The sequence below is a fragment of the Salmo salar genome, chromosome ssa13 (assembly GCF_905237065.1).
Source record: "Salmo salar chromosome ssa13, Ssal_v3.1, whole genome shotgun sequence".
NCBI lineage: Eukaryota > Metazoa > Chordata > Actinopteri > Salmoniformes > Salmonidae > Salmo > Salmo salar.
Window position 1 is genome coordinate 24,956,721 of NC_059454.1, and position 120,494 is coordinate 25,077,214.

Consider the following 120,494-nt stretch of genomic DNA (forward strand, 5'->3'; position numbering starts at 1 on the left):
CTTGGGGGGGGGGTGGGGCTAAGGCGTAAGAGGATGTGAACGCTGCTGAATGGGTGTAAACAAAGAAGGGCTCTCCAATAGTAGTACCAAAACATTGAGATAGTTTTCTCAAAATTGAGTTTACAAATTTATCAACTTTCAAAGCAGAATTTACTTTCCCTTTGCTTCCTCAAATGCAGTGTATGATATACCATTTTGTAGTTCTGAGTCTCTACTTGTATCCAATGTTAAAAAAACAGAAATTAAAATGTTGCTACATAATACAAAATCCAGGTGGTGAGTCACAAATGTGTTTACATCCCTGTTAGTGAGCATTTTATCCTTTGCCAAGATATGCCACACCTGACAGGTGGATGTACTATCAAGAAGCTGATTAAACAGCATAATCATTACACAGGTGCACCTTGTGCTGGGGGCAATAAGGCCACTCAAATGTGCAGTTTTGTCACAACACAATGTCACAGATGTCTCACGTTTTGAGGGAGCGTGCAATTGGCATGCTGACTGCAGGAACGTTCACCAGAGCTGTTGCCATGTAATTGAATGTTAATTGCTCTACCATAAACTGCCTCCAACATTGTTTTAGAGAATTTCGCAGTACATCCAACTGGCCTCAACCGCAGAGCATGTGTATGGTGTCATGTGGGCGAGTGGTTTCCTGATGTCAACGTTGTCATCACGGTATGTCTGTGCATTCAAAGTTGCCATGGTGGGGTTATGGTATGGGCAGGCATAAGTTACGAGCACAATTACATTTTATCCATGGCAACTTTGAATGCACAGAGATACCTTGAAGAGATCCTGAGGCCTGTTGTCGTGCCGTTCATCCGCCGCCATCACATCATGTTTCAGCATGTTGTAAGCATCTGTACACAATTCTTGGAAGCTGAAAATGGCCAAGTTCTTCCATGGCCTGCATACTCACTAGACATACATTCCCACGGGGGGGCCAGCACAGAATTTTTTTTTTTTAAATTAATGAAATGTATGCATTCACTACTGTAAGTCGCTCTGGATAAGAGCGTCTGCTAAATGACTAAAATGTAAATGTAATGTAAATGTACATATCATCAATTGAATCAAATCAAATCAAATGTATTTATATAGACCTTCTTACATCAGCTGATATCTCAAAGTGCTGTACAAAAACCCAGCCTAAAACCCCAAACAGCAAGCAATGCAGGTGTAGAAGCACAGTGGCTAGGAAAAACTCCCTAGAAAGGCCAAAACCAAGTAAGAAAACTAGAGAGGAACCAGGGTATGAGGGGTGGCCAGTCCTCTTCTGGCTGTGCCGGGTGGAGATTATAACAGCACATGGCCTAGATGTTCAAATGTTCATAAATGACCAGCATTGTCAAATAATAATAATCATAGTGGTTGTCGAGGGTGCTGCAAGTTAGTAACACAAGAGTAAGTGTCAGTTGGCTTTTTCATAGCCGATCTTTGAGAGTATCTCTACCGCTCCTGCTGTCTCTAGAGAGTTGAAAACAGCAGGTCTGGGACAGGTAGCACGTCCGGTGAATAGGTCAGGGTTCCAGCAGGTCTGGGACAACAGGTCTGGGACAGGTAGCACGTCCGGTGAACAGGTCAGGGTTCCATAGCTGCAGGCAGAACAGTTGGAACTGGAGCAGCAGCACGGCCAGGTGAACTGGGGACAGCAAGGAGTCATCAAGCCAGGTAGTCCTGAGGCATGGTCCTAGGGCTCAGGTCCTCCGAGAGAGAGAGAGAGAGAAAGAAAGAAAGAGAGAATTAGAGAGAGCATATTTAAATTCACACAGGACACCGGAAAAGACAAGAGAAATACTCCAGATGTGACAGACTGACCCTAGCCCCCCCGACACATAAACTACTGCAGCATAAATACTGGAGGCTGAGACAGGAGGGGTCAGGAGACACTGTGGCCCCATCCGATGAAACCCAGCCTAAAACCCCAAACAGCAAGCAATGCAGGTGTAGAAGCACAGTGGCTAGGAAAAACTGGACAGGGCCAAACGAGTAGGATATAACCCCACCCACTTTGCCAAAGCACAGCCTCCACACTACTGGAGGGATATCTCCAACCACCAACATACCATCCCGGGACAAGGCCGAGTATAGCCCACAAAGATCTCCGCCACGGCACAGCCCAAGGGGGGGCGCCAACCCAGACAGGAAGACCACGTCAGTGACTCAACCCACTCAAGTGACGCACCCCTCCCAGGGACGGCATGGAAGAACACCAGTAAGCCAGTGACTCAGCCCCCGTAATAGGGGTAGAGGCAGAGAATCCCAGTGGAAAGAGGGAAACGGGCCAGGCAGAGACAGCAAGGGCGGTTCGTTGCTCCAGCCTTTCCGTTCACCTTCACACCCCTGGGCCAGACGACACTTAATCATAGGACCTACTGAAGAGATGTCTTCAGTAAAGACTTAAAGGTTGAGACTGAGTCTGCGTCTCTCACATGGGTAGGCAGACTATTCCATAAAAATGGAGCTCTATAGGAGAAAGCCCTGCCTCCAGCTGTTTGCTTAGAAATTCTAGGAACAATTAGGAGGCCCGCGTCTTGTGACCGTAGCGTACGTGTAGGCATGTACGGCAGGACCAAATCGTAAAGATAGGTAGGAGCAAGCCCATGTAATGCTTTGTAGGTTAGCAGTAAAACCTTGAAATCAGCCCTTGCCTTAACAGGAAGCCAGTGTAGGGAGGCTAGCACTGGAGTAATATGATACAATTTTTTGGTTCTAGTCAGGATTCTAGCAGCCGTATTTAGCACTAACTGAAGTTTATTTAGTGCTTTATCCGGGTAGCCGGAAAGTAGAGCATTGCAGTAGTCCAACCTAGAAGTAACAAAGGCATGGATAAATTTCTATGCGTCATTTTTGGACAGAAAGTTTCTGATTTTTGCAATGTTACGTAGATGGAAAAAAGCTGTCCTTGAAACAGTCTTGATATGTTCTTCAAAAGAGAGATCAGGGTCCAGAGTAATGCTGAGGTCCTTCACAGTTTTATTTGAGACGACTGTACAACCATCCAGATTACTTGTCAGATTCAACAGAAGATCTCTTTTTGTTTCTTGGGACCTAGAACAAGCATCTCTGTTTTGTCTGAGTTTAAGAGTAGAAAGTTTGCAGCCATCCACTTCCTTATGTCTGAGACACAGGCTTCTAGCGAGGGCAATTTTGGGGCTTCACCATGTTTCATTGAAATGTACAGCTGTGTGTCATTCACATAGCAGTGAAATTTAACATTATGTTTTCGAATGACATCCCCAAGAGGTAAAATATATAGTGGAAACAATAGTGGTCCTAAAACGGAACCTTGAGGAACACCGAAATGTACACTTGATTTGTCAGAGGACAATCCATTCACAGAGACAAACTGATATCTTTCCGACAGATAAGACCTAAACCAGGCCAGAACTTGTCCATGTAGACCAATTTGGGTTTCCAATCTCCCCAAAAGAATGTGGTGATCGATGGTATCAAAAGCAGCACTAAGATCTAGGAGCATGAGGACAGACGCAGAACCTCGGTCTGACGTCATTAAAAGGTCATTTACCACCTTCACAAGTGCAGTCTCAGTGCTATGATGGGGTCTAAAACCAGACTGAAGCGTTTTGTGTACATTGTTTGTCTTCAGGAAGGCAGTGAGTTGCTGCGCAACAGCTTTTTCTACAATTTTTGAGAGGAATGGAAGATTCAATATAGGCCGATAGTTTTTTATAATTTCTGGGTCAAGATTTGGCTTTTTCAAGAGAGGCTTTATTACTGCCACTTTTAGTGAGTTTGGTACACATCCGGTGGATAGAGAGCCGTTTATTATGTTCAACATAGGAGGGCCAAGCACAGAAAGCAGCTCTTTCAGTAGTTTAGTTGGAATAGGGTCCATTATGCAGCTTGAAGGTTTAGAGGCCATGATTATTTTCATCATTGTGTCAAGAGATATAGTACTAAAACACTTTAGTGTCTCCCTTGATCCTAGGTCCTGGCAGGGTTGTGCAGACTCAGGACAACGGAGCTTTGGAGGAATACGCAGATTTAAAGAGGAGTCCGTAATTTGCTTTCTAATGATCATGATCTTTTCCTCAAAGAAGTTCATGTATTCATCACTGCTGAAGTGAGAGCCATCCTCTCTTGGGGAATGCTGCTTTTTAGTTAACTTTGCGACAGTATCAAAAAGAAATTTCGGATTGTTCTTATTTTCCTCAATTAAGTTGGAAAAATAGGATGATCGAGCAGCAGTGAGGGCTCTTCGATACTGCATGGTACTGTCTGTCCAAGCTAGTCGGAAGACTTCCAGTTTGGTGTGGCGCCATTTCCGTTCCAATTTTCTGGAAGCTTGCTTCAGAACTCGTGTATTTTCTGTATACCAGGGAGCTAGTTTCTTATGACAAATGTTTTTAGTTTTTAGAGGTGAAACTGCATCTAGGGTATTGCGCAAGGTTAAATTGAGTTCCTCGGTTAGGTGGTTAACTGATTTTTGTCCTCTGACGTCCTTGGGTAGGCAGAGGGAGTCTGAAAGGGCATCAAGGAATCTTTTGGTTGTCTGAGAATTTATAGCACAACTTTTAATGCTTCTTGGTTGGGGTCTGAGCAGATTATTTGTTGCGATTGCGAACGTAATAAAATGGTGGTCCGATAGTCCAGGATTATGAGGAAAAACATTAAGATCCACAACCTTTATTCCATGGGACAAAACTAGGTCCAGAGTATGACTGTGGCAGTGAGTAGGTCCAGAGACATGTTGGACAAAACCCACTGAGTCGATGATGGCTCCGAAAGCCTTTTGGAGTGGGTCTGTGAACTTTTCCATGTGAATATTAAAGTCACCAAAAATTAGAATATTATCTGCGATGACTACAAGGTCCAATAGGAATTCAGGGAACTCAGTGAGGAATGCTGAATATGGCCCAGGAGGCCTGTAAACAGTAGCTATAAAAAGTGATTGAGTAGGCTGCATAGATTTCATGACTAGAAGCTCAAAAGACGAAAACGTCGTTGTTGTTTTTTTTGTTGGTAAATTTAAATTTGCTATCATAAATGTTAGCAACACCTCCGCCTTTGCGGGATGCGCGGGGGATATGGTCACTAGTGTAACCAGGGGTTGAGGCCTCATTTAACACAGTAAATTCATCAGGCTTAAGCCACGTTTCAGTCAGGCTAATCACATCAAGATTATGATCAGTGATTAGTTCATTGACTTTAACTGCCTTTGAAGTGAGGGATCTAACATTAAGTAGTCCTATTTTGAGATGTGAGGTATCACAATCTCTTTCAATAATGGCAGGGATGGAGGAGGTCTTTATACTAGTGAGATTGCTAAAGCGAACACCGCCATCTTTAATTTTGCCCAACCTAGATCGAGGCACAGACACGGTCTCAATGGGGATAGCTGAGCTAACTACACTGACTGTGCTAGTGGCAGACTCCACTAAGCTGGCAGGCTGGCTAACAGCCTGCTGCCTGGCCTGCACCCTATTTCGTTGTGGAGCTAGAGAAGTTAGAGCCCTGTCTATGTTCGTAGATAAGATGAGAGCACCCCTCCAGCTAGGATGGAGTCCGTCACTCCTCAACAGGCCAGGCTTGGTCCTGTTTGTGGGTGAGTCCCAGAAAGAGGGCCAATTATCTACAAATTCTATCTTTTGGGAGGGGCAGAACACAGTTTTCAACCAGCGATTGAGTTGTGAGACTCTGCTGTAGAGCTCATCATTCCCCCTAACTGGGAGGGGGCCAGAGACAATTAATCGATGCCGACACATCTTTCTAGCTGATTTACACGCTGAAGCTATGTTGCGCTTGGTGACCTCTGACTGTTTCATCCTAACATCGTTGGTGCTGACGTGGATAACAATATGGATAACAATTGAACATGTTTGGGATGCTCTGGCACAGCCATATGAAGAGGATTGGGGCAACATTCCACAGGCCACAAACAGCCTGATCAACTCTATGCGAAGGAGCTGTGTCACGCTGCATGAGGCAAATGGTGGTCACACCATATACTGACTGGTTTTCTGATCCATGCTCCTATTTTTTTAAGTTATTCTTTTTATGTGACCGACTGATGCATATCTGTATTTCCAGTCATGTGAAATCCATAGATTAGGGCCTAATTACTTTATTTTAATTGACTGATTTCCTTATATGAACTCTAACTCAGTAAAATCTTTGAAATTGTTGTATGTTGAGTTTTTTTTATTTTTGTTAAGTTTAGTTACGTGATGATATCACGTGCCCCATGTACTTTCAAATTTATTCGGCAATCATCATTTATTCAAAGAACAATTTCCACGTCACAAAGAAAGTTTGACAAAAGATAAATCCACCCCTGTTAAAAGGATAATAAATCTTTCAAACAAATGTTGTGTACATAATTATGACATAACATTGAAGGTTGTGCAATGTAACAGGAATATTTAGACTTAGGGATGCCACCCATTAGATAAAATACGTAACGGTTCTGTATTTCACTGAAATAATAAACGTTTCGTTTTCAAAATGATCGTTTCCGGATTTGACCATATTAATGACCAAAGGCTCGTATTTCTGCGTGTTATTATGTTATAATTAAGTCTATGATTTGATATTTGATAGAGCAGTCTGACTGAGCGATGGTAGGCAGCAGCAGGCTCGTAAGCATTCATTCAAACAGCACCTTCGTGCGTTTGCTAGCAGCTCTTCGCAGTTCTTCAAGCATTGCGCTGTTTGACTTCAACCCCCGAGATTAGGCTGGTGTAACCGATGTGAAATGGCTAGCTTGGTAGCCGGGTGTGCGCTAATAACGTTTCAAACGTCACTCGCTCTGAGACTTGGGAGTGGTTGTTCCCCTTGCTCTACATGGGTAACGCTGCTTCGAGGGTGGCTGTTGTCAATGTGTTCCTGGTTCGAGCCCAGGTAGGAGCGAGGAGAGGGACGGAAGCTATACTGTTACACTGGCAATACTAAAGTGCCTGTAAGAACATCCAATAGTCAAAGGTATATGAAATACAAATCGTATAGAGAGAAATAGTCCTATAATAACTACAACCTAAAACTTCTTACCTGGGAATATTGAAGACTCATGTTAAAAGGAATTACCAGCTTTTACCTATTTCCCTGATTTAAAATGCAAATCATTTTATAATATTTTTGACATTGCGTTTCTCTGGATTTTTTTGTTGTTATTCTGTCTCTCACTGTTCAAATAAACCTACCATTAAAATTATAGACGGATCATTTCTTTGTCAGTGGGCAAACGTACAAAATCAGCAGGAGATCAAATACTTTTTTCCCCTCACTGTATATGAGCAGATTTTAATACGATTTCAGTTCCACTTTAAGATAATTTTACTGAAAACTCCATTGAATTAAAACTCCAAGAAAATGTGTTGGCCAGCAAGTGGGAGTGTTTTCAGCAGTTGAATTAAATGTTTTCATGGCGCGCAAGTTAGCCACACCTGCAGATTGCGTTACACAACTGAAAAGGTAAGTCTGAATACCAAATACTGAGAAGTGCGTAGGAAAAGCATTAATTCCTAAATCAGGATTGGGTCCTTAGACTTACCCAAGAACACTCCGTTGTATTTGCTCCCAAAGGTTTTTCTAACATGTATTGACTCAGGGAGCTGAATACTTACGCAAAGACTATTTTAGATATTTAATTTATATGAATCTTAAAAAAAAATAATCTTACACTTTGACGTCACAGAATATTTTGTGTAGATTGTTGACAAAAGATTACAACTAAATCAATTTCAATCACACATTCTAACACAATAAAATGTGAAGAAATCCAAGGTACTTTTGTAAAGTACTGTATATAATGACCTTTTGTATTTTTGTTTAGACATTTTAATCAAATAATTTCATAAAGAATGGAGGACTGACTAAGAGGCTGGAGAGAGTTCACTCCTACATTCAGTGGTAAGTGTGGTCCTAAATGCTTTGCTTCTGTTATGGGCTAGTTGTATTTATTTCTAATGTATCTGTATATCTAAAAAGGCCACATTTTAAAACGGAGTCCTATCTTGGTTTCATCAGATCCAAAGAATCTTGTTGGTCATGGTCTAAGAGTCTTTAGGTGCCTTTTTGGCAAACTACAAGCAGGCTGTCATGTGCCTTTTTACTGAGGAGTGGCTTCTGTCTCGCCGCTCTACCATAAAGGCCTGATTTGGTGGAGTGCTGCAGAGATAGTTGTCCTTTTGGAAGGTTCTCCCATCTCCACAGAGGAACTCCAGAGCTCTGTTAGTGACCATCGGTTTCTTGGTCACCTCCCTGACCAAGGCCCTTCTCCCCCAATTGCTCAGTTTGGGCAGATGGTCAGCTGTAGGAAGAGTCTTGGTGGTTCCAAACTTCTTCCATTTAATAATGATGAAGGCCACTGTGTTCTTGGACCTTCAATGCTGCAGAAATGTTTTGGTACCCATCCCCAGATCTGTACCTCGACACAATCCTGTCTCGGAGCTCTAAGGACAATTCCTTAGACCTCATGGCTTGGTTTTTGCTCTGACATGCACTGTCAACTGTGTGAACTTATATAGAAAGGTGTGTGCCTTTCCAAATCATGACCCTATCAATTGAATTTACCACAGATGGACTCCAAGTTGTATAAACATTTCAAGGATAATCAATGGAAACAAGATGCACCTGAGCTCAGTTTCGAGTCTCATAGCCAATGGTCTGAATACTTATGTAAATAAGGTATTTCTGTTTATTTTTAATACATTTGCAAACATTTCAAAAAAACTGTTTTCACATTGTCTTTATGGGGTATTGTGTGTAGATTGTGTAGGATTTTATTTTATCAATTTTAGAACAAAATGTGAAAAAGTTGAGTTCAGAATACTTTCTTTCCGAAGGCCCTGGTGTCTGATATGGCTGACTCTGAAACAAATGTGGTTTCTGCTGACAATTGATATGTACAAACTATGGCATATGGCAATGACGATGAGATAAAAGGCAATCCGTAATTTGGATTAAGACATTAACGAGCGAGCTAGGACGAACATAATCAATATAACTATTTGTTCAGCACTTTTGAAATGTACTGCGACAGAATTCATAACATAGGTCGTTCTTACACTATTCTCCCTGTACACCAAGTCAGAACTGTAGGATAAATAAACGGGGCATATAAGTGACGCAGTTAGCTTTTAACCTTTCTGGCGCAGGCGTTCCGCTAGCGACCTACCTCGACAACATCCGGTGAAATTGCAGAGCGCCAAATTCAAAATACAGAAATAGTCATAATAAACATTCATAAGAAATACAAGTGTTATACATCGGCCTAAAGATTAACTTCTTGTTAATCCAGCCGCTTTGTCAGATTTCAAAAAGGCTTTATGGTGAAAGCATAACATGCAATTATCTAAGGACAGCGCCCCGCTTACAAAAGCATACAAACAATTTACAACCAAGTAAAGGAATTACAAAAGACAGAAATAGCGATAAAATTAATCACTTACCTTTGAAGATCTTCATATGGCTGCAGTCACAAGAGTCCCAGCTACACAATAAATGGTCGATAAAGTCCCTCTTTATATCCCAAAAACTCAGTTTTGTTCAGTAATCCACTGGCTTAAAGGCGGTCAAAACATGCAAACGAATACATCCTAATAGTACCGGTAAAGTTCGTCGAAACATGTCAAACGATGTTTATAATTAATCCTCAGGTTGTCTATTGTATAAATAATCGATAATATTTCAACCGGATAATAGCGTATTCAATAGAAAGGAAAAACAGAGAAGGGCGCACACTCGTTCACGCGCACAAACCAGCTCTGCATTCTTCCTCAGTCCACTGACAAAAAGGGTCTCATTCTTCTTAATTTTTCAGAAATGAAGCCTGAAACAATGTCTAAAGACTGTTGACATCTAGTGGAAGCCATAGGAACTGCAATCTGGGTCCTAACCCATTAGATACTCTCTATAGGCATTCAATTGAAAATACCCACATAAAAAACATCCCACTTCCTGGATGGATTTTCCTCAGGTTTTTGCCTGCCATATCAGTTCTGTTATACTCAGACATTATTTTAACAGTTTTGGAAACTTTAGAGTTTTCTATCCAAATCTACCAATTATATGCATATCCTAGCTTCTAGGCCTGAGTAACAGGCAGTTTACTTTGGGCATGCTTCTCATCCAGATGTCGAAATACTGACCCAAGCCATAAGAAGTTAACCTCTCTACGTCCCACCTGGCCAACATCCAGGGAAATTGCATAGGTGCCAAATTCAAAAACAGAAATTCTCATAAAAATTCATAAAACATACAAGTGTTATACATCGGTTTAAAGATGAACTTCTTGTTAATCCAACCACGGTGTCAGATTTCAAAAAGGCTTTACGGGGAAAGCATACCATGCGATTATCTGAGAACAGCGCCCAGCAGACAAATAATTACAAACCGTTACCAGCCAAGTAGAGGAGTAACAAATGTCAGAAATAGCGATAAAATTAATCACTTACCTTTGATGATCTTCATATGGTTACACTCACAAGACTGATGACAAGGTAGGGATGGAATACAGAAGATAGGCCTATTTTTGGTAAAAGACCAAGTCCATATTATGGCAAGAACTGCTCAAATAAGCAAAGAGAAATGACAGTCCATCATTGCTTTAAGACATGAAGGTCAGTCAATGTGGAACATTTCAAGGACTTTGTGCAGTCGCAAAAACCAAGCGTTATGATGAAACGGGCACTCGTGAGGACCGCCACAGGAAAGGAAGAGTTAACTCTGCTGCAGAAGATAAGTTCATTAGAGTTAACTGCATCTCAGAAATTGCAGCCCAAATAAATGCTTCAGAGTTCAAGTAACAGACACATCTCAACATCAACTGTTCTGAGGAGACTGCTTGAATCAGGCCTTCATGGTCGAATTGCTGCAAAGAAACCACTACTAAAGGACACTAATAAGAAGAGACTTGCTTGGGCCAAGAAACACAAGCAATGGACATTAGAGTGGCAGGTAGCCTAGTGGTTAGAGCATTGGGCCAGTAACCGAAAGGATGCTGGATCAAATACCTGAGCTGACAAGGTAAAAATCTGTCGTTCTGCCCCTGAACAAGTCAGTCAACCCACTGTTCCCCAGTAGGCTGTCATTGTAAATAAAAATGTGTTCTTAACTGACTTGCTTAGTTAAATAAAGGTTACATTTTAAAAATAGACTGGTGGAAATGTGTCCTTTGGTCTGGAGTCCAAATTGGATGTTTTTGTTTCCAACCGCCGTGTCTTTGTGACGTGGTGTGGGTGAACAGATCTCCGTTTGTGTATTTCCCACCGTAAAGCATGGAGGAGGTGTTATGGTGTGGGGGTGCTTTGCTGGTGACACTGTCTGATTTATTTAGAATTCAAGGCACACTTAACCAGCATGGCTAACACCGCATTCTGTAGTGATAATTCATCCCATCTGGTTTGCACTTAGTCCCAGTATCATTTGTTTTTCAAGAGGACAGTGACACAACACACCTCCAAGCTGTGTAAGGGCTATTTGACCAAGAAGGAGAGTGATGCATCAGATGACCTGTTCTCCACAATCACCTGACCTCAACCCAATTGAGATAGTTTGGGATGAGTTGGATGGTAGAGTGAAGGAAAAACGGCCAACAAGTGCTCAGCATATGTGGCAACGCCTTCAAGACTGTTGTCAAAAGTTTGGACGCCTATTCATTTCAAGGTTTTTTTTTTCTTTATTTTTACTATTTTCTACATTGTTGAATAATGGTGAAGACATCAAAACTATGCAATAATGCATATGGAATCATGTAGTAACCAAAAAAGTGTTAAACAAATGAAAATATATTTTAGATTCTTCAAAGTAGCCACACTTTGCGTTGATGACAACTTTGCACACTCTTGGCATTCTCTCAACCAGCTTCATGAGGAATTATTTTCTAACAGTCTTGAAAGAGTTCCCACATGCTGAGCACTTGTTAGCTGCTTTTCCTTCACTCTGCCATCCAACTCATCCCAAATCATCTCATATATATATATATATGGAGGAGGTGACGGAGACGGCCAAGTTGACTGATGAAGCAGTGAGTAGTGACCGAGATAAGCAGGCCGAGGGGTCTTCTGTTGATCCTCCTGGGCTAGCGGTCTCCTCAGAGGACTCTGAACCGCTGGGAAACAGGAACTGTAATGATACTGACAATGTTGACATGGACCATTCAGGCAGCCCTGAGTCTGTTAAAGGAGACCACAGTATGGAGGACAGACTCAAAGAGAACAGTCAAGCCAAGGACAGCGTCCAGAACTCAGTCAATGTCAAGCCAGCTGCATCTGAAATGGAGTCTGAGAAGTTGGAGCAACCGACCAAGAAGAAAAGGGAAGGTCACAAGGGCGTGCCTAGCAACAGGCGGGAGGAAGGCACGGTTGTCCCCAACAACAACCACCACCACTCCAATCAGGTGAGCCTGTCCGTGACATCATCCCACAAAGTCAAGACCGATGATCCCAAAAAGAATTTGACCAAAAAGGATTCGCCCAAAAAGCACTTGCCGTCGGACTCCTCAGAACGAGGTGAAAAACACCCAAGGACTGACTTTAGTGATGTGACTGATAACAAAGCAGTGCCAGTGGATGGGGAGAACACAGAGAAAGCTTTAAAGGGACAGACAAATGTAAAAGATGTGAAAAATGAAGTGGAAGTGATGGATGTGGAATCCACCTACCAGCCAAGTTCAGACCAAGACATGGGATCTTCCGGAAGGAAGGAAGGAAGGAATCCGAGGCAGACTAAAGCGACATATGTTCACTTGTGTACATTTATGGCCAATCCCAAAATGTACTCCATCAGATAACATAGGTATAAGCCTATTCGAGTGGGTATATTATTTTTGTTGGTATGGATTACTGAATTTATTTGTTGACATGTCTGAAATTGTATTGTGATGGGGAAGGGGAGTATGGTAATGACTGCAAAATCAGTTGTCCATGGTTGATACTGCAAGTAGTTAGGAGCTTTGTACTGAGGAGATTGATAAGGAAAGTCTAACATTGAAATGATTAATTCCATATCATACAGTGAAATGTTGCTTGCTTGTTACAACTTTACAGTTGTTTTGCACAGGGGGAAAAAATACATTTGGAAATATACTTTGTATCTAGTATGATGCATCATGTGTCCTTGTTCAGACGACATTGTTTTATTAATTTTTTTACTGAAAGCCCATACTGTGAAATGGGAAGAGGATTGTAATGTCATTAGTTTATTTCAAGAATGTTGCACAATTATTATTTTGAGTATGAGAGGTATGATCTATAGATGACTGCCAAAAAAAGAAAATAACATTTGACTGGTTGATTGTATTGTCTTCTTGGCAGTATTGGAATAATGAGACGTAGCTATTTGGTAAAATAACTTTTGCTTTGTTGGATGATATGTCAACAATAGGATGTGGGTGTACTTCCCTTATATTCTGGAGCATATTTGTATTTATTGATTGTTTAATTGTTTATTTTTCTAATGTATTATATGATTTGCCAGAAGCCTTTTTACTCAGGAAAGCCCTGTGGAAGATAGTAAACAACATTTCTTCCATCTCCGAGGTTATGTTTGGGACATAAACCATGTTTCCATCCAGTTTGCATGCTAGTAAAACGAAAAATCAAGACCGCTTTGATGGAAACAGGAACTTTCGGTGCAAGTTTGTTCGACATGGTGGCATCTTTTTTGTCAAAAATTAATTATGCGAGATATGGCGGTGGAAACCATCATATCGAAGTAAACTAGGAGTCACACCATCATATGCTGTGTGGTCCTCCCACAATGACTCAGGAAACCATGCAGTTTGTGAAATAATTTATGATGAACTTCACAGGGTGGTGAAAGTGCACCTTGATGAGCTTGACGCTAATTTCCAATAGATATCGAGGGTCTTATTCTGGTGACATGATGATCGACACTTGACTCCAGTTTGGTGTTTCCACCAAACTGAATTGTTGCGCATTAAAATCAGTGAGTGATGACATTGCACACAAAATGTACTTTCACTAAAAGGAAAACTCCATTGTTGATATAGTCCCAAAATGTTTTGCATGTCAGCAATCAAGTTTTCAAGATGTAGAACTTTCAAAATACAGCTGTATGATGCATTTTGCATCATATGATGCTGGGTTTTGCAGCATTTGATGCAAAATGCGTCATACTGTATTTTGAACGTTTCTTTTTATGCAGGTTTTTTCATATTCGCATCAAAATCTGTCATCAATTGGATGGCATTTCTTCCATCTCTGAGATTGTTTGGGTCATCTTTGTTTTTAACCCTGGTGAAGATTTTGTCATGAATTCCATTTAAATATATTAGGCAAATTAATTAACCTATTAATTGTACGTGTATAGAAAGAATTGTTAATGAAATATACTCCACTTGGGTGGGGTGAGGGATAGAATTTCAGATTCCTTTGTCCATGCAACCTCAACTACCCTTTTCCTGTTAAATAACAAAATAAAGATTGTGCAACTTATTTGAATTTGTTTTCATTTTGTTTCTACAATTCATAATGTTCTTCATATTCCAACCTTGGTTTTGTCTGAATACTGTACTATGCTAACAGCTGAGGAGCAGTGTAGTGCAGTGGCATGGATACTGTCAAAATGTCACCAGGTGAATGTATTCAGAGTAGGCTTGCTTATCCAATGTGCTACCTGGTATGATAATGAGCCAGTCTGTATGTTTTACAAACTGAAGTTGGTGGAAGGGAAGCTTAGTTGTGGACCAAGGAAGGCTCAGTCCTCCCAGGAGTCTCTGATTTCAGGTCCAATACATTCCAAAACCTAGTGTAGCTTCTGCCATATGGGTGGGTACTTCATGTTGCTCTCAATGGTTTGGATATGGTGTAGCTCCTCTAGGGGGTAAGTTTCCACCATTTTGCTTTCACCTACCCAAACATTTTAGATCTGCAGAACTTGGAGATAAGATTGTAGAGGTCGGTTTCGGATTGGGCAGTAGTGCCCCCATATACAGTCATTGGCCCCCATGGATTTGTAAGAAAGTTTTAGCGCTTTTTCTGGCTCAGAAGCCGTGCCCCTCTACCCCGCTCTCCCCTCCATCAAGCGTCCCCACCCCCCACCCCTCCCTCATCCCTCTCTACAGTACGACTGAGCTCAGCCCCTTCGGCTGGAGGCTCGGGTTTATCTGGAATCAACGTCAAAGCCATTCAGGAGCCGCGCAGTGTAAAGTGAAGGAGCGGTCTGTCACGAAACCTGGGGGAGAGCGAGCGATAAGGACTGGGAACGGGGTTTGACTTTTTCCGCGTAAACTCGGATTTGAGGGGCAAGCGGGGAGCCATGGCTATGTTTTCAGCTCTCGGGCTGCTCTTGCTGTGCCAGCTTTTGACATCATCTACAGCCCAGGTAAGTGGTGGCTTTGGGGCGCCAGTTATCAATCCCTGCCTGCTGTTTTCACCCGCTACCCTGTGTTCGAAGTTGCGGGAAGTAGCTACTTTGTAAACTGCCTGATGTATTTAGTGGCAAAAAGATAACTAGCATGAGGTTCTTCTCATTCAGTTCCTAATTTCTGATTTAGGCTACCCTGTGGGTGTAAATGTGACTGTCTAATCCTTCCATAGTAATTAGGCTACCTGCATGGCGGCTACCTGCACGTTTGTTAGGCTATTTACCATCGATTTTGACATGAACATTTGACCCAGTTTTAGACAGCGGTGATATATAGACGATTTCGTTTATGTTCCTACGTTTGTATTTGTTTTATAAGGTTGTAGCCTATATAAGGTGTCGATTGACGCAATGAGGTCAAATTGTACAGATTAAGCAAACTCACTATCCAATTGTTTATTTAATCATACACAGGTGTCCGTGAAGGACTGTCTATGCAGTAATTATTTTTCATTTACTTGCACGTTTCTGGAGTCGGGGTTATGTTTTCCTTGAGGTTGAGGAATGCAGAACCTGGAGACCAGTGGCCTGTGCACAATAACACCTTTGTTCATTCAGCCGTGCTCCTGGGAAGCTCTAGGAAAAACGAAAGCTTATTTTTCCAGTCTTATATTAAGTACACTCTTTGTATGAATTATTTGTGATATGTTCATCCTTTTATTACACTTAAATTATGAGTTTGTGACCCCATGATTTATTCGCACTGTCTGTGCGTAATTTCTGCGCCAGTGCGCATGGTTATTTGATACGCATAGCTTTGGCATCATATTTTGTAGTACATTTTAATATTTTTCACAAATTCTTACAACGGAATCGGGGAAATGTATGTTTACTTTGTTGTAGTTTATTGTTTGGGAGATTAAGAGAAATACATTATAACCTTGCCTACTGCAACCTGCAAAATGTGACTTATTTGTGTTCTGAATAATGATGCACGATCAATTCACACTTATTCGACCACTTTCAAAGCATTTTAGGCTTTTTTGTTGTTGTTGTTGGTGGTGTAATTGTATCCTGTCTGTTTTCATCCTTAATGCGCACATTCCTTCCATGTCCATTTTAACAGTAGCCTAGATGTAAGCAGTTTGATTTTAGGCCATTTGTAGAGATTTAAAGCATGATAATCACTGTGTTCCGGGAATTTTTTTGTATTGATTTTTGAGGTCATGGTTTTGTGTTGCAGAGACCCGGCCCACGAGGAGCAGTCGGGCCGCCAGGACCCCCGGGACCCGATGGAAAGGATGGCACTGATGTGAGTTAGCCAGACACCGATGCATGTGGGGTTCTCTTATTGGTTTTGAGACCACTACCACTGTAAGATAGTAGAGTGTTGTAGTAGAGCAGGGGTTTGCCATCCAATTACTGATTTAAGTTGTCGTCATGGCTGAGGCAATCAAGAAACTTGTCACTTTAGCACTTTCTTGTCACAACGAATTTTAACATTTACCTATGTGGATCTACAGTACATTAAGCTTTATGCCGTTTTTATAGGGAAGGTGTTGTCTTTGATCCTAATAATAATCAAAGTCGTTTTTAAGTTTCTGCAATTTCTTAGGGGAAAAAGATAAAAATATGAGTATCTAAATCAAATGGACTGAAAATCCAAGTATGACTGATATTCTTTTTCTAATCAAGGTTGATCATGTTGTTTAAATTTCCCATTGATAGCTGTGTTTCAATATGGCTCTTGCAGTAAAATTGTGGTCAAATGCTCTCTAGTAATCCAGTTTATAACATATTGACTCCTCCCACTGAGAGTCAAATCCCTGTGCCACAGGTATTTATTTGGTAATCATTAAACACTCTGCACACAGGCCTCCTATTGGCCAGACGGCAGCCGATGACCCTTCAGAGCCAATCATGACAGATATGGGAAAAGACATACATCGCAACTCAAACCAGACATCCAAATGTATACAATATGTTAGAGGGGAAATTGGATTATGTGCTTAAAAACAAAAATAACTTTTACAAAAACTTCATATGTTAACAGAGCTTGCAACTTTACTGATCATAACAGAAAATCCATACATTTGATATACATACTGTATCTTTATGTCTATCAATTTTGTGTCTATTATATTTTATGTCTATTAGTTTTTGGGGATTGAATACTTGTGTTGCCAGCCATACAGAGGACCCATTCATTCATACTCTACGAGAGCATCTAAAGTTACCCCTCACACCTCCTCCCTCTCCCCCCTCCCCTTCCCTACCCCCTGTCCAAACCAACTGGAGGCTTTCATCATGTGACCACTCTGCTCCGTCAGCTCCATTTTAGCACTGTTTATTTCTCCCCATTGCCCATTGGGAGATTTAGGGCAGAGGGTAACTACAACCAACTGTGTGTTAAAGCACTTCATACACCCAGTCTGTCTATCACTGGTAGCCATTCCATGTACAGCTCTAGGGTGTGTTTCATTTCAGTCGTGTTTCTATTGAACTTTTATGAGAAAAAAAAGGTCCAGAAGGATGTCCAAATTTCTGCTGAAATGGTGTTAGTCTTTAAACAAACAGGCATGTGCGTGCACACACACACACACACACACACACACACACACACACACACACACACACACACACACACACACACACACACAGTAATTGAGTAACATTTGTAACTGGATTTAAGAACATGGTATGTACAAAATCTGTCCAATTTTCCAGACTGAAATCAATGGCAGATGCCTCTTAAACGTGTCCTTTTGGATTTTAATGTTTCTTTTGATTGACAGGGCAAAGATGGCCCAGCTGGACTTTCAGGAAAAGCTGTAAGTATAACAACAGAACAGAGCCTTTTTCAGCAACCCAATTGTGTAGGGTGTGTGATTATAACACTGAGCTGTCCCAATGTTTCAGGGACCCAAGGGGAAAGCAGGGGGAGCAGGAGGACCAGGGAACCCAGGCCTGCCTGGCCTCCCTGGGGTGGATGTAAGTGACCCGTAGAAACTCACACACACACATAAACACTGGTCCTGTTATAGATGCGTAAAAGATTGGCTGAATTGCTGTAGAACTCAGTTGCTGTAGAACCTATTAGATAAACAGTAGTTTGAGGCTATTGATCTCAAGCTGTAGTCCTTGACAGTTGCTTAGACTGCTTCCCAGTATTCAGTGTATCTCATCTTATAATTAACTACCTGGAGTCGACTGATTTGGACTGAACCGATATTTACCTGCATTCATGCATACAGAGCGAGTAACCTGTCCTCTAGAACAAGTGTGAACAATTGGCTCATAGCTACCTCTTGTTAGAGAACTTGATAAGAACATTATATGTCTGCCATCTATCTAAACAGTTGAATTTAGCAATTTACATGTAAGAAATAGCACAATATGTCTAATGTTTCCATGATGTTGTGATTCTTCCTCAGGGATTGACAGGTACCGATGGGCCTGCTGGGAAAGACGGTCCTCCGGGGGAGGTGGTAAGTGAAGTGCCTCTCAGGGTTCCTGGCTGTTTGCCTCTGGATGTGCCCCATTGACTTTAATGACCTCTTCAACTGAAGACTGCCCCTCTGGGCAGTTAAGTGTATATTTCAATCACCCACAAAAAAAAAAAAACACACACAGAGATACAGTATGTACAGAGTGACAGTCAATAACCATTCGAGGTTCTTCAGTTTGCTCAGTTTATGAAAACACATACAGAGAGCTGGTGTTGCGACCTTAGCATGACCTTAGGTTGAGGAAGGTACCATTCTTTCCTCTATGTATCATTACTGTATGACCCTCCAGAATAGAGAGAAAGGGGGTTAGTTACAGTGTGCTTCTTGGAGAGACCTTGGTGGGCTAAAGTTGGTACCTACTCAGGCCTCTGTTTTCTCCCTGTCAGGACTGATTTGTCGAACAGGCTCTGGCCCTTTGTGGGAATGTTTTTAATGAGAGATCGGGTGATTCTGAGTCAGATTTATCTGCCGCTGGCTGCTGCTTCCCTAATCCCACCCGGAATGCGCACAGCTTCCCACCAAACTGGCCCAGACGCTAGGAAATAGAGGGATCTGCAGCATGGTTGCTATTGGGAAAAATAAATACCGTTATCCTCAGAGGAAGGCATGAAATTACTACACTAATGTTATCTAGCACCACAGGACTGGTTATGGTTAAGTGTTGGGAGTTAAGCATTAAATAGTAGGTAAAAGGATGTTAAAAAGGTTCCGTGATTACAACTTGAAGGGTGTAAATGGCTCCACTGTCAAGGTGGAGGCAGCCCTCTGCAATTCAACTAATTAGTCCCACTAATCAGGATGTGAGTGTTAACTGACTGCCTAATTACCTGGATTAAATGTGCATTGCTGCAATTGGCTTAAACCCTGTCTGATATTTCCTGGCTAACATCCATGTACTAATGGGATGAAGGTTGACAAGCTTGGGCGTTCTCTCACTCCCCCTGAGGACTATAGACTGAAACTGTTTTCAGAGAAGAACTCCCTTTCTCTGTCAAGACATCGACCACCTCCCCAAAACATTCACTAGATAATGAGATGCACCGATGCTCTTTGATACCCATATGCAGCGTCTTTACTGCTTAGAGTGGGGAAGGATACTATATATTTTTACTGTTAAATCCAAGTAATTCATGTGTGCTTTGTTGTAGCAGTGAAGAGTCTCACTTTGCACAAAGGTTAGTGTAGTTTCATGGACCTTAGTTCAAATCAAGCAGATAATATTAGATATACTGAAAATAACAGTAGAGAGAGGAAAAGGGAAAACTAACCACCATACATTACATCACAGGAGACATACAGGCGTGTGGCTGTATGTGTGTGCATATGCGTGCGTATGTGTACAGGTGCATGAGTGATGTGACTATACATGTGTGAGTGAGTGTGTCTTACTGTGTGTGTGTGTGTGTGTTAGTATGTGCAGTTGTACACCGGTCTACACTCATCAAATAAAAAGTCAGCGGACACAGGGTGGAATGCAGTGTGGGTTGCTGTGACACCACTGTGTTAAGTCTGATTGTAAGTCTTTTTCTCCCTCACACCTCAGACACTCCAAACACAGCTGAGATTGAGTGGGGTTGGGGAGGACAGAGGGGTTGGAGGTTAAAGGAGGGGGTGCAAGGGGAAACAGGGAGGGGGGAATGAAAGTGTGGACAGGAAAAGCAAAATAAAATAAAGAAAGCATCGGATGGAGTGGGGGTGGTGCATCTTTATTAGGCTCTTGCTGTGGGTCATATGATTGTCACTGCAGCACAGGGTCTGTTGTTTATAATAATGTAATAATTGTAATTGTTTCTCACCTATGTGGACCAAGGCAGTTGCTCTAGTTTTGGCTCACTGATACATGACTCAATGCTGACACATGTCATCCCCTCCCAAAGTTCTCGAAACACAATTTTGGTGCAAGAACATGGAACTAATGTTTTAGGTTTTTAACCTAGTTCTCACCTAGTCATGTTTCATTTTATCTGTTGAAGTCGTCTGAGGGGTTATCTCTGTGTTTCTACAGGGCGATGCTGGACCTTCCGGGCCAGGTGGACCTCCTGTAAGTACTGTTACATCTTCCACCACTGTTACATGCCATCAACGTCACCTATATCAGAACACCCCCTCACCTGTCCACATTCATAACCTCTATTACACCCCTTCATCTGTCTACAGCTAAACCCATAACTAGGGCCCAGAGTGTTTCCTGTCTACAGCTAAATCCATAACTAGGGCCCAGAGTGTTTCCTGGTCAGGTCACATGGCCAAGAAACATGCTGGGCCCTACCTACAAGACACACACCGATCTGGGAGTGTACACAAACTGATGTGTATTTATGTCTTAATATGCCTTCCCCTGTCTTCCATAGGGCAGAGGGAGACCAGGAGCTCCAGTGAGTACAGATGATTATAAACAGTTTTCTTATGTTGTCACTTTTCATGTATGTGTGTGTGGATCTTTTTGCATGTATATGTGTCTTATTATACATTTATGCATGTGTTTGCGTGCATGAATGCTTGCGTGTGTGCATGCGTGAATGCTTGCGTGTTTGTGTGTGCTCTCACCTAACCCATTTCTATTGTTTCCAGGGGCCACCTGGAGCCAATGGGCTTGAGGGCGGAATCGGGCCACAGGGACCAGCGGTGAGTGATGACCAATTAATTAATCCCGATTTAAGAAAGATGTACAACAGACAGAAAACGGGGGAAATATACACTTAACCAGTTGTGTAATACGCTCTTTGACTGCCACTACTGGATATCTAGTGTACTCACTGCTAATTCATGATTAAGTAATCAAGTTGGCGAGTTAACTGTTTAACCACTGAATGACAAAGTCTGCAGTACCAGAAGCAGGATCACTCCAGGACCAAGGCTAGAGACCTCTGACAGACAGGCATGTCTCTTCAGTCCAATCCTTTTTTAAATAAACCTCTGCTAGAATCAACCATCAATGACCGTTTACAGTAGTCAAGTGGGAGAATCAGAATGTCCATGGGTGGAGGGGGTCCTGTTAGTGGGCTACCCCAGCATAAGGTCTCATCTCTGTGGGGAGAGAGAACTCGGACTGATTGGAGTGATCATGATTTCAGTTGAGTTTCTTACCGGAGTCGCTGACCAGCGGTGCAGCAAGGAAGAGTCAGCTTTGATTTAGTTTAACATGATAAGGGTAGGGGCAATGTGACTCTATGCACTGATTTTTGTGCAGTTTATATGCAAATTAATCCTTTTGATTGACCTGTGTGTTCTCTCTCCCAGGGCCCTGAGGGTCTTCCAGGATTGTCCGGGCCTCCCGGCCCTGATGGACCACCAGTAAGAACAGAACATCCACATTATCTGCTGATTTTTCACATTAGTGAAATCCCCCATTGTCATTGTTTTAGCTGCCATGTGCATCCATGTACTACCACCTAGTGGATTTCTAGAGCATAATTGCAGTTTTCACAAGGAATGGAGATGAATGGCCTCAGATGTGGGGTGAAGAAATGCTTAATGAAAGAAAGGTGGAGATGTTACACATTCATTTATATATCAATCTAAATGTCATTCTCTACCTTTCTAAGGGTCTTCCTGGGGCTCTCCCTGATGGCAGTGGAGATCTGTTGGTAAGTGTCAATGTTTTTTTAGACCCAACACATTTAAGGACATGAACCCTGTACTGTACTGATTGCAATGCACAACATTGAACAGCAGTGTGACATTATTTTTACTACATAACTACCTAATGCAGTGTTGTCTGTCCCCTTTATAGTGTCCTGCAATCTGTCCTCCTGGCCCGTCTGGCCCTCCAGGAATGCCTGGATTCAAGGTGGGTACAGGACATTGTCGCCACAGATAAAACAATGAGCCAGATATTTCACCTGATGTATAAATGTGAAGCGTCCGGTTGGCGTTTCCACCACTCACTACCAACAGCAAAACTAACTGTTGTATCACTCCCTCTCCCATCATCTACCCCTCTGTCTTTCTCTATATCTCACCATCCATCTCTTAATATGTATGCCTTGCTTCTTCTGTCTTTCCTTTCATCATTCTCTCTCAATCTCTCTATCTAATTAATTTAGGGTCACACAGGGCACAAAGGAGATAAGGGAGAGCTCGGGAAAGATGGAGAGAAGGTGAAATCAGAGTTGAAAGAGTGAAAATCAGAGTATTTGACTAGTCTGAAGTCTTTATCCAGATGTTAACTATGTGTTGTTAACTGCGTGTCCGCTCTCCCAGGGTAATGCTGGCCCACCTGGTCCTCCAGGGATTCCTGGCACTGTCGGCCTGCAGGTGAGTTTTGTCACCTAATGTGGTTCAAAACATGGACATTTCTATCTGTTGGCTGTCCGTTTACATTGTCCATTCCTTTCTGCCTGAGCCCTGATGTGAATGCTATGCACTGTTGAATGTTCTGATAGGTTCCGATGGTGATTATGATTGATTCTGCTGGTCCCTAACCATCCTGTGCTGTTGTTTCCCAGGGTCCTCGTGGTTTGAGGGGACTTCAGGGCCCAATGGGGGCAGTAGGAGACAGGGTGAGTACCACGCCTCTGAAGGTCTTTGTCACAGATCTCTGGAATATACAGACCAGCACTTCAATGGGCTGCAGTGGAATCTTGATGTGCTCTCAGTTTTCCTGATTATAATGCATTCTCTCTTTATCTCTCTCTCTTTTTAGGGTTTACCAGGTTTCCGAGGCAAACCTGGTACTGCTGGCATCATCGGCAAGACAGTGAGTCTCTCCTTGTTTGTACTGTGGAGGAGTGTAACTCGTACTGCACTAGTTATACACTGCTCACTTCGGTGCTGATCTTTATGTCATTGTGTTAGATGTCTGCCATTGGTCCCATCAATAAAAAGCTCTGTGTGTGTCATTTGATAATTCCAGGGTGATGCTGGAGAGAAAGGACCAGAGGGATTTAGAGGGCCAAAGGGAGAGATTGTGAGTAAATAATACACATATACATTTTTGTATTTATATTTGCATCTCTGATAACTCTAATTTCTAATCAAACAGCAGACTACACAGTCATATGATGGTAAATGGTGTGAGTACAAGGGATTGTAAAGGATCTAATGTGCTACAAACAGTTCATTGCAGGTACGGTAACATTTGTTTCTCATCATTTCTCAACAGGGCAAAATTGGTCCAAAGGGAGTTTCTGGCGGAGCAGGACCCAAAGGGGAGCCTGTAAGTCTTAAAATACAAATCTCTATTGATAACAGATATCTTGGACCCCTGACCAACAGTGTTTCTCTCTCCTGCAGGGCATCCCTGGCAGAGACGGGAAAGATGGCACCCAGGGACTGGACGGCGAGAAGGTAAAGTGGCACCCTTTTCTCCCAACATGCTCTCTGCTCTCTTTCCCATGAGTCCACAGTGAGGGTGTGGTTGATATATTTTACCAGGTTAGTCTCATTGAGATTATCAATCTATTTTACAAGAGAGACATGGCCAAAATGGCAGCACACAAAGTTGCAAACACACTTATAACATAAAGCACTAGAGATATAAAAACAAATGAAGACAGCAAGATGGTTTGGGAAAGTGTGGTGCAACTACAGATGTAGGATTTTAATTTGAGCCAGTTTGCTACATCAGGAAGATAATCCTCCTGCAGCAACAGGAAATGTGAATAAATATTGTTGATTATAATTAATGGATATTTTTGTAGGGGTTGATCCATGTTCATTATGGCAAATCAAGTCAGACATTTTTAAAGTGTAAATTATTAACTTTAAAAAGGCTTCTAAACATTGAATACACTAAAATTCTCAGCAACAAAAAAGTTATCAAATTAAGATCCTACATATGTAGGGGTCAAAACATTGACAGCTCCCCACTTAATTTTCTATCATAATGTTTATCCTACTGTAGCATTAAACTCATTAAAAGGGACGAGCTCCTGTAAGTTCAGGACCTTTTGAAGCTTGTTCCAAGTAGAAGGGGCAGAAAACTGGAAAGCTTTTTTTCCCCTAGTTCCTTACGAACCTTAAGAACAATCAACAACTGAAAACTATCTCAATTTTTTTATGACATAGTGACAGTGTTTCTCTGCGTTGCCAGGGCGACGCTGGACGGAATGGGGTACCCGGTGAGAAAGGACCCAACGGCCTTCCTGTGAGTATCGAGCATTACATTATCTGGCCATTATCTGTTAGTGTCCCACTTTACCTCCTACTGGGAGATGCCCTTACACACTCTGATTCTCTTACACACTCTGACTACACAGACAGAGATGCTTTCCATTTTGTTAGTACCTCTGTACTCTGTATGGATTTTCATTTCCAATAGGCACTATAGACATTCTCACATCTCAAATAGACAACAGTTAGTGTCTCTATGCTCTGCAGTAAAGAACACAGTATAGATTTCTTTACAGTCTACTCTGTCCTAACTAGCCCTTAACTCTGTCTCCCACCTTGTGTTAACCAGTCCCGAGTCCCATGGCATCATATTACTACTGTGGACACTACTCCAGAGTCATGTTTCTATGTCTGTATTTCAGGGTTTACAAGGAAAGGCTGGCGCAAAGGGCGCCAAAGGAGGAGTTGTGAGTATGGCAACATTGCATAACTAAGTCATGAAGACAGTGATTTCATAAAGACAGGGATATGATGTATACAATGAGGCCATAAAGAGAAGGATATCATAGTTATAACAGAGCGATGTCACAATCAGTGGGTGTCAAACAGGCAACACAAATGCCTAGAAGGACCTAATAATGTCCATTAGTCCACACTGTGACAGCTATGAATAAACAGTGACGTCAAAAAGATTGTGGCACAGCATACAGACAGTGATGTCATATGTCCAATGATGTCATATGCACATAATCCAGATAGGTATGTCATAAAGACTCATAGCAATAATGTCATACAGGCGTGCCATATCATTGGTCATGTCAAATGTTTTGTGATGTCATAAAGCCAGTGATGTCACTTTGATATTGTAACGAAAGGATGGAATCATACTGAAAAATAGGGTTAGGGTTGTAGTGAATCAAAGGACCATGATAAGAAACCTTAGGTGCTGGCTTAAGGCCGGTAGCAACCACTTCAGAATATCCGGTCAGAACAAGGATGAGGCGGATGTCCAGGTTAATGGGAGTTTAATGGAAGAAGATGTCCACATTTACACACACATCTGACCACTCATGGTTCAGATAACTGAGAAAAATGTCCAGTGAGAACTGACTATGTGGTAATCTAGATGCACACACAATTAAACATCAGACATACAGGGATTCAGTCCAAAGGAGAAAAAGTTCAGCCGGAGGGAAAACTGTGAAAGTGCTCATCGGGATGGGGTAAGCACGTTTCTGACCACACAGCGTGCTGAGGTCGTAGACTAACTGAAACTGAAGTCCTGGGATTTTTTAAATTTTATTTTATTTCGGCTTTTTTTAACCAGGTAGGCAAGTTGAGAACAAGTTCTCATTTACAACTGCGACCTGGCCAAGATAAAGCAAAGCAGTTCGACACATATAATAAAGTTTACACATGGAGTAAAACAAACATACAGTCAATAATACAGTAGAAAAATAAGTCTATATACAATGTGAGCAAATGAGGTGAGGTAAAGGCAATAAATAGGCCATGGTGGCGAAGTAAATGCAATATAGCAATTAAAACAATGGAATGGTAGATTTGACAGTAGATGAGTGTGCAAAGTAGAAATACTGGGTTGGAAAGGAGCTAAATAAATAAATACATTAGGGGAAGAGGTAGTTGTTTGGGCTATTTATAGATGGTCTATGTACAGGTGCAGTGATCTGTGAGCTGCTCTGACAGCTGGTGCTTAAAGCTAGTAAGGGAGATGAGTGTTTCCAGTTTCAGAGATTTTTGTAGTTCGTTCCAGTCATTGGCAGCAGAGAACTGGAAGGAGAGGCGGCCAAAGGAGGAATTGGCTTTGGGGGTGACAAGTGAGATATACCTGCTGGAACGCGTGCTACGGGTGGGTGCAGCTATGGTGACCAGCGAGCAGAGATAATGCGGGACTTTACCTATCAGGGTCTTGTAGATGACCTGGAGCCAGTGGGTTTGGCGACGAGTATGAAGCGAGGGCCAGCCAACGAGAATCAAGGCCACTGATAGGCTGAAGTAGATGTGGTGATAATTATTTGCCGTGATCTTGACCAATAAGACACTAACAAAAGTGGGGGTCCTCTGAATGGGAGACTAAGCTGCCCGACTAGAACTAACCATAAAAGATGGCTAGAATCAGCTGACTGAAGCTGGATGTTTTAACACATACAGCTAATGATGTCACAACTGATATCATAGGATCAGAGAAACAGCCAGTGATGTGATGTCATAAATGTGTACAGGAATGTCATACAGCCAGTGATGTCACAAATTGTATCATACAATCAGAGAAACCATACAGACAGTGATGTCACAAATTACATCACTCTTTCAGGAAAAATATATAGACAGTCATAAATGATATCATACAATCAGATGAACCATTTAACCAATTGCAGTAAAGATGATAAGCCACCACATAACCATTCCCTTTCCTTCCCAGGGTGACCCAGGAGAGATGGGAGAGGCAGGGCCATCTGGAGAGCCAGGTATTCCTGTATGTATCTGATGGGCTTCTAGGGCACTTGTGGGGTATTTCAGGGGTTTCTGTGTTGTGGGTCATTTTGTTACAATGCAGTCATGGTGTATCAGCTCCTCTCACCTGCCTGCACCATCATCTGACTCCTCCCACAGGGCGACATTGGTATCCCAGGAGAGAGGGGCGAGGCGGGACCCAGAGGAGTGGCTGTAAGTAGTCTAGGTCAAAGTTCAATACTATGGAAATGTGGCAGCATCCACCTGTTAAGATGCCAGTGGGTAGAGTGGAGCCATACACCAATCAGAATAGTAGTCAACATAGCATTAGAACGCATGGTTAAAACAGACTCCTGGGAGGAAAAATCTGTTTCATATCTTCATGGGGCTATATATGATGATTGAGAGAGGATAAAGATGAAAACCTCCACTTATTAGTTAAATGATAAAACACAATAGTTTGTGATTAACTAGGAGACTGTTGCATATTAACGTACAACATGTTCTTACACCCATGGGAAAATGTAGTCCCATACCCCCCCATATACAGCTATTCTCCTCCTGTGAGATGGAGGCAGTAGGGAAGATGGGAATGTATGAAATAGGGATGGAGGAAAGAGGGTCAGAGAGACAGAGGGGTCTTTGTCTTTGGTTCCCCATCAGAACCCTAGGGGGAGGGAATGCAGGATACAGCCTTGGGTCTAAAGCCAGGTGGCACTTCCCCATCACAGCTGGGTGCAGTGTCACTTTCAAAGCATTCCTCAGATAAGACATAACTCAAACACAAGTGATTTTATCAACTTCTACACAAATTATGACTCTTGTGCCTCTTTCATCACACACAACCGTAATGTCATCCTCTTTCAAAGTTATAAAAACAATCATGTCCTGCTTTATTGGAGTCTCATAAAGGCAAGGTTTGATAATATTGTATGAGGGAAGGCAGGTCTGTGTCACAGGTCAGGCTAAGATTTAGTTCCATTGTCTTTAGACCCTCGTGTACTTCCTATTGTGCTAACATGATGTGCGTTTCCTAGGGGGGCGTCGGACCAGTGGGCAACATCGGGGTTCAGGGCAGCAAAGGCTTCCAGGTCAGTAGCATGATGGGATACGGAATGAGGTGTCCCACCAAATATCAATTGAACGATTGAGTGTTCTGATGGTGCCTGATGGTGCCTATGTCATGTTCAACAGGGAATAAAGGGGGCTCTGGGTGACCCTGGCCTTCCCGGACCAACCGGGATTCGCGGCGGATTTGGTGAGAGGGTGAGTGTGACTCCGAACAGAATGCTTGCTGTCCAAAGAACTCTCTGAAGTGACCAAAAGTGGTGTCCACCCCAGGGATTTGAACCGAACATCATGTGGTTCCAAGCCCAAACATCCCTATCAACTACACTGATGTCCTTGTGTGAATAAACAAGGCCTTTTATTTGTAGCTATGCCTTTTAAAACTGATTAGAACTCTTGACCAACTGACCCAATATTGTCTTGAGTTAATGAGTCCATCCACTGGAGACATTTCTGTCATTTCTGTCACACACACACAGAACATGTTAGGGCATGATTAAGGCTGCATTTATACACAAACACCAACTGGACTTTGAAAGACAAAAATGTCCCCCAGAAGGCATCCCCCCCACCACTCCTAGTCCAATACCTACATTTGAAGTCGGAAGTTTACATACACTTAGGTTGGAGTCATTAAAACTCGATTTTCAACCACTCCACACATTTCTTGTTAACAAACTATAGTTTTGGCAAGTCAGTTAGGACATCTACTTTGTGCATGACACAAGTAATTTTTCCAACAATTGTTTACAGACAGATTATTTCACTTATAATTCACTGTATCACAATTCCAGTGGGTCAGAACTTTACATACACTAAGTTGACTGTGCCTTTAAACAGCTTGGAAAATTCCAGAAAATGATGTCATGGCTTTAGAAGCTTCTAATAGGCTAATTGACATCATTTGAGTCAATTGGAGGTGTACCTGTGGATGTACCGTAATTTCCGGACTATTAAGCGCACCTGAATATAAGCCGCACCCACTGAATTTAAAAAATATATATTATTTTGAACATAAATAAGCCGCACATGTCTATAAGCCGCAGGAGCCTACCGGTACCTTGAAACAAATTAACTTTACACAGGCTTTAACGAAACACGGCTTGTAACAAAAAATTAGCAGTAAGCTTTAGTTGTCTTTTTGCACTGAGTCAATTCCTCACGCTGCTGTTTCCAACGTCTTATCATCGACTCATTAAGACCAAGCTCCCATGCAGCAGCTCTATTTCCTTTTCCAACAGCCAGATCAATCGCCTTCAACTTGAAAGCTGCATCATATGCATTTCTCCGTGTCTTTGCCATGATGAGGGTGACAAAATGACTACCGTAATCAGAATGATGGGAAGTTTGAGAGTGCTCGATTTAATCTAAACAGTAAACAAAAAAGTTGTTTGACCTTAACCCGTTCGGCAATTTCATTGGTCTAAGGAAAGCTTCATGCCGCCAAAAAACTGAGCACGTCACAGAATGTGTTTTGTTGGAGAAAAAAAAATTGAAAGCGGGAAAAATCCATATATTAGCCGCGTCATTGTTTAAGCCGCGAGCTTCAAAGCGTGGGAAAAAAGTTGCGGCTTATAGTCCGGAATTTACAGTATGTCAAGGCCTACCTTCAAACTCAGTGCCTCTTTGCTTGACATCATGGGAAAATCAAAAGAAATCAGTCAAGACCTCAGAAAAAACAATTCTAGACCTCCACAAGTCTGGTTCATCCTTGGGAGCAATTTCCAAACGCCTGAAGGTACTACGTTCATCTGTACAAACAATAGTACGCAAGTATAAACACCATGGGACCATGCAGCCGTCATACGTCTCAGGAAGGAGACGCATTCTGACTCCTAGAGATGAACATACTTTGGTGCGAAAAGTGCAAATCAATCCCAGAACAGTAGCAAATGACCTTGTGAAGATGCTGGCGGAAACAGGTACACAAGTATCTATATCCACAGTAAAACAAGTCCTATATCAACATAACCTGAAAGGCCAGTCAACAAGGAAGAAGCCACTGCTCCATAACCACAATAAAAAAAGTCTGACTACGGTTTGCAACTGCACATGGTGACAAAGATCGTACTTTTTGGAGAAATGTCCTCTGGTCTGATGAAACAAACAGAACTGTTTGGCCATAATGACCATCGTTATGTTTGGATAAAAAAGGGGGAGGCTTGCAAGCTGAAGAACACCATCCCAACTGTGAAGCACGGGATGGCAGCATCATGTTGTGGGGGTGCTTTGCTGCAGGAGGGACTGGTGCACTTCACAAAATAGATGGAATCATGAGGGAGGACAATTATATGGATATATTGAAGCAACAGCTCAAGATATCAGTCAGGAAGTTAAAGCTTGGTCGCAAATGGGTCTTCCAAATGGACAATGACCCCAAGCATACTTCCAAAGTTATGGCTTAAGGACAACAAAGTCAAGGTATTGGAGTGGCCATCACAAAGCCCTGACCTCAATCCTATAGAAAATTTGTGGGCAGAACTGGAAAAAGTGTGTGCGAGCAAGGAGGTCTACAAACCTGACTCAGTTACACCAGCTCTGTCAGGAGGAATGGGCCAAAATTCACCCAACTTATTGTGGGAAGCTTGTGGAAGGCTACCCGAAACGTTTGACCCAAGTTAAACACAATTTGCACCCCAGTATTTCTACTTTGCACACTCAACATCTGTCAAATCTACCATTCCATTGTTTTAATTGCTATATTGTATTTACTTCGCCACCATAGGCTGTTTATTGCCTTTACCTCCCTTATCTCACCTCATTTGCTCACATTGTATATAGACTTGTTTTTCTACTGTATTATTGACTGTATGTTTGTTTTACTCCATGTGTAACTCTGTGTTATGTGTTGAACTGATTTGCTTTATCTTGGCCAGGTCGCAGTTGTAAATGAGAACTTGTTCTCAACTTGCCTACCTGGTTAAATAAAGGTGAAATAAATAAACAAACATTTTTTTAAAGGTAACGCTACCAAATACAAATTGAGTGTATGTACACTTCTGACTTACTGGGAATGTGATGAAAGAAAGAAATCATTCTCTCTACTATTATTCTGACATTCTTAAAATAAAGTGGTGATCCTAACTGACCTAAGACGGGGAATTTTTACTAGGATGAAATGTCCGAAATTGTGAACTGAGTTTAAATATATTTGGCTAAGGTGGATGTAAACTTCCGATTACTTGTGTCATGCACAAAGTAGATGTCCTAACCGATTTTCCAAAACTATAGTTTGTTAACCAGTAATTTGTGGAGTGGTTGAAAAACGAGTTTTAATGACTCTAACCTAAGTGTATGTAAACTTCTGACCTCAACTGTATTTTTACACAGAAACATACACTGCAGCGTCCGCGCACACACACACACAGCTCCTCCTGCCAGACCCATAAAGATCAGAGCAGTATGTGCTCATAACCTGGGCAGTTCACTCAGAATCAGAACATTATTATCGGGTGGAGCCGTGGCAGTGTGTATTCATACTGTAACGAAAGGTAACATAGCAGCCTCCTGTTCAGGAGCCGAGGGCAGAACAAAGCCTGGCTTTATCCAGCTCCTAGGCTGCCCCACTCCACAACCCACCACCTCCATCCCTCTCTCCATCTCACTCCGCACACACAGCCTGCCATCTATGGAGCCATGCACTCTGCTACTGGACTTCACAACCACGGACTCTATTTTATTAACTGTTTCTCTCTCTCCTCACTCTCTCGTTCTGTTTCTCTCACAGGGTCCAGTCGGAGCATCAGGCACTAAAGGAGACATGGTACACTTGTAGCTCCTTACATTTGGGGTCAAAGGTCAAATTAAGCTAAGAATGATAATACCATAGTAACCCCCTTCCCACTGTCTTCATTCAGCATTCAGTTTGCTATTGGGGATGTTCTGTCTCTTAAGGGGTTCAGAGAGAATATTGTCAAAAAGATAATGGGAAAGGTTATGGAGTTGGGCATATGGATTTATGGGCTCATTATGGAAGATAATATGAGGGTATATTTGACTTTTGTAGGCACATAACGATACATTATATTTTCTATGGAAGCTCCCATGCACACCCAATTGTTATTTAAATATTCACTTGTGTTTTCTGTTCAGGGCATGGCAGGAGCTGATGGTTTGCCCGGGGAGAATGGAGAACCTGTAAGTTATCCTTCATATTTTAAATTCAGTCAAATTAATATACATTCAATCAATGAAAACATGTATGTCATCCAATTTCCTTTGTCTTATTCGTCAACAATCTTTTGCTCGTTCTCAGGGTCCATTTGGTCCAGTTGGCCAAAAAGGAGAGGTAAGTTATCTTTTCATCCAAACTGTGGAGTATATCCTTGCCAGTGTAAAATGTATGTTTGTCAACCACAAAATGTATAGGTCCTATTTTCCCAACTCTCTACATTGAGACACATTTTACTGAGAACTTTGTCTCTCTAATACAGTAGATAACGACCAAAAACATTGCGATCACATTCATTTATTAGGAGTATAGTAAGCCCAACTATCGTTGTCCCTTTCTCACAATCTTACATAACATCTTTAGCTGCTCTTCCCATTATTATTGCCTCTCTCCCATCTATCTTTCCCTATCAAATTTTACTGGTAACATACACATGGTTAGCAGATGTTAATGCGAGTGTAGCGAAATGCTTGTGCTTCTAGTTCCAACTGTGCAGTAATATCTAACATGTAATCTACAGTGAGGGGGAAAAAGTATTTGATCCCCTGCTGATTTTGTACGTTTGCCCACTGACAAAACAATGATCAGTCAATCATTTTAATGGTAGGTTTATTTGAACAGTAAGAGACAGAATAACAACAAAAAAATCCAGAAAAACACGTCAAAAATGTTATAAATTGATTTGCATTTTAATGAGGGAAATAAGTATTTGACCCCCTCTCAATCAGAAAAATGTCTGGCTCCCAGGTGTCTTTTATACAGGTAACGAGCTGAGATTAGGAGCACACTCTTAAAGGGAGTGCTCCTAATCTTAGTTTGTTACCTCTATAAAAGACACCTGTCCACAGAAGCAATCAATCAATCAGATTCCAAACTCTCCACCGTGGCCAAGACCAAAGAGCTCTCCAAGGATGTCAGGGACAAGATTGTAGACCTACACAAGGCTGGAATGGGCTACAAGACCATCGCCAAGCAGCTTGGTGAGAAGGTGACAACAGTTGATGCGATTATTCGCAAATGGAAGAAACACAAAAGAACTGTCAATCTCCCTCAGCCTGGGGCTCCATGCAAGATCTCACCTCATGGAGTTGCAATGATCATGAGAACGGTGAGGAATCAGCCCAGAACTACATGGGAGGATCTTGTCAATGATCTCAAGGCAGCTGGGACCATAGTCACCAAGAAAACAATTGGTGACACACTACGCCGTGAAGGACTGAAATCTTGCAGCGCCCGCAAGGTCCCCCTGCTCAAGAAAGCACATATACATGCCCGTCTGAAGTTTGCCAATGAACATCTGAATGATTCAGAGGACAACTGGGTGAAAGTGTTGTGGTCAGATGAGACAAATGAAGCTCTTTGGTATCAACTCAACTCGCTGTGTTTGGAGGAGGAGGAATGCTGCCTATAACCCCCAAGAACACCATCCCCACCGACAAACATGGAGGTGGAAACATTATGCTTTGGGGGTGTTTTTCTGCTAAGGGGACAGGACAACTTCACCGCATCAAAGGGACGATGGACAGGGCCATGTACCGTCAAATCTTGGGTGAGAACCTCCTTCCCTCAGCCAGGGCATTGAAAATGGGTCATGGATGGGTGTTCCAGCATGACAATGACCCAAAACACACGGCCAAGGCAACAAAGGAGTGGCTCAAGAAGAAGCACATTAAGGTCCTGGAGTGGCCTAGCCAGTCTCCAGACATTAATCCCATAGAAAATCTGTGGAGGGAGCTGAAGGTTCGAGTTGCCAAACGTCAGCCTCGAAACCTTAATGACTTGGAGATCTGCAAAGAGGAGTGGGACAAAATCCCTCCTGAGATGTGTGCAAACCTGGTGGCCAACTACAAGAAACGTCTGACCTCTGGGATTGCCAACAAGGGTTTTGCCACCAAGTACTAAGTCATGTTTTGTAGAGGGGTCAAATACTTATTTCCCTCAATAAAATGCAATTCAATTTATAACATTTTTGACATGCGTTTCTCTGTTATTTTTTTGTTGTTATTCTGTCTGTCACTGTTCAAATAAACCTACAATTAAAATTATAGACCGATCATTTCTTTGTCAGTGGGCAAACGTACAAAATCAGCAGGGAATCAAATACTTTTTCCCTCACTGTAACAATTTCACAAATACCTTATACACACAAGTGTAAAGGCATGAATAAGAATATGTACATATAAATATATGGATGAGCGATGGCCGTGCGGCATACATATGAGATGAGTAATGTAGGGTATGTAAACATTATATATAGTGGCATTGTTTAAAGTGACTAGTGATACATTTATTATATCCAATTTTTAATTATTAAGGTGGCTAGAGATTTGAGTCAGTATGTTGGCAGCAGCCACTCAATGTTAGTGATGGCTGTTTAGCAGTCTGATGGCCTTGCGATAAAAGCTGTTTTTCAGTCTCTCGGTCCCAGCTTTGATGCTCCTGTACTGACCTCGCCTTCTGGATGATAGTGGGGTGAACAGGCATTGGCTCGAGTGGTTGTTGTCCTTGATGATCTTTTTGTCCTTCCTGTGACATTGGGTGGTGTAGGTGTCCTGGAGGGCAGGTAGTTTGCCCCCGGTAATGCGTTGTGCAGACCTCACTACCCTCTGGAGAGCCTTACGGTTGTGGGCGGAGCAGTTGCCATTCCGGGCGGTGACACAGCCCGACAGGATGCTCTCGATTGTGCATCTGTAAAAGTTTGTTTTTGGTGACAAGCCAAACTTCTTCAGCCTCCTGAGGTTGAAGAGGCGCTGTTGCGCCTTCACCACGCTGTCTGTGTGGGTGGACCATTTCAGTTTTTCTGTGAAGTGTACGCCGAGGAACTTAACTTTCCACCTTCTCCACTACAGTCCCATCGATGTGGATAGGGGGTGCGCCTTCTGCTGTTTCCTGAAGTCCACGATCATCTCCTTTTGTTATGTTGACGTTGAGTGTGAAGTGATTTTCCTGACACCACACTCCGAGGGCCCTCACCTCCTCCCTGTACGCCATCTCGTCGTTGTTGGTAATCAAGCCTACCATTGTAGTGTCGTCTGCAAACTTGATGATTGAGTTGGAGGCGTGCATGGCCATGCAGTCATGGGTGAACAGGGAGTACAGGAGAGGGCTGAGAACACACCCTTGTGGGGCTCCAGTGTTGAGGATCAGCGGGGTGGAGATGTTGTTTCCTACACTCACCACCTGGGAGCGGCCCGTCAAAATCCAGGAACCAGTTGCACAGGGTGGGGTCGAGACCCAGGGTCTCGAGCTTAATGACGAGTTTGGAGGGTACAATGGTGTTAAATGCTGAGCTGTAATCGATGAACAGCATTCTTACATAGGTATTCCTCTTGTCCAGATGGGTTAGGGCAGTGTGCGGTGTGATTGCGATTGCGTCCTCTGTGGACCTATTGGGGCGGTAAGCAAATTGGAGTGGGTCTAGGGTGTCAGGTAGGGTGGAGGTGATATGATCCTTGACTAGTCTCTCAAAGCATTTCATGATGATGGAAGTGAGTGCTACGGGGCGATAGTCGTTTAGCTCAGTTACCTTAGCTTTCTTGGGAACAGGAACAATGGTAGCCCTCTTGAAGCATGTGGGAACAGCAGACTGGGATAGGGATTGATTGAATATGTCCGTAAACACACCAGCCAGCTGGTCTGCGCATGCTCTGAGGACGCTTTTAGGGATGCTGTCTGGGCCAGCAGCTTTGCGAGGGTTAACATGTTTAAATGTTTTACTCACGTTGGCTGGGGTGAAAGAGAGCCCGCAGGTTTTGGTAGCGGGCCGTGTCAGAGGCACTGTATTGTCCTCAAAGCGAGCAAAGAAGTTGTTTAGTTTGTCTGGGAGCAAGGCGTCGGTGTCCGCGACGGGGCTGGTTTTATTTTTGTAATCCGTGATTGACTGTAGACCCTGCCACATACGTCTCGTGTCAGAGCCATTGAATTGCAACTCTACTTTGTCTCTATACTGACGTTTTAGTTTGTTTGATTGTGTTGCGGAGGGAATAGCTACGCTGTTTGTATTCGGTCATGTTTCTGGTCGCCTTGCCATGATTAAAAGCAGTGGTTCGCACTTTCAGTTTTGTACGAATGCTGCCATCAATCCACGGTTTCTGGTTGCAGAAGGTTTTTATAGTCACCGTGGGTACAACATCACCGATGCACTTGCTAATAAACTCGCTCAATCAGCGTATACATCAATGTTGTTGTCTGAGGCTATCCGGAACATATCCCAGTCCACGTGATCGAAGAAATCTTGAAGCGTGGAATCAGATTGGTCGGACCAGCGTTGAACAGACCTGAGCACGGGCGTTTCCTGTTTTAGTTTCTGTCTACAGGCTGGGAGCAACAAAATGGAGTCGTGGTCAGATTTGCCGAAAGGAGGGCTTTGTATGCGTCGCGGAAGTTAGAGTAGCAATGATCCAGAATGCTGCCAGCCCTGGTCGCGCATTCGATATGCTGATAAAATTTAATGAGCCTTGTTTTCAGATTAGCTTTGTTAAAATCCCCAGCTACAATAAATGCAGCCCCAGGATATGTGGTTTCCAGTTTACATAGAGTCCAATGAAGTTCTTTCAGGGCTGTCGAGGTGCCTGCTTGGGGGGGATATACATGGCTGTGACTATAATCGAAGAGAATTCTCTTGGTAGATAATGCGGTCGGCATTTGATTGTAAGGAATTCTAGGTCAGGTGAACAAAAGGACTTGAGTTCCTGTATGTTGTTATGATCGCACCACGACTCGTTAATCATAAGGCATACACCCCCGCCCTTCTTCTTACCAGAGAGGTGTTTGTTTCTGTCGGCGCGATGCGTGAAGAAACCGGGTGGCTGTACTGATAACATATCCCAAGTGAGCCATGTTTCCGTGAAACAGAGATGTCTCTCTGGAAGGCAACCCTTGCTCGAATTTCGTCTAACTTTGTTGTCAAGACTGGACATTGGCGAGTAGTATACTCGGGAGCGGTGAGCGACGTGCCCATCTACGGAGCCTGACCAGAAGACCGCTCCGTCTGCCCCTTCTGCGGTGCCGTTGTTTTGGGTCGCCTACTGGGATCCGATCCATTGTCCTGGGTGGTGGTCCAAACAGAGGAACCGCTTCAGGAAAGTCGTATTCCTGGTCGTAATGTTGGTAAGTTGACGTTGCTCTTATATCCAATAGTTCTTCCCGGCTGTATGTAATGAAACTTAAGATTTCCTGGGGTAACAGTGAGAGAAATAATACATAACAAAACACTGCAGTTTCCTAAGAACGCGAACATCTCTGCCTGCTGCGCCATGTCTGATGTGTTGCCAGAGATGTGGTGTTGCTACTAAGCGCTGGTGCCCAGGCCAGACTGCAACACACTAACTCATTGCACGGGATCCTCCCAGCTCACATTCTAGGATTAGCTGGATTAATTAGCTTGCTGTACGGTTGCTTTAGTGTTATTAGCCCATTCTCTGCCATCCCCACAGAGAAGGGATCCACGCTAATCTGCAGCACAGTTTGCCTTACAATTAATGTAATTACAGCCAAGGCGCTGATGTGGCTCAACAACTCTCCATGGTGCTAGCTAGTTACAGTAACTCTGACACTTATGAGCTATTGTTGTGTTCATTATATTAATTATCAAGTGAGACAACGCCATGTACACTCCCACACTGATGTTCTCAAGGGACTGCACAACTTTATTTATTATTGTGGGGGGAAATGGCCAGGCCTACAGTTTTTACTTCATAGAAAGCTTTTGACAAGTCAGGTAGTTTCTTTTTCCGGGGTCACCTAAAATGAACTGCTGAACCAGCTCTGAGGCGAAGGGAACAATTGAGCTGTCTGATTCCCTCAGATCAAGATGTCGGAGAAGTTCATTTTTCCACAGAGTGCAATAGACCAACACTTTCATCCCTCACAACTGAACATTTGTTTGACATTTACTGAGTGAACACGAGCTGTAGAGTAGATTTTTGTTTGTTTGTGTTCACAGTCTGGGAAGCGTGGCGAGCTGGGACCTAAAGGTGTGGTGGGACCACAGGGAGAGCTCGGAGCCAGAGGGGATCCTGGAAAACCAGGCCTAATGGGCTTCCAGGGTGAACAGGGTCTGCCTGGAATCGCTGGCAAGATTGGTGTTCCCGTGAGTAACCAGGGATAATACCTCGATCCCTGTAAACTTGGTGTCCCTGCGCCAAGAATGCCTCAGATTGATGACACCTGCTGAATGAAATGTCTGTCTTTTCTGCATGTTTTCAGGGTAAACTGGCAAGCGAACAGCACATTAGAGAATTGTGTGGCTCTATGATTGATGGTGAGGATTTTGGAGATCAAAAGGGCTGTAGTGTCCTTGTCTAAGTGACCAAAATAGGACATTATCTCCTTTTTTTACAAGAATGTGTTTGCAAAAGTATCTTCCTCTGTCCTTCCTCAGATCAGATTGCACAGCTGGCTGCCAACCTCAGAAGGCCCCTGTCCCCTGGCCAAGTGGGTCGCCCCGGTGCTGCCGGACCTCCAGGGAAAGTAGGAGAGACTGGGTCTATCGGTCACCCCGGCTCCCGTGGACCTCCTGGCTACAGAGGGCTGCCTGGAGACCTGGGAGACCCCGGTCCCAGAGGTAAGTAACAGACACACAGGTCCATGTCAAGAAACATACTCAAAATGTCTGTCTTTCTGATCAGCACAGAGCAATGGACTTACACATAGTAACTTTGCAGCATATAACATACTGTACATCTCATAAGAAGTGTACAGACAAGTGTGACCATCTCTATGTTGGGCCTATTGCACAATTTGTAGCGCCAATAGATTGCCTTCTTTTAGTAACATTTGTTTTCTGTCTCTTCCACAGGTGATCTTGGTGAACAGGGTGACAAGGGACCCATCGGAAAGGCCATCGAAGGGCCCATTGGAGACCAAGGATACCAAGGTATGACAGTTTATACACTGTGCATTCACAGTGAGTGGTTTGGGGAGTTGCATCAGTATACTGTCTCTGCCTGTGTATAAAACCTTTTGTGGGACACCTGAGCCTATATTGGAGAGCGTAGTGCCGGTTTCCCTGTTTAAATCAATGTATCCCTGTTGGGAAACTTGGCTCATCCCCTACATTCTGCCCGTAGGTATCCCAGGAGTGCTTGGAATCGTCAAAGATGGGCGTGACGGATCCCCAGGAGATCCAGGGGAGCCCGGAGAGGCAGGTAGGACAGGAAGGACTGGGCACTCGGGCTCCCCAGGAATCTGTGACACTACCGCCTGCCAGGGTGCAAATGTCCATGGGAAAACCTCCAATCCCAAGAACCATTAAACATTACTTCCCTCATCCCGGAACTAGCCCCCCCGGGAGGTGAAGAAGAGAAGACAAGTCACAGTTTCCTCTTGAATGTATTTAAAACAAGACAGGAACAGTAACAACAGATGTGAGATTTATCCCAAGAGGAAAACAGGCAGTTTGGGAAAACAGAGAAGAAACAAAGACAAAAATCTAGACTCCATCCATCTATGAAGTGGACAAAGCTGATTAAACGTTTCACAAGAGCACTAGAGAACACATGCAATCACGTCAAATACCATTGAAAGTAAATTACAATTTAATAAAAAACGGAAAAATAATTTTACTGGAAAAGTGCTTATAGGCCATTATTTTTCAAAAACATTTGTGTAAAAATATGTACTTTAGTTGTTTCACCCCCTGCCTGGAAGATGACTCTCCAACACTAAAACTGTGATTGTCCTTGCAGTGAATGTGCATGTGTCAAGGTCCTTTCTGCTTAGACCTGAGTGTTCCCTCACAGGACAAGCTTACAAAATGTAAAATAAGAAGATGTGCCAGTGAGCAAAATGAAGTCACTGCCAAGGAGCTTTGGGTGTAGAGGCAATGAAGAAACCTAAGTGCCCAGATTTTGTATATTGATGCAACCACAGTATTTTCCAACTCTTGCTAGACTAGCTTTTTTTTAAAACATTTTGTCAAGTTTATTTGTTGCCTGTTTACTTTTTTCACATTTCATGATTACATGTTTGATTTAAAAATCTTTTCCATTAAGTTTTGAAAATAAAAAAATGTGGATGCATCAAATTGTAATTGTAGAATAACTCATTAACGATTTGTGCTTTCTTTTTTATTTTGCAATGACCACATCCACTTTGTACCGGTGCTGTAACTATTAAATATACATGACTTTAAATACTATTTATTATTTGTGGGTGACTGTTGTATGTACAGTAAGTTGCTACAGCACCATGTTGTAAGAAATAACAAATAAAGCCACTTTTCAGTAAAACATTACTCTTTTCTACATAAGTTAACCAACTGAATGTTCATGCAATCAAACAATCAGGAGATAAACACAAAGGCAAGTAAATTAAGTGACATTTATTTTTAAATATCTAATATTAAGGTAATATGAAAAACTGAACTTTTTCCAGAGTTGTATATACAGAGTGGAGCAACACTGAACAATATACATTTAGAAGGCTGCATTTGTTGTTAATGTGGTTTACTGTTGCCACAAGTACCAAACAACCCTGTATAAAACACAAATTCAAAATAAATTACAATTGCAGATAAAGATGCACGTATGATTAAAAATGGAACTATATTACATCTGTTAAATAAACTGAAATCTAGTCAGTAGATCACCATGTTAACTCCTATCCTAGAGAAACAGTGCCTCCTGTGCATGACTTTCAGTAAAGCACTTTTTTTTTTTTATAAAAAGGTTTGTTGGCTCATAAAGAATCACAATTATGTAAAGTTGTATAAAAAAAACATCTCTCCTTCCTCATACACACCAACCTGATCCATAGGAGTCCTGGAGTGCAGTTAAACTTGCATTGTACAATCAAGACCCTCAAAACCACGTTGGAATGTTACTTCCATGGTCAAACTTAAAACCTTCACCTGTTTTAATTGTCATTCATGAGGTTTGGAAGGGAAGCTCGTTTCAAATATTAGTCGAACTTGAACACTTTTCAGCAAAATAAACATTTATGAAATCTCTGATACAAAAATTGTGCCCAAATAGATCAAGATGGAAAATTACATGTCGGAGTACATGCTCTGTCAAGGGGATAATGATCACAGAGGAAAAATAATATTTCAAGGTGTTGAAATAAAGCAATAAACAGAACACCAAAATCCTTTTTCTCCCCTGAAAAAAACAATCAAATGGATGTGTCTGTCCCTCTGGCAATACCTGATGCTTTTGTGACAGCTAACATTCCAAAGCCAAACCCGATAAATCACAACTACTCTTGAGGGTAAAATAAATTAATAATAAATAGAATAATTATTAAATAGGTGTAGGTGTGTATTTACTGCTCCGATGCCTGTGGGGTGCTAGGTGGCTCTGCTGTCTCCTGGCGGACCATGACCTGGCCTGAGGCACTGCTGGGCTTGAGCCGCTGACCAGTCTTGCCACAGAACGTGCCCTGGAACTCCTGAGGAAGAGGGCAGAGTCAGTCACCACTTTAGGAATACCTGTGCATCAGGACACTACAGCAGCACAACATCGCAATATGTCTGTTGGTGAGGTCATAGCCACATAGGGACTATCAACTTAGATCAGGCACTCACCTGTTTAATGGAGTCCCCGTACACCTCTCTGACGTACTTGAGGAAGGCGGTGGTCCATTGCAGGGTGGTGGCTTTGTCCGTCTCGTGGTTACAGAATGGCGCCAGCACATTCAGCTCATCACAGCAGAAGCGGATCCTCCTCCTAAAGTAAAAGGTGTCACTGACAGGAGCTTCTGTTTGAGGTGTGTACTAAGTGTCAGTGTGTTTTTTCTTTTATGGTTTAGGTATGGTTTGCTGTGCTGTGAAGCACTTTTTGACAAATGTACCATGTAAAAGTGTGAATACTAATGAGCAAAAGTAATAACATGTGCCCAAGAGCGTAAAACAAGCAACAGTTTGTGTGTCTGAGCATAAGTGTGATGGGTTCGGATTTCTAAAAATGTTGAATATTATTAATCATTAGTTATGCTAGAGACATGAGGGGTGCCATAGTCGAGGGTCTACACCAGGAGTTAATGGTTATCTGTAGGAGGAAGGGTTATGGTGGGTGCAATTAAGCTTAGAATGTGATGAGTGCAGGAAAAACGATCGCATGTGGCAGTACTGATAAAGGGAGAGAGCTGTGGATAAGGGGGCGAGGTCAGGTAAGATTAAGGGAAGAGGAACCGTTTATTGCCCGTATCACTTTGTATCTTTATTGCTAGGCAGGAAACTATGCTTAGCGAGAAGGACGAGACTCCACCCAAAGTGGGGTACATATACCACCACTTTTGTAAACATGTTTTTTGTCGATTCAGCTGTTTGATCCTTTGGGAAGAATAAACCTGGTCTAAGCTTTCATAGTGTCCGTCAAGTTCTTACTCTGATCATTAAAACCTGACAAGTGTAAGCAAGTGTGGGTCTGATTACCTGCGGTCCCGCTCCTTGCTGTTGTGTCTCTCTCTGCGCTGGCTACTTTCCACTGGCGGCCCTCCTCTCTTTTTCGTGCCTGCTCCTCCAGTTGCTCTTCCCTCCACTGAGTCTGTGACAACGCCAGAGGTCTTGACAGCACACGTTCCACGGGTCCTACCACGTTTAGCAGGCTTCGCCACAGCATCATCTGAAAGAGATAACGAAGGTGTTAAGAGTTACAACAACAAAAAATTGTTGGATGTTATGTTCAGCAATACTACAGTACATGACATAGCCATGAGAAGCATGCAGAATTTGGAAAATAAACAAATGAGACAAACTAAGCTGGAGAAAGACTATACATTAAGTTTTGTTATGAGTGCCCTCCAAATCAAGCTGAACAGTGAACATACAGAAACATACATACCTTCCACCTTCACCCAAACTTTCTCCTCTGTTGGGTTGGGGCTGTTGACGCATGGAACTTTGTCAGGCATCTTGTCTTGCCGATAGCTGAATGTGAAGTTCTTTGGAATGATCAACCCTTGATGCTTATTGGGGTCAAGCATATGAGGGACATTCCCATATCCCTAAGAATAGAAGACTTGTCAAAACATAGCACTGAATCCCTTCCTTGTAACAATATAAAACAATTCAATTTTTATGAATTAGTAACATCAGTAGTATGTTGCTCATACTTGACGGGCGCCAGCGATGGGGTTGAACATACTTCCATATGGGTATGACAGCTCAATAGGGTTGCCCCGATCTGACCTCACCCACTTCTGTGGTTGTGGATGCATTGCTGCTTCTTGCGCCTCATTAGATTGATGAAGCATTGTCAAAAAACTGTAAAAGACAAATGTTGAGTAACTCAGTACTTCTATGACAATGTGTTTTTAGTACTGTAGTAGAGAATTTACAGCTGTAAACAAAGTATGGCTAGTATAGGCCTACATTATCGTCACTCAAAATGTAGGGATAAAACATACTTGCTAAGAGCTGCTGATTGCACGTCCTGTTGTCTGGGGATGTCACAGGGGGTGCAGTTGAACCTCTTCTCCAAGCGAACTCGGGCAGGTGGGTTGGGCCTGGACAATAGCTGTGTGCTACCGTTGTTGTATGCTTCCAAGCCACGTTCTTGGGTCGCATCCACTGCACTCCTGACTTTCGCCAACACGGAGATGGGGACTTCACCGCAAGTGGTGGGGGTCCGTTCTCCAGGTATAACGTTCCCGTCACTGACCAATGCCATTTTAATTTCCTTGATGTCAACCTGTCCATCTTGGTTCAAGCCGCCGAGAATGTACCGCTGCTCATCAGTTGAAGTTGACATAGCATCAGGTGGAGTGTTCGGGGGAGACTTGGCTGGGTATTCTGCTTCGCAGTTTGTAGGTTGGGGTGCAGAGTTTTCCACGGTGAATACGGTAGTGTTGAACCGGGCATCTTCAGATCCTTCTGGACCAGCCGCTTGTGCCTCCATGTGTGACTGTATTATGTGCTGAAGGTGGGTGTACTCCACTTCTGTCATCTCCATCAGGTTGAGCTCAGTGCCCAAAATCTGGCTTTGATCATTTGGAACACACCCGTTTTGGCTCATGATCACCTCGACAGAATCTGGGTTGTACTGCCCCAATGCAGGTGACACATGAATGGTTTTACAAGCAGGTGACACATTAATGGTTTTACATGCCACGGACATCGACATCCTGTTGAGAGAAACATATGCTTAATGTCAGTTTAGAACAAGAACACTAGTTTCATGTTCAACATAGCTATCTATCTGTCTGTTACCGAGGTCTCTAACGTTAGCTAAATCAATGGGCTGATCTCTGGCTAACTAGCATGATACTTTTCCCGCTCTGATCGATCAATTCAGCTCGCGCGTCTCAATCTAAACTGAGCTAACGTTACAATCCAGCTACTCTATGTCAGCACACTCCACACGGCAAGTAGCCTAGTGGTTAGAGCGTTGGGTCAGAAACCGAAAGGTTGCTAGATCGAATCCCCGAGCTGGCAAGGTAAAAATCTGTCGAACAAGGCAATTAACCCACTGTTCCTAGGCCGTCATTGTAAATAAAAATTTGTTCTTAACCGACTTGCCTAGTTAAATAAAAATACAGCTAACGAGCTACACTTATTCTTACTGAAATGTGCAATATAGCTAGCTATCCAACTAAATAGCTATTAGAAGTTGTACTATTTAGTCAACTTAAAATGAGTAAACGTACAAATATGCGCTAATGTTAGCTAGCTAATGCTAGCTAGCAGATGTTATCTAGTTAAAATTAGTTACTGTAGCCAGAAACTTTTCTATCATTCACTGACTGAAAAGTCACCACCCTTACAATTGTCTCAATTAAACATTTGATAACTACCTGAATAGATGGATATATTTGTATTTAAAATAGTCTTCAATTATAAGTTCATTAAGTTATCAAAATCGTCGTCTTAAAACAGGCTCGTGTTTAGAATTTTACCAACCGACTTTGACAGAGCAGAGAACGAACGTGATTAGAAAATAACTTGGGTGGCAACTGACGTCAGGCATTTTCATTGGCCCAAAAACAGAGCCTCTGCTGTCAGTGTCTAAAATATTTTTTTAGATTTGGTAACTTGCTTGACTGCTCCCATCGTCAAATGCTAGTAAATCAAACATTCAACGATGTTAATTATACTTAACAAAAATGAGTGGCGCAGCAGTCTAATAAGGCACTGCATCTCCGTGCTAGAGGCGTCACTACAGACCCTGGTTTGATTCTAGGCTATATCACAACCGGCCGTGATTGGGAGTCCCACAGGGCGGCACACAATTGGCCCAGCGTCATCCGGTTTAGGGTTTGGTTTGTTCTTAACTGACTTGCCTAGTTAAATAAAATAATAAAGCTAAACGTGTTCGTCCCATGTTTCATGAACTGAAATAAAAGATCCCAGAAATGTACAGACTCACAAAAAGATTGTTTATCAAAAATAAATTGCACAAATATGTTTACATCCCTGTTAGTGAGCATTTATCCTTTTCCAAGATAACCAATCCACCTGACAGGTGTGGCATAATCAAGTAGCTGATTAAACAGCATGATCATTACATAGGTGCACCTTGTGCTTGGGGACAATAAAAGGCCACTCTAAAATGTGTAGTTTTGTCACACAACCCAATGCCACAGATGTCTCATGTTTTGAGGGAGCGTGCAAATGACATGCTGACTGTAGGAATGTACGCCAGAGCTGTTGCCAGAGAATTGAATGTTCATTTCTCTACCATAAGCCGCATCCAACTTAGTATGTGAAAATATAGCTGTACGTCCAACCAGCCTCACAACCGCAGACCACATGTAACCACGCCAGCCAAGGCCCCCACATCCGGCTTCTTCACCTGCGGGATGGTCTGTGACCAGCCACCCAGACAGCTGATGAAACTGGGTTTGCACAACCAAAGAATTTCTGCACAAACTCTCAGAAACAGTCTCAGGGAAGCTGATCTGCATGCTCGTCGTCCTCACCAGGGTCTTGACCTGTCTGCATTCGGCGTCGTAACCGACTTCAGTGGGCAAATGCTCACCTTTGATGGCCACTAGCATGCTAGAGAAGTGTGGTTTCATCTGTACCGGGAAGATGGCAGACAGCGTGTATGGGGTTGTGTGGGCGACCGGTTTGGTGAGGTCAACGTTGTGAACAGAGTGCCCAATGGTGGTGGCAGACTTGGGTTATGGTATGGGCAGGCATAAGCTATGGACACCGAACACAAATGCATTTTAACGATGGCAATTTGAATGCACAGAGATACTGTGACGAGATCCTGAGGCCCATTGTCGTGCCATTCATCTGCCACCATCACCTCATGTTTCAGCATGATAATGCATAGCCCCATGCCGCAAGGCTCTAACACGCAATTCCTGGAAGCTGAAAATGTCCCATACCTGTATTTCCAGTCACGTGAAATCCATAGATTAGGGCCTAATGAATTTATTTCAATTGACTAATTTCCTTATATGAACTGTAATTCAGTAAAATCTTAGAAATTGTTGCATGTTAAATGTATATTTTTGTTCAGTGTATTTGCTTATGTGCCAATTACCTCTAGTGCTAAATAACTTTGCTTTCCAATCCACCTGTTCAACCTAACGTAGTTCTAGCTGTGGTTCAACCAGTCACCAGGCCTTTTAACCGGTCAAGACTAGCTGGTATACAGCTACGGACAGAATTTACTTTTCATGGCAGGTTAGGAGAACTTACGCAGCAGGTTAGGATAATTAACGTAGTAGGTTAGGAGAATTTGGTTATGGTTAGGAAAATGTTTTGGGGTAGGGTTGGTTAAAATCCTACAATTCTCCCCAAATGACAAAAAAAATACAAATTAAGCAGTTCCGTCCATATGTGTATACCATCTAGCCATATCCATTTGCCATCTAAACACCATCTTTCGACATAGAGCTCGACAGCTTGTAGTCACAGATATAACAATGAGAACTTCTATGTTGTAGTTCTAAAACCCGGAAATTAGTTACCTCTGGTTCAGCCATCCCTATAGATGCCTCTTCAAAATAACTGGGAACTCAGAAAAATTCGAACAAATCATGACGTCAGTTAATCTTCAGGTTGGAAAGTCGGAGTTCTAGAAAGAGGCCCGAGTATCCGGGTTGGAATTTCAAGTTGGATGACCATTTAATCGTTTTTTCCCCCCAGTCGGAGCTCGTTTTTTTTCCCCCTAAGTCACCTTGTCCGAGAAAGAGTTACATGGTTATCAAAACGTCATGCCAGTGTAAGCCTACACAAAACACAGCCCTTATTTTAAGTGTTTCTGAAATTCCCTATGCGAAGAATTAATGGTGGAAAATCTATTGGAACCATTTCCCTGTTTGACTGCTCTATGGGGAAAATGAATAGGGAAAGAATAGGGTGGAACCATGGCGGAGTTAGTGCAGACAAAAAGACGGCATTACTATTTCACTCTACGCTTTTAACCAATAGAGAGCAATAGTAATGACATCTTTTTGTAGGCACTTTACTCCGCCATTGCTCGTTAGCCAAAGCCTATGGAGAATTTTTTTTTTTTTGATTTTTGGATAAAAGGCAAAAGTAAGGTCTGTGGTAAATTAGTTACCTCTGGTTCATTCAGCCATTCCTATGAGGGAAATGAATGGAGAAATAGAATGGACTTTTGGGATAAATGCTGAAAACATGGTTCACACAGGCGTAGGAGATCTTAGACGTTTTGTTCTATAAGAATTTTCATCAGCTAACAATGAATTTTGAAGCATTTATGCAATCAAAAAAAGCATATAAAGGCTTCATAATTCATGAAGGTCATGTTAACTGACTGATATTATCCCATAGAACAAAACGCAAAAGATCTACGCCTGTGTGAACCTTGTTTTCAGCGTTTATCCCAAAACTCCATTCCATTTCTCCATTAATTTTGCCCATAGGAATGGCTGAACGAACAAGAGGTAACTAATTTCAGGTTTTAGGACGACAAGCTGGCGAGCTCTATGACTGTATACTTTTAACATGTGCAGTAGGCCTGTTGGTTGGGAAGATACATGGACCCTATATGGATCTGAGTGTTTTCTCAGGGACTGATGCATGTACAGTGCCTTCAGAAATAATTCAGACCCCTTGACCTTTTACACAGTTTATGTTACAGCCTTATTCTAAAATTGATATGTTTTTCCTTCCTCATAAATCTACACACAATACCCCATAATGACAAAGTAAAAACAGGTTAAGACATTTTTGCTAATGAATTAAAAACAGAAATAGTACATTTACACAAGTATTCAGACCCTTTACTCAGTACCGTGTTGAAGCACCTTTGGCAGTGATTAGAGCATTGCATCTTCTTGGGTATGATGCTACAAGCTTGGCACATCTGTACTTGAGGAGTTTCTCCCAATCTTCTCTGCAGATCCTCAAGCTCTGTCATGTTGGATGGGGAGCGTTGCTGCACAGCTAATTTCAGGTCTCTCTAGAGATGTTCGATCGGGTCTAAGTCCAGGCTCTGGCGGGGCCACTCAAGGACATTCAGAGACTTGTCCCAAAGCCCCTCCTGCGTTGTCTTGGCTGTGTGCTTAGGGTTGTTGTCCTGTTGGAAGGTGAACCTTCACCCCAGTCTGAGGTCCTGAGCGCTCTGGAGCAGGTTTTCATCAAGGATCTCTATACTTTGTTCTGTTCATCTTTGCCTCAACCCTGACTAGTCTTCCAGTCCCTGCCGCTGAAAAACATCCCCATAGCATGATGCTGCCATCACCACCATGCTTCACCTTAGGGATGGTGCCAGTTTTCTTCCAGACGTAACGCTTGGCCATTAGGCCAGAGAATATTGTTTGTCATGGTCTGGGAGTCTTTAAGTACATTTTTCCAAGTGGGCTGTCATGTGCCTTTTACTGAGGAGTGGCTTCCATCTGGCCACTCTACCATAACGACCTGATTAGTGGAGTGCTGCAGAGATGGTTGTCCTTCTGGAAGGCTCTCCTATCTCCACAGAGGAACACTAGAGCTCTGTTGGAGTAATCAGCTCTAGGAAGAGTCTTGGTGGTTTCAAATTCTTCCATTTAATAATGGAGGCCACTGTGTTCTTGGGGACCTTCAATGCTGCAGAATTGTTTGGTACCCTTCCCCAGATCTGTGCCTCGACACAATCCTGTCTCAGATCTCTACGGACAATTCCTTCGACATCATGGCTTGGTTTTTTCTGATATGCACTGCCAACTGTGGGATCTTATATAGACAGGTGTGTGCCTTTCCAAATCATGTCCAATCAATTGAATTTACCCCAGGTGGACTCTAATCAAGTTGTATAAACATCTCAAGGATGATCAATGGAAACAGGATGCACCTGAGCTCAATTTCAAGTCTCATAGCAAAGTGTCTGAATACTTATGTAAAAAAGGTATCTTTTTTCTTTTTAATACATTTGCAAAAATTTCTACAAAAACTTTTTTTGCTTTGTCAATGGGTTATTGTGTGTAGATTGCTGAGGATTCTTTTTTTAATCCATTTTAGAATATGGCTGTAACGTAACCAAATGTGGAAAAAGTCAAGGGGTCTGAATACTTTCCGAAGGCACTGTATGTAGCAGCAGATGATACCCATGTAGTCGTGGGCTATACTTGGCCTTGTCTCAGGGTAGTAGGTTGGTGGTTGAAGATATCCCTCTAGTGGTGTGGGGGCTGTGGGTGGGGTTATATCCTGCCTGTTTGGCCCTGTCCGGTGGTATCGTCGGACAGGGCCACAGTGTCTCCCGACCCCCTCCTGTCTCAGCCTCCAGTATTTATGCTGCAATAGTTTATGTGTCAGGGGGCTAGGGTCAGTCTGTTTTATCTGGAGTATTTCTCCTGTCTTATCCGGTGTCCTGTGTGAATTTAAGTATGCTCCCTCTAATTCTCTCTTTCTCCTCCTTTCTCTCACAGGACCTGAGCCCTAGGACCATGCCTCAGGACTACCTGGCTTGATGACTCCTTTGTGATGACCACTGTGATTATTATTATTTGACACTGCTGGTCATCTATGAACGTTTGAACATCTTGGCCATGTTCTGTTATAATCTCCACCTGGCACAGTCAGAAGAGGACTGGCCACCCCTCAGAGCCTGGTTCCTCTCTAGGTTTCTTCCTAGGTTCCGGCCTTTCTAGGGAGTTTTTCCTAGCCACCGTGCTTCTACATCTGCATTTCTTGCTGTTTGGGGTTTTAGCTAGGTTTCTGTACAGCACTTTGTGACATCGGCTGATGTAAAAAGGGCTATATAAATATACATTTGATTGATTGATTAGTTTACCGTAGTTATTGGGGTCCATGTATGTGTAATTTCATGTCATTTTTAAATGGGGCGCAAAGACCCCCAAAGCACCAACCACAGGAGCAAAAGTTGGTATTAAACTACAACACAGAGCTGAGTGGATAAACTCATAACTGAGAAAGTGCTTTCACTGTGGGCCTGAGTTTAGGTTAATAATGCCCCAAGGCTTGACCAAAGATAATATGGCAGGACATTTTGATTATGCATAGGCTACACAATAATTCTTATATTCAATCAATTTCCATTGCAAGCAAAACTCAAACATATGCATACTTAAATTATTAGGCAAAATGTCTATCAGACAAAGATGATAATTGATTGTGGTTCAAATTAAATGCAAGTATGATCATTCCTTTACTGTTTTTATTGGCCTCGGTTCAACAAATTAAAACAGAGTAAAAAAAAAAAAACTTTATTCTAAAACATAATTATCATGAGATGATCCAACATGAAGGCTTTTTCTAATCAGTGAATAGATGACAGCAGTATGGCTCAATAGGTTTGGACTTATAAAAAAAAATACCAAAAAATATCCATCAACACAATGTACATATCTATTATGTTTGACTTGACATGAGTTTTAATCTGGAAATTCTGAAAGCACATAATTTGTACAATTTTAAAACTAAATTGAATGAAACAAGGTACGTTCAGTCATGACATTCAAAAAGTTATGGGTGTTTTATGATGTAGTGAAAACGACTACGTAGTACATTATGAACTGAACCAACTTCAAACTTAGTCCATGCATTTCTGTTAACAGTAGTCTCCAGTCAAACAGGCCCTTTACTCTCCTGGGGCGTGTCTACCTGGGGGGGCGTGTCTACCTGGGGGGGCGTGTCTACCTGGGGGGGCGTGTCTACCTGGGGGGCGTGTCTGTTAATTCAACCGTTTTACCCTTTCCCTCCATTTGTTCTTCTTTCTTTCCACTTCCATCCTTTAAAATGTCTCGGTCATTGTCTTTTGAGATTGAACGGTTGTGCAGACTAACACCTCCTCTGTTTGCCTCTCCTTCCCTGCTTGTGGCTCTGCCAATGTCTCTGTCCTTTTCTGTGGGTGTCTTTTGCTTTTCATCTACCTCCTCTCTGGGGCTGTCTACTTCGCTCCCTCTAACCCTTTCTCTCTCCCTACTCACAAGCCTACCTGTCCCCCTGTCCCACTGTCTTCCTTGACTGCCACCCCGCTCTCTCCCATTGTCCTCAGGCAACTGCCTCTCCTGGGACAAGCAGGGCACCGTGCCCTGGAAGTTAACCCTGTCTCGGGGGTTAACACCACGGCCACGTTCTTCAGAGTTATTTTCTCTGTCTCCATAGTTTCTCATTTCACAGTCTTCTATGGGTAGGCTTGTTCTCCTCTTATCAGGCGAGTGACTGTTCCGCCATTGGTCTTCTCTAAAAGCATCAGGACTGTTGTTCGACAAACTCATGAGACCCTCCGGGGGAGTGGGGAGTAAACCTCCTTTAGGCCTCAACGGTCTTACCACTAGCCGTGGACTGTCAAACCGAGGCTGCCCCCCATTGTCTGGGAAATACCCTCGAGATGAGCCTCTGGGCTGGTTGAACCTCGAGGGACGAGGACCCCTGGGGCCATGGAAACCAGGACGTTGTACTCCCCTTGATCCTCCAAAATGATTTGTTGTTGTTGTGAAGTGATCTCCTCTTATATCTGGACTTCTCATGTCTGGATCTGGGGCTCGCATTTCTTGACCCATGTCTAGCCCTGGACCCCTCGTGTCAGGCCCTGGATCTCTCATGTTTGGCCCTCTCCTTTCACCCAACATGTCTGGCCCTGGGCCTCTCCTATCAACACTAATATCTGACCCTCTCCTAATGTCTGGCCCTGGACCTCTCATGTCTGGCCCTGGCCATCTCCCATCACCCCTTGTGTCTGGCCCTGGCCCTCTCATATCTGGCCCTGTACTCTCATCCCACATGTCTGGTCCTGCACCGCTCATGTCTGACCCTGACCATCTCCTATCACCCCTCATATCTGGCCCTGGCCCTCTCATGTCTGACCCCGGCCCTCTCCTAACACCCCTCTTGTCTGGCCCTGGACCTCTCCTATCTGGCCCTCTACTCTCATCCCACATGTCTGGTCCTGCACCGCTCATGTCCGGCCCGGGACCCCTCATGTTTGGTGAAGACCCTCTCCTATCATCCCACATGTCTGGCCCTCTCCTATCACCCCTCATATCTGGCCCTGGCCCTCTCATGTCTGACCCTGGCCCTCTCCTATCACCCCTCTTGTCTGGCCCTGGATCTGCCATGTTTGGCCCTCTCCTATCACCCCTTGTGTCTGGCCCTAGACCCCGCCCTCTGATGTCGGGCTCTTGCTCTCTCGTGTCTGGTCCTGGACCCCTCATCTCTGTCCCTGGTGCTCTCCTATCACCCCTTGTTTCAGGCCCTGGAACTTCCATTTCTGGCCCTGACCCTCTCCTAACCACCCTCTTGTCTGGCCCTGGATCTCTCATGTTTGGCCCTCTCCTATCACTCCTTGTGTCTGGCCATAGACCTGGCCATCCGATGTCTGGCCCTGTATCTCTCCTATCACCCCTTATGTCTGGCCCTCTGATGTCTGGCTCTTGATCTCTCGTGTCTGGTCCTGGACCCCAAATGTCTGGCTCTGGCCCTCTCCTATCACCCCTTGTGCCTGGCTCTGGCCCTCTCATGTCTGGCTCTAGACCCCTCAAGTCTGGCCCTGGCCCTCTCTTATCACCCCTTGTGTCTGGCTCTAGACCTGGCTCTCTGATGTCTGGCTCTTGATCTCTTGTGTCTGGTCCTGGACCCCTCATGTCTTGCCCTGGCCCTCTCCTATCACTCCTTGTGTCTGGCCCTGGCCTTCTCATGTCTGGCCCTAGACCCCTCAAGTCTTTCCCTGGCCCTCTCCTATCACCCCTTGTTTCGGGCCATGTCCCTCTCATGTCTGGACCTGTCCCTCTCCTATCAACCCTTGTGTCTGGCTCTGGACCTGGCTCTCTGATGTCTGGCTCTTGATCTCTCATGTCTGGTCCTGAACCCCTCATCTCTGACCCTGGCCCTCTCCTATCACCCCTTGTGTCTGGCCCTCTCATGTCTGGCCCTAGACCCCTCATGTCTGGCCCTGGCCCTCTCCGATCACCCCTCATGTCTAGTCCTGGCCCTCTCCTATCACCCCTTGTGTCTGGCCCTAGACCTGGTCCTTTGATATCTGGCTCTGGACCCCTCATGCCTGGCCCTGGTCCTCTCCTATCAACCCTCATGTCTGGCCCTGGCCCTCTCCTATCACCCCACATGTCTGGCCCTGGACCCCTCAAGTCTGGCCCTGGCCCTCTCCTATAACCCCTTGTGTCTCGCCCTAGACCTGGCCCTCTGATGTCTGGCTCTGGAGTTCTCATGTCTGGCCCTGGACCCTGCATGTCTGGCTCTGGACCCAGTATGTCTGGCCCTGGATCTCTCATGTCTGGCCCTGGATCTCTCATGTCTGGCCCTGGATCTCTTCTATCACCCCTCATATCTGTCCTTGGACCTCTGATGTCTGGCCCTCTCCTATCACCCCTTGTGTCTGGCCCTAGACCTGGCCCTCTGATGTCTGGCCCAGGACCCCTCAAGTCCTGCCCTGGCCATCTCCTGTCACCCCTTGTGTCTCGCCCTAGACCTGGCCCTCTCATGTCTGGCCCTGGATCTCTCATGTCTGGTCTTCTCCTTTCACCCCTTGTGTCTGGCCCTGGATCTCTCATGTCTGGCCCTCTCCTATCACCCCTCATGTTTGACCCTTGCCCTCTCCTATCACCCCTCATGTCTGGCCCTGGACCTCCCCTATCACCCCTCACGTCTGGCCCTGGACCCCTCATGTCTGGCCCTGGACCTCCCCTATCACCCCTCATGTCTGGCCCTGGACCCCTAATGTCTGGCCCTGGACCTCCCCTATCACCCCTCATGTCTGGCCCTGGACCCCTCATGTCTGGCCCTGGACCTCCCCTATCACCCCTCATGTCTGGCCCTAGACCCCTCATGTCTAGCCCTGGACCTCTCCTATCACCCCTTGTCTCTGGCCCTCTGATGTCTGGCCCTGTATCTCTCATGTCTGGCCCTAGAACCCTCATGTCTGGCCCTGGACCTCCCCTATCACACCTCATGTCTGGCCCTGGACCTCTCATGTCTGGCCCTGGACCTCTCCTATCACCCCTTGTGTCTGGCCCTGGGTCTCTCATGTCTGGCCCTGGACCCCTCATATCTGGCCCTCTCCCATCACCCCTCATGTCTGGCCCTGGACCTCTCCCATCACCCCTCATGTCTGGCCCTGGACCTCTCCCATCCCCCCTCATGTCTGGCCCTGGACCTCTCCCATCCCCCCTCATGTCTGGCCCTGGACCTCTCCCATCACCCCTCATGTCTGGCCCTGGACCTCTCCCATCACCCCTCATGTCTGGCCCTGGACCTCTCCCATCACCCCTCATGTCTGGCCCTGGACCTCTCCTTTCACCCCTCATGTCTGTTCCTGGCCCTCTCCTATCACCCCTTGTGTCTGGCCCTAGACCTGGCCCTCTGATGTCTGGCCCTCTCCTATCACCCCTCATGTCTGGCCCTGGCCTTCTATCATCCCTCATGTCTGGCCCTGGTCCCATCATATCTGGACCTCTGATTTCTGGCCCTCTTCTATCATCCCTCATGTCTGGCCCTGGTCCCATCATATCTGGACCTCTGATTTCTGGCCCTCTTCTATCACCCCTCATGTCTGGCCCTGGTCCCATCATATCTGGACCTCTGATTTCTGGCCCTCTTCTATCATCCCTCATGTCTGGCCCTGGTCCCATCATATCTGGACCTCTGATTTCTGGCCCTCTCCTATCACCCCTCATGTCTGGCCCTGGTCCCATCATATCTGGACCTCTGATTTCTGGCCCTCTCCTATCATCCCTCATGTCTGGCCCTGGCCCTCTCCTATCACCCCTCATGTCTTGCCCTGGTCCTCTCCTATCATCCCTCATGTCAGGCCCTGGTCCCATCATATCTGGACCTCTGATATCTGACCCTGGGTTTCTCCTTTCCTCCCCAATATCAGGATCTCTCCTCTCTAAACTGCTGGACCGCTCCCCCTTGTTGTTTGGAGAGGCCATGTGGGGAGGACCTTGTGAGGGTATCTGGGTTTCTATCAGAATTTCTGATGGGCTCTGTATACTGTGCTCCCTTGGTGTTACCAGCGAGGCATGAGCAGGTCTTTCCACTCCCTGTCGACCATCGAAACGGAACCGTGGTTGCCCCCCTGGGAAGTGCCCTGGATATGAGCCTCTGGGCTGGTTGAACCTCGAGGGACGAGGACCCCTGGGGCGGAAACCAGGACGATGTACTCCCCTTTGATCCTCAAAATGTCCTCTTTGAACAGGTGAGATCATCCTTGGACTGCTGAAATGAGTCGATGTTGGTCTCTGTCCTCCAAAGTTATCTGTTGGTGTGAAGTGGTCCACTCTCATGTCTGGACTTCTCATATCTGGATCTGGGCCTGGCACTTCAGGAGCTGTCATGTCTGGTCCTGGACCTCTTCCATCATCCCATATGTCTGGCCCTCTCCTATCACCCCTCATGTCGGGCTCTGGCCCTCTCCTATCACACCTCATGTCGGGCTCTGGCCCTCTCCTATCACCCCTCATGTCGGGCTCTGGCCCTCTCCTATCACCCCTCATGTCGGGCTCTGGCCCTCTCCTATCACCCCTCATGTCGGGCTCTGGCCCTCTCCTATCACCCCTCATGTCGGGCTCTGGCCCTCTCCTATCACCCCTCATGTCCGGCTCTGGCCCTCTCCTATCACCCCTCATGTCCGGCTCTGGCCCTCTCCTATCACCCCTCATGTCTGGCACTGTACCCCTCATGTCTGGCCCTGGATCTCGCATGTCTGGCCCTAGACCTCGCATGATTGGCCCTGGACCCCCCATCTCTGGCCCTGAACCTTGCATGTCTGGCCCTGGACCCCTTCTATCAACCCACATGTCTGGCCCTCTCCCATCACCCCTCATGTCTGGCCCTGGACCCCTTCTAGCATCCCACATGTCTGGCCCTCTCCCATCACCCCTCATGTCTGGCCCTGGACCCCTTCTAGCATCCCACATGTCTGGCCCTCTCCTATCACCCCTCATGTCTGGCCCTGGACCCCTTCTATCATCCCACACGTCTGGCCCTGGCCCCCTCATGTCTGGCCCAGGTTCTATCATATCTGGACTTCTGATGTCTGGGCCTTGGTGTCTTCGTCCCTCCCTCATATCGGGATCTCTCCTCTCTAAACTGCTGGACCGCTCACCGTGGTTGCTTGGAGAGGCCATGTGTGGGGGACCTTGTGAGGAAAACTGGTTCTCTCTCATAATGTCCGATGGGCTCTGTGCAATGTGTTGCTCCTTTATTTCTGGTTGAATAGGCTCACCTCCATTGTCATGATTCTGGTTGGTGCCTCTTTGTGTTCCGAGCAGCTCTAGAGGTCTTACTACTAGCGGATGTGGACCATCAAACCGGGACCGTGGTGGCATCCACCTTGAGGTACGAGGACCCCTGGGGCGGAAACCAGGACAAGGTGCTCCCCGTTGATCCTTAAAATGTCCTCTTGGAACAGATAAGGGGATCCTTGGACTATTAAAATGGGGCGATGGGGATCTCTTTCCTCCATAGTAAGTTGTTGGTGAGAAGTGGTCCTCTCTCATATCTGGACTTCTCATGTCTGGTTCTGGACCTCTGATATTTGGACTTGGATGCATCATTTGTGGCCCGCTCCTTTCACCCCTCATGTCTGGTTCTGGATCTGGACCTCTGATATTTGGACTTGGATGCCTCATTTGCGGCCCTCTCCTTTCACCCCTCATGTTTGGCCCGGGTCCCATCATATCAGGCCCTTGGTTTCTCCTTCCCTCCCTAATATCAGGATCTCTCCTCTCTAAACTGCTGGACCGCTCACCCTGGTTATTTGGAGAGACCATGTGGGGAAGACCTTGTGAGGAAAACTGTTTTTCTCTCATAATGTCTGATGGGCTCTGTACATTGCATTGCTCTAGTAGTTCCAGTTGAGAGGGCCTATCCCTATTGTCTTGAAGCTGGATGTTGGGGCCTTGCTCGTTGTTGGGCCCTTTTGATGGTGACGCCAGCAAGCTTTGAGAAGGTTGTTGATCCGCAGGCTCCTGGGGAGTGGGATTCTCATGGGGCATTTGATGGCCTGTGTCCTCAATCTCTCCCTGTGGTGGACCTCCAGAATCACAACGATCACACAGTGGTTCATCAATGTCCTGTCTTTCAAGAGGGGGCTGAGGTGAGTCATTAGCCTCCATGACCAGTGCTGGAGCTGGACTTGTAGGACCCATGTCTTCAGGAGCCTCTGGGCCCTTTGAGTCATCCCGCACTGGAGGAGAAGTCTCCCTTTGACCCTTTGAGAGTCCCCTAGAGCCAGAATCTTGTTTTTGTCTTGGTGAAGATGGGGATCTTCTATGGCTACCAGAGCTGCGTCGAGAAGTACGCTCTTTATGAGGGATATGGCGGCCTGGGCGCTCAGAGTGGTGACGACCTCTGTGATATGGTCGGCTCCTCTCACCCCGTCTGTGTCTTTCCCTTCGCCTATCAGAGTGTCCAGGGGACCGGCGGCCAGATCTACGAGGAGGGCTTTCGTGGCGGTCCCTGACTTTACGGTCCCGTCTTTTCGGTGAGTGAGTATCTGGTTGGCTGCTACGCTTACGCCTCCTATCAGGAGTGTCATTGCGCGATGCACCACGACACGAGCTAGACACTGAGGAGTCACGAGACCGCTCAGAACGCCTTGCTGAATCTGATCGAGTTGAGGTTTTCGCCTTTTCTTCTCCATTTGTGTCTTTCAGCTCATCAAAGATAGTGTCATCCTCTGGGTCGTAAGCTACATCAGAGTCCTGGATCTCGCCAGCTTCAGGATCTGAATTGTCTGTTGCCTGAATATTTTCCTTTTTAATCTCTTTAACCCGCTTTGGTGATGCATTGGGCATTTCCACATTTCTTGACACTGAAAGAGGTACAGTCTTGGTCTCTCTCTTAATCTCTTGTTTTATTGGTACTTCTGTTTCCTCCGTTTTCAAAATACCTTTTAAAGCGCTTTGATTGACTGAAGGATTTGCCTCAGACTGCTCTCCTTCACTCTGCTGTGTTTGTAAGTGAGACAGCCCAGATTTGGTAGGGGGAGACATCAAGGCATCGGAAACAGAGAAGTGGGCCATGAACATGCCCACTGCCTCTCTCTGCTGACGCAGTGCCTCCTCCTGCTCCTTCAGCTGCCGTTTCTGCTCCTCAATCTGCCTGTTGAGATCCTCAAGCATTCGCTGTTGTTCAGTCAGAGTAGCGGCTGACACAATCACAGCACCAGTATTGGTGCGGCTCAGAGGGGCTGGGGCTGGACTGGGATCTGGGACTGGGTCTTGTACTGGAGCTGGGACTGGGGTAGGTGCTGGAGCTGAAGTTGGAGCTGGGACTTTCGCTACACTGACCCCATCATTGTGCATATCCTCAAAGATAGTCTCATCCTCAGGGTCGTAAGCCACGTCGTCATCATCTGCACACGTGGCCTGAGTGGCAGCATTCGCCTCAAACATTTTATCTATATTAATTGGGGCAACCCTTCCATAGCCCATTGCTGGATCATACTCCTCCTCCGGGTCATATGGTCGATCATATTCATTTTCCTCCTCCTCAATCTCTTTGACTTTGGATTTCTGCCCGTACTGCTGTACTATCGGATCCACCATTGGGGGAGGGGGCAGAGTGATTGGAAGGGGCACTGCTGCAACTGCTGGGACTGCATGAGAGTCCTTCCCAAATAGTGACTTCAGGATGGTCTGCAGGGGAGTGGTGGATGTGCTAGTGGTGGGGGGTGGGGCAGAAGCAGGGAGAGCAGCTCTAATGGAGGACAGAAGTGATGGAATAGTCAGTGAGCCAGAGGAGGAGGAGTCTGATGGGGATCCAGTGGAAGGAGGGGAACCAGGAGGGGTGGACATGATGGGCATCGCTGGGTCGTAGGGCAGGAATTCCTCCGTCCTAGGGTCAGACCCATACAGCGTAGGGGGTCTCGGGAGGCCAGTATCTCTGGAGTCTTTGGATATGTGGATCTTGGCTCTCTTCTCTTCAACCTCTTGTGGCAAGCTTCCCGCACGTTTAGGTTTCTGGCAAATAACCAGTCCCAAAAGAAGATTAGGGCGATTCTTCTCAAAGCCTGTTAAATAAACAGGAAGTAGGGAGATTAGTCTTGAATGTTAAAAAAAATAGCATCAAAAAATATATACCTGCATTCAAATGTCAGTGTGGCATCTGTGTAGCCTTCTACATGTTGGCCTAAATGACAGCATTTTCTTACCTGATCCTTCGAAGGGTTGGAGTTTGGAAGGAATGGACTCCTTCGCGCTGAGTGGGATGAGGTAGATGTCTTTAATGCTGCGGCTGTTGTTGGCCACCACCCCGAAGCGCCGTCTGCTGCTGAAGTAGGAGAACAGAGACACATAGGCCACCTCCTCCTCCTCTGTCGCTGGGTGGAACCGGATCACACACAGCTCCTGTGGACCAATAATAATAATCTCTTATCATTGAGACAGGGTCTGTGTATGTGTTTCTGTCTAAATTGTATAGTTTTTTTTCATAATGACATAGGGAGGGCTTGCCTTTGTAACAGAGGTCTTCACTCTCCCGATGTAATCCCACACAGTTTGAGGCATGATTCTTCCACCAAGCTGTATGGTATCAGGCAGATCCTAAACAAAATAAATGTTTTGTTAATATCCATATAGACCAAACTGCTAGGTTGTTTATGAAAGGTATTGTCTTAAATGTTCACAAATAAACAAATCTAAAGATATCTGACAATGCTCTCCTATTTTCTCTTGCGGTCATGGTAGCAAAGTTATATGTTATATTCGTTACCTCTTTGAGATATTCGGAAGGCCCGGAGACCAGATAGCCCTTGGTGACGAACTTGGCCACACTGATCATGTTGAGGAAGCCCTTCCACACTACTTCCTGCTTGGCCAGGAACTGGGTTGTCTCCCCATCTTGAGGGGAGTGGGAGTTCACAGCCCTGCAAACACATCATCACATTTAGAGTCCATTACTGCCCATTCACTCAGCTGTAAATCAAATATAACTCATGCATAGAGGGGGAAACAAGATTTATATTCTAACTGAAATGAACATGCACTATGTGAGGGATATTACAAGATTATGTTATAATACTGTTATTGCATCAAATGGTTGTTTTATGCAACAGAAGAGGGTTCTTATAACTCTATTGCGTCTGTGTGAACTGAAAGTGGGCCTCTGGGGGGCTTAATAATGACAGAAGAGTTACGATGCTTTGGGTGATAAACGTAACAAGACCACATTCCATAGCATGAGTTAATGTTTCTGTTCTATAAGGTACCAGGGAAAGATGGCTCGGGGCCAGAGCATGGTTTCTACACAATGAGAACAGTCTTTACAGCAGATCTTTCATACAAATCTTAACCTTGTAACCCATTCCACACATCTGTTGTTTGTCATGTGGACTAAAAGGGGTGGATCTTTGCTATAAAAGTTATTTGTATCCTTTGTGTCAGGGCTCTCAATTAAACATCTGAGGGTGATTCGTCGATCAGCATCATTTTCGCAGAGCACTCAACCGATTCACTTTATATGTGTGTTGTATTGACCTGCTCCCTTATTAATAAGTGAATAAAGATTTAGTTTAAGTATAACTCTGACTTGTGTGATAGGTTTGTCTCACCTCATTTGATAGTAAAGAAATTAACCACCACAACTAATTATCATAAAACATGTTCTTGTCAAGGATCACGTGTAGTGATGGTGGCAAGCTGAGAGGAGATACCTTGACGAGGATGAAGAGGATCCTGAAGAACCATAGAACGATGAGGAGGATGGCTTCATCAGGATAGATTTGGGTAATGCTGGCGTTGGTGGCAGGGATGGGGGTGGTGGCAAGGGCATGAATGGCTTGCTCAGAGTAACACTCTGTTTCGCAGGGACATAAGAGACTGGTGGAGGTGGGACTGTAGACATGGCGACAGTTGCCATGGCAGGAGTGCGGTTGCCAGCGGTGTGGGGGTCACCAGACATAGCAGCAGAACGGTTGCCAGCAGTGCGGGGATCACGCCTTGTAATGGTTACCGTAGAAACAGCCGGAATCATGACTGGGGTATACATTCTGGACGGTGTCTTGGCTTTTCGGGTTTCCAGAATGGGGGAGGCGGGAGAATCCATGACAGGGGAGGCAGGGGATTCCAAAATGGGGGAGGCGGGAGATTCCATTGGTGGAGAAGCGGGAGATTCCATTGTGGGTGAAGCAGGGGATTCCATGATGGTTAAGACAGAGTCATCCTCCATTAGGGGGGAGGCAGGGGAACCGATGGTGGGGGAGTCGGGGGGTGCAAGGAGGGGTGATTCATCTCCTGCTGGAGTTCTCCATCCTCTGTCCTCTGTTCTGGGATCTGTTCTGGCATACATCCAGGGTGGCCGAGACGGCCTGTCTCTCCATTCGTCTGGGTTTGTGGAGGATGACGATGACCCAGAGAGTTTAGACTTCTTGGGTACAGGCTCCTCCTCACCCTCAACTGTGATCTGACCTGAAGGGCAGAAACAGATACCAACCCACACAAAACACTGGTTAGCAGCATCAGTACACTCAACAACATAGAAGTTCAGTAAATCATTAATTTGACGTTGGGAGTGATTGTGGTTTATATCAACACTGTTGCGCTTCACTAAAATAGTTTGATACAGTGCAGAAGGCGAACATGATATTATGGTGTTCGTTGGATGTTGTTGTAGTGTGTACACTGTAATTTTACTTTATCTTTATTTATTACCTGTGCAGATCTTGCACTTGAGGTCAAACAGGTGAGCTCTGTGCTCGGCAGTTGTGTCTTTCAGCATGCAGCTGAGGATGTCGGGGACTGAGCTGTTCTGGCTCGACTGGCTAGGTCTGGCCTTAGGGGCAGCAGGGAGAGTGCTCTTCTGTTCCTGAGAAAAGAGGATCATGTCACACTCATTAAAACGTTACACACAGATGCACACTCAGATACAGACACACTGATATGCTCATCTAAAAGGTATGCTACATTTGAAGATGAACTGATCACATAATTGAGGGCGATATCATTTCCTAGATATTTTATTGCATCAGTATGAGTAGACAATACATGTTATATAATACATGTTGTACATACCATGTGTCTACTTGGCCTAAATGGAAGACTAGGTAGATCAACCTTCACTGGCTCAGGCGCTGGATTTGGCAGCACACATGCGACTTTGGGACCAGACTCCCAGACCTGCAAGACACACAGACAACATCTCAATCAACTGGTAAAGTTTTGGATAATAAATATAGTTCTCAGTGAAGAATTATGGTGAATTTTGTATGTTATTATTTATGTCATTTTTTGTATTTTAGTATTGTGCACGACATTAAAACTCGAATGGTCTTCTTTAGTTCATTATTATTATTATTATACGTTTTTGGCTTAGATTAAGCTCCTGCATAGGCTATATTATACTGTACCTCTGGAGTGTCTTTTTTGTTCGGCTCTGAGACCTTTGTGGCCTGCATGTCCCGCTGGCTCATCCTGGCCAGTCTGAAGGGACTGACCTCACCACGGATGACGCTGTAGAGCAAACCCTGGAAACCCACCCAAATAAGACAATCAATGAAGCGTACTACCACATGGTGAACTACAAGTCTAGTTTGTCAGACGGGGGCACATTTGTTACATTGAATAGTTGTTTTCATAACCTTTTGAATGAAATGCTGTATAGCAGAGAATTATATATGTGGATTTATTTATTATGACAAGGCATATGTGTTTTTTTTTGCTGTCTATAGACCAACCTTATTTTTGGGGTCTTTAAGGTTGAACATGATGGTTCGGTACTTGTTCATGTACTTGCTATCTGTATTGTTAAATATGTTAAACATCTCCGTCTCGATGCTGGTGACCAGCTTCGCCACTTCACTCTCAGACCTCTCCAAATCGTCACAGTCGCACACCCTAATAAAATCAAAATGTAATTAGTAATCTTTTAATAAAAATGTTGCCCTACATTCAAAAGAGAGCTCAAGCAATGCGTGTGTCCGAAATGGCACGCTACCCCTATATAGTGGAGTACCTTTGATGAGAACTATGGGCTCTGGTCAAAACTAGTGCACTATATAGGGATTAGGGTGTCTTCTCAGACTAAGCCATAATTTCTTTGTCAATCAATGTGATCCAGTGTGTGTGTGTGTGTGTGAGAGAGAGTGTGTGTACTTTTCTAACCACCATGTATATTTTGTCATCTCTTTCTTTATATTCACCTCTTGAACAGGATGTTGGTGAGAGAGCGTTGGATGCTCTGCCTGACCTGGTTGTTGGCTGGCTGAGGGGGTCTGGAGGAAGGGGCGATAGGGGCTGGGGACACGGGCAAGATCCTAGTTTCATTCATTTGGGTGGGGGGTGGAGGTGAGGGTAGAGTGGGAGTCACGAGGGGTTGAGGCTGCTTCTTGGGGATGGTGAAGGACGTCTTGCCGATCCTCAGGGCCCCTGTTTTGTGGTGTCTGGAGGCTGAGGTGCTTGGGGCCTCAGGGGTCGGAGAGGGGCTGGATTTGGGGGGATTGGGTTGTTTGACAGGGGATGTATCGACAGAGGGTTTCCTGGAGACACTGCAGCTGTTTGCTGGTCTCTTGGTTTTTCCTGGAGCACTTCCCAGAGGAGGGGAGGACTCATTGATGATGTCTGAGGGAGAGTTATCTGGAGAATGTGTCTGAGGAGAAATGGGCTCAATCTCAACCTCTACCTGCTCACTGGCCTTTCCAGCTGTTAAAAAATAGAATAACAGGGGAACTGAATCAGCGCTGATAAATCAATTTGGCATCTGGTAGCTATGAATATAATCAACAAAACTTGTTATAGGAAGTCAGTGTAATAAGCCATGAGGTCAATATGTTAACATATGTATATGTGTGTTATTGCCAGTTAATTAAGTATGAACAGTGCACGCATGTGATTAACCACTACCAATGAATCAGCTTCAAAATGGTCTTTCTTAGGCTGAGATGTAGTGTGATGAGATTAGGTTTGTTTGACCTAATAATTACCAAAAACAATTGCCTTTGACTCTGAAGCCAAATGATGTAGAGCTTCAAATAATGTTATAAAAGGTCATGTTGATCTCATGGAATGTTATTCCTTGACCACTACAAAACTGTATCTGCATTGGAAAATGTGATGGGATGTATTTGCACAATTGTTTATGTTTTTGTTGGGGGCCCACTCATTGATGGTATGTACAGTGTGGCTTTAATTGTTCCTCAATTCATTACTAGAAAAGTGGCCCACTTTGTGATGCTGTGCCATTGTTTTCACAGCTAGTAAAATCCCAGGTAGGAAAATTGTGAATTTTCTTCTTCCTTGTCAGCTAAATTGAAGTATTTTGATTGAGAACAGTAAGGCAAGGGCAGAGGGCAGGATATGTTCCCTCGAAAAAACCTAAAATATTTACACAAAAAAAAAGTAAGAACAGACTGTTCATAGCCCACTGAAATACTATTTGAAACAACTACAATGCAAATACATTTACATCAAATAACTGGGGTGTTGCTGGCATCACACCCTCTCCACAGGAAATGCTCTGCAGCTGACCCTGTGACGGGTTCAGCCTCTCGTCTGTGTGTGTGTCTCGGGCAGTTGGGTGCTGATATTGTGACAGCAAAATATAATCATCTTTGTTGTTTAATGGACAATAAAGATATATCAATAATACACTTGTATTCATGTATCCACTTTTGACCCTAGAAGGTGTTAAAGCAGTTGAGTGATAGATCAACCGTCATGTAAACTGACTTGATAGTGGGACTCCATTTCGGAAACCTAAAATTTCCTGTGCTAAAACATTAAACATATAAATGAAAATCTAATTTGTACTGCAATGTAATAGAAGTACATCTAAATAACTGTTAAAACTACCTAACAGAGGCCGACAAGATTGAAACAATGTCATTCCACGCTAGAAAGGTGGTAAAGAAGACCTATATTGGGGGAGGGGCCCCTCTGTTCTTCTGTGCAATGACAGCAGGGCAGTACTGTGATTTATGATTTAAATGATCTAAAAATACACATTTTTAAAAAGAGTAGGAAACCCATAGAGATCCTATTAAATTACATGTTATTAATTAACCCTCAAAGTTCCAAAATGGGGTAAAAACGGCAGCCATATTGGCCAGGGAGAATTCCAAACCAGTCTAAATAAAACGAATGGCAGTAGAGGCATAATCCTGATTTTACTTATGCAGGAAAATTAAAGTAAGGCATGTGATATCAGAAATTGTGTAATAGAATTTTCAACCTAAAATACTGTAATATAATTATAAATAGGCCTACAGTTTACACAGGTTTTATACACATTTTTTCCCCATATAAATAGCCTCTTAAATACATATAAACAGATCATAAATGTCTCCATTTTTGTGTTCTTGGAAAGCTGAGTGCTATATGACACAATCAGTACTTGTTGCATTTATAACGTGTCCAAGTCCTATCCTTAACTGATTTCAGCCAGTGTATGGGGCTGTGGATTGACTGCAATGTTTTTAAATGGAATGTTGGCATATTGGCAGTTAATTTGAATGGAATCATAATGGAATCATTCCTCTAAAACTAGCCGGCTAGCTTGCTAACAAACATACATTCTTCAAAGTCATTATTTTACACAATATCTTATCACAGCACTGGCAAAGCATGGATGACCAACTCCCTGATCAAAATGGCTGACCTTTATACCATCATAAGAAGGTTAATGTTAATTTTAGCATTTAAACACCCAACCACACGGTAACATAACCAGGGCTGGGTTTCCCAAAAGCATCGTTGCACTATCATCTTTTGTCCATTTATACTGAACAAACAAACGCAACATGCAACAATTTCAAAGATTTTACTGAGTTACAGTTCATAGAAGGAAATCAGTCAATTGAAATAAATAAAATTAGGCCCTAATCTATGGATTTCACATGACTGGGCAGGGGCGCAGCCATGGGTGGGCCTGGGATGGCACGAACCCGCAGGTGAAGAAGCCGGATGTGGAGGTCCTGGGCTGGCGTGGTTACACGTGGTCTGCGGTTGTGAGGCCAGTTGGATGCACTGCCAAATTCTCTAAAACGATTTTGGAGGCAACTTATGCTAGAGAAATTATCATTAAATTCTCTGGCAACAGCTCTGGTGGACATTCCTGCAGTCATCATGCCAATTGCATGCTCACTCAAAACAAGACAGCTGTGGCATTGTTTTGTGTGACAAAACTGCACATTTTAGAGTGGCCATTTATTGTCCCCAGCACAAGGTGCACCTGTGTAATGATCATGCTGTTTAATCAGCTTCTTGATATGCCACATCTGTCAGGCGGATGGATTATCTTGGCAAAGGAGAAATTATCACTAACAGGGACGTAAAACATATTTGTGCACAAAATTGAGAAATACGTTTTTTGTGCGTATGGAACATTTCTGGGATCTTTTATTTCAACTCATGAAAATTGGGACCAACACTTTACAAATTGCGTTTATATTTTTGTTCAGTATAGTTTAAATGGAATTAAGATGATCTTAGTGCTACGATGCTTTTGGGAAAACCAGCCCAGGACCTTTAAAATGCCCCTACCCATACCTATCTATAAGTAAATGTTTCACTCAAAGTAAATTCCTCCAAATGATGCCCTTGCTAATATGAAATGACTCCTGGCTTATGAAAAAGCTTGTTCATCGTTAAAGAGCCAATGAACACGCCGATTGGCACGTTTTTTGGTTACTCATTAGAAAAAAACGAGATTTCAGTCTTGGAAGTGTGTTTCCTGACTGATTCCGCTTTTGCTAAATTATGTTTGTCCCCCACAAGACACTGCAGACGGAGAAGCTTATTTCACTTCCTCACAATAAAGGAAACACGAGTAAATGAGGGATACAGAGTACACTACATGACCAAAGTTATGTGGACACCTGCTCGTCGAACATCTCATTCCAAAATCATGGGCATTAATATGGAGTTGGTCCCCGCTTTGCTGCTATAACAGCCTCTACTCTTCGAGGAAGGCTTTCTACTAGATGTTGGAACATTGCTACAGGGAATTGGTTCCACTCAGCCACAAGAGCATTAGTGAGGTCGGGCACTGATGTTGGGCGATTAGACCTGGCTCGCAGTCGGCGTTCCAATTCATCCCAAAGGTGTTCGATGGGGTTGAGGTCAGGGCTCTGTGCAGGCCAGTCATGTTCTTCCACACTGATCTCGACAAACCACTTCTGTATGGACCTCGCTTTGTGCATGGGGGCAATGTCATGCTGAAACAGGAAAGGGCCTTACCCAAACGGTTGCCACAAAGTTGGAAGCACAGAATCATCTAGAATGTTATTGTATGCTTTATCATTAAGATTTCCCTTCACTGGAACTAAGGGGCCTAGCCCAAACCATGACAAACAGCCCCAGACCATTATTCTTCCTCCACCAAACTTTACAGTTGGCACTACGCATTCGGGCCGGTACCGTTCTCCTGGCATCCGCCAAGCCCAGATTCGTCCGTCAGACTGCCATATGGTGAAGATTGATCCATCACTCCAGAGAACGTGTTTCCACTGCTCCAGATTCCAATGCGGCGAGCTTTACACCACTCCAGCCGACGCTTGGCATTGCGCATGGTGATCTTAGGCTTGTGTGCGGCTGCTCAGCCATGAAAACCCATATCAAGAAGCTCCCAACGAACAGTTGTGGGGTTGATGTTGCTTTCAGACAGTTTGGAACTCAGTAGTGAGTGTTGCAACGGAGGACAGACGATTTTTACTTGTTATGCGCTTCAGCACTCCTGTGCTGTAAGCATGTGTGGCCTACCACTTCACGGCTGAGCCGTTGTTGCTCCTAGACATTTCCCCTTCACAATAACGGCACTTACAGTTGACCGGGGAAGCTCTAGCAGGGCGAACTGATTTATTGGAAAGGTGGCATCCTATGACGGTGCCAGGTTGAAAGTCACTGAGCTCTTCAGTAAGGCCATTCTGACAATGTTTGTCTATGGAGATTGCATGGCGGTGTGCTCGATTTTATTTACCTGCCAGCAACCGTGTGGCTGAAATAGCCAAATCCACTAATTTGAAGAGGTGTCCACATACTTTTTTATATATAGTGTATATTGAAACCAGGTGCTTCTACAGGTGTGTTTCCTGAGTTAGTTAAGCAATTAACATCCCATCATTCTTAGGGTCATGTAAGGGTTTCCATTAGGAAATTTACCGGATATGCATTGGGCGCGTAACCTGATTACGGCGTCTACTCATGGTGCTCAGAATGACAGAAATCCCATTTAGATTATGGTCATTCATATTAACAGAACATGCAAGTTGAGGATACAATGACGTGCGGTTCTTCTTACCACATTCTGATGCACACACTTTGAAGATGTTAGAATAACTGTCCAAAATGTACTTTCCCTCAGCCAGCAAGACAGGTAACGAACAGCAAAATCACTAGCCTATGGCAATCTACTATCCACCATAGTAGAAACGTTTACCTATTCTATTGGTCAGCCTGTTGAGAAAGAAATAGCCTATTCCAAACAGATGCTGGGACAGTTGTGGGACAACAGATCCCAAATTCATACAACCAGTATGCCTAGGCTACGTAAAATAAACAAACCGTTAAAAAGCAATGAGTCTGATGTAACAGATCAGAATGTTTAGATAAGCGCAGCAATGCACACAAGGCAGTAGGCTGTGTGAATGTCTTTTCCATAATGCAATTAGCGAGAAAACACTGTTGTCAAAAGTGCACCGCACGTGAGCGGTTTCATGTGACAGAGATTAAAATATCCATTCGAAATTTAGAAAGTGGTGAGATCTAATATGCAACAATTAGCATGGGTTGCTAATATGACTAGGATTGGGCCTTTGGCTGGTGGACAACGAAAGAAAGTTGATATAAAATAATTGCCTCCACAGATATGGTCTGATTTTGGCAAGGCCTACTTTGAAGCAATGTAAGACATGCATCATAATATGTAGTAAAACGTTCAGGTTCAAACAATGAAGTATCTATTTTGAAAATGCATACTGCCTCCAGATCATTGCGAAGTGGTGTGTGATGCGCTGATGAAGCCTGCCTTCCATTGCCTATGAATTAGCTGTTTGAGATGCAACTCACGCTGTCTGACAGATTTTACATTCAAATACTCTGTATCTGTGATAAATAAGAGCCTAAATCACTAATAAAATGTACACGCGGCAATTTAATTCCACTAAATAGAAGAGATCTCAGTGACTTTGAAAGAGGAGTCTCAAAAGAGCATAGGGGGTTTAAAGGGTGTGTGTGTTTGTCACCAGATCTCAACCCAGAATGGTGTCGCATCCCTCCAAGAGTTCCAGACGTCCTCCTTTCGTTTTTGCCTTAAGTGACCTCCTCTCTTATGTAACCAGTGCTTGACTTGGGCAGGAGCTCACACGAGACAAGTACCGGCACCGCAAACGTTCTACTGCTTGAGCTCCTGTTCCGCTTGTAGAATATTAGCTCAAAAGTACTGTGGAGCTCATGCTCCTAATTATAAACAGTACCGGCACCCAAAATGAGTACCCGCATTTATTTCTGTCCAAGTCAAGCACTGTATGTAACCATACCAAACGTAACATAAACTAAATTGAGTGTCCCGGATTTACGTTTACTATGTTATGTCCAGTCTATTAGACCTGACACTGGGCATGGCAGATTTGTTCCTTATAGTGGAGAGGTACACAACACTAATAATTGATGGATGCCGTATACGCTGGTTTTCGTCTTTGCTTTTTCATAACAAGCTAAAAACCTGGATTATCAGGTGGTCAATGGCTAATCAATGATACAGATTGATCAGTGAAGTGCCAGGGAGACATGAAAACAAGTAGGACTTCAGCCCTCGAAGGACTGGCATGGTAGATCCCTGTCATGGAGGAACATACGGTACTTTAATTTCTCTTTTCTTCAGCTACGTAGCCCCCTATATCATCACTTTTATTGAAGTCTGCCTTCGGAAAGTATACTATGGCTCTTGCCATGAGGTCTGGAACTTTATGGCACAGGCAGTAGCGCAATTGAATTGTCCTCTGCTGGTTCAAGTGTTGCTTTAGCTGTTCCAGCTTCCATCGCTATTGATGGAAGCATTGAAATGACATGTATTCTTTGTTACTCTGAGCCTTTGAAGAAGTGTTCCCCTGTTTGCATTGGGGTGTGTGTGTGCAGGACACTCCTGGAGAGAGGGAGAGCCTCCCTGTATGTGAGCGCACAATGACATCTGCTAAGAGGTCTGGGCCTCGTTTCCCAGTTGCGTTGTAACTTAAGCATTATATGATCATACTAAATGCATCGTTACTTACGAGCCAATGTTTCAAGAGTGTTTCCCAAATGGCGCTGGCATCATAAGCAAACACTACTAATAGCCCACATTTCATGTGAAAGGTAGGCTAGGCCTAAACATTTCGAAGACTAGGTTTTATGTATGAAAATAAACTAACCATTTGTCATGTGATGTTCATAAATGTAAAGATTTGAACCACAGTAATCTTCTTTCCTACAGTGCTTTAGGACACTGCACACCACAATATATCTGTATCAGATCGTTTCCTTTTAGCCCACAAATATACACAGTGACTAACCCTCTACTACACACATTTAGTTTTTCATAAAAATATATATTCTGTGTCCATCCCCAAAGCCCTGGAGGAAACGCCACACTGAGTAAAAACACAAGGCTGTTAGAAGCTGCACCTCAGTGCATAGCCACGGAAGACGTTTGGGGGTGGCGATGCTGTTATTATTTCGCCCGGGGGGGGGGGGGTTATGACAGCAACATTAGCATCCCTACTACTTCCATGGCTATGCCTCACAATGATGGGGCTGCAACGGACATGCAGATTTATTTACACCAACCGACTGCGCAGACGGAGCTGCCGGTTATGTTGGATAAACAATCCGCTGAATAGCAGCCATGCTGTATTATTGTTGTTCCAATGACCTCTGACAATGGCTTGCCATTTATAGACTTCCAGATGTGTCCAATTTGTACCCGATAAGATTCAGCTTTGGATCAAATAAAACCAAACTTAACAAAATGTTATAAATACATATTTCAAATATTACATTATATCCTATACATTACCCAAATGAAAAATGTAACATTGTACGATCATGACCATTCACACAAAAACACTTACATTGTTTTATAAGGATTATCTTGTGAGGTAAGGCAGAAAAGAAGCCTAAAGATGCACTTTGGCTGCTCTATGAGTGGTCAGGATCACTCCGTAGATGTGCAAAGGTTTTTAAGAGCAACAATACTAACGAAGGCTCTGGGAAAGACCTCGGCTACTAAAATATATGATCTTGACGCTACAAATGCTCTGGGAAACAAGGTCCTGGAACGTTATGGCATAGGTGTTAATGGGCTCGCTCCATAAACACAGAACTTCTGGTGAAATCCACACTTTCCTACTCAATCTCCATTCAGTGGTTGCATCAAGTAATATTACAAAATTTGCTTGATTAAATGATTCTACAGATCCTGTTCTGATCCTACTATAAGATCACATCCAACCCAACCAATACTATATACAAAGTCGATCTATTGGAGAAACTACAGATTACTATTTATGTACTTTATCGGACTGCTGTCATATGATAATTTGTGAGATTGAGGTTTAAGTGTGTCTAGTGTGTACTTTGGAGAAGTACATCCTTCTTCTGTAAGGCATCTGTTTTAGATTGTAAAAGCAACAATCAGGTCAAGCTCTATGCTTGAGTCTTAACAATTCACATTAGCAAGTAAATGGAACGGCACCCTTGCAGCAATCAAGTGACTTGGATATAAAGAACATCATGAGCAATTAAACAAATTATGATCAGGGTATTGAATGTGTGTAGTTGAACAACTGTATAACATCTTACTCAGAATGCTTACAGTATTTGATATAGTCGTTTCTACAATAGAATGCTATTCAAACATGAACAAATGTAAAATGATGTATCGTTAAAATATTATCAGACAGTACAGTATGAAGATAGGCTAAAACTGCATCTCCAAATAGAAATCCCGGATCACACTTGTAGGCGATGTCATGTCGACGTTGGCTAGCATAGAAACACGTCATGGGCCAAACGTTCGTCTCGCGCCGAACTGCACATGTTCAGGATGTCAAATCAACGGCACTCCTTGATATAAAGTTGTTTTTGACAAAACGTGTCACTTTCACGAGGTTGGAGTAATAACATGTTCAACTACTTAATTAAGACATTGGCTCTAATCTAGGTTGTGCCTTCAGATTGAGAAAATGAACAACAAAGGAAGAATTTTTCTCATTGCCTTCTAAAACCCCGGACTGGTCTGTCTGTTTCACAAGTGTTCCCGGAAGTCTCGCGATTTTGCGCTTTTGGGTTTACAAACTCTGTGCTATTAGTATTGGGGATTTCTCACGACACTTGTCTCGGGGGTACGGGAATATGATACATTCTCAGGAGACCGTCACACTGAATAATTGCACTTTTTAAAAACGATTCTGTCTGGCCAGTAGAGGGTGCTTGTGTTTAACAATTGGGGACTCAGGACGAAAAGCTAAAACGGTAGATAACTGTTGAACAGATAGCAGATATGAAGACACATATTGCTTACACCTATCCAGTTCCTTCAGATCTGCAATAATAAAGGAATAAAGGAATAAAAGTTTTCCTTAATCATGGGGACTATGATGCTGCACAGGTATTGTTAGTGCTGGAACGAAAAGGTGCACCACCTGGAGTCCCCCATGAAAGTAGAGTAACACGTGCAAAATAAGCAATGATGATGTCTCCACCTAGCCTTGCTATAGTTCATTGAAATCTGTAAAAACTGAGGAAGTAGAGGTCATTTGACTGCAGCCTAAATCTTGGTTGTGACTAAAAACAGGTCTAGGTGTCTCAGACCATATTAGTGAGTCACTCATCTCAGGTAGTGCAATAGACCCAGTCCACCTCTGCAAAATACCAGAGAGGGTGTGAATACTTGTATGTGAATCTGAAACGTATCAGATCGATATAAAACAAATTCAGCTGGTCATCTACGTCAAATGTTTCCATTTGACTGGTGAGAACTGATGTAAGACACATGGCCACATTCTAAGGGTATTAGCGATGAGGTTGCATTCCTCTAGTGTCAGATGTGTTCAGGACTTTTAACTGTCAAAAATAAAAACAGAACCACAGTAAAAAAAATAAAAAATACTATGATGTACATAAAATGCATGTCTGTTTTGTGGAAGATCCTTCTATGGTACAGAATAATGCTTGTATATTTGACTAGGTTACTAAAATGTGTAACTATTCTGGTATTTTTTCAGAGCTGATCTGATTGGTCAAAATACCAATTAGTGAAAAAAAAGAACAATTGGGCTGCTTGAAGAACATAACACAGCCTTAGTCATTGTTCCATGTGTGCAATAACTAAATAAACTGCTGTACTCCTTGCGCACTTCTATGGCATTTCACTGAATCCCATTCACGTCCAGGATTCAAACAGGTGTTCACTGATGCAGGTTATTGAATTAATTCAAAGACAAATAAACTGTAACCCAACTGTAGAGCAAAGGAGCAAGTGTCCCCTTTTGTGAGGGATTTCAAATCCTAATAGGATAATTCAGGTCATGTTCCAAATTATTGGAAGGTTAATTTTACAACTCCTGCTGATCTGCCAGGCATTGCAGTAGTGATTATGTCAGTGGCATTGGCCAGCGGTGTACTTCAGTCTTCTTCATTGAAATGGATCTATGAATCTGGCATTCATTGTTTGTCAGGATCCTTGGAGAAATCCTGCATGGCATCTGAACATCCTCTCAGCGGCTCCATGCTCCAGCTGAAAAACTGCTCCGCTCTCCAAATCTCCCAGTCCCTATTTGCATAGAATCCTCTCTCCCTCTGGTCTGAGTGTAAAATATGTCTGTGTTTGTTGGTGTCCCGTGTCTGTGCGCATGTTGGGGTTTGTGTTTGAGAGCTGTAGAAATGTCAGAGGTGTAGTGTATGGCCAGCATCAGTCCAGTAAGGATTTGTGTGGCCAGACATAAGACTAAAAGTGAGCCAAAGATTGACTAGTGCATCATTTGCTTATGTGTGTGTGTATATATATATGACACTGCAATTGACAATAGTTTAAGTTCCAACTGCTGGTGGCGTGGAGAAGCAGTCCCCCAGAACAGCATGGGATCAAATCCCACTGCAACCACCACTTTCCTCCTGTTCTCCCCTCTACCAACCTGTAACCCCATCTACTTGCCACCTGTCTGAAATAAAGAGTGGGGGGATATATGTAAAGGGATGCAGAGCTCCAGTTCCCCTTAAAAAAAACACAAAAAAAAACACACGCCGCCCCCCCCCCAAAAAAAAAAATCAAATTTTTAATTATTTGAGTTTGTGTTTCCTCATGAACAAATATGTATTGCAATATTCATCGAGTATGACCATTTTTTCCCCTCGCTAAATGCACTAGCTAAATAAAATCTGTACAATCATGTCAGTTGCTGCAAGGTCTCTGGTAAGTCAAAAATTAGTTGGGAATAGGACTGATAGATCATTTGACACTGGCACCCTAACTGCTGAACATCGGTACTCTTGAATACCAAGTGGCTTGGGTAAAGGGGCAGCATTACCAGAGGGCAAGGCAGAGGACCCAGTCCTGCCTCTGGACACTAGTGACAATAACCAATGTCCAAAATCTAAATTTCTTTAGCATACTGGAAAGTTCAAACTCACTTTGAGGGAAAAACTTTGGTCACGTATGAATCAATCTAGACACTGTCATACTTATCCAAGTGAAATCACAGGTCCACATTAAACATCACTGAACAGTTGTGAATGGTCTGGTATGGGAAAAGGTGCCAAAGTGAACATTGGCACTGGCTGGGACTGCCTTTTTTGTACTCAATTACTACCATTATAGACAGCTTTCCACCAATACGTCTAGATGCTGCCCTACTGCCACATTCCCTCCCTTTCTGCTTCACCCTACCTGTTGGCAGGGGCGGTTCTGGGGGGGGGGGGCAGTGCCCCTGTGACAACAATTTTGGACCCCCTTGTGGCACATGAAATAATTTTTACATGACATTTTTGCTATTGTTCTTTTTTTACATCCGTTATTAGACAGTGGCAACGCGGAACACTAATGATTATGAACATGGTCTTTTGCCTGCTAATGCCTGCAATGCAGTGAAGAAAATGATATGACAACAATAACGTCTAATGTAACTGGCCCCTCTAACAGTACAACTGGCCCCCCAGTTGAAATGGTCTAGAACCGCCACTGCCTGTTGGTGCCTCCACATATTGGTCTGTCCCATCATGCTGTGTCAAAGTCTATATCCAAAAACCTTTGAGTATTATAAGTCTTTTATGGACAACTATCTGGCCAAAACAGCAATAACTGTGTGTGCCTTGCAGATACAGAAAACGGTCTGTCCCTGCTCATATTCTTTTTACATACATTGTATTTGTATGTAACTTCTACCTGGTAGAGCCAGAGGAGGATGGGCCTCCCCTCAGTCTGGTTCCTCTCAAGGCTTCTTTTTCTTGCCACTGGGGTTCTGCTTAGACTTTGGGGTCTAGGCCAGGTTACTGTCAAGCACTTCATGACAACTTGTAGCAAATGTTGTCAACTATGGTAGCTTTCTTTAAAAGCATGAATGAATCGTAAGATACAGATGTAGCGTTTATGAATAGATGCTTCTGAAAACAAATCCCATGTCTGGATAGATAGTGCCGTGTCCGGGGCTTAGGTGAATATGATCCTGCTTTCCTTTGACGAATAGCTGAAGCATTGTTTTAAAGGCCCAGTGCAGTCAAAATTCAGTTTTCCTGTGTTTGGTATTATATTGTACAACAGCTGATGACACATCACTAATACTGTAAAAGTGTGATAAAAATATATCAATGTTATTTCATGATAGTTAATTTTTGAAAATACAATCTACATAGGACCTTCTAAATCAGCAGATTTGGATGGGTAGGAGTTTCGGCTTTCCATAGTGACATCGCCATGCAGTTAATTAGTTAATAGACCAATAAAGAGAGTTCTAAACCTCTACAGCTCGTTTTCTATTTTCCTCTTCCTCAATCAGACCACTCCCAGACCGTCCTAGTAAAATTCTTGCTGGAGAAAGTTGTGCAAAAAAACTACACTAAACTAAAATATAAGTACAATATGTAAAGTGTTGGTCCCATGTTTTATGAACTGAAATAAAATATCCTACAAATGTTCCATACACAGAAAATGCTTATTTCTCTCAAATTTTGTTCACTAATTTGTTTACATCCCTGTTAGTGAGCATTTCTCCTTTGCCAAGATAGTGCGTTCAGCTGACAGGTGTGGCATATCAAGAAGCTGATTAAACATTACACAGGTGTACCGTGCTGTGGACAGTAAAAGGCCACTCTAAAATGTGCAGTCACAACACCAGAGGTCTCATGTGTGCAATTTGCAAGCGGACTGCAGGAATGTCCACCAGAGCTGTTGCAAGATAATTGAATATTCATTTGTCTACCATAAGCTGCCTCCAATGTCATTTTAGAGAATTTGGCAGTACGGCCAACCGACCTCACAACTGCAGACTACATGTATGGCGTCGTGTGGGTGAGCGGTTTGTTGATGTCAACGTTGTGAACAGAGTCCCCCAAGGTGGCGGTGGGGTTGGTATGGTATGGGCGGCAGGAATAAACTACGGACAACAAACACAATTGCATTTTATCTATGGCAATTTGAATGCACAGAGATATCGTGACGAGATCCCGAGGCCCATTGTTGTCATCACCTTATGTATGGCCCCATGTCGTAAGGCTCTGTACACAATTCCTGGAAGCTGAAAATGTCCCAGTTCTTCCATGGCCTGCATACTCACCAGACATGTCACCCATTGATCATGCTTGGGATGCTCTGGGTCGACGTGTATGACAGCGTGTTCCAGTTCCTGCCAATACACAGCAACTTCGCACAGCCATTGAAGAGAAGTGGGACAACATTCCAAAGGCCACAATCACCAGCCTGATTAACTCTATGCGAAGGAGATGTGTCGTGCAGCATGAGGCAAATGGTGGTCACACCAGATACCGACTGGTTTTCTGAAGCACGCCACTACCTTTTTTTAAGTCATCTCTGACCAACATATTCGTATTCCCAGTCATGTGAAATCCAGATTCGGACCCGATGAATGCATTTCAATTGACTGATTTCCTTTTATGAACTGTAAATTATATGAACTGTAAATTGTTGCATGTTGAGTTTATATTTTTGCCCATTTTAAATGGGAATCCATTACAGTAAGGTACTTAATTGTTAACCAGAAATTATTTGATATTGATATAAAAACAGCTGCATTGGGCCTTTAAAACAACACAGCCCTGTAGAAGTGGTTTATAGCTAAAGCAATGGAGCTCAAGAGGATGAGCGCAATCTAGTAAGACTAAGGACAAGGGATGCATCTCAATAGTCCCCTCTCCTCCATGAGCCGATCTGAGTCTGAATGTACAATATGGATGTGCGTGTTTTGGTGTCCCGTGTGTGCAAGTATGGTATGACACTGCACCTTGTTTAAGATACAAATTCTAAATTCTTCATTATAAAAAAAGTTTCAAGTTGGCAACGTGGCGCTTGTCCCTTCCTCCATGAGCACTGATATCAAAACACAGGTTACATGAAAGCAATATTGTGAACAGCGCAGAAGAAAAAGAGAGTAGGAAAAACAGAGACCATTGCATTGTGCCAATGGTACAGATGTGTCTAGCCAAAATAAGTGATTGTTGAGAAGTGGAAGCTTGAAATTTAGCCAAGGGTTTACACCAACCCAAAGCAAACCTTGGCCTTTGCTATTAACCGGTGAACATCGCTCTATAAATCTTATAAGACTGGATGATTCTCTTCAGTTTTCCACCACCAGTCACAGTTCAAACACCATTGCAAAGAATTCAAACCAGTTCCTCCAAAAGCTCAACTGGTCTGTAGCTTGCATTCGGTTGCCATCTTTGAGAGGGAGAAAATGTGCTATTGCCATGTCACCGGTTTTTCATCCATTGTTGAATTAATCTATTTCCTATACCAGGCACTACTGGATGACCGGAGAAACCTTGTTTTTGGACCATAGTGACCGAGCATTCATTTTGTTTCATGTTCTTTGAACTAAAACCATATTCATGTGTTTTGTTTTGCGCTTTCCATCAAACAGTGATTTTTATCTGAACAACTTGTGTAAAAAATGAAAATAAATTTAAAAAATGTAAACATACTTCCGCTGTATTTCCTAACAAAGAAAATGTTTTTCTTTAAGACAGACTCACCCAATTTCAGCCTGTACCTTGTAGTTATGTTGTTGCCATGTAAGGCTGTCAGTGAACTAACGTACCGGTTTCAATATTTGTCAAATCAAAACATTGGCAACTATTAAAATATTGGACTGTAGAAAGATGGTGGTATTGAAGTAGAAGCGTCTCAACCAGACTATAATAAACGTTCTACTATTTGGGAACTGAGGACATTTCATTTGGATTGTTGATTGGTTTGGTTTCTATTCTTTTTCAACGTTTCCTGTTCAACTAGTTGAAGGAAAACATTTTATAAAGTTGCCAAAATGTGTACACTTACCCATTGCTGCTGACCCCTGCAAATAACCTCGTCTCCCTACACCTACAGATTGTGGATGGTATAGGTAACATTATAGCTAGTGTCTGATGAATGCCAACTGAGTGAAAGTATTCTGTATGTGTTGGATATGCATGTGCTGTGAGTGATACATACTCGACTTGTAAAACATAGGTGATTCTATGGATGTGGCCTGTACTGCAGTGAGACTAGGGTCACAGGATAAGGCAGATGTAGATGTGTCAGCTTCCTTGTCCTCAACTTCTTCAGCCTCCTCTTCCTCACCCTCCTCTTCGGGCCGCTCTGCCAACAACCTCTGGGGCATCCTAGCCGACCTCTGACCCTGTGGTCAAAATATTCAGAGAGGTCAACATCAGCTTATTTGGGGTTAAATGTACTCATACTATGTGAGTGATTGTGTCAGTGTCAGCTTTATCCATTTCAAAAGGTAACAATCTCAGCATACATTCATCACCAAAACAAAACAAGGACAACATACAGAAGAAAAAAAGTAAAAAGCTTAGGCACAGTCTCTTAACCAAAACAACCTATTTTGAACCACGGGTTACCTTGGGGCCAAGTTTGGCTGCTGCTCTCCTCTGTGGGCGTTGCTTGGTTTTAGTCTCTTTGGAGCTGGAGAGCGTCTTCATAGTGGCAGCCGCGTGCCGGAGGATGCAGTCTGTGCCGCAGTAAACGGAGTCAGGCAGGGCGTGCTTACTGCACCCTGAGCCGATGCACTGGGGTAAGGAACCATCCAACTCCATCTCAGCCTCAGCAACCATCTCTGTCACCTCCTGCACCACAGCCTCCTAGGACCAGACTCACGTTAGCACACATCTCAAACATGCAACTAAACACCATGGTTAAAATGTAGTCAAGTTTGTGCCGTACAAAGCAAGGAAAGCCATATAACACCACAAACTACAATTTATTTCCTTGCTTGCTAGCAAAGGAATCAGTGTTTTTTTGTTCTCACCTCGCTGGTCTGCTCCTCATGTACAATCTCCTCCTCCCCCGAGTAGGGCAGTGTCAGACAGTCAGGGGAGCTCTGCTGGGGGTCTGGCTGGCTCTTGTTGGTGCAGGTGGCGCAGATCCAGTCTCGTCCACTCCTCTCAAGCTTTCGGCCTTGAATCTCGCTGACGCCAACGCAGTCGCCATGGAACCACTCCAGACAATTGTCGCAGGAGATCATGAACCTGGATAAGGAATCAGATGAGCAATAAGAAAAAGTCAGCTAAAGAACAATAACTAAAATCAGCAACCACAGACAATTTAGAAATAGATGTGTGTGGCAGATGGAAAGAGCCGAGATGTAGAGTTGCTAAACCAAAAACATAAGGCTTGCTTGTTTGTTTTCACAGATGAATACCGTCCAGGACAATGCTACACACATACCTTTTGTTGTGCCTCTGTCGACAGATGCAGTAAAGGGCATGGGGGTTGTAGCCCTCACTATCCGATATGCTAGAATACTCTGACTTTTCTTCCTCGATCCTCTCCTCCTCTTCCACCTTGTCCTTTGCCTCTGTTACATTATCATTTTGGCTAGCCTTTTCTTCTGTTGTTTCTGGATCAGACTCAAGAGGAGGCATAGAGTCTGAGCTCGACTGTTGAGAAGGAGAAGGGCTTTGAGACTCTACCACAACCTTCTCAGGACTCCTCTCCCTTTCCTCCTGAGGCTGATGCACCTGCTGCGGTTCCAACTCATTTACAAAAATAACCTCCTCTTCATCCGCAGTGCTCGACTCTGGCTCTACACCCCTACCCCTCCCACGCCCCCTACCTCTACCACGTCCTCTACCTCTGCCTCTTCCCCTCCCCCTCCCTCTGACCCCCCTCCCCCTGGACTCCCCTCTCCCCCTTGTGCTCAGCCGCTCCTGGAGCTGCTTCAGGGTCAGCTCATCACTGTCCTCCTCAATACTGGAGACAACTTCTACGTCCCTACTAGCCCCATAGCTAGGGGCAGTGGCAGCCATAGTTTGGGCAGGAGCAGTCATGGGCATGAGGTCCTCCTCCTTCTCCCCAAGTAGAGAAAAAGCAGTGCCAAATGCAGATCCAAAGTCCTGCCAAGAGGTGGGATCTAGGCTGCCACCTGGGCAGGGCTCTTGGGGTTCTGAGGAAGGCTCTGTGTCCATTGGAATGGGGGAGGCCGTTACGGAGTACTCCAGGTCGGCCGGGACGCTCCTTCTCCCCCCTCGCCCACGTCTTGAATAGGTCTTGGCTGGGCGGCCTCTGCCCCGACGTGTGGGTAGGGGTGGAGATTCTGGATCTTCAATCTCATCCAATCCCACAAACTCTCTTCTGGCAACCGTGGTCCGCCTGAAGCCCCAGGTCTTTTTGAACTCGCTGATGGTCGGCCTAGCACTCCTGTCGGCCCCCTCCACCTGCTCTGCATCTCCTCTGTGCTCCTCTACACCAAGGAGAACAGCAAGGATAGAAAAACAATGACAGAAAATGCATCATCATCTCCATCCAATCACATAATTTGGACAGCTAACACACAGTCCATTACGACTAAAAGGGGAAGGAAAATAGTTAAGGTAATACCTGTATCAGTGCCAGTGATGTCATGGATCTCATTGATATCCATAAAGCCCTCCATGATAGACCTGTCAAATTAAGATAAAAAAAAACAAATGTTATCCAATCTACCAGAAATGCTGTTGATTGAAATGAAGCACATTTACTCGTCGCGAGACTTGAAGAGCAGTCCATAACTTTGCATTAATCCTTAAGTCTATTGACACATGGGTGCTTCAGTATAGGTAACAAAACATCCCCATCAAAATCTGTCAGTTTAAGCTAGACATATCATTCTTGCATGGGCTGCGTCTCAATCCACCGCATCTGCGGTGGAAGGTGGGCAAGCTACAGTGGTGTTTGTCAGACCATGAGACATCCCGAAAATCAGTCTTCTCACAAAAACGTCTGCAGCGTCAGAACAGTTTGGCCAACAAACGAATATGGAAAATAGACTCTCACGATGGTGTTCTCCGTTTTGGTGTTCTCCGAGTCACGGGACTCGTCTGAAGTCAGTAGTTGATGTGCCAACGTCTGTTTGTAGCGTCCGTACCGTATTGGCTACAAACTAATGGAATCCCACTGTGGAAAGGGGAGATTCTCACGAACACGATGTTGACCATTTTGCTTTACAACCCCTACAAGTGTCACAGGACTCATCTGACTGTAACCAGTACCAGTTTTAAAACAATTAATGGAAGTATAAAAAGGTAGAGTGCCCCACCCCAAAAAAAGCAAAACATTTCCTTAGCTTTCTTATATCTCCTAGATATACAGTTGAAGTCGGAAGTTTACACACACTTAGTTTGGTTTTTCAAGCACTCCACAAATTTTTTGTTAACAAACTATAGTTTTGGCAAGTCGGTTAAGACATCTACTTTGTGCATGACAAGTAATTTTTCCAACAATTGTTTACAGATTATTTCACTTATAATTCACTGTATCACAGTTCCAGTGGGTCAGAAATGTACATACATCAAGTTGACTGTGCCTTCAAACCTCTTGGGGCTAGGGGGCAGTATTTTCACGGCCGGATGAAAAACGTACCCAATTTGAACAGGTTACTACTCTGGCCCAGAAACTAGAATATGCATATTATTAGTAGATTTGGATAGAAAACACTCTGAAGTTTCTAAAACTGTTTGAATGGTGTCTGCGAGTATAACAGAACTCATATGGCAGGCAAAAACCTGAGAAAAAGTCGAGCAGGAAGTTGAAAATCTGAGGTTGTAGTTTTTTCAAGTGATTGCCTTGACTGTATACAGTGACTTAGGGTTCATTTTGCACTTCCTAAAGCTTCCACTAGATGTGAGCAGTCTTTAGAACGGTGTTTGAAGATTCTATGGGGAATTTGATGAGAATTACAGCACAAGGAAGTAGGTGTCCCATTATAAGGCATGGGCTCAGTCACGCGCAATGACCTGGGAGCGAGCTGAGTTCATATTCACTGCTAAAGAGAACGTATAGGTCCGGTTGGAATTTTATTCAAGATATGATAAAAGCAACCTAAAGATTGATTCTATACATCGTTTGACATGTTTCTACAAACTGTAGTATAACTTTTTTGACTTTGTCTGGACTAAGTAAGCATGCGCGTTGTGGATTTGGATAGTGAACCTAACGCGCGAACAAAATTGATTATTTGGACATATATATATATATATATATGAACTTTATCAAACATTTATTGTGGAGCTGGGGTTCCTGGGAGTGCCTTCTGATGAAGATAATCAAAGGTAAGTGAATATTTATAATGTAACTTAGTTTTATTGACTCCAAGATGGCAGGTTTCTGTTTGCTTGTTATTGGTGTCTTCTGGGCTGTACTCAGATTATTGCAAATTGTGCTTTCGCCGTGAACCTTTTGAAATCTGACACAGCGATTACATTTAGGAGAAGTGTATCTATAATTCTGTGCATAACACTTCTATATTGATCAAACATTTTGATGAGTATTTCTGTAATATGTGCGCTCATTGTGCTGATTCACCGGGCGTTTTGGAGGGAAAACATTTCTCAACATTACGCGCCAATGTAAAATGCTGTTTTTGGATATAAATATGAACTTTATTGAACAAAACATACATGTATTGTGTAACAATGTCCTAGGAGTGTCATCTGATGAAGATCGTCAAAGGTTAGTGCATCATTTAGCTGTGTTTTGGGTTTTTGTGATGCATCTAGTTGCTTGGAAAATGGCTGTGTGATTATTTTTGTCAATGTACTCTCCTAACATAATCTAATTTTATGCTTTCGCCGTAAAGCCTTTTTGAAATCGGACAATGTGGTTGGATTTACGAGAAGTTTATCTTTAAAATGGTGTAAAATAGTTGATTGTTTGAGAAAATGGAATTATGAGATTTTAGCTGTTTTGAATTTGGCGCTCTGATTTTCCACTGGCTGTTGTCAAAATCAATCCCGTTAACGGGATAAGAACGGGAAGGGGTCCCCTAGAGGTTAAACAGTTTGGAAAATTCCAATGGCTTTAGAGGCTTCTGATAGGCTAATTGACATCATTTGAGTCAATTGGAGGTGCACCTGTGGACGTATTTCAAGGCCTACCTTCAAACTCTGTGCCTCTTTGCTCGACATCATAGGAAAATCAAAAGAAATCAGCCAAGACCTCAGAAAAAAAAATTGTAGACCTCCACAAGTCTGGTTCATCCTTGGGAGAAATGTCCAAACGCCTGAAGGTACTGCGTTCATCTGTAAAAACAATAGTATGCAAGTATAAACAACATGGGACCACGCAGCCGTCCTAACGCTCAGGAAGGAGACGCGTTCTGTCTCCTAGAGATGAACGAACTTAGGTGCGAAAAGTGCAAATCAATCCCAGAACAGCAGCATAGGACCTTGTGAAGATGCTGGAGGAAACAGGTACAAAAGTATCTATGTCCACAGTAAAACGAGTCCTATATCAACATAACCTGAAAGGCCGCTCAGCAAGGAAGAAGCCAAAACTTCCATAAAAAGGCCAGACTACGGTTTGCAACTGCACATGGGGACAAAGATCATACTTTTTGGAGAAATGTCCTCTGGTCTGATGAAACAAAAACAGAACTGTTTGGCCATATGTTCGGAGGAAAAAGGGGGATGCTTGCAAGCCGAAGAACACCATCCTAACCGTGAAGCACAGGGGTGGCAGCATCATGTTGTGGGGGTGCTTTGCTGCACGACTATTTTGTGCACTTCACAAAATAGATGGCATCATGAGGCAGGAAAATTATGTGGATATATTGAAGCAACATCTCAAGACATCAGTCAGGAAGTTAAAAGCTTGGTCGCAAATGGGTCTTCCAAATGGACAATGACCCCAAGCATACTTCCAAAGTTGTGGCAAAATGGCTTAAGGACAACAAAGTCAAGGTATTGGAGTGGCCATCACAAAGCCCTGACATCAATCCTATAGAACATTTGTGGGCAGAACTGAAAGAGCATGTGCGAGCAAGGAAGCCTACAAACCTAACTCAGTTACACCAGCTCTGTCAGGAGGAATGGGACAAAATTCATCCAAATTATTGTGGGAAGCCTGTGGAAGGCTACCCGAAACGTTTGACCCAAGTTAAACAATTTAAAAGCAATGCTACCAAATACTAATTGAGTGTATATACCCTTCTGACCTACTGGGAATGTGATGAAAGAAATAAAAAGCTGAAATAAATCATTCTCTATACTATCATTCTGACATTTCACATTCTTAAAATAAAGTGGTGATCTTAACTGACCTAAGACAGGGATTTTTACTAGGATTAAATGTCAGGAATTGTGAAAAACTGAGTTTAAATGTATTTGGCTAAGGTGTATGTAAACTTCCGACTTCAACTGTATGTGATAAGGAGGTGAAGATTTCCGAGTTAGCCGACGATACAACCCTGTTTTGAGAAATGAAAATCAGGTTCCAGTAACTGTACATTCAGTAGAGCAATTTTCTCAAGTGTCATGTTTGGTTTTGAATATTGCAAAATGTGAAATTTTACCACTTAAAGACGCAGTGAGTCCTGAAATTTCTGTCAACGATGTTGTAACCTACTACTTAGGTGTCAAAATTAAATGTATTTGGCTAAGGTGTATGTAAACTTTTTCAACCGTAAGAAAGACACTTAAAAAATTAAAAAGTGTTGTACTTTTATTTAACTTGGCAAGTCAGTTAACAAATTCTTATTTACAATGACGGCCTACCCTGGCAAAACCTGGACAACACTGGGCCAATTGTGCTCCTCCATATGGGACTCCCAATCATGGCCGAATGTGATAAAGCCTGGATTCGAACAAGGGACTGTAGTGACGCCTCTTGGACTGAGATGCAGTGCCTTAGACCGCTGCGCCACTCGAGAGCCCCGAAGTAGCCACCCTTAGCAAAGTAACAGACACATCTCAACATAAACTGTTCATAGGAGACTGCGTGAATCAGGCCTTCATGGTCGAATTGCTGCAAAGAAACCACTAATGCCTTAAGATTTATTTTTCGACTGCCTGTTTTGCCATTTCTGAATGTGTTATTCAATGCGTTTCTATGGGCTATATTAGTAAAGGCCAAATTCAATATTTTATCAAATAATACAATTTTGCTGCAGTCCCAGTCAAAAGTTGACACAGCTACTCATGTTCTCTTTATTTTTTTACTATTTTCTACATTGTAGAATAATAGTGAAGACATCAAAACTATGAAATAACACACATGGAATCATGTAGTAACCAAAAAAGTGCTAAACAAATCAAAATATATTTTTGATATTAGACTCTTCAAAGTAGCCACCCTTTGCCTTGATGCCAGCTTTGCACACTCTTGGCATTCTCTCAGCCAGCTTCATGAGGTAGTCACTTGGAATGCATTTCAATTAACAGGTGTGCCTTGTTGAAAATGTCTTTGTGGAATTTCTTTCCATCTTAGTGCGTTTGAGACAATCAGTTGTGTTGTGACATGGTAGGGGTGGTACACAGAAGACAGCCCTATTTGGTCAAAGACCAAGTCCATATTAAGGCAAGAACAGCTCAATTAAGCAAAGTGCGGTCGCAAAAACCATCAAGTGCTATGATGAAACTGGCTCTCGTGAGGACCGCCACAGGAAAGGATGACCCAGAGTTACCTCTGCTGCAGAGGATAAGTTCATTAGATACCAGCCTCAGAAATTGCAGCCCAAATAAATGCTTCACAGAGTTCAAGTAACAGACACATCTCAACATCAACTGTTCATAGGAGACTGCGTGAAACAGCCCTTCATGGTCCATTGCTGCAAAGAAACCACTATTTAAAGGACACCAATAATAAAGAAGTGACTTGCTTGGGCCAAGAAACACAAGCAATGGCATTAGACCGGTGGAAATTAGTGATGCACCGATATGACAATTTTGGCTGATACCTGATATTTTCCTTGCCAAAAAGAAACAGATACCGACAAGCGATTTTAAAAACGTTAAGCAGTCTAGTTAGAGGTCGACCGATTATGATGTTTCAACGCCGATACCGATAATTGGAGGACCAAAAAAAGCCGATACTGATTAAATCGGCCTATTATCTTTTTTTATATATATATATATATATATATATATATATATATATATTTGTAATAATGACAATTACAACAATACTGAATGAACACTTATTTTAACTTAATATAATACATAAATAAAATCTATTTAGTCTCAAATAAATAATGAACCATGTTCAATTTGGTTTAAATAATGCAAAAACAGTGTTGGGGAAGAAAATAAGTGTAATATGTGCCATGTAAAAAGCTAACGTTTAAGCTCCTTGCTCAAAACATGAGAACATATGAAAGCTGGTGGTTCAATTTAACATGAGTCTTCCATATTCACAGTAAGTGGTGTTAGGTTGTAGTTAATATAGGAATTATGAGGAATTACGCGTCGACTATTTCTCTCTATACCATTTGTATTTCATATACCTTTGACTATTGGATGTTCTTTTAGGCACTTTTGTATTGCCAGCCTAATCTCGGGAGTTGATAGGCTTGAAGTCATAAACAGCGCTGTGCTTCAAGCATTGCTAAGAGCTGCTGGCAAACGCGGTAAAGTGCAGTTTGAATGCTTACGAGAATGAATGCTTACGAGCCTGCTGCTGCCTACCACCGCTCAGTCAGACTGCTTTATCAAATAGACTTAATTATAATAAACACAGAAATTCGAGCCTTTGGTCATTAATATGGTAAAATCTGGAAACTATCGTTAAAAAAAAAAAAAGTTTATTCTTTCAGTGAAATACGGAACCGTTCCGTATTTTATTGAACGGGTGGCAACCCTAAGTCTAGATATTGCTGTTACATTGCACAACCTTCAATGCTATGTCATAATTATGTATAATTCTGGCAAATTAACTTCTTTGGGATAGGGGGCAGTATTTTCATGTCCGGATGAAAAGCGTGCCCAAATTAAACTGCCTGTTTCTCAGGCCCAGAAGCTAGGAAATTCATATAATTGGTAGATTTGGATAGAAAACACTGAAGTTTCTAAAACTGAGAGGTCACTGAGAGGTCACTCTCTTCTCAATTGGTTTTCTTTGGGAACCTAGATTTCTAAGGCAGTTGTTTGCAGTTCCTATCGCTTACACTGGATGTCAACAGTCTAGAAATTGGTTGATGTTTTTCCTTTGTGTAATGAAGAAGCAGGGCGTTTCAGAACGAGGCTCGAGGGAAGTGTACTGTTTGATAGAGGCGCGTGACCAGAAAGCACGCTCCACATTGTTTTCCTCTGTTATTGAACGCTGTTTATCCCGTCTTAAATTTTATCAATGATTTACGTTAAAAAATACCTAAAGTTGTTTGAAATGTTTGGACAAAGATTACAGGTAACTTATGAGATATTTTGTAGTCATGTGGCACGAGTTGGAACCGGTGTTTTTCTGGATCAAACGCGCCAAATAAATGGACATTTTGGATATATAACGACGGAATTAATCGAACAAAAATACCATTTGTGATGGTTATGGGACATATTGGAGTGCCAACAGAATAAGATCTTCAAAGATAAAGCATGCATTATATGTTATTTCTGACTTTTGTGTTGTGCCTGGCGGGTTGAAATCTGATTGTATTTGTTTGATGGGGTGCAGTCCTCAGATAATAGCATGGTTTGCTTTTGCCGTAAAGCCTTTTTGAAATCGGACACTGTGGTTGGATTAACAAGAAGTTTATCTTTAAAATGGTGTATAATACTTGTATGTTTGAGGAATTTTAATTATGAGATTTCTGTTGTTTGAATTTGGCGCCCTGCAATATCACTGGATGTCGTCGAGGTAGCGTCCCACATATCCCAGAGAAGTTAATTACGGTCTTTGTTAGGAAGAAATGGTCTTCACACAGTTCGCAAAGAGCCAGGCGGCCCAAACTGCTGCATATACCCTGACTCTGCTTGCACTGAACGCAAGAGAAGTGACACAAATTCCCTAACATGCATTTATTTTAACTAAATATGCAGGTTTAAAAATATATACTTCTGTGTATTGATTAAGAAAGGCATTGATGTTCATGCTTAGGTACATTTGTGCAATAATTGTGCTTTTTTCGTGAATGTGCTTTTGTTAAATCATCACCCGTTTGGCGAAGTTGAAGTAGGCTGTGATTCGATGGTAAATTAACAGGCACTGCTTTGATTATATGCAACGCAGGACATGCTAGTTAACCTAGTAATATCATCAACCATGTGTAGTTAACTAGTGATTCTGTGAAGATTGATTGTTTTTTATAAGTTAAGTTTAATGTTAGCTAGCAACTTACCTTGGCTCCTTGCAGCCACATGGCCCTTCTGATGCTGCACATGCGTAACAGGTGGTCAGCGTGCCACGCAGTCTCCTTGTGGATTGTTTTGTAATCGGCCATTATCGTCATCCAAAAAGGCCGAATACCGATTGTTAAGAAAACTTGAAATCGGCCATAATTAATCGGCCATGCCGATTAATCGGTCGATCTCTAATTCTAGTAGAGTTAAATAGTTAACTAACACACACGGACGCAGCGGTCTAAGGCACTGCATCTCAGAACAAGAGGCATCACTACGGTCCCTTGTTCGAATCCAGGCTGTATCACATCCGGCCTTGATTGGGAGTCCCATAGGGCGGCCCACAATTGGCCCTGCGTCGTCCCGGGCAGGACATCATTGTAAATAAGAATTTGTTCTTAACTGACTTGCCTAGTTAAATAAAGGTTACACACACACACACACACACACACACACACACCAAAAAGTTATTTTGTTGGCATTTACTATGTCCCCATTACCAGTCAAACATAATCAAAACCTATTTCTTTCACTTACTTGCTGTGCTGTTTCGCTGTTCATTTGTTCAGTTGTTTAATTCTCAACCAGAATTTCTATGGAACGCCGTTTGGGTCTTTGCGTGTCAAAGAAATACTATTTGACATGTCAAAAAACCCTACTTGACGTGTCAAATACATTTGCTGACCAATCAGGACTTGAATATGACTGCACGTCACGCGTTCATTAATTTTAAGTAGTTATTAAACATTGATTACACTATCACTCATATATCACAACGATTCATCGATACGTGTGCTATGATGCTGGTAAAGTCGTCTCGCGAAACTACAGTGCTGGTCATGAAAACAATAGCTAGCTCATGGACGCAAACAATGTTCTTCCCCAAAAACATAGCAAAATGACAATCTGTTTCAGTAGCTATAGTTTGCTAGATTACTAAACTCATCAACAAAAAAAAAACGTCCTCTCACTGTCAACGGTGTTTATTTTCAGCAAAAATAAAATGTGTAAATATTTGTATGAACATAAGATTCAACATCAGACATAAACTGAACAAGTTCCACAGACATGTGACTAACAGAAATGGAACAATTTCTGACTGTTACTGAACAAAGTCAGTAACAGTCAGTATCTGGTGTGGCCACCAGCTGCATTAAGTCCTGCAGTGCATCTCCTCCTCATGGACTGCACCAGATTTGCCAATTCTTGCTGTGAGATGTTACCCCACTCCTCCGCCAAGGAACCTGCAAGCTCCCGGACATTTCAGAGGTGAATGGCCCTAGCCCTCACCCTCCGATCCAACAGGTCCTAGACGTGCTCAATGGGATTGAGATCTGGGGCTCTTCGCTGGCCAGGGCAGAACACTGACATTCCTGTCTTGCAGGAAATCACGCACAGAACGAGCAGAATGGCTGGTGGCATTGTCATGCTGGAGGGTCATGTCAGGATGAGCCTGCAGGAAGGATACCACATGAGGGAGGAGGATGTCTTCCCTGTAACGCACAGCGTTGAGATTGCCTTCAATGACAACAAGCTCAGTCCGATGATGCTGTGACACACCGCCCCAGACCATGATGGACCCTCCACCTCCAAATCGATCCCGCTCCAGAGTACAGGCCTTGGTGTAACGCTCATTACATCGACAATAAACACGAATCCGACCATCACCCCTGGTGAGACAAAACTGCTACCCGTCAGTGAAGAGCACTTTTTGCCAGTCCTGTCTGGTCCAGCGAAGGTGGGTTTGTGCCCATAGGCGACCTTGTTGCCGGTCATTTCTGATGAGGACCTGCCTTACCACAGGCCTACAAGCCCTCAGTCCAGCCTCTCTAGGCCTATTGCGGACAATCTAAGCACTAATGTAGGGATTGTGCGTTCCTGGTTTAACTCGGGCAGTTGTTGTTGCCATCCTTTACCTGTCCCGCAGGTGTGATGTTCGGATGTACTGATCCCGTGCAGGTGTTGTTACACGTGGTCTGCCACTGCAAGGACGATCAGCTGTCCGTACTGTCTCCCTGTCTTAGGCGTCTCACAGTACGGACATTGCAATTTATTGCGCTGGCCACATCTGCAGTTCTCATGCCTCAGGCACGTTCACGCAGATGAGAAGGGACCTTGGGCATCTTTCTTTTGGTGTTTTTCAGAGTCAGTAGAAAGGCCTCTTTAGTGTCCTAAGTTTTCATAACTGTGACCTTAATTGCCTACCGTCTGTAAGCTGTAGGTGTCTTAACCTCTTCGCTATAGGGGGCAGTATTTTCACGGCCTGATGAAAAACGTACCCAAATTAAACGGCCTACTACTCGGGCCCAGAGTCAAATATTTGCATATTATTAGTAGATTTGGATAGAAAACACTCTGAAGTTTCTAAAACTGTTTGAATGATGTCTGTGAGTATAACAGAACTCATATGGCAGGAAAAAACCTGAGAAAAATCCAACCAGGAAGTGGGAAGTCTGAGAATTGTAGTCTTTCAGACCATTTTCTATTGAAACTACAGTGTCTGTGGGGTCAACTTGCACTTCCTAAGGCTTCCACTAGATGTCAAGTCTTCTATGGTGAATTTTGACCGAATAACAGCCGGTTCAAGCAGTGTCCTGTCTGAGGTCATGTAGTTACTTCATGCGCATTCACACATGGATAGCATTTTTTATTTTTCTTCTGTAATGAATACGCTATTGTCCGGTAGGAATATTATCGATTGTTTATGTTAAAAACACCCTAAGGTTTGATTGGTAACAGCGTTTGACATGTTTCTACAAACGGTAATGGAACTTTTGAGCTTCTCCTCTATTTATTTGCGCCCCCGTCTCGTGCCTTTTGGAATAGTGTTCTGGACGCGCCAACAAAACGGAAGTATTTGGACATAAATTATGGACTTTATCAAACAAATTAACATTTCTTGTGGAAGTGGGAGTCCTTCCGACTGCATTCCGCCGAAGTTCAGCAAAGGTAAGAAAATATTTACAACAGTATTTTAGAGTTTTGACGACACCGTGGCATGACGGCTAACTGTATAACTTGCATTGATGGTTGAGCTATGTACTCAGAATATTGAACAATGTGCTTTCTCCGTAAAGTTATTTTGAAATCTGACACAGCGGTTGCATTAAGAGGTAGTAAATCTATAATTCTTTAAATAATTAAATATTTTGTCAACGTTTATGATGAGTATTTCTGCAAATGAATGTGCACATTGTGGTCATTCACCGGAAGTTTTGGAGGCTAATCATTTTCTGAACATCACGCGCCAATGTAAAATTCTGTTTTTGGATATAAATATGAACTTGATCGAACAAAACATACATGTATTGTGTAACATGTCCTAGGAGTGTCATCTGCTAAAGATTGTCAAAGGTTAGTGCTTCATTTTAGCAGGATTTGGGGTTTTTGTGACATCTCCTTGCTAGGAAAATGGCTGTGTGGCTTTTCTTGTTTTGGTGGTGTCCTAACATAATCTAATGTTTTGCTTTCGCTGTAAAGCCTTTTTGAAATCGGACAACGTGGTTGGATTCAGGAGAAGTGTATCTTTAAAATGGTGTAAAATAGTAATATGTTTGAGAAATTGAAATTATTTGATTTTTGATGTTTTGAATTTCGCGCCCTGCTGTTCCATTGGCTGTTGGCAAGGCGTTCTGCTGGCGGAACGGGGTTCCGCTAGCGGAACGCCTAGATGCAAGAAGTTAACGACCGTTCCACAGGTGCATGTTCATTAATTGTTTATGGTTCATTGAACAAGCATGAGAAACGGTGTTTAAACCCTTTACAATGAAGATCTGTGAAGTTATTTGGGTTTTTACGAATTATCTTTGAAAGACAGGGACCTGAAAAGGGGACGTTTCTTTTTTTGCTGAATTTATATGGCTAGATGTCATCTAAAATAACACTAATTTATAAGACAGTTCATATTTGATTAATGGTGGTCGGACACATCTATGTGAAGCTAGCCACAATAAGGATTAGCCACAATAGTGCACTTCGCAGTTAGAATTCCAAATAAAAGGCATAATTCTACTATTTGTATTCATTTGCATCACTGTCAATGACACTTTAATTTTTATGGCAAACCAGAAATTCCACTATTGTGCCTAAAAATGACTAAAATGTAAATATATGCCTAATCCTTATTGTGGCTAGCTTCACAACACACAACCCGGTCCGGTCGAGCCTCTCTAGCCAGATGAAGCTAGCTGGCTGCTTATAACGTTAGCTTAAGGCAACAGGGTTAAGTAGATGGCTAGCTATTTATTTTCATGAACTAAAGTTCAATTTCAATAGGCAAACAATAAGTGGCAACCTAGCTAATACTTACAAGGATTCCTAAATCATTGCTAAGAATAATGAAAATGACTGCAGTTTCTACTGGTCATTGTTTTCAGGCTGGTTGTATTGCTGATAGCTAGGTAACAAGCTAAAGCTAGCTACCCCAGAAGTTGCGGTCGAACAAATGCTTTATTACCAACGCGGTATTGTAAACACATCGTTCGTGGTCGGTGTTTGCTGACTTTGTTGTACATCTTTGACAGTGCTACTGTATATTTTTTGACACTCAAAGACCCAAACGGAGTTCCATAGTATGTATGCCGTGAAGCTAATAGCAGTGACACTACTACTGTGTAACTCCGGTAGGGCAACATCTGAAAAATAGCTCACTTGGTAGTGTGTACCGGTGCTCGACCAATCAGCGAAAGCCAACATCACCCACGACAGAAAACGGTTGATTGTCAAGGGCAATGAATTCCATTATCTTGGCTTTAATGGATTCCGCCTGAGTTGTATTGCTGAAATGTTGTTACTCTTTCAAATGACTGCTTGACTTGTTGACTGCTCGATCCATACAGCAGACATTGTGGGATAGTTTAGGAATGCTGTGTTGCACTTATACCGCAAAAATGTACGTGGTGTCATTACGTCATGTACCTTCGTTATATAGGTATGCACGTCAGCTTTGACATCGGTTTTGCACTAGACATCGGCCAATACCGATGTTGACATTGTTAGCTAATATCGGCTGAATCCGATATGTTCACTGATATATTGTACATGCCTAGTGGAAATCTGTCCTTTGGTCTTATGAGTCCAAATTTGATATTTTTGGTTCCAACCGCTGTGTTTTTCTGAGATGCAGAATAGGTGAACGGATGATCTCTGCATGTGTAGTTTCCACTGAACCATGGAGGGGGGGGTGTGATGGTGCTTTGCTGGTGACACTGATTTATTTAGAATTCAAGGCACACTTAACCAGCATGGCTACCACAGCATTCTGCAGCAATACACCATCCAATCTGGTTTGCACTTAGTGGGACTATCATTTGTTTTTCAACAGGACAATGCCCAACACACCTCCAGGCTGTTTAAGGGCTATTTGACCAAGGTGAGTGATGGAGTTGACCTGGCCTCCTCAACCACCCAACCTCAAACCAATTGAGATGGTTTGGGATGAGTTGGACCACAGAGTGAAAGAAAAGCTGCCAACAAGTGCTCAGCATATATGGGAACTCCTTCAAGACTGTTGGAAACATTCCAGGTGAAGCTGGTTGAGAGAATGGCAAGAGTGAACAAAGCTGGCATCAAGGCAAAGGGTGGCTACTTTTTTGGTTACTACATGATTCCATTATTGTGTTATTTCATAGTTTTGATGTGTTCACTATTATTCACCAATGTAGGAAACAGTAAAACATTAAGAAAACCCTTGAATGAGTAGGTGTGTCCAAACTTTTGACTGGTACTTAATACATCTAAAAGGGGTCCTTAAATTTAAAAAAAAAAATCAAATAGCTAAATGATACATGGTATGAGCATCTTAAAATAACGCCCTATGAAATCACATCACCTGATGTAAATAACTGACAGTAGCTTACTATATGACGCTTGCTAACACCGGGCCTACCTGAGCCCATAGAAATATAATTAATCATTCTAGTTCACTGGCTGGGCCGCACTAACGCCCTGTACCAGAGTTATACACAAGCCAAGTGTGAATTCAGAATCAGACAAGCATAAAAAAAGATGCATGTAGCTCGTAGACAAGACTATGAGCACTATGTCATGTCTAGAAAGAGACATCAATTGGGTGTTCAAAAACCGTGCATCCCCCCGTGTCCATAACATCAAACAATGACAATTTCTGATCAAGTATTCCTCCCATAGAAAATGTGAATTTCAAGCAGGACTCGCTGTTTACTACAGAGGCTTGTAAATTAGACATAGTTCATTTTAGAAGTTGAGTTGTAACACTGACACCGCAAAAATAAAGATTAATGAAGTCTACCACTGAAGTATTAAATTACTGCCACTGAATGTAGGCATGTAGCTAGCTAACGCTTAATCTAGTGATTAAAACAAAAGTATGCCGTTTAAAAAAAAATTGACTAGAGACACCCTCCCCCACCTAGCAAGCTAGCTAACAAGCTAACGTTAGTGCAAACATTCCACGAGCTTAAGTTAACTAACGTTAGCAACCTAGTTAGCGGCGTGTGTAGTGGTATTATATCTAGCAGTATAACTACCAAACATTATTGATATAAAAACCTTTTTTAAATAACGTATACTAGCTAGCAAGCCTACTTGACGTTAGCATAGGCCAGTTAACTAGCTATTCACAGGGTCAAGGAGCCTTACCGCGTGCCAATGTTTTAATGTAATTTCATTTGGCTAGCTTGCGTCTAACTAACTGTTGTTGTAAAATATAACTGTATTAATTAATCTTACGATCATTTTTTTTAAACAATAGCTAACTACCTTACTGGTTATCCAGTTGTGCTCTGTCGTAGGAAAACGTCTACACAGCCTTCCATTTTGTCTTCTCCTCCACTGTGTTGTTGCGTTCAAGACAACTTGGAACTACGAAACCTCCGACCTACGACTTCAGTGCGTTCAAGGCAACTGGGACTTCGGAAAAAAACGAGCAACGACTTGTAAAAATTGTTTTGAACGGTCATACAAATCGAAATTTATGCTGCGTTCATAACCAAGTGGGAAGGTGATAATAACCAGTTGTGAAGTTGTAAATACAAGTTGAATGCATTCACATGCTTTGAAATCCATGAGAAACATGATTGGCTAATGGCAAACACGCTGTGTCAACAATAAACTAAAAGTACAGCTAGGGGTGAAATAAGTATAGCCAGTTATAAGTGTATTGGCTTAGCAGATTATAAGAAAAGGCAATCAGTTTAAAGTGGAGAAGGAATGTAACATCTACTGTCACAGGAAACTCACTCTACATCTAAAGATGAAGTTGCGTGAAAAAAAGACCGGGGTGGTGAAATCACTTTCTGTCATGGACAAAGGAACTCACAACGGGTAATGATACTAATTAACAATGATTTTGATCTGAATGTGTAAACTGTCAGGCAAGATCCGCAAGGAAGATGATTTGGCTTATGGCTGAAAGGACTGGAGGAAAAGACATTGAGGCTTTTTTAGGTGCTATTTTTGCATATTGAAGACAATTCATGTTTCGGAAATGGCGGCGAGTAGTGCGGACAAAGTGGAGGAAATTGAGAAAAAGTTGGTGAAGCAACAGTTGTGCTGGAATGCCAACAATATGGGTGTCAGTTCTGATGGTATGGAGCGGGAGGATGAGGGTCAAGGACCGGAATGATAGTGGAAAGACATAGAAAGAAGAGAGATCATTATACAGAAAGCCGTAGAGCGTCTAGTAGAGAAAGCAATGAAGCAAAAGTAATAATGTGTTGCAGTGGAAAGTGGTGATAGTGTTTGAAGAGACAACAGGGCCTCATTTACACCCAATCTGACAAAATAATGCCATAGAGAAAGAGGTAGATGAAGTCAAATTAGCTCAGTTCATTGGAAATGGTAGATTGTTCATATTTTTTGCTTTGTAGCCAGGCTCATCAAGAGAAGATTCTGAAAATGGAAAAGCTTAATGGGAAGAAGATTAAAAGCCATGTCCCTGGTGCTTATGCTAGATTGCGGTGAGTCATCACTGGGGTTCCCATATCTATGTCCATAGATAATATTAAAGAAAATGTTTAGGGAGGAAGAGTGATTGAGGCCAAAAGGTTGATCAGTAGAAAATCTTGCGTTCATGAATGTGCAGTGTTAAAGGACACTTTGATCATGAATAAAAGTAGAAATGCCAGGGTGAAGGTTATTGTGGAGATGGCAAAAGAGATATTGGGCGTAACAGATGTTACTGTTGAAATGGTTGTTGATATGCTGAGCAATTCTAAGGGTGGAGTGTTTCAGCATTATATAGATGGGGTAAGGGGGGTGGGGAGGGGTTTTGGGATGGGGGGTAGAAGTTAGTAGGGATTTATTTGGTTTTTATTATATTTTCATGGCAGTACAGAACTGGCCAGATCATGAGTGATTGTACATTCCAGCACAGTAAGTGGCAGCATGCACTTAAATGATTGTTTGCGGACCGCCATGATATCATAGAAGAAGAAAAAGATTTGGCTCATTAATCTATATGGTCCAAATCAGGATGATCCAATCTATTGAATTTACAGGCAACAAATGATCAAATCATTATGGTGGGAGGCTATAACAGTGTTAAGTACCTCAATGAACCGTGAAGGAAATCACACTACAAACTATCATCCTCGTGCCCTTAAGGAGATTACAAATATCATGGACACATTAGAACTAGCGGATAGCATATATGGGGAGACAAAAAAAATGACATTCTTGTCTCTTTCTCTCTGGCACCAAAGGTTAAAGAAAGTATTGATAGGAGACAGAATGCGATCGGACCATCATCTAATTGGTCCTCACATAACTCTTACACAATTTCCACTTGGCCAGGGATATTGGAAATTTTTATCAAAGTCTACCGGAGGACAATTGTTTCTTAATTAGGGCTAGGCCCCTTTTTTTCTCAATTTCTGCCTGAATGACGTGCCAAAGGTAAACTGCCTGTAGCTCAGGCCCTGAAGCCAGGATATGCATATAATTGGTACCATTGGAAAGAAAACACTTTGGAGTTTGTAGAAGTGTTAAAATAATGTAGGAGAATATAACACAATAGATATGGTAGGAGAAAATCCAAAGGAAAACCAACCAGAATTTTTTGGGGGAGAGAGATCATCCTCTTAGAAATGCAAGAGAAAGGTCATATTGTAAATTAGCTCCCTGGATGTAATTCCTATGGTTCCACAGGGTGTCAGCAGTCTATGTTGAAGGTTTCAGGCTTGTAACGTCAAAAACGAATAAGGAATAACCGTTTTGTAGGACACAGTCCTGGAAATTCGTGTTTGCGCACACCATGAAGACAAGACGCACCTACTAAAATCGGTTTCCTATTGAACATACTTCTTTCAGAAATAAATATTATAGTTTGATTACATTTTAGGGTATCTGAGGAGTAAATAGAAACGTATTTTGACTTGTTGAAACAAAGTTTAGGGGTAGATTTTCAGATTCCTTTCTCTGCAAGTTGAACGAGTGGATTACTCAAATTGATGGCGCCAACTAAACTGACTTTTTGGGATATAAAGAAGGATTTTATCTAACAAAACGACACTACATGTTATAGCTGGGACCCTTTGGATGACAAATCAGAGGAAGATTTTCAAAAAGTAAGTGAATATTTAATCTTTATATGTGACTGTATGAAACCTGTGCCGGGGGAAAAATATTTTGATGTGGGGCACCGTCCTCAAACAATCGCATGGCATGTTTTCGCTGTAATAGCTACTGTAAATCGGACAGTGCAGTTAGATTAACAAGAATATCAGCTTTCATCCGATATAAGACACTTATATGTACCTAAATGTTTAAAATCCATAATATTTATGATTATTTATTTGAATTACGTGCCCTCAAATTTCACCGGAAGTTGTCAAAATAATCTAGAACTGATTTTTTTCTCAGCACAATATAGGTTCAGCAAATCCCCTTATTGTTTGGGATATCTTTAAATGTACCTTCAGAGGTCATTCAATTCAATATGCATCAGTAAAGAAAAAGCAGTTTTGGTCTAAAGAGACTAAAAAGGGAAAATACAGGAATTAACAGTATATTATTTTATGAATACATCTCTTGATGCTCCTGGACACATCATCAGTGATGTAACCTGGAGTTATAGGGTGTTTCGGGTCCTACAACATCAGATATCCTCACCCAGGTGACCCAGCCGAGTTTGATCATACCCCAACTTGTGTCCAGGTGGCATTACGCTGCTCCCTATGGATCTCCTCTCTTGATCCAGAGCCATCTTGATGCTTTTTCAGCTGCCTCGATGGTGTTGCTGATGGCGCTCCTCCTCTTCGCTCTATTGACGCAGAGTGTGCTGTAGGCTCTGTAGAGGGATTGACCAGAAAACCCCCTGCAGCCTACCTCGATAGGCATGCTACTAACCTTTCAACCCTGCTTCCGACAGTCGATGACCAGTCCCTCATACTTTGCCCTTCTCCTCTCGTACGCCTCCTCAAGACGATTTTCTCGAGGGACTTTCAGCTCCAGAATAATGATGGTCTTCCTGGACTCTGAGACCAGGGTTATGTCTGGTCTCAGGGTTGCCTTGACAATGTGCTGCAGGAACATGAGCTGCTTCTCCAGGTCTGTTGTCAGCTGCCAGTCCTGAGCAGAAGCCTGCTGGTGGTTCAGATTTTGAGCCTGGCTGCTCTCCAGCTCGAGCGAAAGTGGTCTTCTGACAGGTGGGCCAAGCTTGCTTACTCTTGCCAATTCCTGTGCAGATTGTTTCTGTGATGGTCTTTAGAACCTGGTCATGGCGCCAGTTGGTAGTGTCGTACCGGGAGGTTGAGATGGTTCACAGACCAGCTCTTCCCAGGGTCACTGCTACCACAAGGACACAACTGAGACTCAGCCTGCAGCACGGCTTCCTCTGCTCTCAATTTCCTCCCGGTCTTGACCACTACCCCTGCTTGGGCCACTTTTGGGTAACTCGACTCCCTGTATTGCATCACTTCCCTCGCCCGAGAGTCCTTGAACTCCTCTTCCAGGGGCTTCAGGGGCAGCCTAAGATGGGTACTTCGTAGATGAGCAGAGGCCAGAGTATCCCCTAGAGCAGGGTGGGCAACTCCAGTCCTCGAGGGCCTGATTGGTGTCACACTTTTTCTCCATCCCTAGTAAACACAGCTGATTCATCAAATTGCATTCTAAACTGAAGATCATGATTAGGTGATTATTGGAGTCAGGTGTGTTAGCTGGGGCAGGGGAAAAACTGTGAAACCAATCAGGCCCTCGAGGACTGGAATTGCCCACCCCTGCCCTAGATAAAGGTCATGCTGATGCATACACGCCTTGAACTTGTCTGGAAGTCCTGACCCGTCAGCTCTCCAACTCTTGACAGGTGGCCTGGATTGATGTTGTGTCTTTCAGGCTACTGTTGAACACCTTGCCAAGGCTCTTCACTGGCTTTTCCAGGATGGTGGGGATCAGTGTTCCTGCTATAATGAAGCGGAATCTGTCTATGACCTTGCCCTTCTTCAACACCATTGACCTCGAATTTGTTGGCTTGAAACTCATTCGCACCCATCCAATCAGCTTTTCCAACCCTTGCCGAATCCACCTGCTTCCTGGCACTTACTTTGTGGTGACTGCCAGGTCGTCCATAAAGGCTCTGATTGGTGGTTGTTGCACCCCAGATTTGGTTCAGAGGCCCCGACACTCAGCTTCAGCAGACTTCACAATCATGTTCATCGCCAGGGCAAACAGGATCACAGAGATGGTGCAGCCTGTGATGATTCCCACTTCCAGTCTGTGCCACTCTGATGTTACTGGCCCTGATGAGACTCTCATGCTGAACCTGTCATAGTAGTCCAGGATGAGATCTGCCACTTGGTCTGGAACATGGTGTTTTATCATTGCCAGTTTGTGAGAAATCAATCCGTAGGCATTGGCAAGGTCAAGCCAGAACACTGCAAAGTCACCCTTGTTCTCTCGTGCTTCTCTGATGAGCTGGGTCAACATACCTGGTACTTTTGTGATGTCTCCCTTTTGGACAGATGTATCGATGTAGCCATTCTTAGAGAGGAAGTCTGCCAGCCGCCTGGCTACAATGCTGAAGAAAATCTTCCCTTCGACACTTAGCAAGGAGATGATCCTGAATTGGTCGATTCTTTCTGAATCTTCTTCCTTCAGGATCCAAACTCTTTAGGAGAATCTTAACTGCTGTACAACCTTGCCTCTCCTCCAAAAGGACCTTAAGGATCTTCCAGAGTAACAGAGACCTTGTACGGTACTCCGCTTGGTCCAGGAGCTGAGCTAGACCTTGCCCTCTTCACAACGTCCTGTACTTCTTTCAGAAATAAGCTCCCTGTTGTCGAACTCTGTGACTGGTACTGGTGGGTGTATCAAGATATTGCACTGCCCCATCTCCTGCTCCTTGTCGGGTCACTGTATCTGCTAGTCAATCTCCTCTTTGGAACAAACCATGTTCCCACTGCGCTTCTGTCCTAGTAGCTGCTTTGTGAAACCAAAGGGATTGGCTATAAAGGCAGTTCACATCTTGTTTCTTTCTTTCCACCGTCTTCTATGCCATTCAGCCCTACGCATAGTCAATATCTTCTTTCTCAAGATGCTCCGTAGCTCTGCCAAGGGTGGCCGTTGCTCCTCACTGGCCTCCTTGTGCTATTTCTTGAGGATATTCAGTTCCTGCCTGATCTTGTGGACTTTCGCAGCTCTCTGGTTCATGGTGTACGGTGTTCTCACAGGCCTTTGCTCCACTGCGCCAAACCTTTCCTCCGATAGACTGACTAAGATTGTCGTCATACTTTGTAGCCTCCTATCTGCACCTCCCTTTGCTGTTGCTTCCAGCACCTTGTCTGCATCCTCGTCGAACTGTTGCCACACTGTTGTCTTGCAGGTTTGCGGCCATTTGATTCGAACCTTCTCCGATGGTCTTCCAGGAGGATCTTGTTGCGACACATGGAGGCTCTGGGCTCTTTGGTGTGACTCTGGGCCTGGCTCCTCCTGCGTATCACCAGGTTCGCTACCTGTGTGTTGTATCGCTACTACCCCCTCCAGACATTTAATCTACAAATTATTCATTTTAAGGCCTCTGGCATTCTTGTAGACCTTTCCAAACACATATTCCATGGTCGTATTCAGTTGTCCGTTTCAATGCATCATTAGCCTTTGGTTCGTCAGATTGGGGAGCTCATCCTCCCTCCTCTCAGGCTCCCATGGGGATATGTTTCCATGTGTCGATCTGTAGCTTTGTTTGCGTCTCCTCCGCACGGAGGAAGTGGTTTTATTTGCCGACCCTCCCCGCTCCGGTTGCCGTCTTTCCGAGCTGTCCACAGTACAGGTAGATTGCAATAATAACGGTACTATAGAGGCACAAAACAAGTTAGAGGAAAAGCAAAAAGAGTGGAGGACCGACCATATTCAAGAACAATCTAATGTAATAAATTACAAAAATAAAGCAAACTGGATGGAGTATGTCGAAAAATGCACCACATTTTTCCTGAATCTTCAACACAGGAACGGCACTAAAAATAATTGGTAGGAACTCGTTACTAAAAGGCAGTCATCTATGACTCTCCAACTTATTTTTTAAAAGAGAAAGCTAAATATTTTAAGCAGACGTTTTCTTTTCAGTCTCTCCCACTGAATGACAATTACAGTAAGGATTTATTTCCTAATAAAAAAAATTATGAGTTAACAAATCCCTAATAAGATCAATGCGAAGGCCAATTTACAGAGAAATAACTTTGAGGCTATTAAATCCTTTCGGTCTGGAAAAACTCCAGGGCTTCATGGTATACCGGTAAAGGTACAGGATATCAACTATTTTCTGATGTACTCAAAGCTACATTTTTAGGTTGCTTTAACTAGTCTGTCAGGTACTCCGCAAGAAGGTCTGATTTCACTGTTACTAAAACAAGACCCAGATAACTTTTCTGGCCTCTGGATTAAAACCCAATTATGACGTGTACCATATTACGTATTGTATCTTTAAAATATACAACTTTTACATTACCCTGCAGTTTACCTATAAAATGGGCTGATGATGAGGTATACATGCAGTGCCTTAAAGTATTCACAACCCTTTACTCTTTCCACATTTTGTTGTTACAGCCGGAATTTAAAATGTATAAAATGTTGATTTTTGTGTCACTGATCTACACACACAATACCCCATCATGGTTAAAGTGGATTTTTTGTTGTTGTTATGTCTTGAGTCCATTATGTATTCAATAATAGTAGTTAACATGATTTTTGAACAACTACCACATCTCTGTAGACCACACACAATTATCTGTAAGACCCATCAATTGAGGAGTGAATTTCAAGCACAGATTCAACCACAAAGATGAGAGGTTTTTAAAGGCCTCGCAAAGAAGGTAGATGTGTAAAAAAATGTAAATAAAATAAACCTGAAAAAAAACCTTAATATCCCTTTGAGCATGGTGAAGTTATTAATTAGACTTTGGATGGTGAATCAATACAGCCAGTCACTACAAAGATGCAGGCGTCCTTCCTAACTCACTAGCTGGAGAGGAAGGAAAGGAAAGGAAGCACAGTTCCCGCTCAGCCCAGTCAAAACTGTTCGCTGCTCTGGCACCCCAATGGTGGAACAAGCTCCCTCACGACGCCAGGACAGCGGAGTCAATCACCACCTTCCGGAGACACCTGAAACCCCACCTCTTTAAGGAATACCTAGGATAGGATAAAGTAATCCTTCTAACCCCCCCCCCCTTAAAAGATTTAGATGCACTATTGTAAAGTGGTTGTTCCACTGGATATCATAAGGTGAATGCACCATTTTGTAAGTCGCTCTGGATAAGAGCGTCTGCTAAATGACTTAAATGTAAATGTAAATGAAGGAAATTGCTCAGGGATTTCACCATGAGGCCAATGGTGATTTTAAAACAGTTACAGAGTTGAATGGTTGTGATATGAAAGAACTGAGAATGGATCAACAACATTGTAGATACCTTACAATTTTAACCTTAATCACAGAGTGTAAAGAAGGAAGCCTGTACAGAATATAAATATTCCAAAACATGCATCCTGTTTGCAACAAGGCACATAAGTAATACTGTAAAAAATGTGGCAAAGAAATTAACGTTTTGTCCTGAATACAAAGCACTATGTTTGGGGTAAATCCAACACATCTGTGAGGACCGATGCTGGAGACGAGAAGCAAGTGCAGGGAGTGAACATTTAATGGAAAACGGACATCCAAAGAAAACAAGAACAGAGTTTGGACAGGGGGAACAAAATGACATTACGACAATAATGCTGACACGGGGAACAAAACTGAGGAACAGACAGATAAAGAGGTGGCGGTCAACAACGTGAAGGAGTCCAGGTGAGTCCAATGAGCGCTGATGTGTGTAATTATGGTGACATGTGTCCGTAATGAAGGGTACTGAAGTGCCAGATAGGGGGAGCGGGAGCAGGCGTGACAGTACCTCACCATCTAGGAGCGCCACCCGGCGTCCCACCTGGGCGAGCCTGACGGGCCAGCCGAGGCATGGCGTGGGATGGGAGCCTGCCGAGCCAACCGAGGCAAGGAAACCTCTCGAGCCAGCTAAGGCGTGGAAGCCCGACGAGCCAGCTGAGGCACCCCTGGTTCCATCGGCGGCGGCACCCGGACCCGACGTCACCACCAAAAACAAAAAACAAGAATTCCCTGATGCTTCAAATAGTGGTGTCAGTATTCTGTGAGGACTGATGCTGGAGACAAGAAGCAAGTATTTGTTACTTTTATTGCTTACTTTTATTAGGTATTTTTCTTAAAACTGCATTGTTGGTTAAGGGCTTGTAAGTAAGCATTTCACTGTAAGGACTACACCTGTTGTATTTGGTGCATGTGACAAATAAAATTTGATTTGAAGTACAGGGAGTGAACATTTAATGGAAAACAAACATCAAACTAAACAAGAACAGCGTCTGGACAGGGGGGAACAAAACAACATTACAACAATAATTCTGACACAAGGAACAAAACTGAGAAACAGACAGATATAGAGGGGACAATCAACAACAAGGAGTCCAGGGGAGTCCAATGAGCGCTGATGCGTGTAATGATGGTGACAGATGTGCGTAATGAAGGGCAGCCTGGCAGCCTCGAACGCCAGAAAGGGGGAGTGGAAGCAGGCGTGACAACATCACTGAGTACCACTCTTCATATTTTCAGGCATGGTAGTGGCTGCATCATGTTATGGGTATACTTGTCATCGGCAAGGACTAGGGAGTTTTTTAGGATAAAAAGAAGCAGACAGCACAGGCAAAATACTACAGGAAAACCTGGTTTAATCTTCTTTCCAACAGACATTGGGAGACAAATTCACCTTTCAGCAGGACAATAACCTAAAACACAAGGCCAAATCTACACTGGAGTGGCCTACCAAGATGACTTTGAATTTTCTTTAGTGGCCTAGTTGCAGTTTTGACACGGCTTGAAAATCTATAGCAAGACTTGAAAATTGCTTTCTAGCAATGATCAACAACCAACATGATAGAGCTTGAACAATTTAAAAAATAATAATGGCCAAATATTGTACAATCCAGGTGTGCAAAGCTCTTGGACTTACCCCAAAAGACAAAGCTTTTATAGCTGCCAAAGGTGTTTCTAACATGTATTGTCTCAGGGGGGTGAATTCAAATCAAATCAAACTTTAATTGTCACATGTGCCGAATACAACAAGTGTAGACTTTACCGTGAAATGCTTACTTACAAGCCCTTAACCCAACAGTGTAGTTCAAGAAGAGTTAAGAAAATATTTACCAAGTAGACAAAAAAAAAGTTATAATAAAAAGTAACACAATAAGAATATTAATAATAACAATAATAACAATAACGAGGCTATATACAGGGGGCACCGCTACCGAGTCAGTGCGCGGGGGTACAGGCTAGTTGAGGTAATTTGTACATGAAGGTGGGGGTGAAAAGTGCAAATCAATCCCAGAACAACAGCATAGGACCTTGTGAAGATGCTGGAGGAAACGGGTACAAACATATCTATATCCACAGTAAAACAAGTACTATATTGACATAACCTGAAAGGCCGCTCAGCAAGGAAGAAGCCATTGCTCCAAAACCATCAAGCTCTGACGAAGGCCGTTAGGCCGATACGTAAGCTTATTAAATATCAGTGATACTATCAAGATCAGTGTGCGGTTTCCTTTTTTTCCTTCATCCAAAACCATCATTAAAAAAGCCAGACCACGGTTTGCAACTGCACATGGGGACAAAGATCATACTTTTTGGAGAAATGTCCTCGGGTCTGATGAAACAAAAATAGAACTGTTTGGCCATAATGACCATCGTTATGTTTGGAGGAAAAAGGGGGAGGCTTGCAAGCCGAAGAACACCATCCCAACCGTGAAGCATGGGGGTGGCAGCATCATGTTGTGGGGGTGCTTTGCTGCAGGAGAGACTGGTGCACGTCACAAAATAGATGGCATCATGAGGCAGGAAAATTATGTGGATATATTGAAGCAACATCTCAAGACATCAATCAGGAAGTTAAAGCTTGTTCGCAAATGGGTCTTCCAAATGGATAATGACCCCAAGCATACTTCCAAAGTTGTGGCAAAATGGCTTAAGGACAACAAAGTCAAGGTATTGGAGTGGCCATCACAAAGCCCTGACCTCAATCCTATAGAAAATGTGTGGGCAAAACTGAAAAAGTGTGTGCGCGCAAGGAGGTCTACAAACCCGACTCAGTTACACCAGCTCTGTCAGGAGGAATGGGTCATAATTCACCCAACTTATTGTGGGAAGCTTGTGGAAGGCTACCCAAAACGTTTTACCCAAGTTAAACAATTTAAAGGCAATGCTACCAAATACTAATGGAGTGTATGTAAACTTCTGACCCACTGGGAATGTAATGAAATAAATAAAAGCTAAAATAAATCATTCTCTCTACTATTATTCTGACATTTCACATTCTTAAAATAAAGTGGTGATCTTAACTGACCTAAGACGGGGAATTTTTACATGGATTAAATGTCAGGAATTGTGAAAAACTGATTTTAAATGTATTTGGCTAAGGTTTATGTAAACTTCCGACTTCAACTGTATGTGATAAGGAGGTGAAGATTTCCCAGTTAGCCGACGATACAACCCTGTTTTTGAGAAATTAAAATCAGGTTCCAGTAACCCTACATTCAGTAGAGCTATTATCTAAATTGTCATGTTTGGTTTTGAATATTGCAAAATGTGAAATTTTACCACTTTTAGCACTTAAAGACGCAGTGAGTCCTGAAATTTCTGTCAATGATGTTATAACCTACTTAGGTGTCAAAATTACCCGAAATACTAATGAAATTAAAGAAATTAATGTCAATCCCTTAATTAAATCTATAAAAAAGACATTTAATTCATGGTTGGCAAGAGATTTATCTCTTCAGGGTAGAGTTCTTGTAAAGGCAGAGGGTTTATTCGAACTCCTTATCTTTTTACATCTTTAGAGATTCCCAAGTTTACGTTTACCACTCTCGACAAATTATTACTCAATTTAATTTGGAAAAATAAGCCACACAAGATCAGAAAGGATGTTATTACCAACAAGATTTGTGATGGTGGTCTAAATGTTTTAGATTTTACGCTGTTTAATCAGACTACAAAAGTGAACTGGATGAAGAAGTATCTAAAAACAAATACTGTTTATTTTCCAGAAAATTGTGGGGCTTAATTTTTTACTCCAATGCCCTTATGCTGTGGTTAAACTTCCTGTTAAATTAACAACATTTAAAAAACAAGCTCTAATGTGCTGGTCCTTGATACACAAGCACAACTTCTCTCCATATAAATGTTTTATTTGGAATAACGGTGATATTAGACATAGAAATAAAACCTTTTTTAATTTGTAGTTTTCCAATGCCATCTTTGGTTAGTCAACTTATAAATGATAATGGTAATCTTAATATGTAGAATGAATTATTAGCCAAATATAACTTTATGGGAATATGACATTTTAATGAAAGCTATTACCCATATGGAATCTTTACTTTACTGAAGGATCGATCAAGCTTTTCATTATATACACTAAGTTGCAGTTATAGTGTAGAAATTAATGGCATCAATATATTAGAAATGTAAGAACAATTTAGTCAGAGACATTACTAACAGGAAGTTTTACCCTGCTGCAATTTTCCAATGGGCATCATCATTTTATGTGAAATGACAGCGTGGGTGGACTAATTAACATAAATATTTGATAACTAATGAAGTAAGAAAAGTCTCTTTCAAGATCCTTCACAGATGTTATCCTTGTAATAGTCTTATTTCTAAATATGTAATTCATGTAGAAAATGAATACAGCTTTTGTGATTGTTTGCATAGTGAAATATTGGACTGATATGAAAATATATATTAGTGATAAGATGGGTAAACCTATAAGCATTAACATTTTTGGTAGTGGCTGCCAATAAATGGTGAATTTGTTTATTTTATTGGGAAAAATGTTCATCCAAAATGTTCAATGTTCATTGATTTACAAAAATTTTCATCCAACATGTTCAATGTTCATTGATTTACAATATTACATAACATCTCTAAAATAAAGAAAAAGTAAATTATCAAAGAAGTGTCTACAGTATTTGTGACCGACTGGCTCAATTTGGTCTTATGCAGCAAAATTTGAAACAGTGTTTTTTACATTGGATCAAAGTAGACACAGAGCTAGAAAATAGTATATCATACACTACAACAATGGGAAAGTAATTCTGCTTTGAAAGTTTAATAACTTTTGAGAAAATGGCCCTTAAATGTTTTGGTAAACCTACTGAAGAGGTATTCTTTGTCTACACCCATTCAGCATCTTTACACCCTCTTAAGCCTTATCCCCACCTATCTCTTTAAGAATTAATGTGAGGCCATGTACTAAACAACCAAAGCTTTCAAGACTAAAGGCTGGTTTATACTACATCTATCGACAGTTGTCGCAGTGACATCATAAACATTCTATTGTCGTCAGACATCAAACTTATCGTTGTCGTTATGAAAAAGTATAATCACAAAAACTATTGCCTGCATGACATCGGAAGCACTGGTGGTCCAAAATAGCATAACTAGTGTATTTCAATACCAATAAACCCAGCCATTTAAAAATTATTTTAGTATATGTCAATCTAGCAAACCAGGTAACTAAAAGCAACTTTCTAAACAATATTTATGTTTGTTTCTAGCTTGTTAGCCAGCTAGCTAATGTTAAGTTAGCTGGCTAGCCAGTTCAAATAATGACCATATTATATAGCTGACAACGTCTTCATTATTAATCAAATTTCAAAATCAAATCAAATTTATTTATATAGCCCTTCTTACCTCAGCTGATATCTCAAAGTGCTGTACAGAAACCCAGCCTAAAACCCCAAACAGCAAGCAATGCAGGTGTAGAAGCACGGTGGCTAGGAAAAACTCCCTAGAAAGGCCAAAACCTAGGAAGAAACCTAGAGAGGAACCAGGCTATGAGGGGTGGCCAGTCCTCTTCTGGCTGTGCCGGGTGGAGATTATAACAGCACATGGCCTAGATGTTTAAATGTTCATCATTGACCAGCATGGTCAAATAATAATAATCATAGTAGTTGTCGAGGGTGCAACAAGTCAGTAACACAAGAGTAAGTGTCAGTTGGCTTTTTCATAGCCGATCTTTGCGAGTATCTCTACCGCTCCTGCTGTCTCTAGAGAGTTGAAAACAGCAGGTCTGGGACAGGTAGCACATCCGGTGAATAGGTCAGGGTTCCAACAGGTCTGGGACAGGTCCGGGTTCCATAGCTGCAGGCAGAGCAGTTGGAACTGGAGCAGCAGCACGGCCAGGTGAACTGGGGACAGCAAGGAGTCATCAAGCCAGGTAGTCCTGAGGCATGGTCCTAGGGCTGCCGAGAGAGAGAAAGAGAGAATTAGAGAGAGCATATTTAAATTCACACAGGACACCGGAAAAGACAAGAGAAATACTCCAGATGTGACAGACTGACCCTAGCCCCCCGACACATAAATTACTGCAGCATAAATACTGGAGGCTGAGACAGGAGGGGTCAGGAGACACTGTGGCCCCATCTGATGAAACCCCCGGACAGGGCCAAACAGGTAGGATATAACCCCACCCACTTTGCCAAAGCACAGCCTCCACACCATTGGAGGGATATCTCCAACCACCAACATACCATCCCGGGACAAGGCCGAGTATAGCCCACAAAGATCTCCGCCACGGCACAGCCCAAGGGGGGGCGCCAACCCAGACAGGAAGACCACGTCAGTGACTCAACCCACTCAAGTGACGCACCCCTCCCAGGGACGGCATGGAAGAACACCAGAAGACAGTGACTCAGCCCCCGTAATAGGGGTAGAGGCAGAGAATCCCAGTGGAAAGAGGGGAAACCGGCCAGGCAGAGACAGCAAGGGCGGTTCGTTGCTCCAGCCTTTCCGTTCACCTTCACACCCCTGGGCCAGACTACACTTAATCATAGGACCTACTGAAGAGATGTGTCTTCAGTAAAGACTTAAAGGTTGAGACCGAGTCTGCGTCTCTCACATGGGTAGGCAGACTATTCCATAAAAATGGAGCTCTATAGGAGAAAGCCCTGCCTCCAGCTGTTTGCTTAGAAATTCTAGGAACAATTAGGAGGCCCGCGTCTTGTGACCGTAGTGTACGTGTAGGTATGTACGGCAGGACCAAATCGGAAAGATAGGTAGGAGCAAGCCCATGTAATGCTTAGTAGGTTAGCAGTAAAACCTTGAAATCAGCCCTTGCCTTAACAGGACGCCAGCGAAGGGAGGCTAGCACTGGAGTAATATGATCAAATTTTTTGGTTCTAGTCAGGATTCTAGCAGCTGTATTTAGCACTAACTGAAGTTTATTTAGTGCTTTATCCGGGTAGCCGGAAAGTAGAGCATTGCAGTAGTCCAACCTAGAAGTAACAAAGGCATGGATACATTTTTCTGCGTCATTTTCGTACAGAAAGTTTCTGATTTTTGCAATGTTACGTAGACGGAAAAAAGCTGTCCTTGAAACAGTCTTGATATGTTCTTCAAAAGAGAGATCAGGGTCCAGAGTAACGCCGAGGTCCTTCACAGTTTTATTTGAGACGACTGTACCACCATCCAGATTAATTGTCAGATTCAACAGAAGATCTCTTTGTTTCTTGGGACCTAGAACAAGCATCTCTGTTTTGTCCGAGTTTAACCTGTTAGGGCTAGGGGGCAGTAACGTGACACTTCCTACGGCTCCCATAGGCTCTCAGAACCCGGGAAAAAGCTGAGTGATGTCGAGGCTGCCCCTGGCTGAAAAACAATAGCGCCTTCGGTAAGTGGTCTATCAGAGGACAATGAGACTGAGGCGTGTGCACGAGGCGACCCCATGTTTTTATTTTCTCTCTCTTTGTACTAAAACACAGATACCCGGTCGGAATATTATCGCTTTTTTACGAGAAAAATGGCATAAAAATTGATTTTAAACAGCAGTTGACATGCTTCGAAGTACGGTAATGGAATATTTAGATTTTTTTTGTCACGAAACACGTCGGGCGTGTCACCCTTCTTTACCCTTTTGGATAGTGTCTTGAACGCACGAACAAAACGCCGCTATTTGGATATAACTATGGATGATTTTGAACCAAACCAACATTTGTTATTGAAGTAGAAGTCCTGGGAGTGCATTCTGACGAAGAACAGCAAAGGTAATAACATTTTTCTTATAGTAAATCTGACTTTGGTGAGGGCTAAACTTGCTGGGTGTCTAAATAGCTAGCCCTGTGATGCCGGGCTATCTACTTAGAATATTGCAAAATGTGCTTTCACCGAAAAGCTATTTTAAAAATCGGACATAGCGAGTGCATAGAGGAGTTCTGTATCTATAATTCTTAAAATAATTGTTATGTTTTTTGTGAACGTTTATCGTGAGTAATTTAGTAAATTCACCGGAAGTTTGCAGAGGGTATGCTAGTTCTGAACGTCACATGCTAATGTAAAAAGCTGGGTTTTGATATAAATATGAACTTGATTGAACAAAACATGCATGCATTGTATAACATAATGTCCTAAGATTGTCATCTGATGAAGATCATCAAAGGTTAGTGCTGCATTTAGCTGTGGTTTGGGTTTATGTGACATTATATGCTAGCTTGAAAAATGGGTGTCTGATTATTTCTGGCTGGGTACTCTGCTGACATAATCTAATGTTTTGCTTTCGTTGTAAAGCCTTTTTGAAATCGGACAGTGTGGTTAGATTAACGAGAGTCTTGTCTTTAAAATGGTGTAAAATAGTCATATGTTTGAGAAATTGAAGTAATAGCATTTCTAAGGTATTTGAATAACGCGCCACGGGATTCCACTGGCTATTACGTAGGTGGGACGAAATCGTCCCACTGGCCTTTGAGAGGTTAAGAGTAGAAAGTTTGCAGCCATCCACTTCCTTATGTCTGAGACACAGGCTTCTAGCGAGGGCAATTTTGGGGCTTCACCATGTTTCATTGAAATGTACAGCTGTGTGTCATCCACATAGCAGTGAAATTTAACATTATGTTTTCGAATGACATCCCCAAGAGGTAAAATATATAGTGAAAACAATAGTGGTCCTAAAACGGAACCTTGAGGAACACCGAAATTTACAGTTGATTTGTCAGAGGACAAACCATTCACAGAGACAAACTGATATCTTTCCGACAGATAAGACCTAAACCAGGCCAGAACTTGTCCGTGTAGACCAATTTGGGTTTCCAATCTCTCCAAAAGAATGTGGTGATCGATGGTATCAAAAGCAGCACTAAGATCTAGGAGCATGAGGACAGACGCAGAACCTCGGTCTGACGTCATTAAAAGGTAATTTACCACCTTCACAAGTGCAGTCTCAGTGCTATGATGGGGTCTAAAACCAGACTGAAGCGTTTCGTATACATTGTTTGTCTTCAGGAAGGCAGTGAGTTGCTGCGCAACAGCTTTTTCTACAATTTTTGAGAGGAATGGAAGATTCGATATAGGCCGATAGTTTTTTTATAATTTCTGGGTCAAGATTTGGCTTTTTCAAGAGAGGCTTTATTACTGCCACTTTTAGTGAGTTTGGTACACATCCGGTGGATAGAGAGCCGTTATTACAGAAAAGTAAACTCACAACAAGATCATTATTTACAAGTTAATGGCGAGCCAATTACAGAAAATAGCTTACGGTTGTGAGTGTTGTGACAAAATAAAAGCAAGGCATTCTACCAGAGAATTTTAGAACCTGGACACTGTCTCATTGGCCTAACGTGATTTGACTTTGGTGCAGGTCATGTTCTTCACATTACCATCTCTGGTAAACACATACTATATCAAATAAAATCAATGTTTATTTGTCACATGCACAGGATACAGAAGGTGTAGTGAAATGGTTACTTGCATAGTGGAGACTTTTGTTTAGACACGAAGCTAGCTAGCTAAACAATGAACCACATTGTTAGCCCAGAAAATGTTATGTGTTATTACATACAGCTGGGAAGAACTACTGGGTATCAGAACGGCGGTAACTCACCAGTATTACGACCAAGAATACGACTTCCCCGAAGCGGATCCTTTGTTCGCACCACCCAGGGCAATTGAACTGGTTCCAGAGGCCGACCCAAAACAACGCTGGTGGAGAAGATGTACTCGCTAATGTTCAGTCCCTGGATAACAAGGTCGACAAGATCAGGGCAAGGATTTCTTTCCAGAGAGACATCAGGGATTGTAACATACTCTGTTTTACGGAAACATGGCTCTCCCGGCATATACTGTCGGAGTCGGACCAGCCATCTGGATTCTCAGTCTATCGTGCCGACAGGAGTAAACATCTCTCCGGGAAGAAGGGCGGGGGTGTATGTTTCATGATTAACGACTCATGGTGTAATTGTAATAACATACAGAAACTCAAGTAATTTTGTTCACCCGAACTAGAATACCTCACAATCAAATGCCGACCGTATTATCTTCCAAGAGAATTCTCTTCGGTTATTCTCACAGCCGTGTATATCCCCCCTCAAGCCGATACCATGACGTCCCTCATGGAACTTCACACAAGCATTTCGCTACACCCGCAATATCATCTGCTAAACACGTGTATGTGACAAATAAAATTGTATTTGATTTAATCCCAACTCATGTTACTACCCTGCATGAATCTGCAGGTAGCTAGCCAACCAGGTTCAATGTTACCATGCTAGCTAACATTAGGCTATAACAAGCAATGCAAATGGCTCTGAGATAAAAAATAATATTACTACACAGATCATACACGTAACGTTAACTAGCGAGCCAGCCAGCTAACGTTAGCTAGCTAACAGTATGTTTTAACGTTAAATGAAAACGGCTTTCTAACAAAATTAGAAACTTATTATATCTGAAAATGTCAAAATGTACATTTTTTGTGTCTCTCTGGATTTATGGATTTATTGTATTTTGGGGGGATTTTGTTATGTGCGATATTTGTATATTGATTTGTACAATGTTCGTGCTATGCATAGTATTTTTTTATCACAAAAAAAACCGAGTAATTTACGAGTTGGAGGGCCGTTCAACTGAATTGTTTCCTGTCATATGTGGTAAATCCCACCTTCCCACTTGGTTATGAACGAGTTGTTATTATCAATGAAAATACATTTCTTCAAAAATACAAGGTAGACGGTAAGAGGCAAGTCTGTCAGACCATTCCAGCCAATGAGAAGTCAGACAGGTATAATGGTGTCCACTAGTTACCACAGACAAAGTCAAAATAATCAACATTCATCAAAACAAAAATGTGCCTTTTGGTTTAATTCAAGGTCTGGGTTAGGAATAAGGTTAGCAGTGTGGTTACGGTTTGGGTTAGGTTTAAAAATCACATTTTAAGAAGATGCAGGGTTTATGACTTTGTGGGTGTGGTAACAAGTGACGACCAGGCACAACACCTATGTTAAGTGTTTTTTCTCAAAGTTGCCGGTACAATGTCCTACATATATCAGTACACTCATAACAACCTAATCATTACGAAACTTCCACTCGATCAAATAATCCACACGTTGCAAATAAGCCATTACATTTTTTGTTAACCAAATTCGACACTGTCTCATTGACCTCCATACAAAAACTCTTCGCTTGGTGAGCGGGAAAAAACGCTACCTGCTGGGGAACACAGATTTTGGGCAGTTATCCCTCTTGCTTCGCCTCTTCCTTCGCCTCTTCCTCTCTTCATGAGCGCTCAATCAAGCTCCAGCTCTTGACGTGGAAAGAAGTCGCGCGAGAAGTACGCACAATGCTCGCGAGGTCAATGGTGTGTGAAAGGCATGGACAACGACTTTTATAACTAAACCAAGATAGACCATAGCCTGTCGTTTCCAATGGGAACAGAGGAGTCATGGTGGGCAGAACCAAGCAAGAGCTAGCGAGATCGGCACGTGCTAGCATATGTCGGCAAACTGTCGTTATGGAACGCCTACTCTGTGAAGTGCGCGTGTGCAATAACTCAATTCGCCTTTTCACTCCTTCTAAACAACGCGATCTTTTACAACTTTGGCAAAGGCTAAAGTCTACAAACCTTAGTCCACTCTGTTCATAACATATTCTAGCTTTGGGAACAGAAAACTGTATTTAGATCAAATGTTTAATCGATGAGAAAATTTGCAGAATGTAGGCCAAAATCCATCTTCTCCCACTTCCCGCCCCTGAACTTACTCTCACTACCATACTTGGTAGTGAATGGAAACGCCATGCAGATGCTTCATATTTATACATCCAGTGAAATATCTGTCTTATTGTTCTATTTGTGGCATAGAGCTAGGACTTATCTTTGTATCTACCATTATAGGGTTTGTGATACCATGGTCAGCGCCATAGAGCAGTGAGGTGGAGCTCTGCGTGTCTGGAAGTAATTTAGCCATTCATTGTTGTCATCGTGCTATATAGAGTTGCTATTTTCAAAAGTTTCTCGTGTCAAATTAACTCGTGACATTCCTGGATTACTCATTATATTAATCAAGTTTAATTTAATCAACAGATAAGACAGTCAGTTGAAAAAAGGTTAAGGGTACCAGATGCAGTGGAGAATCCTCAGAAGAGGAATGGGAGGACTATCAACCTCAGTGAATTTCATAAAAATAGTGAAACATTCAATAAGTTATCCTTTTGAGATAAAACTATACTAAATACAGTGCATTCGGAAAGTATTCAGACCATTTGACTTTTCCACATTTTGTTAGGTTACAGCCTTATTCTAAAATAGATACAATAATTTTTTCCCCCCTAATCAATCTACACACAATACCCTATAATGACAAAGCGAAAACAGGTTTTTAGACATTTCTGCAAATGTATTAAAAATAAAAAACAGAAATACCTTATTTACATAAGTATTCAGACCTTTTGCTATGAGACTCGAAATTGAGCTAGAGTGGCCAGACGGAGGCCACTCCTCAATAACATGACAGCCCGCTTGGAGTTTGCCAAAATTCACCTAAAGGACTCTCAGACTATAAGAAACAAGATTCTCTGGTCTGATGAAACTAAGATTGAACTCTTTGGCCTGAATGCCAAGTGTCACATCTGGAAGAAACCTGGCAACATCCCTACGGTGAAGCATGGTGGTAACAGCATCATGCTGTGGGGATGTTTTCCAGTGGCAGGGACTGTGAGACTAGTCAGGATTGAGGGAAAGATGAACGGAGCAAAGTACAGAGAGATCCTTGATGAAAACCTGCTCCAGTGCGCTCAGGACCTCAGACTGGGGCGAAGGTTTACCTTCCAACAGGACAACCACCCTAAGCACACAGCCAAGACAATGCAGGAGTGGCGTCGGGACAAGTCTCTGAATGTCCTTGAGTGGCCCACCCAGAGCCCGGACTTGAACCTGATCGAACATCTCTGGAGAGACCTGAAAATAGCTTTGTAGCGACGCTCCCCATCCAACCTGACAGAGCTAGAGAGAATCTGCAGAGAAGAATGGAAGAAACTCCCCAAATACAGGTGTGCCAAGCTTGTACCGTCATACCCAAGAAGACTCAAGGCTGTAATCGCTGCCAAGGGTGCTTCAACAAAGTACTGAATAAAGGGTTTGAATACTTATGTAAATGTTATATTTCATTTTTTTTTAAACTGTTTTTGCTAGCACCATGCTACAAGACCATGGTGCTTGCCTACGGAGCTGTGAGGGGAACGGCACCTCCGTACCTTCAGGCTCTGATCAGGCCCTACACCCAAACAAGGGCACTGCGTTCATCCACCTCTGGCCTGCTGGCCCCCCTACCTCTGCGGAAGCACAGTTCCCGCTCAGCCCAGTCAAAACTGTTCGCTGCTCTGGCACCCCAATGGTGGAACAAGCTCCCTCACGACGCCAGCGGAGTCAATCACCACCTTCCGGAGACACCTGAAACCCCACCTCTTTATGGAATACCTGGGATAGGATAAAGTAATCCTTCTAACCCCCCCCCCCTCCCAAAAAAGATATAGATGTACTATTGTAAAGTGGTTGTTCCACTGGATATCATAAGGTGAATGCACCAATTTGTAAGTCGCTCTGGATAAGAGCGTCTGCTAAATAACGTAAATGTAAATGCTTTGTCATTATGGGGTATTGGGAACAACACCTCCACTTCGCTGATAATGAACTCTGGAGCCCCACAAGGGTGTGTGTTCAGCCCCCTCCTGTACTCCCTGTTCATCCATGACTGCGTGGCCATGCACGCCTCCAACTCAATCATCAAGTTTGCAGACGACACAACTGTAGTAGGCTTGATTACCAACAATGATGAGACAGCCTACAGGGAGGAGGTGAGGGCTCTGGCAGTGTGGTGCCAGGAAAGTAACCTCTCACTCAACGTCATCAAAACAAACGAGATGATCGTGAACTTCAGGAAACAGCAGAGGGAGCACCCCACTATCAACATCGACGGGACCGCAGTGGAGAAGGTGGAAAGCTTCAAGTTCCTCGGTGTACACGTCACTGACAACTGAAATGGTTCACCCACACAGACAGCATGGTGAAGAAGGCACAACATCACCTCTTCAACCTCAGAAGGCTGAAGAAATTTGTCTTGGCACCTAAAAGCCTCACAAACTTTTACAGATGCACAATTGAGAGCATCCTGTCAGGCTGTATCACCGCCTGGTACGGCAACTGCACCGCCCGCAACCGCAGGGCTCTCCAGAGGGTGCTGCGGTCTGCCCAACGCATCACCAGGGGCAAACTACCTGCCCTCCAGGACACCTACAGCACCCGCTGTCACAGGAAGGCCAAAAAGATCATCAAGGACAACAACCACACGAGCCACTGCCTGTTCACCCTTCTATCATCCAGAAGGCGAGGTCAGTACAGGTGCATCAAAGCTGGGTCAGAGAGACTGAAAAACAGCTTCCATCTCAAGGCCATCAGACTGTTAAATAGCCATCACTAGCACATTAGAGGCTGCTGCCTATATACATAGACTTGAAATCACTGGCCACTTTAATAAATGGATCACTAGTCACTTTAATAATGTTTACATGTTTTGCATTACTCATCTCATATGTATATACTGTATTCAATTCTATTCTACTGTGTCTTAGTCTATGCCGCTCTGACATCGCACGTCCATATTTTTATATATTCTTAATTCCATTCCTTTACTTAGATTTGTGTGTATTGGGTATATGTTGTGAAACTGTTAGATATTACTTGTTAGATATTACTGCACTGTCGGAGCTAGAAACACAAGCATTTCGCTACACCCACAATAACATCTGCTAAACACGTGTATGTGACCAATAAAATCTGATTTGATTATTGTGTGTAGATTTGAGGGAAAAAACAATTTAATACATTTTAGAATAAGGCTATAATGTAACAAAATGTGGAAAAAGTCAAGGGGTCTGAATACATTCCGAATGCACTGTATATTAACGTCACCAAATAATTTATTAAAACACAGTTTTGCAATGATCGTCTAGAGTAGCCTCAACAGCACTCTGTAGGGTAGCGGCCATGGTGTAGCCAGGGGACATCTAGTTTCCGTCCTCCTCTGGGTACATTGACTTCAATACAAAACCTAGGACGCACATGGTTCTCACACCCTTCCATAGACTTAAACAGTAATTATGACAACTTCCAGAGGACGTCCTCCAACCAGTCAGAGCTCTTGCAGCATGAACTGACATGTTGTCCATCCAATCAAAGGATCAGATAATTAATGTAGTACTGAAAGCAGAAGCTACAGCTAGCTAGCACTGCAGTGCATAAAATGTGCTGAGTAGTTGACAAAGAGAGACAGACAATAGTTTAACAGTTTTGAACAAATTATTTTATTTAAAAATGCAGCTAGGTAGTTTAGCCTACTCAAACACCTGGCTCAAACAGAGAGGGATGCTCTGTTAGCTAGCTGGCTATGGCTATCCAACAAGTCAAGGTAAGCTTTTATAAATGTATTGCCACTGGGGCCCGCCGGTGTAACTGCTAAACTGACTGCATGATTGTGGCGAGTTTACTAATGCATTAGTTCTAGTAGCTATATTGACTATAACGTTAGGTAATATGGTGACAACGATGAAGGTTTGTGTAGCGGTTAGCGTTATGATATAAAGATGTGGCTTGGAAAGTTTATTTTGCCTGGTCACAGACAGCTGATGTGTTGTGCACTGAAGTCCACAAGTGAAGGGAAAAGGTGAGAAGAGAGCGTATAGATGTGAGAAGGAATTATACAACGAGCTAACTGATCATGCTGTTTGTATGTGGCTGCTATGAAAGTGAACTGTGTTTGCATGTGATCAGGGGTGTATTCATTCTGCCCATTCTTTTTTTTTCTTCTAAAAATGGAAGCAAACGGAACAAAAGGGGGATATACATACCTGACTTTTGTCCAATAGAAACTCTCGTTTGCAACTGTTGGACTAATGATTACACCCCAGATCAGCTAGATACAGGCAAGAGTGTGCAAGGCGGTTTTGAATGTGTCACTGTTTGTCTCCTTGATTACTCAAATTTATTTCGACCTGTGCACCTACATCATAGGCTAGATTGTAGCAACCTCATGATGGG

The 120,494-nt window shown here is 43.1% G+C and overlaps 3 protein-coding genes and 1 pseudogene across 8 annotated transcripts; 1 reads left to right on the forward strand and 3 right to left on the reverse strand.

Annotated features, from left to right (window-relative positions):
* Window positions 1-15,035: 15,035 nt before the first annotated feature.
* On the forward strand, window positions 15,036-40,714 carry LOC106566732 (collagen alpha-3(IX) chain-like). The gene is made up of 32 exons (XM_014135069.2): window positions 15,036-15,315; window positions 16,541-16,609; window positions 18,093-18,128; window positions 18,217-18,288; window positions 18,732-18,785; window positions 20,812-20,847; window positions 21,158-21,181; window positions 21,378-21,431; window positions 22,047-22,100; window positions 22,352-22,393; window positions 22,540-22,596; window positions 22,853-22,906; window positions 23,010-23,063; window positions 23,255-23,308; window positions 23,452-23,505; window positions 23,662-23,715; window positions 23,911-23,964; window positions 24,042-24,095; window positions 24,841-24,894; window positions 25,283-25,327; window positions 27,304-27,357; window positions 27,495-27,548; window positions 28,373-28,426; window positions 28,530-28,601; window positions 32,131-32,166; window positions 32,496-32,540; window positions 32,659-32,691; window positions 38,519-38,665; window positions 38,782-38,836; window positions 38,957-39,139; window positions 39,374-39,451; window positions 39,645-40,714. The coding sequence occupies exons 1-32, from the start codon at window positions 15,250-15,252 to the stop codon at window positions 39,827-39,829; spliced, it is 2,037 nt and encodes a 678-aa protein (XP_013990544.1). The 5' UTR covers window positions 15,036-15,249; the 3' UTR covers window positions 39,830-40,714.
* Window positions 40,447-45,434, reverse strand: LOC106566733 (transcription factor-like 5 protein). The gene is made up of 7 exons (XM_014135070.2): window positions 45,310-45,434; window positions 43,924-44,640; window positions 43,630-43,780; window positions 43,359-43,521; window positions 42,950-43,139; window positions 42,101-42,242; window positions 40,447-41,964 (listed from the first exon to the last, which is right to left on the reverse strand). The coding sequence occupies exons 2-7, from the start codon at window positions 44,637-44,639 to the stop codon at window positions 41,839-41,841; spliced, it is 1,488 nt and encodes a 495-aa protein (XP_013990545.1). The 5' UTR covers window position 44,640; window positions 45,310-45,434; the 3' UTR covers window positions 40,447-41,838.
* A 5,640-nt stretch (window positions 45,435-51,074) lies between these two features.
* On the reverse strand, window positions 51,075-96,486 carry LOC106566730 (death-inducer obliterator 1). Of its 6 annotated transcripts, none has more exons than XM_014135060.2 (17): window positions 96,355-96,486; window positions 81,911-81,972; window positions 80,759-81,773; window positions 80,340-80,559; window positions 79,933-80,172; window positions 79,520-79,706; window positions 64,035-64,533; window positions 63,570-63,729; window positions 63,243-63,359; window positions 62,908-63,012; window positions 62,548-62,701; window positions 61,551-62,304; window positions 60,611-60,764; window positions 60,352-60,441; window positions 60,051-60,246; window positions 56,752-59,909; window positions 51,075-56,691 (listed from the first exon to the last, which is right to left on the reverse strand). In XM_014135060.2, exons 2-17 carry the CDS (start codon window positions 81,963-81,965, stop codon window positions 51,589-51,591), a joined length of 12,207 nt encoding a protein of 4,068 aa, XP_013990535.2. In that variant the 5' UTR covers window positions 81,966-81,972; window positions 96,355-96,486; the 3' UTR covers window positions 51,075-51,588. The 6 variants fall into 6 exon arrangements, with proteins under 6 accessions (XP_013990535.2, XP_013990534.2, XP_013990543.2 ...); XM_014135059.2 differs by having other exon boundaries at window positions 51,075-56,520; window positions 56,554-59,909; XM_014135068.2 differs by having other exon boundaries at window positions 51,075-54,281; window positions 55,245-59,909.
* Window positions 96,487-99,768: 3,282 nt separating this feature from the next.
* Window positions 99,769-102,426, reverse strand: LOC106566766 (uncharacterized; annotated as a pseudogene).
* Window positions 102,427-120,494: the final 18,068 nt, after the last annotated feature.

What these genes read in the sequence shown, in the direction of transcription:
- LOC106566732 (XM_014135069.2), top strand. Translation starts at nt 15,250, where the DNA reads ATGGCTATGTTTTCAGCTCTCGGGCTGCTCTTGCTGTGCCAGCTTTTG. An exon ending in CCGGGCCAGGTGGACCTCCT is followed by an intron (nt 20,848 to 21,157) that starts GTAAGTACTGTT and finishes TGTCTTCCATAG; the next exon opens with GGCAGAGGGAGACCAGGAGC. An exon ending in TCGGGAAAGATGGAGAGAAG is followed by an intron (nt 22,907 to 23,009) that starts GTGAAATCAGAG and finishes CCGCTCTCCCAG; the next exon opens with GGTAATGCTGGCCCACCTGG.
- LOC106566733 (XM_014135070.2), bottom strand. Translation starts at nt 44,639, where the DNA reads ATGTCGATGTCCGTGGCATGTAAAACCATTAATGTGTCACCTGCTTGT. An exon ending in AGCAAGGAGCGGGACCGCAG is followed by an intron (nt 42,243 to 42,949) that starts GTAATCAGACCC and finishes CTTTTACTTTAG; the next exon opens with GAGGAGGATCCGCTTCTGCT. An exon ending in ACGGGGACTCCATTAAACAG is followed by an intron (nt 41,965 to 42,100) that starts GTGAGTGCCTGA and finishes CCTCTTCCTCAG; the next exon opens with GAGTTCCAGGGCACGTTCTG.
- LOC106566730 (XM_014135057.2), bottom strand. Translation starts at nt 81,965, where the DNA reads ATGGAGGGCTTTATGGATATCAATGAGATCCATGACATCACTGGCACT. An exon ending in ATGAGGAGCAGACCAGCGAG is followed by an intron (nt 80,173 to 80,339) that starts GTGAGAACAAAA and finishes GTCTGGTCCTAG; the next exon opens with GAGGCTGTGGTGCAGGAGGT. An exon ending in TTAGGCCAAGTAGACACATG is followed by an intron (nt 62,702 to 62,907) that starts GTATGTACAACA and finishes CTCTTTTCTCAG; the next exon opens with GAACAGAAGAGCACTCTCCC.